The 139,341-nt window shown below is 45.2% G+C and overlaps 54 non-coding genes across 54 annotated transcripts; all 54 read right to left on the bottom strand.

Moving 5' to 3' along the window:
* Positions 1-48,027: 48,027 nt before the first annotated feature.
* LOC148337795 (U6 spliceosomal RNA) lies at positions 48,028-48,135 on the bottom strand. Its single transcript, XR_015843060.1, has one exon. It is a non-coding gene; the product is annotated as a U6 spliceosomal RNA (small nuclear RNA).
* A 725-nt stretch (positions 48,136-48,860) lies between these two features.
* LOC148337794 (U5 spliceosomal RNA) lies at positions 48,861-48,976 on the bottom strand. The gene has a single exon (XR_015843016.1). It is a non-coding gene; the product is annotated as a U5 spliceosomal RNA (small nuclear RNA).
* A 1,365-nt stretch (positions 48,977-50,341) lies between these two features.
* On the bottom strand, positions 50,342-50,449 carry LOC148337793 (U6 spliceosomal RNA). Its single transcript, XR_015843051.1, has one exon. It is a non-coding gene; the product is annotated as a U6 spliceosomal RNA (small nuclear RNA).
* A 706-nt stretch (positions 50,450-51,155) lies between these two features.
* Positions 51,156-51,270, bottom strand: LOC148337792 (U5 spliceosomal RNA). Its single transcript, XR_015843074.1, has one exon. It is a non-coding gene; the product is annotated as a U5 spliceosomal RNA (small nuclear RNA).
* Positions 51,271-57,417: 6,147 nt separating this feature from the next.
* LOC148337791 (U6 spliceosomal RNA) lies at positions 57,418-57,525 on the bottom strand. The gene has a single exon (XR_015843043.1). It is a non-coding gene; the product is annotated as a U6 spliceosomal RNA (small nuclear RNA).
* Positions 57,526-58,231: 706 nt separating this feature from the next.
* Positions 58,232-58,346, bottom strand: LOC148337790 (U5 spliceosomal RNA). Its single transcript, XR_015843072.1, has one exon. It is a non-coding gene; the product is annotated as a U5 spliceosomal RNA (small nuclear RNA).
* Positions 58,347-59,712: 1,366 nt separating this feature from the next.
* On the bottom strand, positions 59,713-59,820 carry LOC148337789 (U6 spliceosomal RNA). Its single transcript, XR_015843042.1, has one exon. It is a non-coding gene; the product is annotated as a U6 spliceosomal RNA (small nuclear RNA).
* Positions 59,821-60,526: 706 nt separating this feature from the next.
* On the bottom strand, positions 60,527-60,641 carry LOC148337788 (U5 spliceosomal RNA). The gene has a single exon (XR_015843071.1). It is a non-coding gene; the product is annotated as a U5 spliceosomal RNA (small nuclear RNA).
* Positions 60,642-66,788: 6,147 nt separating this feature from the next.
* On the bottom strand, positions 66,789-66,896 carry LOC148337787 (U6 spliceosomal RNA). Its single transcript, XR_015843040.1, has one exon. It is a non-coding gene; the product is annotated as a U6 spliceosomal RNA (small nuclear RNA).
* A 706-nt stretch (positions 66,897-67,602) lies between these two features.
* On the bottom strand, positions 67,603-67,717 carry LOC148337786 (U5 spliceosomal RNA). The gene has a single exon (XR_015843009.1). It is a non-coding gene; the product is annotated as a U5 spliceosomal RNA (small nuclear RNA).
* A 1,366-nt stretch (positions 67,718-69,083) lies between these two features.
* LOC148337785 (U6 spliceosomal RNA) lies at positions 69,084-69,191 on the bottom strand. The gene has a single exon (XR_015843039.1). It is a non-coding gene; the product is annotated as a U6 spliceosomal RNA (small nuclear RNA).
* Positions 69,192-69,897: 706 nt separating this feature from the next.
* Positions 69,898-70,012, bottom strand: LOC148337784 (U5 spliceosomal RNA). The gene has a single exon (XR_015843070.1). It is a non-coding gene; the product is annotated as a U5 spliceosomal RNA (small nuclear RNA).
* A 1,366-nt stretch (positions 70,013-71,378) lies between these two features.
* LOC148337783 (U6 spliceosomal RNA) lies at positions 71,379-71,486 on the bottom strand. Its single transcript, XR_015843044.1, has one exon. It is a non-coding gene; the product is annotated as a U6 spliceosomal RNA (small nuclear RNA).
* Positions 71,487-72,192: 706 nt separating this feature from the next.
* Positions 72,193-72,307, bottom strand: LOC148337782 (U5 spliceosomal RNA). The gene has a single exon (XR_015843069.1). It is a non-coding gene; the product is annotated as a U5 spliceosomal RNA (small nuclear RNA).
* A 6,146-nt stretch (positions 72,308-78,453) lies between these two features.
* On the bottom strand, positions 78,454-78,561 carry LOC148337781 (U6 spliceosomal RNA). Its single transcript, XR_015843038.1, has one exon. It is a non-coding gene; the product is annotated as a U6 spliceosomal RNA (small nuclear RNA).
* Positions 78,562-79,267: 706 nt separating this feature from the next.
* Positions 79,268-79,382, bottom strand: LOC148337780 (U5 spliceosomal RNA). The gene has a single exon (XR_015843068.1). It is a non-coding gene; the product is annotated as a U5 spliceosomal RNA (small nuclear RNA).
* Positions 79,383-80,748: 1,366 nt separating this feature from the next.
* Positions 80,749-80,856, bottom strand: LOC148337779 (U6 spliceosomal RNA). Its single transcript, XR_015843048.1, has one exon. It is a non-coding gene; the product is annotated as a U6 spliceosomal RNA (small nuclear RNA).
* Positions 80,857-81,562: 706 nt separating this feature from the next.
* Positions 81,563-81,678, bottom strand: LOC148337778 (U5 spliceosomal RNA). The gene has a single exon (XR_015843019.1). It is a non-coding gene; the product is annotated as a U5 spliceosomal RNA (small nuclear RNA).
* A 1,365-nt stretch (positions 81,679-83,043) lies between these two features.
* On the bottom strand, positions 83,044-83,151 carry LOC148337777 (U6 spliceosomal RNA). Its single transcript, XR_015843037.1, has one exon. It is a non-coding gene; the product is annotated as a U6 spliceosomal RNA (small nuclear RNA).
* Positions 83,152-83,857: 706 nt separating this feature from the next.
* LOC148337776 (U5 spliceosomal RNA) lies at positions 83,858-83,972 on the bottom strand. Its single transcript, XR_015843008.1, has one exon. It is a non-coding gene; the product is annotated as a U5 spliceosomal RNA (small nuclear RNA).
* Positions 83,973-85,338: 1,366 nt separating this feature from the next.
* LOC148337775 (U6 spliceosomal RNA) lies at positions 85,339-85,446 on the bottom strand. The gene has a single exon (XR_015843036.1). It is a non-coding gene; the product is annotated as a U6 spliceosomal RNA (small nuclear RNA).
* Positions 85,447-86,152: 706 nt separating this feature from the next.
* Positions 86,153-86,267, bottom strand: LOC148337774 (U5 spliceosomal RNA). The gene has a single exon (XR_015843078.1). It is a non-coding gene; the product is annotated as a U5 spliceosomal RNA (small nuclear RNA).
* Positions 86,268-87,633: 1,366 nt separating this feature from the next.
* LOC148337773 (U6 spliceosomal RNA) lies at positions 87,634-87,741 on the bottom strand. Its single transcript, XR_015843047.1, has one exon. It is a non-coding gene; the product is annotated as a U6 spliceosomal RNA (small nuclear RNA).
* Positions 87,742-88,446: 705 nt separating this feature from the next.
* Positions 88,447-88,562, bottom strand: LOC148337772 (U5 spliceosomal RNA). Its single transcript, XR_015843015.1, has one exon. It is a non-coding gene; the product is annotated as a U5 spliceosomal RNA (small nuclear RNA).
* Positions 88,563-89,927: 1,365 nt separating this feature from the next.
* LOC148337771 (U6 spliceosomal RNA) lies at positions 89,928-90,035 on the bottom strand. The gene has a single exon (XR_015843035.1). It is a non-coding gene; the product is annotated as a U6 spliceosomal RNA (small nuclear RNA).
* A 706-nt stretch (positions 90,036-90,741) lies between these two features.
* Positions 90,742-90,856, bottom strand: LOC148337770 (U5 spliceosomal RNA). The gene has a single exon (XR_015843077.1). It is a non-coding gene; the product is annotated as a U5 spliceosomal RNA (small nuclear RNA).
* Positions 90,857-92,222: 1,366 nt separating this feature from the next.
* On the bottom strand, positions 92,223-92,330 carry LOC148337769 (U6 spliceosomal RNA). The gene has a single exon (XR_015843046.1). It is a non-coding gene; the product is annotated as a U6 spliceosomal RNA (small nuclear RNA).
* Positions 92,331-93,035: 705 nt separating this feature from the next.
* On the bottom strand, positions 93,036-93,151 carry LOC148337768 (U5 spliceosomal RNA). The gene has a single exon (XR_015843014.1). It is a non-coding gene; the product is annotated as a U5 spliceosomal RNA (small nuclear RNA).
* A 1,365-nt stretch (positions 93,152-94,516) lies between these two features.
* Positions 94,517-94,624, bottom strand: LOC148337767 (U6 spliceosomal RNA). The gene has a single exon (XR_015843049.1). It is a non-coding gene; the product is annotated as a U6 spliceosomal RNA (small nuclear RNA).
* Positions 94,625-95,330: 706 nt separating this feature from the next.
* LOC148337766 (U5 spliceosomal RNA) lies at positions 95,331-95,445 on the bottom strand. The gene has a single exon (XR_015843076.1). It is a non-coding gene; the product is annotated as a U5 spliceosomal RNA (small nuclear RNA).
* A 1,366-nt stretch (positions 95,446-96,811) lies between these two features.
* On the bottom strand, positions 96,812-96,919 carry LOC148337765 (U6 spliceosomal RNA). Its single transcript, XR_015843034.1, has one exon. It is a non-coding gene; the product is annotated as a U6 spliceosomal RNA (small nuclear RNA).
* A 706-nt stretch (positions 96,920-97,625) lies between these two features.
* On the bottom strand, positions 97,626-97,740 carry LOC148337764 (U5 spliceosomal RNA). Its single transcript, XR_015843067.1, has one exon. It is a non-coding gene; the product is annotated as a U5 spliceosomal RNA (small nuclear RNA).
* Positions 97,741-99,106: 1,366 nt separating this feature from the next.
* Positions 99,107-99,214, bottom strand: LOC148337763 (U6 spliceosomal RNA). Its single transcript, XR_015843050.1, has one exon. It is a non-coding gene; the product is annotated as a U6 spliceosomal RNA (small nuclear RNA).
* Positions 99,215-99,919: 705 nt separating this feature from the next.
* LOC148337762 (U5 spliceosomal RNA) lies at positions 99,920-100,035 on the bottom strand. Its single transcript, XR_015843012.1, has one exon. It is a non-coding gene; the product is annotated as a U5 spliceosomal RNA (small nuclear RNA).
* A 1,365-nt stretch (positions 100,036-101,400) lies between these two features.
* On the bottom strand, positions 101,401-101,508 carry LOC148337761 (U6 spliceosomal RNA). The gene has a single exon (XR_015843053.1). It is a non-coding gene; the product is annotated as a U6 spliceosomal RNA (small nuclear RNA).
* Positions 101,509-102,214: 706 nt separating this feature from the next.
* On the bottom strand, positions 102,215-102,330 carry LOC148337760 (U5 spliceosomal RNA). Its single transcript, XR_015843011.1, has one exon. It is a non-coding gene; the product is annotated as a U5 spliceosomal RNA (small nuclear RNA).
* Positions 102,331-103,695: 1,365 nt separating this feature from the next.
* On the bottom strand, positions 103,696-103,803 carry LOC148337759 (U6 spliceosomal RNA). The gene has a single exon (XR_015843045.1). It is a non-coding gene; the product is annotated as a U6 spliceosomal RNA (small nuclear RNA).
* Positions 103,804-104,509: 706 nt separating this feature from the next.
* On the bottom strand, positions 104,510-104,625 carry LOC148337758 (U5 spliceosomal RNA). Its single transcript, XR_015843010.1, has one exon. It is a non-coding gene; the product is annotated as a U5 spliceosomal RNA (small nuclear RNA).
* A 1,365-nt stretch (positions 104,626-105,990) lies between these two features.
* On the bottom strand, positions 105,991-106,098 carry LOC148337757 (U6 spliceosomal RNA). Its single transcript, XR_015843058.1, has one exon. It is a non-coding gene; the product is annotated as a U6 spliceosomal RNA (small nuclear RNA).
* Positions 106,099-106,804: 706 nt separating this feature from the next.
* Positions 106,805-106,919, bottom strand: LOC148337756 (U5 spliceosomal RNA). The gene has a single exon (XR_015843075.1). It is a non-coding gene; the product is annotated as a U5 spliceosomal RNA (small nuclear RNA).
* A 1,366-nt stretch (positions 106,920-108,285) lies between these two features.
* LOC148337755 (U6 spliceosomal RNA) lies at positions 108,286-108,393 on the bottom strand. The gene has a single exon (XR_015843057.1). It is a non-coding gene; the product is annotated as a U6 spliceosomal RNA (small nuclear RNA).
* Positions 108,394-109,099: 706 nt separating this feature from the next.
* LOC148337754 (U5 spliceosomal RNA) lies at positions 109,100-109,214 on the bottom strand. Its single transcript, XR_015843066.1, has one exon. It is a non-coding gene; the product is annotated as a U5 spliceosomal RNA (small nuclear RNA).
* A 1,366-nt stretch (positions 109,215-110,580) lies between these two features.
* On the bottom strand, positions 110,581-110,688 carry LOC148337753 (U6 spliceosomal RNA). The gene has a single exon (XR_015843033.1). It is a non-coding gene; the product is annotated as a U6 spliceosomal RNA (small nuclear RNA).
* A 706-nt stretch (positions 110,689-111,394) lies between these two features.
* LOC148337752 (U5 spliceosomal RNA) lies at positions 111,395-111,509 on the bottom strand. Its single transcript, XR_015843018.1, has one exon. It is a non-coding gene; the product is annotated as a U5 spliceosomal RNA (small nuclear RNA).
* Positions 111,510-112,875: 1,366 nt separating this feature from the next.
* On the bottom strand, positions 112,876-112,983 carry LOC148337751 (U6 spliceosomal RNA). The gene has a single exon (XR_015843056.1). It is a non-coding gene; the product is annotated as a U6 spliceosomal RNA (small nuclear RNA).
* Positions 112,984-113,689: 706 nt separating this feature from the next.
* Positions 113,690-113,804, bottom strand: LOC148337750 (U5 spliceosomal RNA). Its single transcript, XR_015843065.1, has one exon. It is a non-coding gene; the product is annotated as a U5 spliceosomal RNA (small nuclear RNA).
* A 1,366-nt stretch (positions 113,805-115,170) lies between these two features.
* On the bottom strand, positions 115,171-115,278 carry LOC148337749 (U6 spliceosomal RNA). The gene has a single exon (XR_015843059.1). It is a non-coding gene; the product is annotated as a U6 spliceosomal RNA (small nuclear RNA).
* A 706-nt stretch (positions 115,279-115,984) lies between these two features.
* LOC148337748 (U5 spliceosomal RNA) lies at positions 115,985-116,099 on the bottom strand. The gene has a single exon (XR_015843064.1). It is a non-coding gene; the product is annotated as a U5 spliceosomal RNA (small nuclear RNA).
* A 1,366-nt stretch (positions 116,100-117,465) lies between these two features.
* Positions 117,466-117,573, bottom strand: LOC148337747 (U6 spliceosomal RNA). The gene has a single exon (XR_015843055.1). It is a non-coding gene; the product is annotated as a U6 spliceosomal RNA (small nuclear RNA).
* A 706-nt stretch (positions 117,574-118,279) lies between these two features.
* On the bottom strand, positions 118,280-118,394 carry LOC148337746 (U5 spliceosomal RNA). The gene has a single exon (XR_015843063.1). It is a non-coding gene; the product is annotated as a U5 spliceosomal RNA (small nuclear RNA).
* A 1,366-nt stretch (positions 118,395-119,760) lies between these two features.
* On the bottom strand, positions 119,761-119,868 carry LOC148337745 (U6 spliceosomal RNA). The gene has a single exon (XR_015843054.1). It is a non-coding gene; the product is annotated as a U6 spliceosomal RNA (small nuclear RNA).
* Positions 119,869-120,574: 706 nt separating this feature from the next.
* LOC148337744 (U5 spliceosomal RNA) lies at positions 120,575-120,689 on the bottom strand. Its single transcript, XR_015843061.1, has one exon. It is a non-coding gene; the product is annotated as a U5 spliceosomal RNA (small nuclear RNA).
* A 1,366-nt stretch (positions 120,690-122,055) lies between these two features.
* LOC148337743 (U6 spliceosomal RNA) lies at positions 122,056-122,163 on the bottom strand. Its single transcript, XR_015843024.1, has one exon. It is a non-coding gene; the product is annotated as a U6 spliceosomal RNA (small nuclear RNA).
* A 706-nt stretch (positions 122,164-122,869) lies between these two features.
* Positions 122,870-122,984, bottom strand: LOC148337742 (U5 spliceosomal RNA). Its single transcript, XR_015843017.1, has one exon. It is a non-coding gene; the product is annotated as a U5 spliceosomal RNA (small nuclear RNA).
* Positions 122,985-139,341: the final 16,357 nt, after the last annotated feature.

Here is a 139,341-nt window from a genome sequence, read left to right as displayed (position 1 = left end):
TCAATGTGGAAGTACGACAAGAATGTTGTTGGAGAAAGAAGTGAAAACATGCTGAAGAGTAAGAGCTCAAGAGTTGATTACGATAGAGAGGGACGAGGTGATGCCAAAGCCTGAAGGGCAGAAGGGAGATTTGGAATCAAGCCAGCGTAATGAAGTGCAGATGGTGATGATGTAAGCAGTATGGTTTGTGAGTGTTCCTGTGTGATTGTCTGCATTTGTAATGACTAAGGGACTAAGGCAACCATTAAGCACAAGTGACAGTACGCCATGTGGAACCTACAGTAATGAAGGAGTATTCTATTGAGCATCCTAAATCTATGTTTGTAGATGATTGGGCTAAAATGAGCAATATTCCAGAAGTAATATAAGCAGCTCAGAGGATGGACTCGATATGTGTTATGTGGTTTCACACTTGGACAGTTTTAGCACTCCAAATGATAATAGAATGGTTTGACAGTGTTTTTTTTTTCTCGTGACTATGTAAACATGCATAACAAACTCAGACCCATACCTTGGATGTAAGTCTCTGTTCAAGTTCACTGAGCAGTTCTCGATATCCATTGCTGATAAAGATAAAACAGCCCAGGTTGACAGTACTGTCTGTACTGTTGCGTTTGCTACGAGTAGTAGATTTTCAAGAAATCCTGTCATCGCAGTTGAATAATGCTCATTACTTCGAAGAACTTCTAAAATGTAATTCAAAAGCGCCATTGCACTTTAAGGACTGTTTGGTTCATGTATGATGTATTAACATGCATGCCATCAGAGGTTTTCATCGGCGAAAAGTGCATTTGGGATTGAAAAGTAGAACTGTTGCTGTATTAATTGTTGGAGAGATTTTAGGAGAAATGGACAGGGTGTTTGCGTTTAGATGTGGGAAAAGGAGGAATGGAAAGAGAGAATTTATCTGAGCACGAGAGACTCATCGCATTGCTGCAGGACAACGTTACATAATTGAGTAGTCATAAACGGTTGTCTTGATTGGCTAGTTTCACTCACAAAATCGATTGGAAAATCATGGCATCATGGGCAGTAATGAACAAGCACAGAGTGACACTGTGCTGCATTGCACTTTGCATAAATGTGCAAAAAAAAATGTTTTTTAAAAAAAGAGCAGCACAAACTGTGGTCCTGATGTTTGCAACAATTGTCTTTCCTGCGGATTGGAGGAAGAGAGGAATTTGTGATACCAAAAATGGCTAATAGTGGTGTGTGCTCACAATGTCAACACACTTTAAAAATATACAGTACGGTATTTAAAAAATGTACACCATGAACAACATTTTTTGTGAATGCTGATAAAATAGTCATTTAATGTTGATATGCATACATGTTATTGATGATACTTTTTTCCACTATTTTTTATTTTAGTGTGATTTCTCGATTATAAGCCACAACTTTTTTTCCCCACTCCTTGAGCACTGTGGCTTTTAAAGTGGCACAGTTTATGAATTTTTACTGACAAGCTTCAAGCCACCAATAGATGTACCCATAGTTTCGTCACATCTGACCAATTAAATTACAGAATATTTCACAGAGGACTGTGTGATTTGGCCCCCCATCCGGAATATTCATCATCCATTTGCAGTTGGAGTGCACACCAGTGAGCGTGGAGTGGACTGCCTGAAGGGAGAAATGTGGGAGTCTGTATGTGTAGCGGTGCGCGGCTGTTTCAGGAAAAATTCTGAGCCAAAAGAAGAATATTGAGTTGAGTAAATGAATATGGGGAACGAGTGCCATAAATACAGATAGGCCTGGTCGATATGGCCAAAATTTCATATCTTGATATTTTTGCCAGCTATCTCATCAACGAGACGATAAAAATATTACTATGGGTTTAGTGTAAATTAAGCATTTTTTAAAAGACAAAAACTAATTATCAATAAAAAGGATGTGGAAAGTGGAGATTTTCTTTAATAGAACTTACTGACAGCCATCAATATTAACAAAGTCAGCAATATATTTACCGTAAATGGGCTTTAACGATGAGAAACAAATTTATGCTGCAACAGAAGTGTTTATTATGTTTGCGAGCGTGCATTTGTTAACTGCATTGTGTGTGTTGTTCTGTATCAATGTGTCCATACACGACCCTACTAAAGATAAAAGGCTCCGAAAATGGATGGCTTGAAAAATACCAAAAACAAACAGTTAACCCCTAACCCTCTCGCATGACGAGGGTTTTGCATGCATTGTTTCAAGTCGATGTGACGTGGACCAAAAGCGATTTGAACTATGCCAGCCTGGATTGCGTTTTGAAGCTTCCCATTCAATATGTCGTATTGTGTGGCTTGTTTAGTCCGCAAAAATATAGTGGCAGTCAACAAAGACTTGTATTGCTACGGAAATAGGACGTGGGTGATAATCATGAGGTCTGGATAGTGTGGAAAGGCAAGGTGAGCATATCACGATCTAAGTAATTCAAATCTGTCGATATTGATATGAATTGATTTTTATTTCAACTATCCAAAGGAAAAATACCATTAAAATTAGTCAACTAACTGTGACAAGTCAAATAATCAAAAAGAAATTCTATTGCATAGCCCTCAAGCACTGGGGTTATAGCCGCCCTCTCAATGGAACCTCCTGCCATTCCTTCGTCACCCCAGGTAAACCTCTGTAGAACTGCCACTCTTGGAACGTAAAGCGTTACGGGTTTGTGTAGTAAATATTTGGAGGGGGTGAAGCAGAAGACAAGTGTGACGTCCGTCAATCGGCTGAGAGGAGCCTCGGCTTGATTTCTCATGATTATGAAAAAACGGTGCCCTCATGTTGGCCTATACCCCGTGGGGTTCCCTGTTGAATGGGTTATCACTTCCTCAATTTGCCTGCAACAAAACCTGTGTATTTTTGTGTATACAAAAAAAACTGTTAGCATAAAAAGGCATCAAGAACCTCCACTTTGAAGTACAAAGAAGCCGAACAGAATAAAAAGGTTGTATGTCAGCAGCATGTTTTACGGTTCTGGAGGAGGGTCGGCAGCAGCAGCAGGACATTCACTGCTGGAGGCAGGTCAAAAGGTGAACACACGACGTACACTACTAAAAAAGGGTCAGAAGGTGGCCATTAGATGTGTGCTGCTGGAGCAGTGTTAGAAAGCGTCTGCTAGACTTGCGCCACAGGAATTGACGCCGCCAACTTTTCAGAATCCAGAATGGGTGACTTGAGCTGCGGTGGAGCCAAAACAAGAGCCTCAACATTAGTGTGGAGCTGCCCAGAAGCCAGAACGAGGGCCTTGGGGTGCTGTAGAGATGGAACTGGGCATGCATTATCCTGATCAGCCATACAGAGTGAGGGATCATAAATAAGTGGCAGAGTGCGCAAGCACTAGACAAGGAGCTTCGAAATATGGGTGAAGAAACCGGTGTAGACAATGATACCAATACAGAAGACGAGTGTAGAAGGAGGAGAACAGACCAACAATGACCTTTACTGAGGCACATCCGCAGGCCATCACGCAGTGGCTTGGTCAGCAGACTGATTGAGACGACCAGCAGAGTGACGGTGTGCAGGTTAACGACGTGCTTCCCGCTGGGTTTCTGTGTACTCTGTTACTATGGGACCGGGGGATGTATTTCCTGGGGGTGTGCAGGCAAACAAAGGCAGCTGGACCTAAACGCAGGGAAGCAGGCAAGGCCAGAAATCCCATATTATTTATTCCCAAAAAAGGCAAACAAAAGGTAGGGGCAAGCAGGGGGAAAAAAATAAAATGACCGAAGTCCACAAAACATTGTAAAAATGATCAAATAAAGAGTGGGGTGCTCCCCACTACGGACGTGACAAGAGAACATGCGACCCAAAAAGTTTAATAACAATGATTTATAAAATGAATCATCATTATAATAATTTTTGTAGTTGACAATGCGATGAAAATCTAGTTGAAATCAATCAATCACTGCTATCATTCATATTTTTTCTGAAGATTACAGCGGTCTCCAACCTTTTTTGGATGAACCAATACAAATCATAAATAGAAATACTCCTTAACATTATGCTAAATATAATTGCTATTACTGGGAGCCAAGGCGGCACATTGGATGACTGGTTAGCATGATGGGTTCTCAGTGCAGAGGTGCAGGGTTTGGTTCGTACCTGAGAGGAGTTTGCATGCTGTCCACATGCCTGCGTGGGTTTTCTCTGGGCACTCTGCCTTCCTCCAATGTTCCAAAAACATGCACGTTTGGTCGCCTGAACATCTTAAATTTTCTCTAAGAATGAGTGTGAGCGCGGATGGTTGTTAGCCATTGTGTGCCCTGCAATTGGCTGGCAACCAGTTCAGGGTGAAACCCGCCAACTGCCCGTAGACACCTGGGATAGGCTCCAGCAGCGACCCTCGTGAGGCGAAGCAGCTTAAATAATGGATGGGTAGGTGGATTACTGGGAATGCTGCATGTTTTTATTTTCACAGAGCCAGTAAATTTTATCTTTTGTTCCATAGCAGATTATAAGACGGTGCATTGTAGCCAAGCTCCCAAAAAATGAAGGCTCTATTTGATTTGTGCTTGTAGCAGTCAATAGAGTCAAAAGACAGGATGCCAAAAACGTAATTTTCAAATTCAAGCTTGAAACCTTGATGCAGATTAGTAAAGTCTATTTGTTGAAAAATGTAACTAAATAGAAACAGGGTGAGGAGACAATGATGCAGACCTGATCAATACACTGGGGGAGAGGTGATTTGTTCGCAACAGCTGAGACAAAATGAAAAGACTGGGATGACACAGGAAAAAAAAAAATCTCAATTAAGGAAACTGAAATGATCTGCACAAACGTTCCGAAAGATAAACAAAGCACACATCATGACAACTCTTCAAAGCTTCAGAATTTGTGAAAGTTTTGGAGGCACCCTTTTCTGTTCCAGCAGGACTTGAGCCCTACTTCAGAAAGAAAAGTCTGAAAAAGCAACATTGGATAATTTGTTGTGGAAGAACTTCACTGTCTGTCTTAGAGCACTGAACGTAAGGCAATGAAACTGGATCAACTGGAATGGACTTTGTTATCCAAGCCTTCGTGTTCAAGCTCAATGACTTCTGACCTCAAAATGTTCTCGATCAAAGAACGGGGGAAAAAAATGTACAAACACACTCCAGCATGTTCCCTGAATAAGGAATCTGTTATTATACTGTTGCTCTGCATTTCCTTCAATTTTCAGTTGCAGTGATCCTCAAACTTTCATCGCAAATTGAGAACAGCATCATCTTGATTTTATCGACAAGGCAGGTGTTTTGTGGAGGCAGGTGTTCCCCGTATTTTGTACGTTTTTTTATCATTTCAAATCATGTATGCCGTATGCCGACTTTTGTACGGGCAAAAAAAAAACATTTTAATTAAAAAAAAATAAAAAATCGAAGAGTACGTAGGCTTTTGAGTAGACAGGAAGCTGTTGACCCTTCACTTCCTGTGGGTGGAACGTCCACATGTGTGAAAGCTCAGTATTTTTGATAAAGCATGACATGCGCATGCGCCGTTAACTGTCTGCCTTTCCGCTTGTGTTAGTGTTGCAATCGAAGAAACATTCAGTAAAAATCGTCAAAGTAAGCAAGCAAGTATGGGAGAACCGCTAAACAAGAAACTAAAAATTCAAGCATCAGGTCGACACCAAAAGGAATGGGAAGTGCACAACATCCCATTCGCGGCTGCGGGCCACTTTAGTGAATTGGTGAAAGTTATGTTCCCGGATTCACAGACAGCTAAGGTAATTTTTTTTTATTATTAGTATAAACACATGTTTAACATATTTGCCTTTATTGCACCATGGTAACTGTAACTGTAAATATTCTGTTTCCTAATTAATTTTAACATTTCCTGCTTATATAAATATAATGAATAATTCATTATAAAAAATACAAATATATATATATATATATATATATATATAAAATTCTGAATTTTGAGTTCCTGACACAATTTGCGTCGCGTGGTGTTTGTAAGGTTTTTGGTGGATTTATAAGGGGAATCTTGATCATTTATAAGGGCTGCTACTGGCCGAGGTTGACAGGTATGCAGTTTGAACATGTTGTACAAACCTGCAATGTCTGCAAGTGTTTTGATTGGTCAGCAAGATTTCAGAAGCTCAGGAAGGATTGGATTAGTTTGTTCTTTGCCCTCAGAAACTGTTCAGCCTAATTGTAATTGCATCACCTCGGCCTGAGAAAAATACCCCACAATTAGTATTTCTGTGCACTGCGCAGGTCCTGGGATAACACTTTTCATTTCATCAGCTCATTGTGACTCCATCTTCTGCTAAGATTTAAATGCATCCAAAGGGAGAATTTATGCCACAAGCTTGTTTATCACAATAATCCAGCTCCAGATATTTAAATTGACATGGATAACACTATGCATGTTTTATCTTCAACTTTATAGCACAGAAACATGAAATAAAGACATCTGTGACGTATTATTGAGAGTTTTCTAAACATTACAACTCAGGTGTTTAAACTCTCTTTTTATGGCATGTAAAAAAAATCAGTTTAAAGGTACAATATATGAAAGTAGTAAGGATCATTAGACAATCTTAAGTCAGCAGGGTTAGAAGAAGACAAAACTTTAGGTACATGAGTGAAATACATGCTTAGCCTTTGAAAAGTCCTGTCAAAGATCTTCATTCATATCCAAGAATTTTTATCCAAATAAAGGTAAATTGTTATGTGAAGCGGAACAGCTAAGCAAATAAACATTTTTCAAAATGTAAAGTCACAGACACAGCAACACTCTTACTTTAAACTTTGAATGGTATTAAAATACAAGTAGTACAAATGTGATGCTCCCAGATAGCTCACTCGCTCACCGTGTCGCTCAATTTAAATATTTTTTACATTTACAATATGATTATTATTAGACAATTAAATTAGACATTTTTAAAAGTATCAAATGTACTATATGTGTCGCGGTTCCCTGAACCGTGTGGGGAGGAAGGAGGACCCAAAGGCGACAGGTGAGGGAGAAACAGGGTTTATTGCGGAAGGGAGTTGAGGAGCGAGCTGGGGAGAATCCACCACCAGGCGAGTGTCGGCGTGGACAGCGTCGAGTGACGCCGACGTGCAGGTGTCGGAGTGGCAGCCACCGGGGACGGCAGATGGTCGTGCGTCGGAGCGGAGGGCGCCGGGTGGCACGGACGAGAGTGCGGCAGAGCGGGACGCGCTGGGAGGCGAAGTCGGTCTGGCGAGGTAGCGGGAGGCACGGCGGAGCGGAGAGCGCTGGCGGGATGCGTGCCGGGCAGGATCTCGGAGGCGCTGGCGGGCTGAGCGGGACCAGACGGGTTCAGGTCGGCTAGACGGGGAAACAGGGAGAGCATGGGTCAAGCAGGCACGAGAGCACGAAGAGTCAGGCGATCGGGAAGCAGGACGAGACATGAGCCAGTACCACGTGAGGTGACGAGATAATCCGGCGTCGGACTCCTGGCGCGGCTGGTCTTTATGCAGGGCGCTGATTGCCGGCAACGAGCTGCAGGTGCGCCGGAGCCGACGCCCACTTTCTCCGGAGGAGGGCCTGGCTGGATGGATCGCGAGCCTGTAAACAATCAGAACTGCCACGCCCTCCTCCCCGACCCGAACCGTCACAGTACCCCCCCCCTAACGGACGCCTCCTGGCGTCCTACCCGGCTTGTCCGGGTGGAGTGCGTAGAACTCCCTGATGGGGGCGTCGGTCAAGAAGAGTTTACGCGAGATCCAGGAGCGCTCCTCCGGACCGTAGCCCTCCCAGTCCACCAGGTACTGGTAGCCCCGGCCCCGGCGCCGTACGTCCAGGACCTTCGCCACCGTGTAAGCCGGGTGGTCGTCTATTATCAGGGGGGGTGGGGGGGGGTAAAGCCGGAGGGCTCAGAGGGCTGGAGGATACCGGTTTGAGGAGGGAGACATGGAACGTAGGGTGAATTTTCAGGGAGTCGGGAAGCTTGAGTCGAACAGAGCACGGGTTAATAACTTTTTCGACGGGAAAAGGACCGATAAAGCGAGGGGCCAGCTTACGAGACTCGACTTGGAGGGGAAGGTCGAGTGAGGAGAGCCACACCATCTGGCCAGGCACGTAGTCCGGGGCTGGGGACCGGTGGCGATCGGCCAGTCGCTTGGTCCTCTGGGCTGTTCGGGTGAGAGCGGCCCTCGCCTCGACCCACACCCCCCGGATCCGGCGGAGGTGCTCCTCCACGGAGGGGATGGCCACGGTATGCTCCTGGTCTTTGAAGAGGGGTGGTTGGTAACCAAAACACACCATGAAGGGAGACATACCTGTGGCCGAGGTGGAGAGGGAGTTGTGGGCGTACTCGACCCAGGGGAGCGCGTCGCTCCAGGAGTCCGGGTTTCGGGCCACCACGCAACGGAGGGCGGCTTCCAGGTCCTGGTTGGCCCGTTCTGTCTGGCCGTTGGATTGGGGGTGGTAGCCCGACGATAGACTGGCGGTGGCCCCGACTGCCTTGCAGAATTCCTGCCACACCTGAGACGCGAACTGGGGGCCCCGGTCAGACACGATGTCCTCAGGGATGCCGTGGAGTCGGAACACGTGTTGAGTGATGAGTCTGGCTGTCTCAAGCGCGGTGGGAAGCTTGGGCAGGGGGACGTAATGAACGCACTTCGAGAACCGGTCTACCAAGGTGAGGATGACTGTGTGCCCATTGGACGGAGGGAGGCCGGTGACGAAGTCTAGGGCGACGTGCGACCAGGGACGGCTCGGGATAGGCAGGGGTCGGAGGAGGCCGGCCGGGACCGCATGGGAGGCCTTCCCGCGGGCGCAGACGGAGCAGGCTTGCACAAACTCCCGGGTATCCTTCGCCATCCGGGGCCACCAAAAGCGCTGCTGGAGGAAGCGGAGAGTGCGTGCCACACCCGGGTGGCAGGTGAGTGTGGAAGAGTGCCCCCATTGCAGTACCTGTGACCGCGCGGTGTCGGGAACGAACAGGCGGTCGGACGGGACTGGTCGTGGGTCCGGTTGATGCGCTTGGGCGTCGCGGACGACCTGCTCGATGTCCCAGGTCGCCGCTCCCAGCAGGCAGGCCGAGGGAAGAATGGGCTCCGGAGCGTCAGGGCTGGCAGGGGGCGAGAACTGACGTGAGAGGGCGTCCGCCTTACCATTGTTGGAGCCCGGGCGGAAGGAGAGGGTAAAGTTGAATCGACTCAAGAACAGATTCCAGCGTGCCTGACGGGGGTTGAGTCTCTTCGCGGACTGCAGGTATGCCAGGTTCTTATGGTCAGTCCAGACCAGGAAGGGAGTCGAGGTGCCCTCGAGCCAGTGCCGCCACTCCTGGAGAGCCCATACCACCGCGAGAAGTTCCCGGTTGCCCACGTCGTAATTCCGTTCTGCGGGAGACAGACGTCTGGAGAAAAATGCGCATGGATGGACTACCTGGTTACCGGAATCCCGCTGGGAGAGGACGGCCCCCGCCCCGGTGTCGGAGGCGTCCACCTCCACGATGAACTGGAGAGAAGGGTCCGGGTGCCGAAGTACTGGGGCGCTGGTGAAGGCCTTCTTAAGGTGGGTGAAGGCCTGGGCGGCCGCCTGGGTCCACTGGAAGGTGGTGACTGTGGACGTAAGCGCAGTGAGTGGACTGGCGACCTTACTGTAATTCCGGATAAAACGGCGGTAGAAGTTGGCAAAACCGAGAAAGCGTTGGAGCTCCTTCCGGGTGGTGGGCTGGGGCCACTCCGCCACGGCCTGGATCTTGGCCGGGTCGGGACGAAGTTGCCCCCGGGCGATGATATAGCCCAGGAAGGGAACCGAAGGGACGTGGAACTCGCACTTCTCCAGCTTGACATAGAGGCGGTTCTCCAGAAGGCGCTGGAGGACCAGTCGGACATGCCGGCGGTGATCTGCGAGAGAGCGGGAGAAGATGAGGATGTCGTCGAGATATATAAATGCGAACCTGTTGAGCATGTCCCGGAAGATGTCTGTCATGAGAGCCTGGAAGACGGCGGGAGCGTTGGTAAGTCCAAATGGCATAACCAGGTACTCGAAGTGTCCCAAAGGTGTGTTGAATGCCGTCTTCCACTCGTCCCCCTCCCTGATGCGGACCAAGTGGTACGCATTACGTAAGTCCAGTTTGGAGAAGATCTGGGCCTCACACAGAGGTTCGAAGGACGGGTCGATGAGTGGAAGTGAAGACTTGTTTTTTACCGTTATTTGGTTCAAGGGCTTGAAATCGATGCAGGGGCGGAGCGAGGCGTCCTTCTTTTTAACAAAAAAGAAGCCCGCGCCCAGGGGAGAAGACGAGGGGCGAATGAGACCGGCCGCGAGCGACTCGCGGATGTAAGTCTCCATGGATTCCTTCTCAGGTCTGGAGATGTTGTAGAGGCGGGTGTTGGGCAGGGGGGCCCCCGGGAGGAGATCGATGGCGCAGTCGTAAGGACGATGGGGAGGGAGGGTACGGGCAAGGTCCTTACTGAAGACTTGCGCCAAGTCGTGGTATTCCGGGGGAACGGAGGAGACGTCAGGCGGATGGGGAGGAGGCGGGGTAGAGGAGGGAGCCGGATCCGCTGAGCGCAGGCAGTGGGAGTGGCAAAACTCACTCCATCCGGTCAGTACACACCTCCTCCAATCGATGGCGGGGTTGTGGAGCTGGAGCCAGGGGAAACCTAAGACCAGAGGAACCTGGGGAGAATGGATGAGGAACAGCCTGATGGACTCTCGGTGGTTACCCGAGACGATGAGGGTCAGGGGAGCGGTCTGCTGGGAGACCTCGGCGATGAGATGCCCGTCCAGCGCGACCACTCGTCGGGGGGAAGGAATGGGCTCCATGGAGACACCGATCTGGCGGGCTAGGGTCAGGTCCAGGAAGCTGCCGTCTGCCCCCGAGTCGATCAGCGCAGTGACCGAGAGGGGGGGGGTGTTGACCTAGCAGCCGGGCGGAGATCGACATGCGTGCAGAAGAGCCAGAAGCGGAAACCAGCAGGCTCGGCGTTGGGCTCTCCTTCAACGACGATCCTTCTCTTTTAGTTTGTGGGGGCATTGGACCAAGAAGTGGCCGGGAAGGCCGCAGTACAGGCAGAGCTGGTGGGTCTGGCGGCGCTGGCGTTCCTCAGGGTCCAGAGTAGTCCTCCCCACCTGCATAGGTTCCTCCGCGCTGGTGGACGGCGGAGCGGGCGATGGCGAGCGAACCTCGGGTCGGGGAATCGCTGTCCGGACGGCAACTCTGGAGGGGCGTCGGGACCGATCGACCTGCCGGTCCCGCAAGCGGTGGTCCACCTTGATGGCCAGGGCAATTAATTCCTCGAGTGTTTCTGTCTCGTCGCGGACCGCCAGCTCGTCCTTAAGGGCGTCTGTCAGTCCGTTCAGAAAAACCTCGCGGAGAGCCGGCTCGTTCCAACGGCTCTCGTGGGCCAGGATGCGGAAATCCACAGAGAAGTCGGCCGCGGAGCGGGTGCCTTGTCGGAGGGAGAGGAGTCAGCGGGACGCCTCGCGCCCCTGCACCGGGTGGTCGAAAACACGGCGTAACTCCTGGCTGAACTCCGCGTACGTGGTCATCACCGGCGACGCCGCCTCCCACAGAGCGGTTGCCCACTTGGCGGCGCGGCCGCGAAGCAAGTTGATGGTGTAAGCGATCTTAGCGCGCTCTGTCGAGTAACTGTGGGGCTGAAGGTCGAAGACCAGGGAGGTGCTGAGCAGGAACTGGCTGCACGAGCCCAAATCCCCGGAGTAGGGTTCGGGAGTGGGAACGTGGGGCTCTCGGCCGCTCGCGTAAGGCAATGCGGCGGCCGGAGGAGCCGGGGTCGTGTCCCCGAGAAGGTTGGGGGGGGGAACGAGTGAACCCACCTGGTTGGAGAGGTGCGAAAGCTGGCGATGGATGGCCTGGAGGGAGCCCGGAAACTCCTGCAGCATCCGATCGTGTCGCTCGAGCACGCTGCCCTGGTGGGCGAGCGCTTCTCCCAGGGGGTCCGAGGTCGCGGGGTCCATTAACTTGGCCGGATTATTCTGTCGCGGTTCCCTGAACCGTGTGGGGAGGAAGGAGGACCCAAAGGCGACAGGTGAGGGAGAAACAGGGTTTATTGCGGAAGGGAGTTGAGGAGCGAGCTGGGGAGAATCCACCACCAGGCGAGTGTCGGCGTGGACAGCGTCGAGTGACGCCGACGTGCAGGTGTCGGAGTGGCAGCCACCGGGGACGGCAGATGGTCGTGCGTCGGAGCGGAGGGCGCCGGGTGGCACGGACGAGAGTGCGGCAGAGCGGGACGCGCTGGGAGGCGAAGTCGGGCTGGCGAGGTAGCGGGAGGCACGGCGGAGCGGAGAGCGCTGGCGGGATGCGTGCCGGGCAGGATCTCGGAGGCGCTGGCGGGCTGAGCGGGACCAGACGGGTTCAGGTCGGCTAGACGGGGAAACAGGGAGAGCATGGGTCAAGCAGGCACGAGAGCACGAAGAGTCAGGCGATCGGGAAGCAGGACGAGACATGAGCCAGTACCACGTGAGGTGACGAGATAATCCGGCGTCGGACTCCTGGCGCGGCTGGTCTTTATGCAGGGCGCTGATTGCCGGCAACGAGCTGCAGGTGCGCCGGAGCCGACGCCCACTTTCTCCGGAGGAGGGCCTGGCTGGATGGATCGCGAGCCTGTAAACAATCAGAACTGCCACGCCCTCCTCCCCGACCCGAACCGTCACAATATGTATATTATATATTTATACTGCACAATCTATCAGTTATTCAATTTGAAGAATTGATTTAAAATTGTGGTGATTTTGTTCTTTGTTGGTCTTTTCTGTTTCTGTTTAATGTTCTACATTTTCGGGGGGATTGCTGGACAGCGGAGAATCCTCTAGCACACCTGTTGGCGATGACAATCTGCATTGTATTTAGATGTCTTTCATATAAATTCTCAGTGGGAACAATTAAATTACAGAATGAGCATTAAATCAAAATGAGCGAATATTTGCAAAAAATAAAATAGAACAAAACCAGTTTACCAGTTTGAATATTAGATCTTGTCTTTGTCATGTCATGTTATGTCATGTCATGCCATTATCCAGACCGCGGGAGGGTGCTGGAGCCTATCCCAGCTGACTACGGGCGAAAGGCGCACTACACCCTGAACTGGTCGCCAGCCAGTCACAGGGCAGAATCTTGTCTTTGTATTAAGCGCAATTGAGTATAGGTTGAAAATGATTTGCAAAAGATTGTACTGTATTCGGTTTTCATTTAAATTGTATAAAATGTTCAAAAACTACTTACACAGTTGTTAAATGATGGTATTTGGGAGCAGGTTGTATTTGTTTCAATCATTTGCTATTGGAGAAGCTGTTTTGAAATCTTGAGATTGACCAACATATTATAACGGCTTGTATTTAACTATACAGTATGAGCCCCAAATATAAAGTAGGTTCCATTTAAAGAAATGTTAAAGAAAAGAAAAGTGATGGCCCATTTTAATCATACAGTGCACTTTTGTATTTAGTTTCTAAACATTGCTTAAAATGCAAGCTTTGTGTCATCATACTTCTAAAAAAATGTTGTGGTCCCATTATTTATGTTTTTCTATCAACCAACACTATTGTCATATTTGAGTGTACAATTGATGCAACACAATGCAACCACTATGCAACATGTAGTAAACACTTCACCCAGGGATATTCCTTTGAGCATCTTCCGTGAGTCAGGTCGTTACTGACAGCAAAGAATGTTGCGGTCAGATAAATCACTGCAGTAATTGGTACTTTTGTATTTAATCTCTGGTATTCCAAACCTCCCTCACTTGCAAGTAGCTCCGATGAGGATACCTTTGTTGAAATTGTTCTCTACACTCCACTACCTAATTACTATCAAAAGCTGATACAAAGCGGATAACCTAATTATAAAGAAGACATCTTGTTAGCTTGAATTTGTTCTCTACTCTTCACATCAGAATTGACATTATCTCTAACTCAGCAAGGAAACCTGGATGGTATCCACTGTACATACTAGCAGGCGGTTGCCTGAAAATTACAGTACATGGGGCCAGCAGTTTTAAACATAATTCCGTTTCTACAACAGCAACAATATTGTTTGTAGTCGCTCTCACGACCCCATGCTAATAAAGTGGTTAATAAAGTCATAATTGCAGTAAAGAGTTTGGCACTCATAATAACAATAATGAGGGCTGTTTTCAAGCAGGAGTGTCAAACTCATTTTAGTGGATGGGCCACATCGTAATTATGGTTTCCCGCAGAGGCCTGTTATGACTGTGAACCCATAAACATGTATGATCACCTTGTGTTATCACGTACACAACAAATTGATGGAAAGCCAGTTTTGAAATCAGAAGCCACTAAGTAATTGTTTGTTCAACAATTTTTCAATTTGAAGAGTGCAATGGCAGACGTGGGAAAGGAGCAAATGAACAAGGATAAAAACAATGAACAACTTGTGCCTAAAAAAAAAATAGCACGTCTGAAATATGGGACAACTTCAGCTTCAGAAGAGACAACTTATCACAGACACAGCTATTGTGCAAGTTATGTTGCATTGGGCTGAAAGCACACTGACATGCCATTTTTCAAACCTTTATTTAAACCAACAGTGCTATCTACAGGACTCAAAAATACAACTGGTTCATGAAGAAAATTTGAAGCTTAATTTTCCCATCACTACCTTGGACCATGCACAGCCAGCCAACTGACCTGCCTACCTACCAACCTGCCTACAATCTACTAGGAGCTCCAAACCAGCGAACTGCTCACCTCCGAACCCCAATCTACTATCTCCTCACTGGACACCAAAATAAACCTTCAGACTACAATCCCTCATTCTCTGTCTCTGCGTTTGAATCCTACTCTCGCCCCTTGACACTGAGGGATTGTATTACGATTATTGGCATTATTTGAAAACATTTACGGGACAGAATGTCGATTATTAAATTTAGTAGGTTCATATTTACTGAATATGTTAAACATTGATTAAACCAATTTTGGTTGAACCTATTTTTCAATAGGTTTTCAATAGGTTTGATCCGATGCCTGCCCCCGCTCAATCTCCCCATCTGCGCCCCCTGATGAGCTCTTCGATGGACCCACTCCAGTTCGCACACCAGCCTGGCATCAGTGTGGATGATGCCATCATCTACCTGCTTCACACTTCCCTCTCCCACCTGGAGAAGGCGGGTAGCACGGTGAGGATCATGTTCTTCCATCCAGCCCACCCTATTGGGAGACAAGCTGGTGCAGGCGGGAGTGGCCCACCACCTCATCACATGGATCCACGACTACCTCACAAACTGGCCACAACGTGAGAACACAGGACTGTGTGTCTGACTTGCTCCTCTGCAGCACAGGAGCGCCGTAGGGATCTGTTCTGGCTCCCTTCCTGTTCACCCTCTAGACCTTGGACTACAAATACAATTCCTCCACCTGTCACCTGCAGAAGTTCTCTGATGACTCTGCGATTGTTGGCCTCATCACTGACGGAGACGATCGGGAGTACAGAGGGGTTACTCAGGGTTTTGTGGACTGGTGTCAGCAGAACCGCCTCCAAATCAACGCTGGGAAATCCAAGGGCTGGTGGTGGATTTCAGCAAGCATCGGCACTCTCCACCTGCACCAGTGAATATCCAGGGAACAGACGTCGAGAGGGTCTCAACTTACAAGTACCTGGGTGTTCATCTGAACAATAAACTGGAGTGGAGCGACAACACAAACGCTCTCTTCCTACTCAGGAGGCTGAGGTCCTTTGGCATTCAGGGAACACTCCTCAGGAACTTCTATGACTTGGTGGTTTCACCGGTCATTTTCTATGCAGTGGTCTCCTGGGCAGGAGGCATCTCGGGCCGGGACAAAAAGAGACTGGACAAATTAGTGAGGAGGGCCAGCTCTATCCTGGGCTGCTCCCTGGACTCTGTGGACTCAGTGGGGGGCAGGAGGATGACGGCGAAACTGTCATCAATGCTGGACAACCCAGCCCACCAACTCAATGACACCCTTAGAACACTCCACAGCTCCTTCAGTGATAGACTGTTACACCCTTGCTGTACGAAAGAGAGATTTCGCCGCTCCTTCCTGCCGGCTGCAGTCAGACCTTTTAACAAGAACATTAGGTGAGGCCTACAAACGGGAGGGTATTAGTTCAATTGTGCAGTCCTAGGATGCAATACACACTACTCCTGTGCTTTATCCAATGCTGTACTTAAATTGTGACCAATGCTGTATTTTGTTTACCATTACAGTATTCTTATCATTACAGTACTTTTAACATTACAGTGTTTTTTAATCATTGCAGTACTTTTACTATTACAGTACTTTTATCATTGCAGTACTCTTATTATTGCAGTAGTTTTTATCATTGCAGTACTTTTACCATTACAGTACTTTTATCATTGCAGTATTTTCTATTATTGCAGTATTTTTTCTATCATTGCTGTACTATTACCATTACAGTACTTTTATCATTGCAGTATTTTCTATCATTTAGTATTTTTTTATCATTGCAGCGTTTTTATTTATTTCCCCTCTGTACCATGGACAGACATTAGGAGTGTTTCCTTACACTTGTATATGTTGTGGGACGTAAGAGTGTATATTCATGGGGATCTGAGTATATATATATATATATACTGTGTATATTTGCATGCTTTTTATGAATGTCTGCTGCTAATGTTATACATTAACGGCTGCATTACGCCTCCTCTGTGTGATCTATATCTTTGCTGCTGTAACACTGCAAATTTCCCCATTGTGGGACTATTAAAGGACATCTTTATCTTTATCTTTATCTTTATATATCAAATGAAACTAAAAGTACTGTGCATATGAATGACTGGGATTGTAGTCATGGTTTTTACTGATTTATTATATTATTCTTATATGCTAAATTTATATTACTTAGTTTAAATGTGTGAACATAGTATTTTCATGACCTACACTCACATTCACAGCAAACAGATTCAGTCTGCACATTACAAACCAGACAGCACTTCATGGACCAATACGAAAAAGCACATTTTCCACATAGGCGTAGAAAATGCAAACATACCAAATTGGGCAGTCGAGGGGTCACAGGGACACTATTGCAAAAACACATTTCGAAAGACATAACAATTTGATCTGGGAACACATACACATGCATACCGACAAGATTACATGGGAATGTGAGCAGCAGAGACTGCCCGCCGGAGAAGGCCAGCCTTGGCATGCCAGTTCTGGGGACCAGACGGGAATCAACCAGACGATGACTAACCTGGAGAGGACCTTCCCTTGGACGTGGACCCGTGCCGTGGGAGGGAGCGAGGACGACCGATTCAACACATCACCCTTGACATAAAAAAACCTCCTATGAAATGGGAGGCTGGGTGCGCCTCTTTCGATTGTGCTCGTCCGAGTACAGTTTCTCGTGAGATTAAGAAAAAGCCGCCCAGATAACTGTCTTTCCTGAACTCCAGAAATCGAAGAAACTAAATATCGGAACCCCAATCTGTTGTTGAGTCTTTATTTGACCCTTTTCTTCTTGAGAACAAAAAAAAAAAAAAAACGAACACGCATTGGAGTAAGTTTGGATTTTAAGGTTTATTTACTAACTATTTCTCATTTCCTCTGTGACTCAACTCCAATAACACTCTCAAGTGTCTTCATGCAATCTCTCGTGATACATAAACATCCATGTTCCTGCAAAATGGGTGTTTTTTTCTTTTTTGTATATTTTACATACACACTGGATTGATTACTTTTACCACCGTAGGGCAAGGAACCAAATATGGTAACTGTTTACTAGGGTTTTCTGCAAGACATCGTCAATTTTAGAAAATGGTGAAAACAGAAATAAACTCTGGTTATGGCCACCAATAACACTCTGAAGTTAAGTTTTTTTAATTTAATAGTTTTTAAATGAGTCTCCTATAAAGGCCGAGGCAATATTTGTGTTGTGCACCGTATGGCGCTCCACAACATAAAACACTAGACTTTTAATTATTAGCTACTGCTTTACTTAGCCTCTGACCCTTGCGAGGATAAGGGTTTCGGAAAATTAATGAATATTTAATGTTCTTTTCTTTGTGGTAGATGTCAAAAGGCGCACATTTCTGACCTGTCATTTTTAATGTGGCTGTGTGTGAGAGTAAATGTAGATAATTATCCCACATTTTCTCTTTTTGTGTTGTAAAGGTATGTTTCCACAGTGCGACCTGTGTTTGAACAATGTACCACTGCAAATTTCCCCATTGTAGGACTATTAAAGGACATCTTTATCTCTATCTTTTATCTTTATGTGGATCAGAAGTCTCTCAGGAGATGCGGAACTACAAAGGAGTCTCACCTTTGAAGCAATGGACTGAAAATTTTGAGCTGGAGCACCAAAAGTGATGACGCCTTGATCAGTTTACCACTGCCATTGTCTGTTTTGTTTTGCATGTTCCTGCTGCTTCTCTCCTCCCCATGATTCCTTAAAGCAGAATACATTGTTTACATCGGGATTCCCCAATAAATAGAGGGCTGAGCTGAGTGTGCTTCAGAGCGGCTTGAGAGTTGTAAGTGATTGCACTCTGTTCGTTCTCCTCACAAAAATCTTGTCTTCCTATTATCTCTGATCAGAAAATGCTCGATTGATTAAAGAAAATCATTAAGGAAACTCAATTGGCAGGAATTCCAAAACTTTATATTCGACCCTTTTGGAGGAGTATTTCGTTCTGTATAACTCAAATTTGATGTCTGGAAATGCAAAGTAAAGGCTTTTCACATTCAAACCAATAACTATTCTATTTTAATTGGCTGTTACTAGTTTGAATTAATAACTGGATGTAACACTTTTTACTGTACTGCAGATGTACATTTTTAAATAATATCTTTTTTTCCCATCCCGCCACCATTCATTTTCTTGTATGTAAATGAAAAGCATAGCAACAGATTGGCAAATACACACAAAATTGAAGAATTGCAGTTTAAAACTAGTCAGCCCTAATACTGCAGCAATTGCTTTCCCTCTCCGTTACTTGCCATGATGTATTTAATGCAAATATTGGGAACTGTGGCCACAATCTGACACATTCCATACAAACAGTAGACTGAAAGTAATAGGCAGTTGCACTTGATGTGCTTTCAATATAAATGTCAACACTGTAGAATAAAAAAAAATTCTAACTTTTAATTTTTCATGTGTAAGGCATTAATTGGTTTCACTGTGACAGTTACAGTTAACTGTATTACTGTAGCTGACACTAAATGGCATCACTATGGCAACGCCTAATTGGTATCAGTGTGACAACCACTTCAAAGAGAGAAATAAATACTCTCGTTCTACAGAGAATATTTTCACGGTTGCCTAGAAACAACTCTAATGGAGCAAATCAGTGGATTGTCGCGCACATGCAAAGACATAACTACCATCTATCAACAGACTAAATTTAGACCGGTGATTCCTGCCTGAATATGCAAAAGGTCAAAATCTAGGCACCTTGCAAGGAGGTGATCAAATAAAAGCACATATAGTCCATGGTTGTCCACATTGTAATCCATATCAGGTTTCATGTTAATTTATGTTCTAAACCAGTGGTCCTCAAATGGGGGTAAGCATACTCCTGGAGGTACTGAGGGCGCTTCACGGGGCACGTGAGAATTTAAAATATTAGAATATTATCATTAATATAAAAAGATTACCATCAAAATCAGTGCGGTGGAAGCACACATTGTGGATGCAGAAATTCACTTACTGGGGCTGAAGAGATGAGTTTGGTGTGGACAACATTTGTTTATACAGGTAAACTGCAAGATCTCCCTTGTGGATTATTTGATCTGCCGTGCATGTGACATGGGCAGTTGGAGACCGCGTGCAACTATGATAAATATCAATATTGTCAATTGTCAATATTTTGTAATAATAATTGTCAATATTGTCCTTCATAAGGGGTTTGGAAAGCCATACTTTGTCTGGACCTGTTTGCCATGGTTGACTCTACCAGGGGCAAAAAGCCCCAACAACTTAGCTCCTAGGATCATTGGGACACGCAAACCCCTCCACCACGGTAAGGTAATGGCACACAGAGTGGTCTTGAGATACCTGCGTGAAGAAATGGGGGGCCAACTTCATGCAGGTTCTTGAGATCCATCATGGAATATCTTCCATACTTTGCTGAGTGACCTGTTAAAATAGTTTTTTCAAATAGTGAAATTAGTGTAAACTTTTTCGCACCGGTCTCTGGACTTAATATATTTTATCACGCGTACGTAAGAGCAATATTCCAGTAACATAATACCTGGTGAGTCAGCCCTCATGTCACCACAGAGCATAACTTTGGCTTCTTACACAGGCACTGCAAAATCTCATCCTGCTGGACTTTTCAGTGGTGAATAACTGCCGATTCAATAAAAGATCTGGTATAGCGGCAAAGTGATTCATACTTAAACACCTGGAGCTTCATTGTTTAGAAGATCTGCTGATGTGGAGGAGAAGAAATAATATAAATGTAAGTTGATGGAAAAAATAAGCCATTCACATTTTTATGTGTCCACGAAGGAGGTTATGTTACTGGTTGTCTTTGATTATAGAGAATATAACTTGAAAATCTATCAATGATACTGTATGGGGAAATTGTTTAGCTGTGAATAATTAATTAATCCAGAGACGACGGGAGAGGGAGTTGAGGAGGGCCTGACGCGAAGGAAAAAAAGAAAATTCTACACAGGACCACAACAGTGAGCAGGATCCGCCCAGGCTGTCTTGAAGCAGCAGAAGAAAAGGACTCTGAATAATGTGAGGCAGGACTGCAGGCTTCGGACTGATCACACAGAGTTTTTTTCATGATTAAAAAAAACAGAGACAGTTCTCGGGCGCTAATGAGAAGGGCCTGACTCAATCCCAGCATCGCAATTTATATACAGTTTTTTTCAGGACCATGCCCCTTTTTCTGATTGGTTGGTGCAGAATTTTTGGTCAATTCTAACGGTGTTTCCAAAGCGTTATGCTAAATGGCATTAACTTTGATTCACTCTGGTGGTGTCTCCAAAGCGTTATGTTAAATGGCCTAAACTTTGGTCAATTCTGGAAGTTGTGCTAATTACATAATTTATGGCCCTCTTCGGGCCACTTATTTTCTTAATTTGTAATTTCAATATGATCTTAAACTTTTCTTTAACCCAGTAATTGATGCCTTAGCACGTCACATGTTGAGGCATCAACCAAATAGTCATTTGAACAATGCATTGCGACCATATACTCAGGCCTGATTTTTTTTTAAACATCCTATGTATCTTAATAATTCTTGTTGAGGTTTTTAAAGCACTTGCATTCACATAAATGATCCTCATGGTGGCAATGTTGCTTTTAGAGTGTAAGAGATCAGTAGAGATGGCTAAATGAAGCTTTAAATCAGCAGCATGAACCAGTTGTAGTTGTTTTGGATTCCAGTTGATGGTACTCTGTTCAACATTGGGCTGAAAGCACACTGACTTGCCATTTTCTTAAACCCTTTATTTAAACCAACAGTGCCATCTATAGGACTCAAAAATACAACAACTGGTTCATGAAGCAAATTTGAAGCTTCATTTTCCCATCACTAGTGATCAGCACACGTGTTTTGGGATTTTCTGAGTGAAAGGGGCATTTTCACATAAACACCCCTGTGTAAGGTGGTGATTTTAGGGGCAGGAGGACTACGTGTTTGACCAAACTTGTGCATCTTAATTCCTCTCCTGGTTCCTCACTTGGTTCTGAACAAGCCTATTAGGTGCTCTCGAAAGGGGCTAACCTGCCATTGACCTCCGTTTAATTTCCGCACCTGCCTGTTAGTTGCTTTCAAAGGGGCTAACCTGCTGCACAACGTGTGCATCTTTTAGATCCAATTTACGTGTGTGCTGCTTGAAGGAGTTTTAACCAGTCCTTGTACCTGGAATATAGACCCAACTTTCACACAACTAACAGAACTCCAAAACAATTAGGCCGGCCCTTGAACTCTCATGGTTGCAAAGCTGATGTCTCTGTCCTTGGTGCTGATCAGCAGGCTTTTTTTTCTCCCTTTTAGTTCATACTTATCTCTTTTTGTTTTTTTACATGCGTTGTGTACTTTAAAAGCTCCAAACCAGACACTACAGGTGCAGGCATGTCAAAACATACATTATTCATTATTATTATTCAAACACTGAGCCTATTAAAATGTATTGCCGTACCATCGCACTTCAATCTAGTGGCTCCCGCACTTTAGTTATAGGTGACTCCATTACCCGTAACATTAATCTTGAAAACCGAGCCACATTATTGTGTATTGTGTATATTTAAACGGAATGACAGTCCATGTTAGAGCAGGCTGACAGGTGATTAGCAAGCCTGGAAGAAAGGGTAGGGAGTCTGTAAAGCTTGAGCAAACTAGCACTATGCTAGAGTTTTACGGCACGCATAGCTTTTTATGTTAATTAAAACTTTACATTTTACATACTGATTCACCACGACTGCTGCATGACATATTTTCTACTGAGATGGTGCCACACGACAGGCTTAAGCATTCTTCCTTGGTCAATTTTATCAATGATAAGATGCCCACTCACAATAATTGTGCTCAAGAGCTGAAAAATAACTTTTTCGTTTCCTACAGTCGTAACATCCCGCCTCGCTTTTAATTGCTCTAAGTTTTATACAGGACCAAGGAAAACAATCTTATTAATACTGGGAATCCTGATACACAGTGTTTTTCTGGTCAGGAGTGTGTCCACCATATTTGATGTGGCAGCGCTCCCATAATCAAATGCAAACAACTTCTCTCAACTTCAAAAAGTGACAACCTAGTGCACAAAGTTAATGAGTTACATTCACACACTAATTAAAATTGGGTAACAGATAGACAGAAATAAAAACAAATCTGATGCATGGGTACATCTAACACATTCAGCATATTTTAGTATTTATCACCACATTAACAGTGTGGGGGGGGGGGAAATTAACAAGCTACCTAGCTAATATAAGTTGTCTGCACGATTAAATTAACCTGATCATCCCCAATATTTAATATCTAAAAAGAAATTGCTGTGTTGCCGAAGGCGAATAAATTGGAAAAATAAGACCAAAAACAAGAAAAACTCTTGACTTGTCTCTTCATAACCTTTCATCTTAGCTGTGAGCTGTAGTACCTTATTTGAAACACTAGACTGAGCCCAACAAAAGAGTTGGTCCTAAGTCACTGCACAAATTGGCCAATTTCATACAGGTGCGTGGACAGAGTTACTGGTGCATCAGCACACTCATTCAGTGCCGAGGAAAAAGTGCGGAGATGTTGGAGAGTCATGCTCAACATTCAATCCAAATGACCAAGTTCCACAGAGAAGGAAATGTGAAAAATGAGTACATGAGAACAAGACATCACATCCAAATACACCTTACGCCGTCATGGAATCCACTCTATCTGCAAAAGATTACGACTTTAGATCAGTACTATTATAGTACAGTGGAACCTCGGTTTTCAAACGACTCACAGTTCGAACAAATCAGAGTGCGAACAAAAAATTCGAGAAATTCTTGCTTCATAGTTCGAACAAAAATCGGAGTTCGAACGCCGGTGCGATGCGTGAGTGCGTACGCGAGGGTGGGATGCTGAGCGGCGTACGGGTGTAGATCGCTCTCTTCGTGACCAACTGTTGTGGCGTGCGGACGTGCTGCGTTTTGCTCTCGCGTTTTATTTAGGTGTACGAAGTGTTTTCGCCCCTAATCTGTCATGACCCGTGTCGGTCATGTCAGGTCTTTTGTTTGTTTTTGTCACGTCCCGTTTCAGTCATGCCATGTCTTTGTTTTGTTGTCCCAGCTGAGTGGGGGCGTTTCCTCCAGCGCTCGTTCCCTTCCCGTGTCATCATGGCTGGAGAGACGCGCCCACCAGCCACACACCGGTTCCTCATCAGTCACGCAGCTGTGTCACATTGACTGTTAATTACCCGGATTACTTAAGCGCTTAGGACCGACGGCTTGTTGTCGGAACATTGCTTCTTTTGCTTGAATGTCACGGTCGCTCCCTGATCTCATTCTCATTCAAATTCTCGTTCTCGTTCACGCTCATAGAGATTTGTCAACTGTCCCTGTTTCCCCGTCAGTTTTGTTCAGCCTAGTCGCGTTTAGTTCCTCTTTCGTTATTTTGCACTTTGTCACGTTTGTTTGTTTCCCCCAGCACCTGGTTTGCCCTCTTAAGTTTACTCATTAAATTCCTCTTAAGTTACCCTTGCCTGGCTTTCCTGTATTTTGGGTCCTCCTCCTTCACCTCGCTACGAGCGCCCCCTGACATAATCATGCCTCCCAAGAAAGTCAGTGCAAGCAGCAAAGGAATGATTTCGGTGTTCGAACAAATCGCTTTTCGAACAGGGTTCTGGAACGGATTATGGTCGAGAACCGAGGTTCCACTGTATTTATATCAACCTTTAAGTTAAAGGAAAGGGACTGGTGCTTGACTTTTTGTATTTATGCTGTCATGACCCGTTTCTGTCATGCCATGTTGTGTTTGTTTTCTCAGCTGAGTGGGGGCGTTTCCTCCAGCGATCGTCTCGTGCCATGTCATCAGGAGCGGAGAGACGCGCCTACCAGCTCCACACCTGACTCTCATTCACCTACTGATTACACACTACTTAAGCCACCAACACTGACAAGTCAGCGTCGGATTATTATCCCACATTGCTCATGCTCATGTTCCTCGTATCGATAGTGTTCTTGCTTCGTGTGTTGTTTTCAGCGTATTGTTCTTTTCGTCTCCAGCTAATGCTCGGTTCGTTTCTGTTCTCTTTTCACTCATTGGTCCTCTTCTTGCCCTTTTGCGGTAAGCTATTTTCGTTATTTGTTTCCTTGCCTTTTGCCTTTTCGTTCCGTCGTGATTCCTTTTTCCTGGTGTGAGTTATTCCAGCAGCGCTTTGTGTTAATCGTTTTCGTCGAAGGTTGTAATTATAGATATAACCTTATACATAGATACCTCTATACCTAGATTTATATTTGGATAACTGAATATTCAGTGTAATAATAAATATCTTTGTAAACCATCTTTTCCTGTGTCTGCGTTTTAAGAGTCCAGCCACAATTTTCCAGCGATCGCTGGAAAAGCCTAACATATGCTTAGTCTTGCAGTGTGCACGAAAGGAAGAAGCTCTCTTGGTGGGCATTTTCGGTTGTTTCCTTAAGTTTTTGTATTAGTTATGTTTTGAACTGTTTGATATATCATATGATGTTGATGATTTAAAGTTTAATTTAATTAAATAATTCAGAAAAACTTTATTCAGGCTTGATTGTCACGTGTGGAGTGGGGTTTGGACCCAAAAGCAGACAGGAGACGGAGGTGGCGACGTAAAAGTCTTTATATACAAAATTCCAAGTAATAACAAGCAGGCCTGGATTCAGAACACAAGGAAAATGGCTGACATCCTCACACGAAGAAAGCTTGACGTACTGACGATGTGTCTCTGAATAACTTGCTCTTAAATACTCAAGGAATCAAGCCTATATGACATCATAAAAGACCATAGCATAAAAGGACCATAGCAACTGTGTAGCAACGGACACATTAAGGCATATCACAACAGTACCCCCCCTCAACGGGCACCACCTGGTGCCTTTCCTGGCTTGTGAGGGAACTCACGGTAGAAGTCCCGTAGCAGAGAGGGTGTCAGGATGAGGGATCTCGAAATCCAGGAACGCTCCTCAGGGCCGTAACCCTCCCAGTCAACTAAATATTGAAAACCCCGACCACGCCGACGTACATCCAAAATCTTCTTCACAATGTAAGCGGGGTGACCATCAACGTCCAGTGGCGGAGGGGGGAGCTCGGGAGGAGGACAGAGGGGGCTGGAGGAGACTGGCTTCAGGAGGGAGACATGAAAAGTTGGGTGGACCTGGAGGGAGGCCGGGAGCTTCAAACGGACAGCAGAAGGGTTAATGACCTTCTCAATTTCAAATGGTCCAATGAATCTGGGGGCTAGTTTGCGGGAATCAGACTGGAGGGGAAGGTCACGGGAGGATAGCCAAACCATCTGCCCTGGACGATAGTCAGGCGCCGGGGATCGATGTCTATCGGCCAGTTGTTGGTGGCGCTGGGCTTTGCGGGACAGGGCGGCTCTGGCATGTCTCCATACGGCATGGCAACGCCGCAGATGAGCGCGGACAGAGGGAACGGCGACCGCTTGTTCCTGGGAAGGGAATAGTGGAGGTTGATATCCATATGCGACCATGAACGGAGACATGCCCGTGGATGAGGAGGTGAGGGAATTGTGGGAATACTCTATCCATGGTGGGTGTAGGCTCCAGGAGGCAGGATGGCGGGCCGAAACACACCTGAGGGATGACTCCAGATCCTGATTGACTCTCTCTGACTGTCCATTGGTCTGGGGATGATAACCCGCACATAGACTGGACTTCCTCATCCATAGTTAGCTGGAGCACTTTCTGTCATGCACACTGTTTGCGTTCTGCACCTCCAACATCTTATCCTTGTAGCCCTGTCTCTCCCCCTGATCTTGCTTTGGTCCCCCCTGAATATCACGACTTGGGGGAGGGGTTTAGCAAGTCTCAGGCACTTTCCCTTCCCCCTCACGAGGATGTCCAGTCTATGTGCGGGTTATGACGTTGTAACCAGGGTATTCCAAGAACTACAGGGGAAGAAGGAGAAGAAATTATTAAAAACCTAATGAGCTCTTGATGGTTACCCGAAATGGTAAGAGAGAGTGAAACAGTCTGGTGTGTAACAGTACCTAGGGGGCTTCCATCGATGGCGCTGATCGGCCATGGCGAGTCTAAAGGGGACATGGAGAATTTAGCCTTAGTAACAAATTCTTTGTCAATAAAATTTTCATCTGCCCCTGAATCAACCATCACTTTAAGTGAGACAGAGTAGTTGGGGGAGGAGACAGTGGCATGCAAGATAATGCGACGAGGAGGTTCAGTCGAGGTTCTAGTGTCACTCACCCTAAGGCAGCGTTCGGTGGTATCCAGAGGACCCCTGGGTACGAGTGAGCACTGATTGATAAAGTGCCCAGGCTTTCCACAGTAGAGACAAAGACCCTGCGCAACCCGCCGGGCGCGTTCCTCCTGGGAGAGACGTGTTCTGCCGAGTTGCATGGGTTCTTCCCCGGCAGAAGCAGGCATCAAGGTGCTTGTGAAAGGCTGGGCGATCCGTTGCGGAATGGCCGTGTGAGGGGAGTTAGGGTGGGCAGGTCTGGCACTCCGACGGCGTTCTCTGATGCGGTTGTCAATCCGAATCACTAAGGAGATTAATTGCTCGAGGGCCTCAGGCTCATCCCGTGTAGACAGTTCATCTTGAAGCTCTTCGGACAGTCCGCAAACGAAGGCTGTTCTCTGTCCTGCCTCATTCCATCCTGTTTCAGAGGCTAAAATCCTGAACTCTATGGCATATTCTGCAGCTGACTGCGAGCGCTGACGTAATGCCCATAGTCGTTTGCCTGAAGACTCGGTACGGAAGGGCTGATCAAAGACTCAGCGCATCTCCTCAGAAAAAGCAGAAAATGATCTCAATGTTTCTGACTTTGACTCCCACAAGGAATTGGCCCACTTCCCTGCTTTTCCCCGAAGCAAGTTAATGACATAGGCCAGCTTGGCGCGATCATCCAAAAAAGCGCTAGGTTGTTGCTCAAAAACCAAGGAACAGTTTACTAGGAATTGGCCACAGGCTCCTACCTCCCCAGAATAATGTTCAGGTGGCGGAATGTTGGGTTCACGGTGAAAAGGCACAGCAGTAGCGGGTGAGTCGGTCACTCCTTGATTGGACGTGTGGGCCGGAGTGGGTGATGACGATTGTGGAGGAGCGCTGGATGTGATCTGGGTAGTCAATGAGTTGACGGTGTTGGAGAGGTTCTGAATAGATTCCATGACCTCCCTCAGGATTTGGTCGTGTTGGCCGAGCAGTGCTCCTTGTGCCCTCATGGCGCGGTGGATTGGGTCCTCTGGGTCTGCTGGGTCCATGATGGTCAGTACGTGCTGTCACGTGTGGAGTGGGGTTTGGACCCAAAAGCAGACAGGAGACGGAGGTGGCGATGTAAAAGTCTTTATATACAAAATTCCAAGTAATAACAAGCAGGCCTGGATTCAGAACACCAGGAAAATGGCTGACATCCTCACACGAAGAAAGCTTGACGTACTGACGATGTGTCTCTGAATAACTTGCTCTTAAATACTCAAGGAATCAAGCCTATATGACATCATAAAAGACCAGAGCATAAAAGGACCATAGCAACTGTGTAGCAACGGACACATTAAGGCATATCACCAACATTGATCTAAATATATTTCGTGACATCCCTTCTTTACATGAGACCCCTTTGTTTAAGATAAGACATGCATTTTAAGAGGCAAAATTACTTAAAACTTACTATAAAAGTCCCCGGGGCGGTAAAGGCCGTCCGTTTTTTGGGGGGTCAGGAGGTGACAAATTTTTAAAAAGGGTTCAATTGTTCACAGCCAGAGGTGGATTTAATCCGGCCCACGAATCGGACACTGGTTTACTATCAAATTCCAAAAACATGCATGGCAGGTTGATTGTACACTCTAGATTGCCCCTAGGCGTGAGCGCAGATGGTTGTTTGCCTTCGTGTGCCCAGTGACTGGCTGGCAATCAGTTCAGGGTGTACCCCGCCTACTGCCCGAAGACAGCTGGGATAGGCTCCAGTACCCCTGCGACCCTCGTGAGGAGAAGCAGTTCAGATAATGGATGCATAATGTAGACAGAACACGAATCCTGTGTAACATCAAAGTAGCCATATACTGCGTTAATTTGGTTTGTTTTTATGATGTTGATTTTTTGTTTTTTGCTCTGTTCTCTCTTTTCTCTGGCTGTCCCCTCTCAAACCTTGTTCTATCTGACTGCATTTACAATAAATATCAATCACAATACAAACTACCACAGAGGGAGTAAATGTTGCTGTTCTGGCATAAAAAGGCGTACACAGCCATCATTCTGCATGACCAAGAAAATGAACTAGTCAGACTTAGAAAAATACAGTTGAACAGTGGTAATTTTTTTTAAATACATTGTTTGTGTTTAGTGAGCAGTCATTTTACAAAAATATTGAAATATTAGTTTAGGCTACAGTCATTTTGCTTTTTTCCTCCAGCGGTAGTGTTTGTCTTGTTTTGTTTTTCCTGACACTAAACATGTGATGTCTGTGTTTTAACTAATTTGTTTGTAACAGACAATATTGTTTTAGGTTGTTTTGTTACCTGACATGATTCAGCGAGTCTTTCACCTTCAGAGTGTCACATGATGTGACTCGACTTTATCAGCTGATGTTACATGAGGGCGTGACATACCTGTAAAAAATTACAATGAATAAATTAATCAGTTGAAGTCGAGAATAGGAAGAAGACAAAATGAACTTAATACAACTACTATGTGATATCTGTATCTGGTATTCTACTATGTTCTGCTTGCGTTTGGCATGGCTTTAGAAGGAGAGGATAAAATAGCCTCACAAGGCCCTGGTCACAAAGCAAGTATTTTGACTGTCAATAATTCACACTATTTAATCAGTTCAGCTGATGAAAGACTTATGATGAGAATATATTAGTGTCTATGTATCTATTTCAAGATGTACTCAAGCCTAGGTGAAAGGGGATAAGGTATTTGCTCAAAAACTGCTACATCCTTGAGTCTGATTGTTTGCTCTTAAATTGTTGCAGTGACAGGGTCGGTTAGGTTGATAACATCAATTCGAATCTCTCTTAAGGCTGAGATTGGAGCGTGAGACTCAGACAGCAATCACTTGCTCTTGCCCTTGCTGAAATAAGAATGCTCTTTTGACACTGAACCTTTCCCATTAGTGATGAAATACAACATACTCTTGCATGCTATATTTAAAGAGATGGTTTTAAGTGGCTGGTCTGTTGAAATATTGATTATTAATCCAGAATAATTTTAAAAATGGGTGTATGCAGTCATGTGTTAAAAAGGTCATTCCATTTATTTCATTAAGCGGAAGAGCTGTGTTGTTAACGAGAGCCACCTACCAGGTGTGGTGTTTGGTTTTTAAAATTGTCCTCACTCAAAATGAAAAACTTTAACAACACCTTGAGCTCGACGCCACAACCCCCACACACAGGCAACAAGCCTACACACTAATAAGTAGAGTCTACCATGTACAAGGAATAAGTCAATCTGAAAATGATTTGTATTACTTGACAGAGCAGTTCATTGAATAATTTAGGTCATTGTTATTATGTAATCATACACATACTGTTGGAAATGGACCACACCAAAACAGACAAACGATCTGTATATATATATTAGGGGCGCAACGATACACAAAATTCACGGTTCGGTTCGATACATTAGTGTAACGTTCGATATTTTTTCCGTGCAATTCTTTTAAATTGATAGTTTATTGAAGCTACTTACATTTGTTTAAACTCAAAAGCACACATTTTTTCATTTAATTAAATCTATTTTAGCAACACCTGACTCGTTTTCTGCTGCGCATACTTAGCAACATATTAAAAGAAAACAGCACCATGAAAAAAAATTTTGAATATTGTACGAATACAAAATAAATTACCTGAGAAATGACCCATATTCTGTGGTGCATTCTAAGCAACAGATTACCGTATATTTGGCAAATAAACAGCTCCTTAACAAATACAATTTAGACTATACTTATCTTGTGAAGTATATATTCAGCACCATTAACTTATGAAACAAAAACAGGACCTTGAACTTAAACTCTTGGGTTAAAGATATAGGCTATATATGTATGTAAAAAAAAATACTAAAATATGTATTAGAACATTTCTTTATTTTATATATTAAATTAAAAATATTTTTCTGCAATTCATATTTATCAGTCGAGTATACATAAAAAACAATTATCTTAGTATCATATAATTTGAAACATCATTGTTTTAAAAATTTGAATCATTGTAACACAAACTCATCCAACTGCAGAAGTGTATCATCGTGGGTGCTTGACTGTATTTTCAGAATAGGCAGAAAATTAACACTTTATCCCTTAAATTATTTTTTTAAACCACTGTACTTTGTATACAAATAAAGATGTATTGGAGTGCATTGTACAACTACAAAATATTTTAAATTAATTGACTTTCGAGCAGCCGTGTCTTAATAACGTTGCATTTGATGTCCAACTCCGCAGTGACGTGAAGTGCCGTAACGGTCAGCTGGCGCAGCGGGAGCTGCTGACAAAGCCGCGGCTATTTTGACTCTCGTCTTGTTGTACAAATCAGGAATTGCAGTATTGGTATTGCAGTATTGGTGAAATAGGTCCCCGCAGGAACCTTGGAACGTTCCACTCATTTTCACATTGAAGTGATGTCGGCGTAAATGTGACCATGTTTGTTGTACTTCCACCAACGTAGAGTTAGCATTGTGTGACATTTGCGACCTACTGTTGTATATATATGTATATATATATATATATATATATATATATGTATATATATATATATATATGTATATATATATATATATATATGTGTATATATATATATGTGTATATATATATATATATATGTATATATATATATATATATATATATGTATATATATATATATATATATATATGTATATATATATATATATGTGTATATGTATTTGTATATACGTGTGTGTGCGCGTGTGTGTGTGCGCGTGTATTTGTGTGTGGGTGGGGGGGCAAGCGTGCGACTAAAAAAAAGAGACTTCACTGTTCTGCTATTCTTCTAGTATCTATTGTAAATGTGTTTATGTGTTTTAATTTGTGTTCTAATTACCTGCTAATTTATATGACGGCAAATGGAAAGTGCTTTGTTACAGCTCCAGCTGTTGTGAAATGCGCTATATAAATAAAATTGTATTGTATTGTATGTATTATATGTTCACCTTCAACACAGAGAAGAGGTCCGGAGGGAAAGTTGACTTGATTGACAAGTAAGGTAAAATTAGATTGTTGCTTCAGGTACCAACTGATATGGTTTTAATGTTCAAAAATAAAACTGTGACAATGGCTAATGCAACTCGTGGGAATTTCGCCGCAAAATGTTTACATAGCAACCCGAGGGCAGAAGTTTCATTTTTGTGGCATCGGTGTATTACATAAAATATTTGCACTTGTCTGCTTTCTGTCAGTGAAATGTTTTATTCATTGGTTATGGCCTGACTTGACAATCATCTGGTTCCACACAATTTAACTTTGCTACTGTAGCCTTTAGCTGCTAGTCACTGGAGATTAAAGCTGCTGCAAACCCGGTTTGGATAAAAAAAGGGTAAAAATATTATTGTAGAGATGATCACAGAGTTGAAAAGCAGCAGCGAAGCAACAAAACACCTCGTAGGATATAGCCATGTGGTATAATTTGTTGCCCCTTTTAACATTAAAAGGGAGTGATAATAAAAAATGGGGGGACAAACAGGTTATCATCAGAATTGAAGACAATGTACAATTTTCAGTTTTCAATTAACCTAAGGTGCATGTTTCTGGAATGAATGTCTGTAGGAGTAAGCGGAGAACAAACCACACCAGCACAAAATAGAACTGACAGGTAGAAACACTGAGCCAAATAATATTAAGCCGTATTGTTAATAAACAGTGTTGGGGGAGGAGCAATGTTAGAATTATAATTACAATCTTCCAGTTTAAATACTCATATTAATAATAGCCAGACTACTTTTCTCAGTAACTTGATCGTAATAGCTCTTAAGTTGTGAAGCAACTTTTCTGATCACATAACACGGTCGCGGAAGCTAGATTTTCGATGGAAGTTCTAAATCTCAAATATGGATCTCTTCCGCTTGACATCACCTACCTGTTTTATTCTGATCATTGTAAGCCATGTAAAAATCACTTAAATTACATTTTTTTTTCTCCCCTTTTCGGTTATTTTAGCTACATCATCGTGTGAAGATGGCGAGCTTCTATCTATCGTCTAGCTACTACTATCTTAGTATATAAAACATTGTACAATAATCCAAATTAGTTTGCAAATTAGTGAACCAATGATAAGTGGCAAAGAGTGATGCGTAAAGTAGTGTTAAACAGTATAGTATTATAAGCTCAATTTCCAGTCTGGGTCATTATCACGCTTTCTCTTTTAGGCTGAATCTTACACTCTACAACAGGGGTCTTCAAATCTGTTCCTCGAGGGCCGGTGTCCTGCCTGTTTGCCATCCCTCCCTGGTGCAAAACACCTAATTGAAATGGTCAGGATCATTGTCTAACAACAGTTGGAGTAATCTAATGAGGTTTTGCGGACTGTTGGAATTTATCTTTAAATCAATGTTAGAATTTAATTTTAAACCAATGTAAATTCAAATTAATAATCTGACTCCAATTTGTGACTTTACCCAACTCTCACTCATCCAACAATATGCGCGCTCGTTCTGCAATAGAAAGGTATCAGGAAGCCGGCATTTTCACACACGAGTGGATTTATTCCTAACACACAAATCTACAACTTGAGTTTGGGTCCCTCTCAATACAGCTCTTCTTGTCTTCGCTGTTCAGCATTAATTTATAGACACAATATGCAAATGACACAGAGACAAAGGCATCCTGGCATGATTCTATTGGCTATGTGTATGCTGCAGTTAACTTTAGCTTGCTCCTCTTGGTCTTTCTTCAAGTGGTGGCCCCTCCTGCTTGTGGCTGAAGGGTCCAGTTTCTTGTGCATCCCTTCCCCCTCGAGGTATCTGTCTGCGCCAGGCACCGACCTAAAACCTCCCAAACCTCACATTCTTTCACTTTCTTTTTCCAACTTCACCAGCCACCCACACAGCATTCCACAGAATAACAGTGACACAAGATGCAGGACATCGAATAAAACTAGCCAGGTTTAAACTCTTCCACTCCTTTATTCCCTCTCATGACCTCAGACAACTGAGGTCATCACTCGAACCCATTATTTTATTGTTACACACGAGCTAAAAATCAAACAACGAAAAATTAGTAACAACTATAAATCCATAGAAGGTGAGGTAAAGCTCAATAGAAAATTAGTAAAAATTAAAAATCAATAGAAAATTAGTAAAACTTAAAAATCAATAGAAAATGTCATTCTAGTAGAAAATCCGTAGAAAATTTCATTTCCTCCTCATGGCCTCAGGTCGCTGAGGCCATCTACACATACTCACATCCCGGACTCCCGTAGGGCCACAGCTGTCCCCCCCCCTCCTGGGGGTCCTTCTGAGGGATCATCATGTACTGGCCACCAGGAGGGAGCGGCCCCAACGTGCGTTCAATTGTCTTAACAGTTAATGATCTGATACATGGAATACAACAACATCCACATAACACCATAATAGCGGCAAACACAGCGATAGAAATCAGTACTGATGCAATCAAGCTTTTATATTTGCCAAAGATGTTTAACCAGTCAGAGTACCAACTGGTGTCCACACCTGAGTGCTCCTTCATTTTGTCACTTAACGTGCGCAGACCCTCCAATGCCTTGGTAAGGCGACCGTCAGGAGATGTATTGTTGGGAATCAGAGTACAACACTGATCCCCAAAAATACTACACACTCCTCCTCTTTCAGCCAACACCATATCTAAGCCCATTCTATTTTGGAATGCCATCAGAGATGTGGCAGCCAATTGCTCATGCACTGCCTGGAGTGCCGAGGTGGTGAAGTTCGCCAATCGTTGGACATTATAATGAACATAATTAATCCGGTCCACATTTTTGTTTACCGTAACAAACAGGAAAATACTCTCCCATCCTGCCGCAATTTGATCCACCAATTTATACTCGTCAGGGACCCCTCTTGGAACTCCAATTGCATCTATATACGTGGGATCTCCTGCACTCAACCATTCGTGCATGTCCCTTCTCTTCCTGTTAAGGAAGGGGACTCTTCCCCATTTTCTAACGTCTTCCCATTCCGTTTTGGCCATATCTAAGGCTGTCACACTAACTGGCATGATCAGCGTTTCCAGGGCGCACTTACCTGAGGCATTGGTGGGAAGCCTATCGTACAGCACTTTCTCTCCACACCACAGCCAAACATCAGCACGAGCGAGAGGGATTCCTACTGGCAAAGACACATTTTCATTACACCATGACTCCTGGAGATTTCCAATCCCAGGACCAGTCCCATTTAACTTTTAGGCAGGTGAACTTTTGTTTTGCAACTTGGGTGTCAAAAATAGGCTCTTTCTTTTTTATTCCCACATCATTCCCTGGGTGTGTCCAATTAAAAATTGTCACCCAAGTGTTCACCTGTGTCGGTTGTTTACATTTCAGATTTAGCAGTAGTTGTTGTGTCTGTGTCAGCGTCTTACCATCATCTCGCTCTGCTTCATACCATACCGTTCCATTACAGGAATAGTACACCATCACTCGTTCTCCTTTCACTCCATCACTTCTGTCATCCTGCATCCTTTGTTCAAACGCCAACATAGTCCACACAAAGCACAAGCCAGCCAGCAAAATAGTCAATATAGTCAAACATTTGCATCGTCATCGTCTTTGTTCAGACTCGAAAGTGTCTGACTTTGATCCAATTCATGCCATCTACACATTCCCTCTCTTGACCTGCCCGTCCGGGCGGTCAACCTCTAAGCTCAACCTTGGCGGGCACAAATACTGGGGCCGGGCGCAACTGTGAGTTATGGTACCACTTTTGTCCTGTAGTTCCCAATTGGATGGCGTGTGAGGTTCTAGCCAGAACTCTAAACTGTCCTTATCAGCGAGATTGAGTCCACCTCCGGGAAAGCACCCGGAGGTTGATGTACGGAGTGATGTCCGACTCCAGTGATGCTGAGTTCACTGAGTTCAAATATCTAACTGTGTTCCGAGATTACAAATTAAGCCTCGAGCTAACGCTCCAATTTTGACCGTTAATTGACAAATTTTAAAGCAACCCAAATGAAATAGTAACCAATTATGCTTAAAATAAAAAATCCCAAAACTATAATAACGCAGATACCGAATTAAACCTCTATTTTTTCTTTTTTTTTTTTTACGGGAAGAAAAGGTGCTCTACAAGACATAGACAGCTCCAAGACCGCTGCAGTCTTCACCTCCTATTGTCTCATGATTGGCTCAATCCACCTACAGGCTGTGCCCACACTGATTCTGTCAACTGGGGGAGGGGGTAGAGACAGTAAAAACAATCGCGGAGCTGTGGAGCCGAGCCCCAAATCAGTCGGGCCCTGGGTCCACAACACCTCTAGCAGAGACACACACAGAACTACCATTTCCAAGCGACCCTTCCCTGGAAATTTTGAAATTTAGTAATGTTCCCAAAACCAAAGAATTTGTAGTCGGTGCTGAAATATGATCTCCCGATTGTGACGCGGAGTATTCAACAACTATGGGGTCTAGATCTCTAGTGTGATGACGCTCATCAATATTCAATGTGATTTGTGGCTCGGCGAAAGTAAACAATTCATACCATTTCCGCTGCTCAGGGACAAGGCACGCGTGCGAGGCAACGGCGGTAGACATAACAAATATATAATTCTAACGCATGATGCACTCATGACTAAATTGGGATGAGTGCATTTTTGATAAACCAAATCATGTTTGTGATCACATGTACAATGTGATATGTCAATTGGTGAATTGAAAGGGTGGCGGTTGCTAAACCACTCAGACCAGAGCAAGAACAGGGCATACCCACCGCGGGAGGATGGGAACCAGGTTTCAGAGCTGCCCTCAAATGTTTCAGTTCAGTTTAGCCACTGGGAAGGAAGAGAGCACGACATATGCTCCCTCCGACGGATGTGCACAGTCAAGTTCAGTCCCATCCGGGAATGCCACTCGAATTCCAGTGTTCGTTCAGTCAATGGCAGTGACTCAGGCAATCTAGAGAGTCCACATGGCTCAGTGGGGGTTGCGGAAGGAGCTCATAGCTCGCCCCAATATCCAGCACCATCGAAAACTTGTCCATCCACCGTCCCCGGAATGCTAGGACCTGCTAGTCCTCGAACGCTGAAGCTCCGCGGCCCCCTGTCATGGAATGGGGTACGAGCGGGTTTGTGTCAAGTGCGTTGGGAGTGGGTAACGGTGGCGCCCCCTGCGCTGGTGGAGCTCTTTGTGACAGATATGGCACCGGAGGATGGCACATTCCAGAAAGTGGCTCGGCATGGACAGCTCATCACCCAGTGACCCCACACCCCGCAGCAAGTGCACACCCCACTCACAACCCCCGTCTGTAACCACCCATACCTCTGTTACTGCAATCCCAACCTCGTTGACCGGCCTGCTATGGACAGCAGCCAGTCTGCTGTGGCGCTGCGTCACCCGAACCTTGCCCAGAAGCAGCAGAAGTGGAAGGAGCAGCTGCCTCCTTTTTTCTTATCTCTCTTGGCCTTCTAAACCTGCAAGTACAACAATTTTAGTCACGCTCCTTAATCCAATCCCATATTTTCCTTTTCTGATGTCGTGCAAAATTATGTACAAAATGTGTTCTACTTAGCCCGAGTAGCATTTCTCATTGATGGACTATTTCGCCTGATTTCTGCCACTGGGAGGGGCACGCCCTTGTGGACGGCCAACTGGAACAGCTGTGTAATGTCGACATTATTGGATGGGTCACTGCCGGAAGTCTCACTCTATTCACGTCTCGCCCTGGCCACATAGACCAGGCCTGTCTCCCCCTTCCCCACCTGAAAGACACAGCAACATCGACCCCAACGGGCCAGAAATATCTGATACACGGCACGGCCAATCTCACCTGAGGTGTCCCCATTTAGCTGGTGACCATCATGCTGGTCAGCAGATCTGGCCTCGGCCTCAAGTGAGGACAGTTCCTCTTAAATAAATTTTGTCCCGCTTGTAACTCTGTATAAACCTCTTAGTCTGGTGTCTCCTTTGTAGGAGATTTCAACCAACGTGACCTTTTTACAACGTGTCAAATAAACCAATGTTGACCTTTCTGCTATCTTTACAGCTGTGAGAGCTGTCACTAACACTTCCTTCCCCCTTGGGTAATTACAAATGTCTTATCTTCAAACTTCTTACAAGCACCCAGTATCCTGGCTTTACTAGATTACTGCCCCTGCTGGGAGACAGAAAGATCCTGGTCACTCTAAATTTGCGCCTGTCTTTTGTTTTCCTAACACTTTTCACATATGGTCAGCTAAAGTTGCTTTAACAACTATTTCCCATTTGTTCTTAAATTTGAGGTATTCTATAAGTTTTTCCAAACAGTGTTTTACAATGTCTTAGTCCTAAATACAATGAAATACGTTACAATGGAAAATATCAGAATACAATTTCATACATCCAACATAAGACACGTGCTTGTGACCACTTCAGGGTCATTTTTGTCTGAAATATCTCCTCTACAACAACTTACCCTTGCGTTAAGTGAGTAATTTTCCATAAAAACAGTGCCACTAATTCGACATTAACTTCAAATATCACTGCTGTGGTGCTGTATTATATGGAAAGGTCTAAACAATCCAAGAAAATTTTGCCCTATCCTGGACTGGGTGTGTGTTATCTAGTCGCGCATCCAATGTGAATATATCTTATATCTCCCTCCTTGTTGAGGAGAACCTCCGGGATGGGCGTGGTGAGGCGCTATTTGAAGCGTTCTCCGGCCTTCTGGTCACACTGGTCACATGTCACCTCAAACCTGTGGACAGAACTGGACGAGTGGCACTTGCCAGTGAGAATGAGAAGGGGTAAATTATCTTCCTTCCAAAACTTTCAGTTTTGCATAGATTTTGTGTAATAACGTCAATCAACCATTCACTTGATGTTTGAATTTAATTACTCCAATCTTTCTCCAATAACACTTTGAAAATCAATACTTGGGAGTGCAATAGGGATTCAGGGTGATCAGGCCTGTCCACCCATCGCATCCTAAGTACTGTAAGGGCTTGCCGGTGACCTCAAACAATTTTCTGTCCTGAGGCCCGTCCCTTAAACATTCACTCAAACCACATATGCATCCAAACACTTTTTCTTTCACACTTTCATTCACCAAACGATACTTTCCAATTCCACACAGAGACCCCTCCCTTGGCGCGTCCGCCTTGATTCCACTGAGATTTGTGCTGGCAGTTCCTTAATTTTGCCTCAATTTAGCCAGCGTATGCCAAAATTTACAACTGTGGGTCTCTGGATTTTTCCATTCACTCCCCGTGAAGTTGTTTCTCCTCTCCTGGACGTAGCCGACGAAACTGCACCCGTGACACCAAACAGCCCATAGATGCGTATGCTAGCAGTCTGGTATTTATGGAATGATGTCATGTCCTCCAAAATTGTCATGTCAGCGTTCGCGTCGTACAGTCAAAAAAACATCTGTCTTCCACCTTTGTCACATTTAATACACATCAGTTAATAAATCATCTACAAAACTATTTAGTCCAACTTTATATTTGGTAAACCAATCTCCAATGGCTAGATATTCCCCTTTCCAAAGATTTTCTTTCAACATGTTCATAGAATACTTCACTTAAAACTTATCCCAAAACCATAATCCCTTTGCTTAAAAATTTTAATTTTAATAAGATTGTCGACGCCCTGCTGTTCCTCAGGTGTCCCCTGCATGTTTCCGTGTTCAACTTGCGTTCATACTCCCTGCCAATTTATATTTATTGTTCGGTTGAATATATACTTTATCCCGTACCTTACTACACTAGCACTGCAAAAAAAATTGCTCCACAGTGCGACCCATGCTCGACCACATGAGAACACCTCAAGGAGAGGCAGATGCCTGAAGATTAGATCAACGTCTGCAACATCGAGGGGGGGTGCCGAGACACACCTCTGAAACAAAAGGACTGTGACCTTCTTTCGAGAGCACCAAAAGGCATATCTTCCTTTTCAATCAGTTAACGACTGCCATTGATGCCTGTTTTTCCTCTTGTGTCTGAAATGTTTACATGTTCCTGCTGGTGCTTCCCCCCCCGGGGCCAGCACGGGCGTCTCCACACTCCCCTGCTGTTCTCCGCGCACCCTCTCTCTCATTATTCAACGCCTGTTTGATCAATTGTATGGTCGCTGGTGCCATCCGTGACTCGTTATCTTTTGCATCTCAAACCATTCTGCCCCCCCCATTAATGGCGCCGTCGGATCGGGCGGCGGCTCAAACACATACTGTTGCGAGTCTGGCAACTGTGGATAAATGCCTCTCAGACATTCCGTCTTTTCTTCCACTTTTTCAATCACTTCATCCTCTTTCTCTGACTTCCTCCCCCTACTTTGGAACGAGCATCTAACTTCAAAGAGCTGTTAACTCTTTGTTAGAGCACACTCATGATTTTACGATTACACCTATACTCATTGCCTTCTGTAAAATCTTTCTCACTCTTATTTTTTCCTTTAACTTTCCAAATTCACTGTAGCCTTACCAAAGCCACTCAACCAATCAAGGTATCAAATCACAAACTACAAAGTCAGGAACCACCTATGCTCTTGCAAAGATTTCTCATGCTCTCAAAAGCTTCATTCAATTATGATTTCATAACACCAATCTTTTTTTCTTTGTGTCATTTCCATCTGTGCATTTCATTCCAGTTACTAATTACAGTTACCTTAATAGAAAGACCATCAACTAAAGTATGAAACATAAAATATTTATTTCTTCAATTCCTCCTTGCAGCAGACCCTAATTCTTATCCTTTTCATTGTTTCTTTCTTTCTCTTTTCTTATTTCATCCCTACTTCATGTCTTTCTTCTCTTTTTTATGTTTCATTTTTATTAATTTATTCTTAATCTCCGTGCCACACCCGGGAGCCGAGACCACTATCACACTTACAACTCTCCTTAGCCATCTTGAAATCAAAATCCACTCGTGCGTGTCCCAAACACACTTCTTACGCAGAACTATTTTAGCCTTCACATTCACACAGCTTCCACACAGACACGTAAATCCCAGATTTTAAACCGTGTCCCGATACGTAAATCCCAGATTTTATACCGTATCTTAACCACGAATAGTTCCAAACTATTCTAGTAGGTAAATCCCAGATTTTAAACCCTACTAACGTCCACACTGTTACACTTTTTATTTTTGCGCCAATAACTATCGCCATTAATTATGCTAGAAGGTAAATCCCAGATTTTACACCCTAATAGCGTCCAACACTTTTACGCTTACTACGTTCCGCTCCTCCTTCCTCTTATAATTTAGCGTTGCCAATGTGCAGAATTAGAAAGGGTTCTGCTTACCTTGTTTCACTGTGGGCCCAAGAGGAAAGATGGTCGGATGTGTGGCTCTTTTATACTTTATCCTTTCTCAGGTCGTCACCTGGTGTGGACGTGCGAGACCCAGTCTCATGTGGTTTTTCTCGAAGTTCCAAACTTCTTTTACCTCTCATGCATCGCGTCGGCGTCACCATAAATTGTTGGAATTTATCTTTAAATCAATGTTAGAATTTAATTTTAAACCAATGTAAACTCAAATTAATAATCTGACTCCAATTTGTGACTTTACCCAACTCTCACTCATCCAACAATATGCGCGCTCGTTCTGCAATAGAAAGGTATCAGGAAGCCGGCATTTTCACACACGAGTGGATTTATTCCTAACACACAAATCTACAACTTGAGTTTGGGTCCCTCTCAATACAGCTCTTCTTGTCTTCGCTGTTCAGCATTAATTTATAGACACAATATGCAAATGACACAGAGACAAAGGCATCCTGGCATGATTCTATTGGCTATGTGTATGCTGCAGTTAACTTTAGCTTGCTCCTCTTGGTCTTTCTTCAAGTGGTGGCCCCTCCTGCTTGTGGCTGAAGGGTCCAGTTTCTTGTGCATCCCTTCCCCCTCGAGGTATCTGTCTGCGCCAGGCACCGACCTAAAACCTCCCAAACCTCACATTCTTTCACTTTCTTTTTCCAACTTCACCAGCCACCCACACAGCATTCCACAGAATAACAGTGACACAAGATGCAGGACATCGAATAAAACTAGCCAGGTTTAAACTCTTCCACTCCTTTAGGACTCACAGGTAAACAAATGATGACAGTGGAGTGCTGACTGGGCCAACTCTGAAGTAAACACTTCCAAATAACTTTCAAAATTTTTAACTATTTCTTGTAAAATTTAATCTGTTGACAAATACGATTATTATGTGCATGTTTCAATACCATAGTGAGGTATCAATTTGAATAATTAATTATTGTGCTTTATTCTGGTACTGCTTTCTTTGACTCATTTTTTGTTGTTAATAGTGTTTCTTATTTGTTTCAGTATATCAGATTGATGTTTATGCATTTTGTCCTAAAAAATTGTGTGTTTTAAATATTTATGAATGAAAGTGTTAAAGAGTTGGACAAAAAAAACAAGAAAGTATACAGATGTAATGTAAGCTGCTGATAACGCATGGAGATACAGCGCACATCGTCAAGGTGCATCTTTCCTTGATGCAAAACAAGCCGTGAGCTGCAGTGAGAAAAAGGAAATGGGTTCATCCACTGCAAATGGCTTAGGGGCAACTTGAAGAGTTAATTTCGTTCGTGAGCTGCAATTCTTTGATGACTGATTCGAGGTGTATTTCAGACTGAGTAGAGGGCAGTTTGAAAGCATAATGCAGATAGTTGGAAGCAAATCACAAACTTTAGGCAGCCTAATTTGCTTGTCGCTGTATCTCAGCAGGATTGCTTAGTTGTGTCCCAAAGCTCGGGAAATTGAGCCACAGCATTTAGCAATGTTTCTTCCATTGTCTTGGCTCAATTACCCGTGTGAGTCTGCGAACATAGGGCTAGATTATTCTTCCAGCCCTTCGCCTATAGTAGGCTCTTGTCTGACGTCACGGCGACGCTGCTTTCAGGTAGTAATGTTTTCTAATCAGACACTTTGCCTTTCCCTTACATACACAATGAATGGGCCTAACGACGCCGCGTTGCACCCTACCCAATGCAATGAGTTTGAACACGACAAATTCCAACCGAGCCACTCGCCAAAGATTGCCCTCATTCCCTTTTCGACGTCTCCCTCTTCTTGTTACGAGCATAGATACGGCTTTCTTTTGGAAGAGTGAAGATGCATCTTGTGGAGATGTGGTTTACTTCTGCACCAGTGACAAGTCTCTGCATTCGGGTATTTACTTCCTTACAGGCTGCAACTTCAGCACTTCGATATATGGGCATGCTGGCCACTAGGGTGCTGTCGCCTGTTCATTCGGCAGCACGACCCTTTCACACTGGGCCAGTGCAGCGTGAAAAGAGCTATGCACAGACACATTTCTTCGAAATAAAATCCTGATTGGAATAAATATTACACACCCCATTCATAATTTTCAAATCAAAATCCAAAATCCAAACAAGATTTTATTCCAAATGAGAGGGGTGGTTTATGTCGATTGATAACTCAATCGTAACGCATGAAAACGCATGTTCCATAATTTCAGAACAAACTGTCTTTACTGAACATATATATGACGTTAGTAAATGCCTTTCTGTTATATGCAGAAGCTAGTAGAAACAGAGCAAGTGAAAGACATGGAGGGCGCAAGACTGATCTAAAAAGTGTGGTCTGGAGGATTCAATGGAGCTCCATTTGGAAGCATTAACACGACGTATCAGGAATAAAACAAGAAATAAGGCTAATATTTAGAGTAGGAATGGACAGAGTGATGTTTTTACAAGGAAGTCACTACAGCTTCTTCTTCTGCTACTATTTCTGGTATATTTGGTAATCTGCGTATGTCAGAATAATTTGTTCCAATCGAACGTTTGATTGATTGAAAAAGTAAGTCCTAATTGGATCAGTTGTTTTAGTGTCCATGAAAACAGTTTATCCGATAATTTTAATCCGAACTCTGACAGGATTAAAGAAATTTCTTCCATGTAAACCGATTGTATGTCCCTATTAAGCCATCATTGGGTCTGCCCACATTGTAGCTTGCCTGTCTGGAGGTCTGGGTGTTTCCTCAGGCTCTCGAGGTTGCAGGTCAACGGCCCCTGCAGCTGAGGCCTTCAAAATGCTGCGGTCCTCCTGATGCTGCTCCGTGCCGCTCGCCTCAGAGGTTAATCATTTACATGCTGAGTTGAAGGAGGTGAGGTTGCTCGTGCGAGACCGTCTCTTTCTTGCCTCTACTGGAGTGTTGTGTGAGTCTGACTACCCATGGCGTGGGATGATGACGCCGTTTGTCTGACTGGCTCTGAGTCTTTTTTCAGTCATCTGCGCAGAGCTTGTTGTGTTGTGTTTGGGTTGTCCTTCACAGTTCATGTGCACCGCCAGGTTTGGTTGGTGCAGTCACCCTTGTCGGAACTATCTAGGGCTCTCTGTACTGTCCCTGTGGAGGTTGAGGAACTTTTCGGCATGACCGTGGTGTGGCCGCAGGAAAGATTGATTCGGTTTCATGAGACTGAACTGCAGTTTCTCAGCCTTATTTGGACCTGCGCCACCTCTTGTGCTTAGGTTCTCCTCAACTCCTCCACATTTTTAGGTTCCACAGAAGTTTCTGCCTATAGGAAGCTATGGTCAGAAATTGAAGGCCATAAATTGAGGCAGTGACGGTTACTTTCTGGTTGGCAGCTGACTTACAGGGCTGCTCTTGCTTCGACCCCTGGGTGATCTCCACCTTGACCTATGGATGCATGCTTCTGTTCCAACTCTGGCCCCCTGTCGACAGCCGGGTCAGCAAAGGCCTTGGTGTTAGACCAAGAGCTTTCTGCCCTCCTGGCTAAGGACACATGCGAAGCAGTGGATCCTTTGGCACACCTCGGAGTCTTATACTCCCCTTACTTTCTTGTAGCATAAAAGAACGGTGGATTTTGCCAAACCCTGAAATTAATCAGTCGTCATGGCAAGGTGTTGCCCACCCACAAGCTGACCATCGCAAAATAACGGGAGGTGTCGGGTTCTCGTGCAGTTCACGGCAAATTAACGCTTGGTGGCAAGTTTTTGCACGGTTCATGGCAAAATTATACTAGGTCAGTAGGTGGGGATAATAATCACTGCAAAAAAATGAAGCATTAATGGTCATGCATGGAGCCCGGGAGAAAGAGAAAACGTGATATATGGTCACATTTTCACAAGATTTAAGTGGAGAAAAAAACCCTTATGGGAAGGAATGTGGGCACAAGGTAGCTGGGAAAAACAAGAGAAACAATGCGGTTCACCTCAAAGATAAATTGGTAAGTTAACAAAAAGATTGGTAGTGGTTGTTTATAATGTAACATTGAACCATTTCCTGCTGTGGGACAATGCTGCAAGAATAATGTTAAACTGACTGCAAATTAATGCTGGCTAACTAAAAAGCTTGTAGCATGTATCATAGCCAGGTGTTGATACAATTGTGTGTGAAATCATATTTGTGCTGAGATATGTTGTACTGGTCGAGCCACTATGGTTTCAGTTAGATTGCAAGTTTAGTTAAAGCAGACAGGAGAGCTCATCCAGGAGCTGCCAATGACATGTAGTAAAAACAAATTACATAGGCAGCTACACATGGAAGCAAAATAAAAAACTAAAACAAACGAAAATAATTCATTTTGATAAAATACACAAAAATGACATGCCACACACAATTCAAAACAACTTTAATGTCATGTGTGGAGCAGGATTCGGACCCAGAAGCAGAGAGGAGACAAAAGTGGCGACATGGAAGTCTTTATATACAAAAATTCCAAGGAAAAACAAGCGGGGCTGGATTCATAACACATGGAAGAAAGCTGACATCCTCAGTCGAAGAAAGCTTGACTCAATCTTAAATACGCTAAAGCATCAATTCTATATGACATAATAAAAGAACAGAGCATAAAAGGACCATAGCGACTGATACATTAGGATATATCACAACACCCTTTCAAGGGGTGTTGCCTGCTCCACACCAGCTGCAGCCCCCAGTGCCGGATCCGCGACAGCTGCAGCCCCCAGTACCGGCTCCACAACGGCCGCAGCCGTCTCAAGTCCCTGATCCGGCTGCTCACGCCCTGCGGCCGCTTTAAGTCCCTGAATTGTCGGCTCACGTTCTGCGACCGCTTCAAAGGCCCTATTCCGGCGGAGCACATTCTGCGGCCACTTCAACTCACTGATCCAGAGGCGCACGCCAGCGCACGTCCTGCGGCCGCTTCAACTCCCATTTTCTGTGGCGCACGTCCTGCGGTCGCTTCAACTCTCTGATCAGGTGGCGCACGTCCTGCCGCCGCCACCTGTCTCTGGCTCGGCAGGGCATGATTTGCCGCCGTCACCCGTCTCTGCCTCGGCGGCGCCCGACCTGCTGCCGCCACCCGTCTCTGCCTCGGCGGGGCATGTCCTGCCGCCGCCACCTGTCTCTCTCTGCGGGGCATGACCTGCCGGCGCCACCCGTCTCTGCCTCAGCAGCGCACGACCTGCAGCTATCATGGCCTCCATGACGCCCACCTGACTTGCTGGTGTGGCCTCTGGGACGCCCACCTGACCGGCCTCCCCTGGATTCGCTGGTCTGGCCTCAGGAAAACCCGCCTGACTGGCCTCCCCTGGATTCGCTGGTCTGGCCTCCCGGATGCTCGCCTGACTGGCCCTGATTACGGGACGTGGTCCCTCCTCCTGGCCCCCTTCCACTCCCCCTGCTTTTGGACTTTTTTATTGCCTGCTTCACGTATCAGTTTACGACTGCCATTAATCTCCATTTTTCTATTCCATGTCTGAAATGTTTACATTTACTGCTGCTCCCACCCTTAATTCCTTAGCGCAGAACACATTATGTACCTCCCAATAAAATAGAGGGCTCGGCAGAGTGTGCTTCAAAGCAAATGGAGAGTTGTCACTGAGCACACTGTTTGTTCTCCTCGCGAGAGAAAAAGCTAAACTCGTGTCTTCCTTTTCATTCATGGTCTGTGTTCAGAAAATGCTTAGGTGATTAAAGCTGACAAATTTATAGACCAGTAGCAGAATGTTTAAATATATTCTACAGCTAATTGGGAGCCAGTGTAAAGTCTTTAAGACTGGCGTAATATGTTCTAATATTTTTGCTCTGGTCAGAACCCGAGCTGCAGTGTTCTGAATGAGCTGCAGCTGCTTGGTGTTCTTTTGTGGGAGTCTAGTAAGAGGACAAGTTAATATTATCAAGTCTCCTCGCGATAAAAGCATGGAGAAATTTCTCCTGGTCTACTTGATGCATGCAACCCTTCAGTCTGGATATGTTTTTCAGCTGGTAAAAGGCTGTTTTAGTGATTGATTTGATATGATTGCTGAAAGTGAAGTCTCAGTCTATCAGTACCCGAAGATTTTGGTCTTTGGTTTCTAAAGCCAGTAACACCAGGTGTTTCCTAACAACAATCCTGTTTTCTTTATTGCCAAAAACAATTACCTCTGTTTTGTTTTGGATTAGCTGAAGGATATTTTGGTTCATCCAATTATTGATTTTCACTAAACAGTGACACAATACGTTGATTGAAATGCTGTCATTGGGGGCAGATAAAGCTTTGTGTCATCTGCTTAAATGTAATAACCAACATTGGTGTTCTGAAGCATTTGACCCAAAGGTACCATATACAGCAGAGGTGCCCATTGCGTTGATCGCGATCGACCAGTCACTCGCAAAGGGGCTGTCGACCGATCGAATTATATACAGACTTGATGCATGCTTCACTGTGCATGCACAAGGATGCTAACAAACAAAATTAGCAGTTTCAATTTTGTTCCCTCTACTCTAAACCTAATAATAGTCGAAAAACGATGGGAACCTGTAAGCTAATTATTTCCACATAGCGTAAGAGGAGGATTTTTTAATTGCTTTGCACCACCACAACCGGCAGCTGGGAGGTGTGCGTAAAGCTCACTATCAGAAGCTCCTGTCCGGACTTTATGGTTGATTCATTCAGCACAAGTCAAGTAACGACAGACAATGTGCACAAATTGTATTGTGAAATATGGTTTCATGCAGTTAGGCAAGGTATATCAATATATACTTTACCTATAAAGAATCCTCATTCTATTTTCAAATAAATATATAAAGAAGGTTGGTAGCTCACTTGGACTTGGTTATTTTATAAGGAGCTCCCATGCTGAAAAAGTGTGGGCACCCCTAATATATAGAATGAACAGAAGCATTCCGAGGACTGACTCTTGAGGAACTCCAGATGTCATGGCCATCCGATCTGATTCAAAACTTCCAATGGTCACAAAGTTACTCATTTCTTCCGGCAACGAGCAGTAGAGCGCAAAGCATCTGCATTCCGACATGTTCAATGCAGCATGCGCAATTTTCAGCAACTCGGGGGCTCATCAATTCGATCTCGTGAAGTAAGAACATATGTTAGCACATTGAGAAAGGAAAAACTGCTGCCATAACTGGCACATAAAGCGCAACGTGAGGGCTTCAAAAGTTGGATCCGCTTCAAGAAATTGCGTGTCATCCTTGCGGAGGGGGCATGCTAATCTTCTCTGTATCGTAATCCAATTTTTCATATGCGCTGCCGAAGCTAGCACACAGAGCTGTGGATGTGGCCTTGAATTTAAAGCGTCTTTGGCAGAAAGAAGCGTCTTTGGCAGAAAGAAGCCTCAGTGGCGGTGGAGACCTTTGGCATGTAACCCTGGGTTGCTTGGGCCCAGATGCATTTCAACCCCCCCATCAAATGAGATATGTTTTCTGTCACTTGCAATGTCTATCAGATGGGTGCTATTAGCTACCGTTCAACATATGGAATCAACAGAGTTCTTGGACTTGCTCTCACGCCATCGGGACGTTACACCCGAGTTGAGGTTCATGTCGTAGAATGGACTGGACATGCCACATAAATGGCTGCAAACAAAATCCTGTGCAAATCTGTCATTGGCCATGTCAAAGTTGTTGTTGTTTCCACTTCCCAGGTCTAAGCTTGGGAGCTCGAAATAAATCCACAAACCATGTTAGTCTACAAAGAAATCTTTGGGTAAACAAAAACTGTACGTATGGTCAAACAATGGGTTGAACTGTCCAGAAGACTCTCCAGGGAAGCGTCGTGTTTGGCGTTATTTCTTGTATGCGATGAATAGTTGCACAGAGTTCACTCAAGTAGCCTGGCAACAAAGCCAAAATGGGGTCTCCGTTTCAAACTCTGACCACAGATAGAGGGTCATCAAGCCCGTTCCCAGGTATGGCTTGGCCACTTGGTTTCCCATCCTTGAAAAGGACTCCTGTAATTTCTGTTATAATTATTTTCAACACCCACAAGAGCTCAGAAGAAACTGAGCCAGCAAAAATTAATCATAATCTCATGCAGTTTTTTCCTCACGGAAATCTTTAGTAAAAGGCGAAAGATTTATGCGATCTGAAGAAAAATCATGAGCTATGCTTGTCTGAACTACGGAAGACAAAAGCCTTTCGCTAATACCCCTGACGGTCAAGGTCTCACTTTTAGCCTGCCGCATTTTGTGGACGGCACCATCAGTATTCCACATCAACGCTTCGAGGAGACTAATACATTGACAATATCCCTCCCTGTAAAGTCTAGCGGAACAAACGGGGGATTTCTCAGTCCCCTCAGTAGAATTGTGAGGTGACATTGAGATGTAGCACAATGCTCGCTTCACAAGCGACAGGAGCCTAAATTCCGTGACTTCGGCTACTCGGACATGAACCCATCTTCAGCTTCCAAGATGAATTGCTCTTTGCTCACGTTTAAACAGGAAAATATGCCCAATCTCGATTGACTTCGTGCATTTGACTGGGCGTGACGCAGAAATGGCTCCAATCTTAATATCACGCGCAAGTCCGTCTTTGACAATGTAGAGGTTGTGTTTTTCTCCACCCCTCCCAGGTATTAGCTTGGGTGCTCAAAATAAACCCACGAACCCTGTTAGTCTTCACAGAAATCTTTGGTTAAACAAAAACTGTATGTATGATGAAGGGATGGAATTTTCCACAAGCCTTTCCAGAGATGGACAGCGTTGGGTGTTAATTACAATAGACAGTGAATGTGCACATGGCACACTAATAGAGTCTGGTGACCAAGCCAACATGGGGTCTCTGTGACAAACGCTGACCACAGACAGGGTGTCATGATTGAGTGTCCCAGCAACGGTGGAGCCACTTAGGATTACCTGACTGGAAAAGGTGCACTTCAAACTCTTGTTTTCATCCTTCTTAAAGGATTGGAGTTAGCAGAATAAACAAAAACTGCGCAAATTCTCATTCAGTTAGTCACCACGGAAATATTTAGGAAAAGGCAAAAGTTTAACACAATCTAAACAGAAGCAGGAGCAATCCTGAAATCATCTGTGGAAAATAAAAGGCTTAAGCTGATACCCCTGACTGTCAAGGTGTCCCTTTTAGTCTGACACATGATGGAACGGACGGACAGTCTTCCACATCAACGCTGTGAGGAGACTATTAACTTAAAAGCCCTCCCTAAACCAGGGGTCAAAAACTCCGGTCCTCGAGGGCACCTATTCTGAATGTTTTCCATGTCTCCCTGCTTCACCACAACTATTTCAAAAAATCATTTTCACCTGTGGCAGTCAATTTTAAGTCACGCGGAAACTGGCTGTTGAACACAAAGCATCTGCATTCCGACATGTCCGATGCAGGATGCGCAATTTTCAGCAACTCGGGTGCTCATCAATTCGATCTCGTGAAGTAAGAACTTATGTTAACACATTGAGCAAGGAAAAACTGCTACCATAACTGGCACATAAAGCGCAGCGTGAGGGCTTCAAAAGTTGCATACGCTTCACGAAATTGCGTGTCATCCTTGCGCAGGGGCCATGCTAATCTTCTCTGTATCGTAATCCCATTTTTCATATGTGCTGCCGAAGCTAGCACACAGAGCGGCGCATGTGGCCTTGAATTTAAAGCGTCTTTGGCAGAAAGAAGCCTCAGTGGCGGTGGAGACCTTTGGTATGTAACCCTGGGTTGCTTGGGCCCAGATGCATTTCAACCCTCCCATCAAATGAGATATGTTTTCTGTCACTTGCAATGTCTATCAGATGGGTGCTATTAGCTACCGTTCAACAAATGGAATCAACAGAGTTCTTGGACTTGCTCTCACGCCATCGGGACGTTACACCCGAGTTGAGGTTCATGTCGTAGAATGGACTGGACATGCCACATAAATGGCTGCAAACAAAATCCTGTGCAAATCTGTCATTGGCCATGTCAAAGTTGTTGTTGTTTCCACTTCCCAGGTCTAAGCTTGGGAGCTCGAAATAAATCCACAAACCATGTTAGTCTACAAAGAAATCTTTGGGTAAACAAAAACTGTACGTATGGTCAAACAATGGGTTGAACTGTCCAGAAGACTCTCCAGGGAATCGTCGTGTTTGGCGTTATTTCTTGTATGCGATGAATAGTTGCACAGAGTTCACTCAAGTAGGCTGGCAACAAAGCCAAAATGGGGTCTCCGTTTCAAAAACTGACCACAGATAGAGGGTCATCAAGCCCGTTCCCAGGTATGGCTTGGCCACTTGGTTTCCCATCCTTGAAAAGGACTCCTGTAATTTCTGTTATAATTATTTTCAACACCCACAAGAGCTCAGAAGAAACTGAGCAAGCAAAAATTAATCATAATCTCATGCAGTTTTTTCCTCACGGAAATCTTTAGTAAAAGGCGAAAGATTTATGCGATCTGAAGAAAAATCGTGAGCTATGCTTGTCTGAACTACGGAAGACAAAAGCCTTTCGCTGATACCCCTGACGGTCAAGGTCGCACTTTTAGCCTGCCGCATTTTGTGGACGGCACCATCAGTATTCCACATCAACGCTTCGAGGAGACTAATACATTGACAATATCCCTCCCTGTAAAGTCTCGCGGAACAAACGGGGGATTTCTCAGTCCCCTCAGTAGAATTGTGAGGTGACATTGAGATGTAGCACAATGCTCGCTTCACAAGCGACAGGAGCCTAAATTCCGTGACTTCGGCTACTCGGACATGAACCCATCTTCAGCTTCCAAGATGAATTGCTCTTTGCTCACGTTTAAACAGGAAAATATGCCCAATCTCGATTGACTTCGTGCATTTGACTGGGCGTGACGCAGAAATGGCTCCAATCTTAATATCACGCGCAAGTCCGTCTATGACAATGCAGAGGTTGTGTTTTTCTCCACCCCTCCCAGGTATTAGCTTGGGTGCTCAAAATAAACCCACGAACCCTGTTAGACTTCACAGGAATCTTTGGTTAAACAAAAACTGTATGTATGACGAAGGGATGGAATTTTCCACAAGCCTTTCCAGAGATGGACAGCATTGGGTGTTAATTACAATAGACAGTGAATGTGCACATGGCACACTAATAGAGTCTGGTGACCAAGCCAACATGGGGTCTCTGTGACAAACGCTGACCACAGACAGGGGCCGTGTCCAAATTAACAGGCTGCGACCTCCGAAGGCCAGTTCCCAGGCTGGGTCCTCGAAGCCTAAGAAGGCTCCTCCTCATGTAGCCTTATATGGACCGCATAACCCGTGGTGAATTTGGACAGGCTCGATAGCTACGTACAAATAACTAGGCTGCGTCCTTCGATGTCTAATATGGCGGACAGAAGACGTCATTTCCGGTGCGACAAGGACGCTTACGCCGGTGTCCAAATTCACGCGGCCTCCGAGTACTGGCTTTATAATCTGTCCTCGTTTCCGTGGAAACTCCATGGAAACGGGCCCTGAGTGAAGGCTACGAGCATGCAACCTTCGCAGCCTTAAAAGCCTCGCTCTTCTTCTACACCGTTCTACACTCGCAAGATGCAAACTACCGAAGCCACGTCTTCCGCCTCACCCGAGTGCACTTTCAGATGTAAGTATAAGTTCTTTATATGCAATATTAAAACATCACTCATGAGAAATATTGGGCAGCAATGTTTGGATATTTAGCTCCAGCTTAAGATAATTTTGTTAGTTGCGAAATCGGCCAAATATAACTAAGGTAGCTCTAAGAACTATTGCATAGAAGGTACGGCTGAAACATTTGAATTGTCTTATTTCTGTATGTTAGCATTATTTTATTTAATCTTTTCCTTATGTTTTAGGGAGCAAGGAGATGACCGCGCGGCTGATCAAGCTGCGCGGGGAGTACGACAGCCTCTTTACGGGGGCCAAGTTCTCCGCAGCCACAGCATGGAGGTAAAAATACAATTACTATCGGGAAAAATATTTGACGGGTTATTGTCTTATTAACATCCATTTAAACTCAAAATATCAAAAGGAAAACGCATAAGAATGGCGAGACCCACTATAGCAATTTTAGTTTCCATTCATCAGCCATTTGTGTTTGAATTAGATTTGCGCTAACACGCAGCTGTTTATTTATCCTAGCACAGAATGTGCCCTGTATAAATTCCATGTACCTCCTGCAATGTGCTCCCCAATTACTGATATTAATGAATAATATGCGAATCACCCTCCACATTAACATGATAAAACGCACTGAAACGGTCATGAACTAATGTACTGAAGTGGATAAATCTGCATGTTACCCATAACACCAGGATTTCTGACTAATGTTTGCATCTTTTTACCCTTTTTTTCATCCTTTATTTTTGCATGCATTTTTATTTATTTAATACAGGATCATCGTGGAAAAGCTCGAGCTGCAGGGCAAAGTGACGCCCCTGCAGGCAAAAAAAAATGGGATAATTTAAAAATGAAGTATAAAGTATGGAAGTCCACATTTCTTTTTCTTGTGTGTGAAAATGAAGATATAATTGTTTTATCTTTTTGCTTCTTTTCATATAAAGGATTGCAAAAACCCAGGCACTGGCGAAGGGGTGGCAGGGAGAGCTACTGCCGATACTTGGCCCTGGTTCAACCTTATGGATGGAGTGCTCGGACAGAGACCGTCCATCACCCCCCCTGTCCTAATTGCCTCCATCCCTGAGGAAAGACCAGGGCCAAGTCAGGCCAGCCCGGAAGAACTCCCAGGGCCAAGTCGGGCCAGGGTGACGCAAGAGGAGGAGGAGGAGGAGGAAGAAGTCGTGGTCGGAGGAGGAAGAAGTCGTGGTCGTAGAAGAGGAAGAAGAGCGAGGCCAACAGCCGGAGCAACGACTGAGAGGGAGAAAGCGAAGGAGAGAGGATGAATTGATTGAACTATACAGACGTGATTTAGCAATGCGGAGACAGGAATTGGAGAGACAGAGGTTGGCAGAGGAGGGAAGGGCAATTGAGAGGAGTGAGACTTTTGAAAGGTTTTTTACTTTGATGGAAAAGATGATAGATCAAAATAAAAAATGAGTGAAATATGCTTGGTGTTCAAGACTGAAATTTAGATAACATTCATTAAAAAGTAAACAAAAACCGGGGTACTTTCAAAACAGATGAACTAGTTCGTATCCCAGTGACATCTTGAGATCAGCTTCTTCAGACAAAAGTGAAAAAGCCCAGGTTTGTGAAAGACCAAAACTTTTACAATAATATGAAGACTCCACCATGTCTGTTTTGCTTACAAACTTAATTTATTGAAAAACTGGTGGACAAACAAGGCATAAATTAAGTACATTATAATTCACAGTAACTATTCACAGAAAATAAAAAAGCATTTCCCAGTTCATAACTGTTGCAGGATAAACCTGAGTGTGTCAGTGCTGTTTTGCCAATTTTCGCCTGAGCAGGGACTCATTTGGAGCATGGATGGAACCTTTGTTCCAGGACCCATGACATGGATGGGGCACGAGCAAGAGTCCTGATCTTCCTCTCGTGACTTGAAGTGGGGCATCATACCGGTTGCAGTGTCCACTACATCATCCATTACGTGGGGGTTTGCAGGGATGGTCGGGCAATAGATGGCTGCCATGTCACTACAAAAGATGGGATAGATTTATTAACCATTCATTACATTGTATATGAATCTATTTTTCCATCTACTGATATTTTGCCATGTTTGTGTGGCTGTGCTGTTTGATGATTCAGTTAAAGATTATTTTGTGGCATATTTGATGGGATGATTGCTCAAATACCATTGTGCAGTTAAAAGTATTTAAATACCTAAATATACTCGTGGTCCTCTGGTACCTCCTCCAGGGCAGACACCTGAGCAGACAGGTGGTCCCTCCACTGCACTCCAGCGACTGTGTCAGCCACCTCTTCCACAGCAGCCTCCTCTTCCCCTTCGTCCTCCGAGGCCATGAGGTCTCCCACCCCAAGGCAGATGTTGTGGAGGACGGCACAGGCAGCGATGACCTAAAAGAAATAAAAAGGAAATGCTGTATATTAGCTATATTTGATAGTTATTGCACTGAACAGGACATGATTTGATCCTGAATAAAGAGCAACATATTGAAAGTATAAGTATCAATTATACATTTTTTTTTTATTTACTTACATGTGGTGCAAAGGTGTGGTGCACCTCCAGGGCGTGGAAAAAGATGGCCCGGAATCTCACCTTCATCATTCCAAAGTGAATGTCACTACAAAAGATGGGATAGATTTATTAACCATTCATTACATTGTATTTGAATCTATTTTTCCATCTTCTGATATTTTGCCATGTTTGTGTGGCTGTGCTCAATAATTGTGCTGTCAATTATTGAGCGTGCCTTGGAATGATGAACGTTGAAGCGCCGGGCCCCCACGCCCTGCACCGGCCGCTTGTAAGGAGTGATGAGGGGGAGTGGTCGCTGGAGGCACGGATACCCTCCATCTGCCAAGATGAAGTGCCCTGGAGGAGGATACAGCCCTCTTTGGTAAAGAGGGCTGTGCCGGAGGACCCTAGAGTCGTGGACTGATCCAGGCCAACCCAAGAATATGTCCAGAAAGTGACCCTGATGGTCACACACAGCTTGCATGATTATGCTGCTGAAAAGCTTGCGGTTCTTGTAGTCATGACCATCAGGGCCACTTGGAGGCTTGATTCGGACATGACAACCATCTATTGCTCCAGCAGCTCTTGCAAATGCATGGTGCTTCGCCAGCCCTGCAAATCCCTGGGTCACTGCCTGAAGGTCTCCTGCAGTGTTGGGGAAGTGGATGACTCTGTGGCGAAGAGCCACCACTTCCCCAGTGACCCGGTGGATGATGTAGTGGGCAGTGGACCGCGGCATCCCAAATGCTCGTGCCACCACCCGATATGATGCCCCACTCGCCAGCCAGAAGAGAAAGACAAGGACCTCTATCTCGACACCCCATCCATGTCGTCGGTCTTTGTCCAGGAGGTTCAGCAACACTCTGAATGAGTCCCTGCTCAGGCGAAAGTCAGTTTGGAGATCCTCTCCATTGAAAAAACGATCCAACACTGGCACACCCAGGTTTATCCTGCAGTATGGACTTCTTGGCTGTTAATGTTTTGAATAAAAAAACAAAAAAACATGAACGCATTAATTATTGTACTTGTTTCGTTTGCTTGCATCATTCCTACAGTATCACCAACATAATTTTAATAACTCTGGCCCTAAACTCTCTAGTGGAATTCTGGTGTTTTGCCATATGTAAAAGTATGTGTTTGGTTACAAACTAATCACGGGGACAATTAAGCCGTCACAAGTATCTAAATTCATAAAAACTCTTTCAGAATGTATATAATTATATCATTTCCATTCGATATTTGTTCTATTATGAAGTTAACACATGTACTACTGAAGTTGCACTACTGATGTTTTTAGTTCATCTGTAACAATCACGTTATAACCCTATTGACCTGTCAATGTTGGTGATAGTGTGAAAATGCTGATAGACGGATTTAGAACTTACTTCATTCCTTCGATAAAGGACAACTCTGCGATGGGAAAGCGTGATCCTCCTCTCCTCAAGAACAAAATGGAAATAAACTAAAAAGTGAAATAAAATGAAGAAAAGTTCGGGTTCCATCGTTTAAAATGAAATAATACAAATGTTTTGCTAAGCCGATGCCTTCGGTCTGGCGCTCGTCGCTGATTATCCATTGATTATCCAAGCCGTTTATAAATCCACCGCAAATACTTATCGCCTGCGTCGAACAGAGGAGCAAAGTACATGGGGGCGTAACGTAAATGTTGCGCCAAGCGGCCTTGGCTCCATGGAAACGAAGACCAATTCCAAGGCTGGATTCGAAGGTCGCACGTGACAGCCGTGAATTTGGACACCACGCGCGGTCGTGTCGCGCCGAAAGTGACGTCATGCGGCCGAAAAAGCAGCCTTCGGAGGTCGCAGCCTGTTAATTTGGACACGGCCAGGGTGTCATGATTGAGTGTCCCAGCAACGGTGGAGCCACTTAGGATTACCTGACTGGAAAATGTGCACTTCAAACTCTTGTTTTCATCCTTCTTAAAGGATTGGAGTTAGCAGAACAAACAAAAACTGTGCAAATTCTCATTCAGTTAGTCACCACGGAAATATTTAGGAAAAGGAAAAAGTTTAACACAATATAAACAGAAGCGGGAGCAATCCTGAAGTCATCAGTGGAAAATAAAAGGCTTAAGCTGATACCCCTGACTGTCAAGGTGTCCCTTTTAGTCTGACACATGATGGAACGGACGGACAGTCTTCCACATCAACGCTGTGAGGAGACTATTAACTTAAAAGCCCTCCCTAAACCAGGGGTCAAAAACTCCGGTCCTCGAGGGCACCTATTCTGAATGTTTTCCATGTCTCCCTGCTTCACCACAACTATTTCAAATAATCATTTTCACCTGTGGCAGTCAATTTTAAGTCACGCGGAAACTGGCTGTTGAACACAAAGCATCTGCATTCCGACATGTCCGATGCAGGATGCGCAATTTTCAGCAACTCGGGTGCTCATCAATTCGATCTCGTGAAGTAAGAACTTATGTTAACACATTGAGCAAGGAAAAACTGCTACCATAACTGGCACATAAAGCGCAGCGTGAGGGCTTCAAAAGTTGGATACGCTTCACGAAATTGCGTGTCATCCTTGCGCAGGGGCCATGCTAATCTTCTCTGTATCGTAATCCAATTTTTCATATGTGCTGCCGAAGCTAGCACACAGAGCGGCGCATGTGGCCTTGAATTTAAAGCGTCTTTGGCAGAAAGAAGCCTCAGTGGCGGTGGAGACCTTTGGTATCTAACCCTGGGTTGCTTGGGCCCAGATGCATTTCAACCCTCCCATCAAATGAGATATGTTTTCTGTCACTTGCAATGTCAATCAGATGGGTGCTATTAGCTACCGTTCAACAAATGGAATCAACAGAGTTCTTGGACTTGCTCTCACGCCAACGGGACGTTACACCCGAGTTGAGGTTCATGTCGTAGAATGGACTGGACATGCCACATAAATGGCTGCAAACAAAATCCTGTGCAAATCTGTCATTGGCCATGTCAAAGTTGTTGTTGTTTCCACTTCCCAGGTCTAAGCTTGGGAGCTCGAAATAAATCCACAAACCATGTTAGTCTACAAAGAAATCTTTGGGTAAACAAAAACTGTACGTATGGTCAAACAATGGGTTGAACTGTCCAGAAGACTCTCCAGGGAATCGTCGTGTTTGGCGTTATTTCTTGTATGCGATGAATAGTTGCACAGAGTTCACTCAAGCAGCCTGGCAACAAAGCCAAAATGGGGTCTCCGTTTCAAAAACTGACCACAGATAGAGGGTCATCAAGCCCGTTCCCAGGTATGGCTTGGCCACTTGGTTTCCCATCCTTGAAAAGGACTCCTGTAATTTCTGTTATAATTATTTTCAACACCCACAAGAGCTCAGAAGAAACTGAGCAAGCAAAAATTAATCATAATCTCATGCAGTTTTTTCCTCACGGAAATCTTTAGTAAAAGGCGAAAGATTTATGCGATCTGAAGAAAAATCGTGAGCTATGCTTGTCTGAACTACGGAAGACAAAAGACTTTCGCTGATACCCCTGACGGTCAAGGTCTCACTTTTAGCCTGCCGCATTTTGTGGACGGCACCATCAGTATTCCACATCAACGCTTCGAGGAGACTAATACATTGACAATATCCCTCCCTGTAAAGTCTCGCGGAACAAACGGGGGATTTCTCAGTCCCCTCAGTAGAATTGTGAGGTGACATTGAGATGTAGCACAATGCTCGCTTCACAAGCGACAGGAGCCTAAATTCCGTGACTTCGGCTACTCGGTCATGAACCCATCTTCAGCTTCCAAGATGAATTGCTCTTTGCTCACGTTTAAACAGGAAAATATGCCCAATCTCGATTGACTTCGTGCATTTGACTGGGCGTGACGCAGAAATGGCTCCAATCTTAATATCACGCGCAAGTCCGTCTATGACAATGCAGAGGTTGTGTTTTTCTCCACCCCTCCCAGGTATTAGCTTGGGTGCTCAAAATAAACCCACGAACCCTGTTAGACTTCACAGGAATCTTTGGTTAAACAAAAACTGTATGTATGACGAAGGGATGGAATTTTCCACAAGCCTTTCCAGAGATGGACAGCATTGGGTGTGAATTACAATAGACAGTGAATGTGCACATGGCACACTAATAGAGTCTGGTGACCAAGCCAACATGGGGTCTCTGTGACAAACGCTGACCACAGACAGGGTGTCATGATTGAGTGTCCCAGCAACGGTGGAGCCACTTAGGATTACCTGACTGGAAAAGGTGCACTTCAAACTCTTGTTTTCATCCTTCTTAAAGGACTGGAGTTAGCAGAACAAACAAAAACTGCGCAAATTCTCATTCAGTTAGTCACCACGGAAATATTTAGGAAAAGGCAAAAGTTTAACACAATCTAAACAGAAGCAGGAGCAATCCTGAAATCATCTGTGGAAAATAAAAGGCTTAAGATGATACCCCTGACTGTCAAGGTGTCCCTTTTAGTCTGACACATGATGGAACGGACGGACAGTCTTCCACATCAACGCTGTGAGGAGACTATTAACTTAAAAGCCCTCCCTAAACCAGGGGTCAAAAACTCCGGTCCTCGAGGGCACCTATTCTGAATGTTTTCCATGTCTCCCTGCTTCACCACAACTATTTCAAATAATCATTTTCACCTGTGGCAGTCAATTTTAAGTCACGCGGAAACTGGCTGTTGAACACAAAGCATCTGCATTCCGACATGTCCGATGCAGGATGCGCAATTTTCAGCAACTCGGGTGCTCATCAATTCGATCTCGTGAAGTAAGAACTTATGTTAACACATTGAGCAAGGAAAAACTGCTACCATAACTGGCACATAAAGCGCAGCGTGAGGGCTTCAAAAGTTGGATACGCTTCACGAAATTGCGTGTCATCCTTGCGCAGGGGCCATGCTAATCTTCTCTGTATCGTAATCCAATTTTTCATATGTGCTGCCGAAGCTAGCACACAGAGCGGCGCATGTGGCCTTGAATTTAAAGCGTCTTTGGCAGAAAGAAGCCTCAGTGGCGGTGGAGACCTTTGGTATGTAACCCTGGGTTGCTTGGGCCCAGATGCATTTCAACCCTCCCATCAAATGAGATATGTTTTCTGTCACTTGCAATGTCAATCAGATGGGTGCTATTAGCTACCGTTCAACAAATGGAATCAACAGAGTTCTTGGACTTGCTCTCACGCCAACGGGACGTTACACCCGAGTTGAGGTTCATGTCGTAGAATGGACTGGACATGCCACATAAATGGCTGCAAACAAAATCCTGTGCAAATCTGTCATTGGCCATGTCAAAGTTGTTGTTGTTTCCACTTCCCAGGTCTAAGCTTGGGAGCTCGAAATAAATCCACAAACCATGTTAGTCTACAAAGAAATCTTTGGGTAAACAAAAACTGTACGTATGGTCAAACAATGGGTTGAACTGTCCAGAAGACTCTCCAGGGAATCGTCGTGTTTGGCGTTATTTCTTGTATGCGATGAATAGTTGCACAGAGTTCACTCAAGTAGCCTGGCAACAAAGCCAAAATGGGGTCTCCGTTTCAAAAACTGACCACAGATAGAGGGTCATCAAGCCCGTTCCCAGGTATGGCTTGGCCACTTGGTTTCCCATCCTTGAAAAGGACTCCTGTAATTTCTGTTATAATTATTTTCAACACCCACAAGAGCTCAGAAGAAACTGAGCAAGCAAAAATTAATCATAATCTCATGCAGTTTTTTCCTCACGGAAATCTTTAGTAAAAGGCGAAAGATTTATGCGATCTGAAGAAAAATCGTGAGCTATGCTTGTCTGAACTACGGAAGACAAAAGCCTTTCGCTGATACCCCTGACGGTCAAGGTCTCACTTTTAGCCTGCCGCATTTTGTGGACGGCACCATCAGTATTCCACATCAACGCTTCGAGGAGACTAATACATTGACAATATCCCTCCCTGTAAAGTCTCGCGGAACAAACGGGGGATTTCTCAGTCCCCTCAGTAGAATTGTGAGGTGACATTGAGATGTAGCACAATGCTCGCTTCACAAGCGACAGGAGCCTAAATTCCGTGACTTCGGCTACTCGGACATGAACCCATCTTCAGCTTCCAAGATGAATTGCTCTTTGCTCACGTTTAAACAGGAAAATATGCCCAATCTCGATTGACTTCGTGCATTTGACTGGGCGTGACGCAGAAATGGCTCCAATCTTAATATCACGCGCAAGTCCGTCTATGACAATGCAGAGGTTGTGTTTTTCTCCACCCCTCCCAGGTATTAGCTTGGGTGCTCAAAATAAACCCACGAACCCTGTTAGACTTCACAGGAATCTTTGGTTAAACAAAAACTGTATGTATGACGAAGGGATGGAATTTTCCACAAGCCTTTCCAGAGATGGACAGCATTGGGTGTTAATTACAATAGACAGTGAATGTGCACATGGCACACTAATAGAGTCTGGTGACCAAGCCAACATGGGGTCTCTGTGACAAACGCTGACCACAGACAGGGGCCGTGTCCAAATTAACAGGCTGCGACCTCCGAAGGCCAGTTCCCAGGCTGGGTCCTCGAAGCCTAAGAAGGCTCCTCCTCATGTAGCCTTATATGGACCGCATAACCCGTGGTGAATTTGGACAGGCTCGATAGCTACGTACAAATAACTAGGCTGCGTCCTTCGATGTCTAATATGGCGGACAGAAGACGTCATTTCCGGTGCGACAAGGACGCTTACGCCGGTGTCCAAATTCACGCGGCCTCCGAGTACTGGCTTTATAATCTGTCCTCGTTTCCGTGGAAACTCCATGGAAACGGGCCCTGAGTGAAGGCTACGAGCATGCAACCTTCGCAGCCTTAAAAGCCTCGCTCTTCTTCTACACCGTTCTACACTCGCAAGATGCAAACTACCGAAGCCACGTCTTCCGCCTCACCCGAGTGCACTTTCAGATGTAAGTATAAGTTCTTTATATGCAATATTAAAACATCACTCATGAGAAATATTGGGCAGCAATGTTTGGATATTTAGCTCCAGCTTAAGATAATTTTGTTAGTTGCGAAATCGGCCAAATATAACTAAGGTAGCTCTAAGAACTATTGCATAGGAGGTACGGCTGAAACATTTGAATTGTCTTATTTCTGTATGTTAGCATTATTTTATTTAATCTTTTCCTTATGTTTTAGGGAGCAAGGAGATGACCGCGCGGCTGATCAAGCTGCGCGGGGAGTACGACAGCCTCTTTACGGGGGCCAAGTTCTCCGCAGCCACAGCATGGAGGTAAAAATACAATTACTATCGGGAAAAATATTTGACGGGTTATTGTCTTATTAACATCCATTTAAACTCAAAATATCAAAAGGAAAACGCATAAGAATGGCGAGACCCACTATAGCAATTTTAGTTTCCATTCATCAGCCATTTGTGTTTGAATTAGATTTGCGCTAACACGCAGCTGTTTATTTATCCTAGCACAGAATGTGCCCTGTATAAATTCCATGTACCTCCTGCAATGTGCTCCCCAATTACTGATATTAATGAATAATATGCGAATCACCCTCCACATTAACATGATAAAACGCACTGAAACGGTCATGAACTAATGTACTGAAGTGCATAAATCTGCATGTTACCCATAACACCAGGATTTCTGACTAATGTTTGCATCTTTTTACCCTTTTTTTCATCCTTTATTTTTGCATGCATTTTTATTTATTTAATACAGGATCATCGTGGAAAAGCTCGAGCTGCAGGGCAAAGTGACGCCCCTGCAGGCAAAAAAAAATGGGATAATTTAAAAATGAAGTATAAAGTATGGAAGTCCACATTTCTTTTTCTTGTGTGTGAAAATGAAGATATAATTGTTTTATCTTTTTGCTTCTTTTCATATAAAGGATTGCAAAAACCCAGGCACTGGCGAAGGGGTGGCAGGGAGAGCTACTGCCGATACTTGGCCCTGGTTCAACCTTATGGATGGAGTGCTCGGACAGAGACCGTCCATCACCCCCCCTGTCCTAATTGCCTCCATCCCTGAGGAAAGACCAGGGCCAAGTCAGGCCAGCCCGGAAGAACTCCCAGGGCCAAGTCGGGCCAGGGTGACGCAAGAGGAGGAGGAGGAGGAGGAAGAAGTCGTGGTCGGAGGAGGAAGAAGTCGTGGTCGTAGAAGAGGAAGAAGAGCGAGGCCAACAGCCGGAGCAACGACTGAGAGGGAGAAAGCGAAGGAGAGAGGATGAATTGATTGAACTATACAGACGTGATTTAGCAATGCGGAGACAGGAATTGGAGAGACAGAGGTTGGCAGAGGAGGGAAGGGCAATTGAGAGGAGTGAGACTTTTGAAAGGTTTTTTACTTTGATGGAAAAGATGATAGATCAAAATAAAAAATGAGTGAAATATGCTTGGTGTTCAAGACTGAAATTTAGATAACATTCATTAAAAAGTAAACAAAAACCGGGGTACTTTCAAAACAGATGAACTAGTTCGTATCCCAGTGACATCTTGAGATCAGCTTCTTCAGACAAAAGTGAAAAAGCCCAGGTTTGTGAAAGACCAAAACTTTTACAATAATATGAAGACTCCACCATGTCTGTTTTGCTTACAAACTTAATTTATTGAAAAACTGGTGGACAAACAAGGCATAAATTAAGTACATTATAATTCACAGTAACTATTCACAGAAAATAAAAAAGCATTTCCCAGTTCATAACTGTTGCAGGATAAACCTGAGTGTGTCAGTGCTGTTTTGCCAATTTTCGCCTGAGCAGGGACTCATTTGGAGCATGGATGGAACCTTTGTTCCAGGACCCATGACATGGATGGGGCACGAGCAAGAGTCCTGATCTTCCTCTCGTGACTTGAAGTGGGGCATCATACCGGTTGCAGTGTCCACTACATCATCCATTACGTGGGGGTTTGCAGGGATGGTCGGGCAATAGATGGCTGCCATGTCACTACAAAAGATGGGATAGATTTATTAACCATTCATTACATTGTATATGAATCTATTTTTCCATCTACTGATATTTTGCCATGTTTGTGTGGCTGTGCTGTTTGATGATTCAGTTAAAGATTATTTTGTGGCATATTTGATGGGATGATTGCTCAAATACCATTGTGCAGTTAAAAGTATTTAAATACCTAAATATACTCGTGGTCCTCTGGTACCTCCTCCAGGGCAGACACCTGAGCAGACAGGTGGTCCCTCCACTGCACTCCAGCGACTGTGTCAGCCACCTCTTCCACAGCAGCCTCCTCTTCCCCTTCGTCCTCCGAGGCCATGAGGTCTCCCACCCCAAGGCAGATGTTGTGGAGGACGGCACAGGCAGCGATGACCTAAAAGAAATAAAAAGGAAATGCTGTATATTAGCTATATTTGATAGTTATTGCACTGAACAGGACATGATTTGATCCTGAATAAAGAGCAACATATTGAAAGTATAAGTATCAATTATACATTTTTTTTTTATTTACTTACATGTGGTGCAAAGGTGTGGTGCACCTCCAGGGCGTGGAAAAAGATGGCCCGGAATCTCACCTTCATCATTCCAAAGTGAATGTCACTACAAAAGATGGGATAGATTTATTAACCATTCATTACATTGTATTTGAATCTATTTTTCCATCTTCTGATATTTTGCCATGTTTGTGTGGCTGTGCTCAATAATTGTGCTGTCAATTATTGAGCGTGCCTTGGAATGATGAACGTTGAAGCGCCGGGCCCCCACGCCCTGCACCGGCCGCTTGTAAGGAGTGATGAGGGGGAGTGGTCGCTGGAGGCACGGATACCCTCCATCTGCCAAGATGAAGTGCCCTGGAGGAGGATACAGCCCTCTTTGGTAAAGAGGGCTGTGCCGGAGGACCCTAGAGTCGTGGACTGATCCAGGCCAACCCAAGAATATGTCCAGAAAGTGACCCTGATGGTCACACACAGCTTGCATGATTATGCTGCTGAAAAGCTTGCGGTTCTTGTAGTCATGACCATCAGGGCCACTTGGAGGCTTGATTCGGACATGACAACCATCTATTGCTCCAGCAGCTCTTGCAAATGCATGGTGCTTCGCCAGCCCTGCAAATCCCTGGGTCACTGCCTGAAGGTCTCCTGCAGTGTTGGGGAAGTGGATGACTCTGTGGCGAAGAGCCACCACTTCCCCAGTGACCCGGTGGATGATGTAGTGGGCAGTGGACCGCGGCATCCCAAATGCTCGTGCCACCACCCGATATGATGCCCCACTCGCCAGCCAGAAGAGAAAGACAAGGACCTCTATCTCGACACCCCATCCATGTCGTCGGTCTTGGTCCAGGAGGTTCAGCAACACTCTGAATGAGTCCCTGCTCAGGCGAAAGTCAGTTTGGAGATCCTCTCCATTGAAAAAACGATCCAACACTGGCACACCCAGGTTTATCCTGCAGTATGGACTTCTTGGCTGTTAATGTTTTGAATTAAAAAAAAAAAAAACATGAACGCATTAATTATTGTACTTGTTTCGTTTGCTTGCATCATTCCTACAGTATCACCAACATAATTTTAATAACTCTGGCCCTAAACTCTCTAGTGGTATTCTGGTGTTTTGCCATATGTAAAAGTATGTGTTTGGTTACAAACTAATCACGGGGACAATTAAGCCGTCACAAGTATCTAAATTCATAAAAACTCTTTCAGAATGTATATAATTATATCATTTCCATTCGATATTTGTTCTATTATGAAGTTAACACATGTACTACTGAAGTTGCACTACTGATGTTTTTAGTTCATCTGTAACAATCACGTTATAACCCTATTGACCTGTCAATGTTGGTAATAGTGTGAAAATGCTGATAGACGGATTTAGAACTTACTTCATTCCTTCGATAAAGGACAACTCTGCGATGGGAAAGCGTGATCCTCCTCTCCTCAAGAACAAAATGGAAATAAACTAAAAAGTGAAATAAAATGAAGAAAAGTTCGGGTTCCATCGTTTAAAATGAAATAATACAAATGTTTTGCTAAGCCGATGCCTTCGGTCTGGCGCTCGTCGCTGATTATCCATTGATTATCCAAGCCGTTTATAAATCCACCGCAAATACTTATCGCCTGCGTCGAACAGAGGAGCAAAGTACATGGGGGCGTAACGTAAATGTTGCGCCAAGCGGCCTTGGCTCCATGGAAACGAAGACCAATTCCAAGGCTGGATTCGAAGGTCGCACGTGACAGCCGTGAATTTGGACACCACGCGCGGTCGTGTCGCGCCGAAAGTGACGTCATGCGGCCGAAAAAGCAGCCTTCGGAGGTCGCAGCCTGTTAATTTGGACACGGCCAGGGTGTCATGATTGAGTGTCCCAGCAACGGTGGAGCCACTTAGGATTACCTGACTGGAAAAGGTGCACTTCAAACTCTTGTTTTCATCCTTCTTAAAGGATTGGAGTTAGCAGAACAAACAAAAACTGCGCAAATTCTCATTCAGTTAGTCACCACGGAAATATTTAGGAAAAGGAAAAAGTTTAACACAATATAAACAGAAGCGGGAGCAATCCTGAAGTCATCAGTGGAAAATAAAAGGCTTAAGCTGATACCCCTGACTGTCAAGGTGTCCCTTTTAGTCTGACACATGATGGAACGGACGGACAGTCTTCCACATCAACGCTGTGAGGAGACTATTAACTTAAAAGCCCTCCCTAAACCAGGGGTCAAAAACTCCGGTCCTCGAGGGCACCTATTCTGAATGTTTTCCATGTCTCCCTGCTTCACCACAACTATTTCAAATAATCATTTTCACCTGTGGCAGTCAATTTTAAGTCACGCGGAAACTGGCTGTTGAACACAAAGCATCTGCATTCCGACATGTCCGATGCAGGATGCGCAATTTTCAGCAACTCGGGTGCTCATCAATTCGATCTCGTGAAGTAAGAACTTATGTTAACACATTGAGCAAGGAAAAACTGCTACCATAACTGGCACATAAAGCGCAGCGTGAGGGCTTCAAAAGTTGGATACGCTTCACGAAATTGCGTGTCATCCTTGCGCAGGGGCCATGCTAATCTTCTCTGTATCGTAATCCAATTTTTCATATGTGCTGCCGAAGCTAGCACACAGAGCGGCGCATGTGGCCTTGAATTTAAAGCGTCTTTGGCAGAAAGAAGCCTCAGTGGCGGTGGAGACCTTTGGTATGTAACCCTGGGTTGCTTGGGCCCAGATGCATTTCAACCCTCCCATCAAATGAGATATGTTTTCTGTCACTTGCAATGTCAATCAGATGGGTGCTATTAGCTACCGTTCAACAAATGGAATCAACAGAGTTCTTGGACTTGCTCTCACGCCAACGGGACGTTACACCCGAGTTGAGGTTCATGTCGTAGAATGGACTGGACATGCCACATAAATGGCTGCAAACAAAATCCTGTGCAAATCTGTCATTGGCCATGTCAAAGTTGTTGTTGTTTCCACTTCCCAGGTCTAAGCTTGGGAGCTCGAAATAAATCCACAAACCATGTTAGTCTACAAAGAAATCTTTGGGTAAACAAAAACTGTACGTATGGTCAAACAATGGGTTGAACTGTCCAGAAGACTCTCCAGGGAATCGTCGTGTTTGGCGTTATTTCTTGTATGCGATGAATAGTTGCACAGAGTTCACTCAAGCAGCCTGGCAACAAAGCCAAAATGGGGTCTCCGTTTCAAAAACTGACCACAGATAGAGGGTCATCAAGCCCGTTCCCAGGTATGGCTTGGCCACTTGGTTTCCCATCCTTGAAAAGGACTCCTGTAATTTCTGTTATAATTATTTTCAACACCCACAAGAGCTCAGAAGAAACTGAGCAAGCAAAAATTAATCATAATCTCATGCAGTTTTTTCCTCACGGAAATCTTTAGTAAAAGGCAAAAGATTTATGCGATCTGAAGAAAAATCGTGAGCTATGCTTGTCTGAACTACGGAAGACAAAAGCCTTTCGCTGATACCCCTGACGGTCAAGGTCTCACTTTTAGCCTGCCGCATTTTGTGGACGGCACCATCAGTATTCCACATCAACGCTTCGAGGAGACTAATACATTGACAATATCCCTCCCTGTAAAGTCTCGCGGAACAAACGGGGGATTTCTCAGTCCCCTCAGTAGAATTGTGAGGTGACATTGAGATGTAGCACAATGCTCGCTTCACAAGCGACAGGAGCCTAAATTCCGTGACTTCGGCTACTCGGACATGAACCCATCTTCAGCTTCCAAGATGAATTGCTCTTTGCTCACGTTTAAACAGGAAAATATGCCCAATCTCGATTGACTTCGTGCATTTGACTGGGCGTGACGCAGAAATGGCTCCAATCTTAATATCACGCGCAAGTCCGTCTATGACAATGCAGAGGTTGTGTTTTTCTCCACCCCTCCCAGGTATTAGCTTGGGTGCTCAAAATAAACCCACGAACCCTGTTAGACTTCACAGGAATCTTTGGTTAAACAAAAACTGTATGTATGACGAAGGGATGGAATTTTCCACAAGCCTTTCCAGAGATGGACAGCATTGGGTGTTAATTACAATAGACAGTGAATGTGCACATGGCACACTAATAGAGTCTGGTGACCAAGCCAACATGGGGTCTCTGTGACAAACGCTGACCACAGACAGGGTGTCATGATTGAGTGTCCCAGCAACGGTGGAGCCACTTAGGATTACCTGACTGGAAAAGGTGCACTTCAAACTCTTGTTTTCATCCTTCTTAAAGGATTGGAGTTAGCAGAACAAACAAAAACTGCGCAAATTCTCATTCAGTTAGTCACCACGGAAATATTTAGGAAAAGGAAAAAGTTTAACACAATATAAACAGAAGCGGGAGCAATCCTGAAGTCATCAGTGGAAAATAAAAGGCTTAAGCTGATACCCCTGACTGTCAAGGTGTCCCTTTTAGTCTGACACATGATGGAACGGACGGACAGTCTTCCACATCAACGCTGTGAGGAGACTATTAACTTAAAAGCCCTCCCTAAACCAGGGGTCAAAAACTCCGGTCCTCGAGGGCACCTATTCTGAATGTTTTCCATGTCTCCCTGCTTCACCACAACTATTTCAAATAATCATTTTCACCTGTGGCAGTCAATTTTAAGTCACGCGGAAACTGGCTGTTGAACACAAAGCATCTGCATTCCGACATGTCCGATGCAGGATGCGCAATTTTCAGCAACTCGGGTGCTCATCAATTCGATCTCGTGAAGTAAGAACTTATGTTAACACATTGAGCAAGGAAAAACTGCTACCATAACTGGCACATAAAGCGCAGCGTGAGGGCTTCAAAAGTTGGATACGCTTCACGAAATTGCGTGTCATCCTTGCGCAGGGGCCATGCTAATCTTCTCTGTATCGTAATCCAATTTTTCATATGTGCTGCCGAAGCTAGCACACAGAGCGGCGCATGTGGCCTTGAATTTAAAGCGTCTTTGGCAGAAAGAAGCCTCAGTGGCGGTGGAGACCTTTGGTATGTAACCCTGGGTTGCTTGGGCCCAGATGCATTTCAACCCTCCCATCAAATGAGATATGTTTTCTGTCACTTGCAATGTCAATCAGATGGGTGCTATTAGCTACCGTTCAACAAATGGAATCAACAGAGTTCTTGGACTTGCTCTCACGCCAACGGGACGTTACACCCGAGTTGAGGTTCATGTCGTAGAATGGACTGGACATGCCACATAAATGGCTGCAAACAAAATCCTGTGCAAATCTGTCATTGGCCATGTCAAAGTTGTTGTTGTTTCCACTTCCCAGGTCTAAGCTTGGGAGCTCGAAATAAATCCACAAACCATGTTAGTCTACAAAGAAATCTTTGGGTAAACAAAAACTGTACGTATGGTCAAACAATGGGTTGAACTGTCCAGAAGACTCTCCAGGGAAGCGTCGTGTTTGGCGTTATTTCTTGTATGCGATGAATAGTTGCACAGAGTTCACTCAAGCAGCCTGGCAACAAAGCCAAAATGGGGTCTCCGTTTCAAAAACTGACCACAGATAGAGGGTCATCAAGCCCGTTCCCAGGTATCGCTTGGCCACTTGGTTTCCCATCCTTGAAAAGGACTCCTGTAATTTCTGTTATAATTATTTTCAACACCCACAAGAGCTCAGAAGAAACTGAGCAAGCAAAAATTAATCATAATCTCATGCAGTTTTTTCCTCACGGAAATCTTTAGTAAAAGGCGAAAGATTTATGCGATCTGAAGAAAAATCGTGAGCTATGCTTGTCTGAACTACGGAAGACAAAAGCCTTTCGCTGATACCCCTGACGGTCAAGGTCTCACTTTTAGCCTGCCGCATTTTGTGGACGGCACCATCAGTATTCCACATCAACGCTTCGAGGAGACTAATACATTGACAATATCCCTCCCTGTAAAGTCTCGCGGAACAAACGGGGGATTTCTCAGTCCCCTCAGTAGAATTGTGAGGTGACATTGAGATGTAGCACAATGCTCGCTTCACAAGCGACAGGAGCCTAAATTCCGTGACTTCGGCTACTCGGTCATGAACCCATCTTCAGCTTCCAAGATGAATTGCTCTTTGCTCACGTTTAAACAGGAAAATATGCCCAATCTCGATTGACTTCGTGCATTTGACTGGGCGTGACGCAGAAATGGCTCCAATCTTAATATCACGCGCAAGTCCGTCTATGACAATGCAGAGGTTGTGTTTTTCTCCACCCCTCCCAGGTATTAGCTTGGGTGCTCAAAATAAACCCACGAACCCTGTTAGACTTCACAGGAATCTTTGGTTAAACAAAAACTGTATGTATGACGAAGGGATGGAATTTTCCACAAGCCTTTCCAGAGATGGACAGCATTGGGTGTGAATTACAATAGACAGTGAATGTGCACATGGCACACTAATAGAGTCTGGTGACCAAGCCAACATGGGGTCTCTGTGACAAACGCTGACCACAGACAGGGTGTCATGATTGAGTGTCCCAGCAACGGTGGAGCCACTTAGGATTACCTGACTGGAAAAGGTGCACTTCAAACTCTTGTTTACATCCTTCTTAAAGGACTGGAGTTAGCAGAACAAACAAAAACTGCGCAAATTCTCATTCAGTTAGTCACCACGGAAATATTTAGGAAAAGGCAAAAGTTTAACACAATCTAAACAGAAGCAGGAGCAATCCTGAAATCATCTGTGGAAAATAAAAGGCTTAAGATGATACCCCTGACTGTCAAGGTGTCCCTTTTAGTCTGACACATGATGGAACGGACGGACAGTCTTCCACATCAACGCTGTGAGGAGACTATTAACTTAAAAGCCCTCCCTAAACCAGGGGTCAAAAACTCCGGTCCTCGAGGGCACCTATTCTGAATGTTTTCCATGTCTCCCTGCTTCACCACAACTATTTCAAATAATCATTTTCACCTGTGGCAGTCAATTTTAAGTCACGCGGAAACTGGCTGTTGAACACAAAGCATCTGCATTCCGACATGTCCGATGCAGGATGCGCAATTTTCAGCAACTCGGGTGCTCATCAATTCGATCTCGTGAAGTAAGAACTTATGTTAACACATTGAGCAAGGAAAAACTGCTACCATAACTGGCACATAAAGCGCAGCGTGAGGGCTTCAAAAGTTGGATACGCTTCACGAAATTGCGTGTCATCCTTGCGCAGGGGCCATGCTAATCTTCTCTGTATCGTAATCGAATTTTTCATATGTGCTGCCGAAGCTAGCACACAGAGCGGCGCATGTGGCCTTGAATTTAAAGCGTCTTTGGCAGAAAGAAGCCTCAGTGGCGGTGGAGACCTTTGGTATGTAACCCTGGGTTGCTTGGGCCCAGATGCATTTCAACCCTCCCATCAAATGAGATATGTTTTCTGTCACTTGCAATGTCAATCAGATGGGTGCTATTAGCTACCGTTCAACAAATGGAATCAACAGAGTTCTTGGACTTGCTCTCACGCCAACGGGACGTTACACCCGAGTTGAGGTTCATGTCGTAGAATGGACTGGACATGCCACATAAATGGCTGCAAACAAAATCCTGTGCAAATCTGTCATTGGCCATGTCAAAGTTGTTGTTGTTTCCACTTCCCAGGTCTAAGCTTGGGAGCTCGAAATAAATCCACAAACCATGTTAGTCTACAAAGAAATCTTTGGGTAAACAAAAACTGTACGTATGGTCAAACAATGGGTTGAACTGTCCAGAAGACTCTCCAGGGAATCGTCGTGTTTGGCGTTATTTCTTGTATGCGATGAATAGTTGCACAGAGTTCACTCAAGTAGCCTGGCAACAAAGCCAAAATGGGGTCTCCGTTTCAAAAACTGACCACAGATAGAGGGTCATCAAGCCCGTTCCCAGGTATGGCTTGGCCACTTGGTTTCCCATCCTTGAAAAGGACTGCTGTAATTTCTGTTATAATTATTTTCAACACCCACAAGAGCTCAGAAGAAACTGAGCAAGCAAAAATTAATCATAATCTCATGCAGTTTTTTCCTCACGGAAATCTTTAGTAAAAGGCGAAAGATTTATGCGATCTGAAGAAAAATCGTGAGCTATGCTTGTCTGAACTACGGAAGACAAAAGCCTTTCGCTGATACCCCTGACGGTCAAGGTCTCACTTTTAGCCTGCCGCATTTTGTGGACGGCACCATCAGTATTCCACATCAACGCTTCGAGGAGACTAATACATTGACAATATCCCTCCCTGTAAAGTCTCGCGGAACAAACGGGGGATTTCTCAGTCCCCTCAGTAGAATTGTGAGGTGACATTGAGATGTAGCACAATGCTCGCTTCACAAGCGACAGGAGCCTAAATTCCGTGACTTCGGCTACTCGGACATGAACCCATCTTCAGCTTCCAAGATGAATTGCTCTTTGCTCACGTTTAAACAGGAAAATATGCCCAATCTCGATTGACTTCGTGCATTTGACTGGGCGTGACGCAGAAATGGCTCCAATCTTAATATCACGCGCAAGTCCGTCTATGACAATGCAGAGGTTGTGTTTTTCTCCACCCCTCCCAGGTATTAGCTTGGGTGCTCAAAATAAACCCACGAACCCTGTTAGACTTCACAGGAATCTTTGGTTAAACAAAAACTGTATGTATGACGAAGGGATGGAATTTTCCACAAGCCTTTCCAGAGATGGACAGCATTGGGTGTTAATTACAATAGACAGTGAATGTGCACATGGCACACTAATAGAGTCTGGTGACCAAGCCAACATGGGGTCTCTGTGACAAACGCTGACCACAGACAGGGGCCGTGTCCAAATTAACAGGCTGCGACCTCCGAAGGCCAGTTCCCAGGCTGGGTCCTCGAAGCCTAAGAAGGCTCCTCCTCATGTAGCCTTATATGGGCCGCATAACCCGTGGTGAATTTGGACAGGCTCGATAGCTACGTACAAATAACTAGGCTGCGTCCTTCGATGTCTAATATGGCGGACAGAAGACGTCATTTCCGGTGCGACAAGGACGCTTACGCCGGTGTCCAAATTCACGCGGCCTCCGAGTACTGGCTTTATAATCTGTCCTCGTTTCCGTGGAAACTCCATGGAAACGGGCCCTGAGTGAAGGCTACGAGCATGCAACCTTCGCAGCCTTAAAAGCCTCGCTCTTCTTCTACACCGTTCTACACTCGCAAGATGCAAACTACCGAAGCCACGTCTTCCGCCTCACCCGAGTGCACTTTCAGATGTAAGTATAAGTTCTTTATATGCAATATTAAAACATCACTCATGAGAAATATTGGGCAGCAATGTTTGGATATTTAGCTCCAGCTTAAGATAATTTTGTTAGTTGCGAAATCGGCCAAATATAACTAAGGTAGCTCTAAGAACTATTGCATAGGAGGTACGGCTGAAACATTTGAATTGTCTTATTTCTGTATGTTAGCATTATTTTATTTAATCTTTTCCTTATGTTTTAGGGAGCAAGGAGATGACCGCGCGGCTGATCAAGCTGCGCGGGGAGTACGACAGCCTCTTTACGGGGGCCAAGTTCTCCGCAGCCACAGCATGGAGGTAAAAATACAATTACTATCGGGAAAAATATTTGACGGGTTATTGTCTTATTAACATCCATTTAAACTCAAAATATCAAAAGGAAAACGCATAAGAATGGCGAGACCCACTATAGCAATTTTAGTTTCCATTCATCAGCCATTTGTGTTTGAATTAGATTTGCGCTAACACGCAGCTGTTTATTTATCCTAGCACAGAATGTGCCCTGTATAAATTCCATGTACCTCCTGCAATGTGCTCCCCAATTACTGATATTAATGAATAATATGCGAATCACCCTCCACATTAACATGATAAAACGCACTGAAACGGTCATGAACTAATGTACTGAAGTGCATAAATCTGCATGTTACCCATAACACCAGGATTTCTGACTAATGTTTGCATCTTTTTACCCTTTTTTTCATCCTTTATTTTTGCATGCATTTTTATTTATTTAATACAGGATCATCGTGGAAAAGCTCGAGCTGCAGGGCAAAGTGACGCCCCTGCAGGCAAAAAAAAATGGGATAATTTAAAAATGAAGTATAAAGTATGGAAGTCCACATTTCTTTTTCTTGTGTGTGAAAATGAAGATATAATTGTTTTATCTTTTTGCTTCTTTTCATATAAAGGATTGCAAAAACCCAGGCACTGGCGAAGGGGTGGCAGGGAGAGCTACTGCCGATACTTGGCCCTGGTTCAACCTTATGGATGGAGTGCTCGGACAGAGACCGTCCATCACCCCCCCTGTCCTAATTGCCTCCATCCCTGAGGAAAGACCAGGGCCAAGTCAGGCCAGCCCGGAAGAACTCCCAGGGCCAAGTCGGGCCAGGGTGACGCAAGAGGAGGAGGAGGAGGAGGAAGAAGTCGTGGTCGGAGGAGGAAGAAGTCGTGGTCGTAGAAGAGGAAGAAGAGCGAGGCCAACAGCCGGAGCAACGACTGAGAGGGAGAAAGCGAAGGAGAGAGGATGAATTGATTGAACTATACAGACGTGATTTAGCAATGCGGAGACAGGAATTGGAGAGACAGAGGTTGGCAGAGGAGGGAAGGGCAATTGAGAGGAGTGAGACTTTTGAAAGGTTTTTTACTTTGATGGAAAAGATGATAGATCAAAATAAAAAATGAGTGAAATATGCTTGGTGTTCAAGACTGAAATTTAGATAACATTCATTAAAAAGTAAACAAAAACCGGGGTACTTTCAAAACAGATGAACTAGTTCGTATCCCAGTGACATCTTGAGATCAGCTTCTTCAGACAAAAGTGAAAAAGCCCAGGTTTGTGAAAGACCAAAACTTTTACAATAATATGAAGACTCCACCATGTCTGTTTTGCTTACAAACTTAATTTATTGAAAAACTGGTGGACAAACAAGGCATAAATTAAGTACATTATAATTCACAGTAACTATTCACAGAAAATAAAAAAGCATTTCCCAGTTCATAACTGTTGCAGGATAAACCTGAGTGTGTCAGTGCTGTTTTGCCAATTTTCGCCTGAGCAGGGACTCATTTGGAGCATGGATGGAACCTTTGTTCCAGGACCCATGACATGGATGGGGCACGAGCAAGAGTCCTGATCTTCCTCTCGTGACTTGAAGTGGGGCATCATACCGGTTGCAGTGTCCACTACATCATCCATTACGTGGGGGTTTGCAGGGATGGTCGGGCAATAGATGGCTGCCATGTCACTACAAAAGATGGGATAGATTTATTAACCATTCATTACATTGTATATGAATCTATTTTTCCATCTACTGATATTTTGCCATGTTTGTGTGGCTGTGCTGTTTGATGATTCAGTTAAAGATTATTTTGTGGCATATTTGATGGGATGATTGCTCAAATACCATTGTGCAGTTAAAAGTATTTAAATACCTAAATATACTCGTGGTCCTCTGGTACCTCCTCCAGGGCAGACACCTGAGCAGACAGGTGGTCCCTCCACTGCACTCCAGCGACTGTGTCAGCCACCTCTTCCACAGCAGCCTCCTCTTCCCCTTCGTCCTCCGAGGCCATGAGGTCTCCCACCCCAAGGCAGATGTTGTGGAGGACGGCACAGGCAGCGATGACCTAAAAGAAATAAAAAGGAAATGCTGTATATTAGCTATATTTGATAGTTATTGCACTGAACAGGACATGATTTGATCCTGAATAAAGAGCAACATATTGAAAGTATAAGTATCAATTATACATTTTTTTTTTATTTACTTACATGTGGTGCAAAGGTGTGGTGCACCTCCAGGGCGTGGAAAAAGATGGCCCGGAATCTCACCTTCATCATTCCAAAGTGAATGTCACTACAAAAGATGGGATAGATTTATTAACCATTCATTACATTGTATTTGAATCTATTTTTCCATCTTCTGATATTTTGCCATGTTTGTGTGGCTGTGCTCAATAATTGTGCTGTCAATTATTGAGCGTGCCTTGGAATGATGAACGTTGAAGCGCCGGGCCCCCACGCCCTGCACCGGCCGCTTGTAAGGAGTGATGAGGGGGAGTGGTCGCTGGAGGCACGGATACCCTCCATCTGCCAAGATGAAGTGCCCTGGAGGAGGATACAGCCCTCTTTGGTAAAGAGGGCTGTGCCGGAGGACCCTAGAGTCGTGGACTGATCCAGGCCAACCCAAGAATATGTCCAGAAAGTGACCCTGATGGTCACACACAGCTTGCATGATTATGCTGCTGAAAAGCTTGCGGTTCTTGTAGTCATGACCATCAGGGCCACTTGGAGGCTTGATTCGGACATGACAACCATCTATTGCTCCAGCAGCTCTTGCAAATGCATGGTGCTTCGCCAGCCCTGCAAATCCCTGGGTCACTGCCTGAAGGTCTCCTGCAGTGTTGGGGAAGTGGATGACTCTGTGGCGAAGAGCCACCACTTCCCCAGTGACCCGGTGGATGATGTAGTGGGCAGTGGACCGCGGCATCCCAAATGCTCGTGCCACCACCCGATATGATGCCCCACTCGCCAGCCAGAAGAGAAAGACAAGGACCTCTATCTCGACACCCCATCCATGTCGTCGGTCTTGGTCCAGGAGGTTCAGCAACACTCTGAATGAGTCCCTGCTCAGGCGAAAGTCAGTTTGGAGATCCTCTCCATTGAAAAAACGATCCAACACTGGCACACCCAGGTTTATCCTGCAGTATGGACTTCTTGGCTGTTAATGTTTTGAATAAAAAAAAAAAAAACATGAACGCATTAATTATTGTACTTGTTTCGTTTGCTTGCATCATTCCTACAGTATCACCAACATAATTTTAATAACTCTGGCCCTAAACTCTCTAGTGGTATTCTGGTGTTTTGCCATATGTAAACGTATGTGTTTGGTTACAAACTAATCACGGGGACAATTAAGCCGTCACAAGTATCTAAATTCATAAAAACTCTTTCAGAATGTATATAATTATATCATTTCCATTCGATATTTGTTCTATTATGAAGTTAACACATGTACTACTGAAGTTGCACTACTGATGTTTTTAGTTCATCTGTAACAATCACGTTATAACCCTATTGACCTGTCAATGTTGGTAATAGTGTGAAAATGCTGATAGACGGATTTAGAACTTACTTCATTCCTTCGATAAAGGACAACTCTGCGATGGGAAAGCGTGATCCTCCTCTCCTCAAGAACAAAATGGAAATAAACTAAAAAGTGAAATAAAATGAAGAAAAGTTCGGGTTCCATCGTTTAAAATGAAATAATACAAATGTTTTGCTAAGCCGATGCCTTCGGTCTGGCGCTCGTCGCTGATTATCCATTGATTATCCAAGCCGTTTATAAATCCACCGCAAATACTTATCGCCTGCGTCGAACAGAGGAGCAAAGTACATGGGGGCGTAACGTAAATGTTGCGCCAAGCGGCCTTGGCTCCATGGAAACGAAGACCAATTCCAAGGCTGGATTCGAAGGTCGCACGTGACAGCCGTGAATTTGGACACCACGCGCGGTCGTGTCGCGCCGAAAGTGACGTCATGCGGCCGAAAAAGCAGCCTTCGGAGGTCGCAGCCTGTTAATTTGGACACGGCCAGGGTGTCATGATTGAGTGTCCCAGCAACGGTGGAGCCACTTAGGATTACCTGACTGGAAAAGGTGCACTTCAAACTCTTGTTTTCATCCTTCTTAAAGGATTGGAGTTAGCAGAACAAACAAAAACTGCGCAAATTCTCATTCAGTTAGTCACCACGGAAATATTTAGGAAAAGGAAAAAGTTTAACACAATATAAACAGAAGCGGGAGCAATCCTGAAGTCATCAGTGGAAAATAAAAGGCTTAAGCTGATACCCCTGACTGTCAAGGTGTCCCTTTTAGTCTGACACATGATGGAACGGACGGACAGTCTTCCACATCAACGCTGTGAGGAGACTATTAACTTAAAAGCCCTCCCTAAACCAGGGGTCAAAAACTCCGGTCCTCGAGGGCACCTATTCTGAATGTTTTCCATGTCTCCCTGCTTCACCACAACTATTTCAAATAATCATTTTCACCTGTGGCAGTCAATTTTAAGTCACGCGGAAACTGGCTGTTGAACACAAAGCATCTGCATTCCGACATGTCCGATGCAGGATGCGCAATTTTCAGCAACTCGGGTGCTCATCAATTCGATCTCGTGAAGTAAGAACTTATGTTAACACATTGAGCAAGGAAAAACTGCTACCATAACTGGCACATAAAGCGCAGCGTGAGGGCTTCAAAAGTTGGATACGCTTCACGAAATTGCGTGTCATCCTTGCGCAGGGGCCATGCTAATCTTCTCTGTATCGTAATCCAATTTTTCATATGTGCTGCCGAAGCTAGCACACAGAGCAGCGCATGTGGCCTTGAATTTAAAGCGTCTTTGGCAGAAAGAAGCCTCAGTGGCGGTGGAGACCTTTGGTATGTAACCCTGGGTTGCTTGGGCCCAGATGCATTTCAACCCTCCCATCAAATGAGATATGTTTTCTGTCACTTGCAATGTCAATCAGATGGGTGCTATTAGCTACCGTTCAACAAATGGAATCAACAGAGTTCTTGGACTTGCTCTCACGCCAACGGGACGTTACACCCGAGTTGAGGTTCATGTCGTAGAATGGACTGGACATGCCACATAAATGGCTGCAAACAAAATCCTGTGCAAATCTGTCATTGGCCATGTCAAAGTTGTTGTTGTTTCCACTTCCCAGGTCTAAGCTTGGGAGCTCGAAATAAATCCACAAACCATGTTAGTCTACAAAGAAATCTTTGGGTAAACAAAAACTGTACGTATGGTCAAACAATGGGTTGAACTGTCCAGAAGACTCTCCAGGGAATCGTCGTGTTTGGCGTTATTTCTTGTATGCGATGAATAGTTGCACAGAGTTCACTCAAGTAGCCTGGCAACAAAGCCAAAATGGGGTCTCCGTTTCAAAAACTGACCACAGATAGAGGGTCATCAAGCCCGTTCCCAGGTATGGCTTGGCCACTTGGTTTCCCATCCTTGAAAAGGACTCCTGTAATTTCTGTTATAATTATTTTCAACACCCACAAGAGCTCAGAAGAAACTGAGCAAGCAAAAATTAATCATAATCTCATGCAGTTTTTTCCTCACGGAAATCTTTAGTAAAAGGCGAAAGATTTATGCGATCTGAAGAAAAATCGTGAGCTATGCTTGTCTGAACTACGGAAGACAAAAGCCTTTCGCTGATACCCCTGACGGTCAAGGTCTCACTTTTAGCCTGCCGCATTTTGTGGACGGCACCATCAGTATTCCACATCAACGCTTCGAGGAGACTAATACATTGACAATATCCCTCCCTGTAAAGTCTCGCGGAACAAACGGGGGATTTCTCAGTCCCCTCAGTAGAATTGTGAGGTGACATTGAGATGTAGCACAATGCTCGCTTCACAAGCGACAGGAGCCTAAATTCCGTGACTTCGGCTACTCGGACATGAACCCATCTTCAGCTTCCAAGATGAATTGCTCTTTGCTCACGTTTAAACAGGAAAATATGCCCAATCTCGATTGACTTCGTGCATTTGACTGGGCGTGACGCAGAAATGGCTCCAATCTTAATATCACGCGCAAGTCCGTCTATGACAATGCAGAGGTTGTGTTTTTCTCCACCCCTCCCAGGTATTAGCTTGGGTGCTCAAAATAAACCCACGAACCCTGTTAGACTTCACAGGAATCTTTGGTTAAACAAAAACTGTATGTATGACGAAGGGATGGAATTTTCCACAAGCCTTTCCAGAGATGGACAGCATTGGGTGTTAATTACAATAGACAGTGAATGTGCACATGGCACACTAATAGAGTCTGGTGACCAAGCCAACATGGGGTCTCTGTGACAAACGCTGACCACAGACAGGGTGTCATGATTGAGTGTCCCAGCAACGGTGGAGCCACTTAGGATTACCTGACTGGAAAAGGTGCACTTCAAACTCTTGTTTTCATCCTTCTTAAAGGATTGGAGTTAGCAGAACAAACAAAAACTGCGCAAATTCTCATTCAGTTAGTCACCACGGAAATATTTAGGAAAAGGAAAAAGTTTAACACAATATAAACAGAAGCGGGAGCAATCCTGAAGTCATCAGTGGAAAATAAAAGGCTTAAGCTGATACCCCTGACTGTCAAGGTGTCCCTTTTAGTCTGACACATGATGGAACGGACGGACAGTCTTCCACATCAACGCTGTGAGGAGACTATTAACTTAAAAGCCCTCCCTAAACCAGGGGTCAAAAACTCCGGTCCTCGAGGGCGCCTATTCTGAATGTTTTCCATGTCTCCCTGCTTCACCACAACTATTTCAAATAATCATTTTCACCTGTGGCAGTCAATTTTAAGTCACGCGGAAACTGGCTGTTGAACACAAAGCATCTGCATTCCGACATGTCCGATGCAGGATGCGCAATTTTCAGCAACTCGGGTGCTCATCAATTCGATCTCGTGAAGTAAGAACTTATGTTAACACATTGAGCAAGGAAAAACTGCTACCATAACTGGCACATAAAGCGCAGCGTGAGGGCTTCAAAAGTTGGATACGCTTCACGAAATTGCGTGTCATCCTTGCGCAGGGGCCATGCTAATCTTCTCTGTATCGTAATCCCATTTTTCATATGTGCTGCCGAAGCTAGCACACAGAGCGGCGCATGTGGCCTTGAATTTAAAGCGTCTTTGGCAGAAAGAAGCCTCAGTGGCGGTGGAGACCTTTGGTATGTAACCCTGGGTTGCTTGGGCCCAGATGCATTTCAACCCTCCCATCAAATGAGATATGTTTTCTGTCACTTGCAATGTCAATCAGATGGGTGCTATTAGCTACCGTTCAACAAATGGAATCAACAGAGTTCTTGGACTTGCTCTCACGCCAACGGGACGTTACACCCGAGTTGAGGTTCATGTCGTAGAATGGACTGGACATGCCACATAAATGGCTGCAAACAAAATCCTGTGCAAATCTGTCATTGGCCATGTCAAAGTTGTTGTTGTTTCCACTTCCCAGGTCTAAGCTTGGGAGCTCGAAATAAATCCACAAACCATGTTAGTCTACAAAGAAATCTTTGGGTAAACAAAAACTGTACGTATGGTCAAACAATGGGTTGAACTGTCCAGAAGACTCTCCAGGGAAGCGTCGTGTTTGGCGTTATTTCTTGTATGCGATGAATAGTTGCACAGAGTTCACTCAAGTAGCCTGGCAACAAAGCCAAAATGGGGTCTCCGTTTCAAACTCTGACCACAGATAGAGGGTCATCAAGCCCGTTCCCAGGTATGGCTTGGCCACTTGGTTTCCCATCCTTGAAAAGGACTCCTATAATTTCTGTTATAATTATTTTCAACACCCACAAGAGCTCAGAAGAAACTGAGCCAGCAAAAATTAATCATAATCTCATGCAGTTTTTTCCTCACGGAATTCTTTAGTAAAAGGCGAAAGATTTATGCGATCTGAAGAAAAATCATGAGCTATGCTTGTCTGAACTACGGAAGACAAAAGCCTTTCGCTGATACCCCTGACGGTCAAGGTCTCACTTTTAGCCTGCCGCATTTTGTGGACGGCACCATCAGTATTCCACATCAACGCTTCGAGGAGACTAATACATTGACAATATCCCTCCCTGTAAAGTCTAGCGGAACAAACGGGGGATTTCTCAGTCCCCTCAGTAGAATTGTGAGGTGACATTGAGATGTAGCACAATGCTCGCTTCACAAGCGACAGGAGCCTAAATTCCGTGACTTCGGCTACTCGGACATGAACCCATCTTCAGCTTCCAAGATGAATTGCTCTTTGCTCACGTTTAAACAGGAAAATATGCCCAATCTCGATTGACTTCGTGCATTTGACTGGGCGTGACGCAGAAATGGCTCCAATCTTAATATCACGCGCAAGTCCGTCTTTGACAATGTAGAGGTTGTGTTTTTCTCCACCCCTCCCAGGTATTAGCTTGGGTGCTCAAAATAAACCCACGAACCCTGTTAGTCTTCACAGAAATCTTTGGTTAAACAAAAACTGTATGTATGATGAAGGGATGGAATTTTCCACAAGCCTTTCCAGAGATGGACAGCGTTGGGTGTTAATTACAATAGACAGTGAATGTGCACATGGCACACTAATAGAGTCTGGTGACCAAGCCAACATGGGGTCTCTGTGACAAACGCTGACCACAGACAGGGTGTCATGATTGAGTGTCCCAGCAACGGTGGAGCCACTTAGGATTACCTGACTGGAAAAGGTGCACTTCAAACTCTTGTTTTCATCCTTCTTAAAGGATTGGAGTTAGCAGAATAAACAAAAACTGCGCAAATTCTCATTCAGTTAGTCACCACGGAAATATTTAGGAAAAGGCAAAAGTTTAACACAATCTAAACAGAAGCAGGAGCAATCCTGAAATCATCTGTGGAAAATAAAAGGCTTAAGCTGATACCCCTGACTGTCAAGGTGTCCCTTTTAGTCTGACACATGATGGAACGGACGGACAGTCTTCCACATCAACGCTGTGAGGAGACTATTAACTTAAAAGCCCTCCCTAAACCAGGGGTCAAAAACTCCGGTCCTCGAGGGCACCTATTCTGAATGTTTTCCATGTCTCCCTGCTTCACCACAACTATTTCAAATAATCATTTTCACCTGTGGCAGTCAATTTTAAGTCACGCGGAAACTGGCTGTTGAACACAAAGCATCTGCATTCCGACATGTCCGATGCAGGATGCGCAATTTTCAGCAACTCGGGTGCTCATCAATTCGATCTCGTGAAGTAAGAACTTATGTTAACACATTGAGCAAGGAAAAACTGCTACCATAACTGGCACATAAAGCGCAGCGTGAGGGCTTCAAAAGTTGGATACGCTTCACGAAATTGCGTGTCATCCTTGCGCAGGGGCCATGCTAATCTTCTCTGTATCGTAATCCAATTTTTCATATGTGCTGCCGAAGCTAGCACACAGAGCGGCGCATGTGGCCTTGAATTTAAAGCGTCTTTGGCAGAAAGAAGCCTCAGTGGCGGTGGAGACCTTTGGTATGTAACCCTGGGTTGCTTGGGCCCAGATGCATTTCAACCCTCCCATCAAATGAGATATGTTTTCTGTCACTTGCAATGTCAATCAGATGGGTGCTATTAGCTACCGTTCAACAAATGGAATCAACAGAGTTCTTGGACTTGCTCTCACGCCAACGGGACGTTACACCCGAGTTGAGGTTCATGTCGTAGAATGGACTGGACATGCCACATAAATGGCTGCAAACAAAATCCTGTGCAAATCTGTCATTGGCCATGTCAAAGTTGTTGTTGTTTCCACTTCCCAGGTCTAAGCTTGGGAGCTCGAAATAAATCCACAAACCATGTTAGTCTACAAAGAAATCTTTGGGTAAACAAAAACTGTACGTATGGTCAAACAATGGGTTGAACTGTCCAGAAGACTCTCCAGGGAATCGTCGTGTTTGGCGTTATTTCTTGTATGCGATGAATAGTTGCACAGAGTTCACTCAAGCAGCCTGGCAACAAAGCCAAAATGGGGTCTCCGTTTCAAAAACTGACCACAGATAGAGGGTCATCAAGCCCGTTCCCAGGTATGGCTTGGCCACTTGGTTTCCCATCCTTGAAAAGGACTCCTGTAATTTCTGTTATAATTATTTTCAACACCCACAAGAGCTCAGAAGAAACTGAGCAAGCAAAAATTAATCATAATCTCATGCAGTTTTTTCCTCACGGAAATCTTTAGTAAAAGGCAAAAGATTTATGCGATCTGAAGAAAAATCGTGAGCTATGCTTGTCTGAACTACGGAAGACAAAAGCCTTTCGCTGATACCCCTGACGGTCAAGGTCTCACTTTTAGCCTGCCGCATTTTGTGGACGGCACCATCAGTATTCCACATCAACGCTTCGAGGAGACTAATACATTGACAATATCCCTCCCTGTAAAGTCTCGCGGAACAAACGGGGGATTTCTCAGTCCCCTCAGTAGAATTGTGAGGTGACATTGAGATGTAGCACAATGCTCGCTTCACAAGCGACAGGAGCCTAAATTCCGTGACTTCGGCTACTCGGACATGAACCCATCTTCAGCTTCCAAGATGAATTGCTCTTTGCTCACGTTTAAACAGGAAAATATGCCCAATCTCGATTGACTTCGTGCATTTGACTGGGCGTGACGCAGAAATGGCTCCAATCTTAATATCACGCGCAAGTCCGTCTATGACAATGCAGAGGTTGTGTTTTTCTCCACCCCTCCCAGGTATTAGCTTGGGTGCTCAAAATAAACCCACGAACCCTGTTAGACTTCACAGGAATCTTTGGTTAAACAAAAACTGTATGTATGACGAAGGGATGGAATTTTCCACAAGCCTTTCCAGAGATGGACAGCATTGGGTGTGAATTACAATAGACAGTGAATGTGCACATGGCACACTAATAGAGTCTGGTGACCAAGCCAACATGGGGTCTCTGTGACAAACGCTGACCACAGACAGGGTGTCATGATTGAGTGTCCCAGCAACGGTGGAGCCACTTACGATTACCTGACTGGAAAAGGTGCACTTCAAACTCTTGTTTTCATCCTTCTTAAAGGATTGGAGTTAGCAGAACAAACAAAAACTGCGCAAATTCTCATTCAGTTAGTCACCACGGAAATATTTAGGAAAAGGAAAAAGTTTAACACAATATAAACAGAAGCGGGAGCAATCCTGAAGTCATCAGTGGAAAATAAAAGGCTTAAGCTGATACCCCTGACTGTCAAGGTGTCCCTTTTAGTCTGACACATGATGGAACGGACGGACAGTCTTCCACATCAACGCTGTGAGGAGACTATTAACTTAAAAGCCCTCCCTAAACCAGGGGTCAAAAACTCCGGTCCTCGAGGGCACCTATTCTGAATGTTTTCCATGTCTCCCTGCTTCACCACAACTATTTCAAATAATCATTTTCACCTGTGGCAGTCAATTTTAAGTCACGCGGAAACTGGCTGTTGAACACAAAGCATCTGCATTCCGACATGTCCGATGCAGGATGCGCAATTTTCAGCAACTCGGGTGCTCATCAATTCGATCTCGTGAAGTAAGAACTTATGTTAACACATTGAGCAAGGAAAAACTGCTACCATAACTGGCACATAAAGCGCAGCGTGAGGGCTTCAAAAGTTGGATACGCTTCACGAAATTGCGTGTCATCCTTGCGCAGGGGCCATGCTAATCTTCTCTGTATCGTAATCCAATTTTTCATATGTGCTGCCGAAGCTAGCACACAGAGCAGCGCATGTGGCCTTGAATTTAAAGCGTCTTTGGCAGAAAGAAGCCTCAGTGGCGGTGGAGACCTTTGGTATGTAACCCTGGGTTGCTTGGGCCCAGATGCATTTCAACCCTCCCATCAAATGAGATATGTTTTCTGTCACTTGCAATGTCAATCAGATGGGTGCTATTAGCTACCGTTCAACAAATGGAATCAACAGAGTTCTTGGACTTGCTCTCACGCCAACGGGACGTTACACCCGAGTTGAGGTTCATGTCGTAGAATGGACTGGACATGCCACATAAATGGCTGCAAACAAAATCCTGTGCAAATCTGTCATTGGCCATGTCAAAGTTGTTGTTGTTTCCACTTCCCAGGTCTAAGCTTGGGAGCTCGAAATAAATCCACAAACCATGTTAGTCTACAAAGAAATCTTTGGGTAAACAAAAACTGTACGTATGGTCAAACAATGGGTTGAACTGTCCAGAAGACTCTCCAGGGAATCGTCGTGTTTGGCGTTATTTCTTGTATGCGATGAATAGTTGCACAGAGTTCACTCAAGCAGCCTGGCAACAAAGCCAAAATGGGGTCTCCGTTTCAAAAACTGACCACAGATAGAGGGTCATCAAGCCCGTTCCCAGGTATGGCTTGGCCACTTGGTTTCCCATCCTTGAAAAGGACTCCTGTAATTTCTGTTATAATTATTTTCAACACCCACAAGAGCTCAGAAGAAACTGAGCAAGCAAAAATTAATCATAATCTCATGCAGTTTTTTCCTCACGGAAATCTTTAGTAAAAGGCAAAAGATTTATGCGATCTGAAGAAAAATCGTGAGCTATGCTTGTCTGAACTACGGAAGACAAAAGCCTTTCGCTGATACCCCTGACGGTCAAGGTCTCACTTTTAGCCTGCCGCATTTTGTGGACGGCACCATCAGTATTCCACATCAACGCTTCGAGGAGACTAATACATTGACAATATCCCTCCCTGTAAAGTCTCGCGGAACAAACGGGGGATTTCTCAGTCCCCTCAGTAGAATTGTGAGGTGACATTGAGATGTAGCACAATGCTCGCTTCACAAGCGACAGGAGCCTAAATTCCGTGACTTCGGCTACTCGGACATGAACCCATCTTCAGCTTCCAAGATGAATTGCTCTTTGCTCACGTTTAAACAGGAAAATATGCCCAATCTCGATTGACTTCGTGCATTTGACTGGGCGTGACGCAGAAATGGCTCCAATCTTAATATCACGCGCAAGTCCGTCTATGACAATGCAGAGGTTGTGTTTTTCTCCACCCCTCCCAGGTATTAGCTTGGGTGCTCAAAATAAACCCACGAACCCTGTTAGACTTCACAGGAATCTTTGGTTAAACAAAAACTGTATGTATGACGAAGGGATGGAATTTTCCACAAGCCTTTCCAGAGATGGACAGCATTGGGTGTGAATTACAATAGACAGTGAATGTGCACATGGCACACTAATAGAGTCTGGTGACCAAGCCAACATGGGGTCTCTGTGACAAACGCTGACCACAGACAGGGTGTCATGATTGAGTGTCCCAGCAACGGTGGAGCCACTTAGGATTACCTGACTGGAAAAGGTGCACTTCAAACTCTTGTTTTCATCCTTCTTAAAGGATTGGAGTTAGCAGAACAAACAAAAACTGCGCAAATTCTCATTCAGTTAGTCACCACGGAAATATTTAGGAAAAGGAAAAAGTTTAACACAATATAAACAGAAGCGGGAGCAATCCTGAAGTCATCAGTGGAAAATAAAAGGCTTAAGCTGATACCCCTGACTGTCAAGGTGTCCCTTTTAGTCTGACACATGATGGAACGGACGGACAGTCTTCCACATCAACGCTGTGAGGAGACTATTAACTTAAAAGCCCTCCCTAAACCAGGGGTCAAAAACTCCGGTCCTCGAGGGCACCTATTCTGAATGTTTTCCATGTCTCCCTGCTTCACCACAACTATTTCAAATAATCATTTTCACCTGTGGCAGTCAATTTTAAGTCACGCGGAAACTGGCTGTTGAACACAAAGCATCTGCATTCCGACATGTCCGATGCAGGATGCGCAATTTTCAGCAACTCGGGTGCTCATCAATTCGATCTCGTGAAGTAAGAACTTATGTTAACACATTGAGCAAGGAAAAACTGCTACCATAACTGGCACATAAAGCGCAGCGTGAGGGCTTCAAAAGTTGGATACGCTTCACGAAATTGCGTGTCATCCTTGCGCAGGGGCCATGCTAATCTTCTCTGTATCGTAATCCCATTTTTCATATGTGCTGCCGAAGCTAGCACACAGAGCGGCGCATGTGGCCTTGAATTTAAAGCGTCTTTGGCAGAAAGAAGCCTCAGTGGCGGTGGAGACCTTTGGTATGTAACCCTGGGTTGCTTGGGCCCAGATGCATTTCAACCCTCCCATCAAATGAGATATGTTTTCTGTCACTTGCAATGTCAATCAGATGGGTGCTATTAGCTACCGTTCAACAAATGGAATCAACAGAGTTCTTGGACTTGCTCTCACGCCAACGGGACGTTACACCCGAGTTGAGGTTCATGTCGTAGAATGGACTGGACATGCCACATAAATGGCTGCAAACAAAATCCTGTGCAAATCTGTCATTGGCCATGTCAAAGTTGTTTTGTTTCCACTTCCCAGGTCTAAGCTTGGGAGCTCGAAATAAATCCACAAACCATGTTAGTCTACAAAGAAATCTTTGGGTAAACAAAAACTGTACGTATGGTCAAACAATGGGTTGAACTGTCCAGAAGACTCTCCAGGGAAGCGTCGTGTTTGGCGTTATTTCTTGTATGCGATGAATAGTTGCACAGAGTTCACTCAAGTAGCCTGGCAACAAAGCCAAAATGGGGTCTCCGTTTCAAACTCTGACCACAGATAGAGGGTCATCAAGCCCGTTCCCAGGTATGGCTTGGCCACTTGGTTTCCCATCCTTGAAAAGGACTCCTGTAATTTCTGTTATAATTATTTTCAACACCCACAAGAGCTCAGAAGAAACTGAGCCAGCAAAAATTAATCATAATCTCATGCAGTTTTTTCCTCACGGAAATCTTTAGTAAAAGGCGAAAGATTTATGCGATCTGAAGAAAAATCATGAGCTATGCTTGTCTGAACTACGGAAGACAAAAGCCTTTCGCTAATACCCCTGACGGTCAAGGTCTCACTTTTAGCCTGCCGCATTTTGTGGACGGAACCATCAGTATTCCACATCAACGCTTCGAGGAGACTAATACATTGACAATATCCCTCCCTGTAAAGTCTAGCGGAACAAACGGGGGATTTCTCAGTCCCCTCAGTAGAATTGTGAGTTGACATTGAGATGTAGCACAATGCTCGCTTCACAAGCGACAGGAGCCTAAATTCCGTGACTTCGGCTACTCGGACATGAACCCATCTTCAGCTTCCAAGATGAATTGCTCTTTGCTCACGTTTAAACAGGAAAATATGCCCAATCTCGATTGACTTCGTGCATTTGACTGGGCGTGACGCAGAAATGGCTCCAATCTTAATATCACGCGCAAGTCCGTCTTTGACAATGTAGAGGTTGTGTTTTTCTCCACCCCTCCCAGGTATTAGCTTGGGTGCTCAAAATAAACCCACGAACCCTGTTAGTCTTCACAGAAATCTTTGGTTAAACAAAAACTGTATGTATGATGAAGGGATGGAATTTTCCACAAGCCTTTCCAGAGATGGACAGTGTTGGGTGTTAATTACAATAGACAGTGAATGTGCACATGGCACACTAATAGAGTCTGGTGACCAAGCCAACATGGGGTCTCTGTGACAAACGCTGACCACAGACAGGGTGTCATGATTGAGTGTCCCAGCAACGGTGGAGCCACTTAGGATTACCTGACTGGAAAAGGTGCACTTCAAACTCTTGTTTTCATCCTTCTTAAAGGATTGGAGTTAGCAGAACAAACAAAAACTGCGCAAATTCTCATTCAGTTAGTCACCACGGAAATATTTAGGAAAAGGAAAAAGTTTAACACAATATAAACAGAAGCGGGAGCAATCCTGAAGTCATCAGTGGAAAATAAAAGGCTTAAGCTGATACCCCTGACTGTCAAGGTGTCCCTTTTAGTCTGACACATGATGGAACGGACGGACAGTCTTCCACATCAACGCTGTGAGGAGACTATTAACTTAAAAGCCCTCCCTAAACCAGGGGTCAAAAACTCCGGTCCTCGAGGGCACCTATTCTGAATGTTTTCCATGTCTCCCTGCTTCACCACAACTATTTCAAATAATCATTTTCACCTGTGGCAGTCAATTTTAAGTCACGCGGAAACTGGCTGTTGAACACAAAGCATCTGCATTCCGACATGTCCGATGCAGGATGCGCAATTTTCAGCAACTCGGGTGCTCATCAATTCGATCTCGTGAAGTAAGAACTTATGTTAACACATTGAGCAAGGAAAAACTGCTACCATAACTGGCACATAAAGCGCAGCGTGAGGGCTTCAAAAGTTGGATACGCTTCACGAAATTGCGTGTCATCCTTGCGCAGGGGCCATGCTAATCTTCTCTGTATCGTAATCCAATTTTTCATATGTGCTGCCGAAGCTAGCACACAGAGCGGCGCATGTGGCCTTGAATTTAAAGCGTCTTTGGCAGAAAGAAGCCTCAGTGGCGGTGGAGACCTTTGGTATGTAACCCTGGGTTGCTTGGGCCCAGATGCATTTCAACCCTCCCATCAAATGAGATATGTTTTCTGTCACTTGCAATGTCAATCAGATGGGTGCTATTAGCTACCGTTCAACAAATGGAATCAACAGAGTTCTTGGACTTGCTCTCACGCCAACGGGACGTTACACCCGAGTTGAGGTTCATGTCGTAGAATGGACTGGACATGCCACATAAATGGCTGCAAACAAAATCCTGTGCAAATCTGTCATTGGCCATGTCAAAGTTGTTGTTGTTTCCACTTCCCAGGTCTAAGCTTGGGAGCTCGAAATAAATCCACAAACCATGTTAGTCTACAAAGAAATCTTTGGGTAAACAAAAACTGTACGTATGGTCAAACAATGGGTTGAACTGTCCAGAAGACTCTCCAGGGAATCGTCGTGTTTGGCGTTATTTCTTGTATGCGATGAATAGTTGCACAGAGTTCACTCAAGCAGCCTGGCAACAAAGCCAAAATGGGGTCTCCGTTTCAAAAACTGACCACAGATAGAGGGTCATCAAGCCCGTTCCCAGGTATGGCTTGGCCACTTGGTTTCCCATCCTTGAAAAGGACTCCTGTAATTTCTGTTATAATTATTTTCAACACCCACAAGAGCTCAGAAGAAACTGAGCAAGCAAAAATTAATCATAATCTCATGCAGTTTTTTCCTCACGGAAATCTTTAGTAAAAGGCAAAAGATTTATGCGATCTGAAGAAAAATCGTGAGCTATGCTTGTCTGAACTACGGAAGACAAAAGCCTTTCGCTGATACCCCTGACGGTCAAGGTCTCACTTTTAGCCTGCCGCATTTTGTGGACGGCACCATCAGTATTCCACATCAACGCTTCGAGGAGACTAATACATTGACAATATCCCTCCCTGTAAAGTCTCGCGGAACAAACGGGGGATTTCTCAGTCCCCTCAGTAGAATTGTGAGGTGACATTGAGATGTAGCACAATGCTCGCTTCACAAGCGACAGGAGCCTAAATTCCGTGACTTCGGCTACTCGGACATGAACCCATCTTCAGCTTCCAAGATGAATTGCTCTTTGCTCACGTTTAAACAGGAAAATATGCCCAATCTCGATTGACTTCGTGCATTTGACTGGGCGTGACGCAGAAATGGCTCCAATCTTAATATCACGCGCAAGTCCGTCTATGACAATGCAGAGGTTGTGTTTTTCTCCACCCCTCCCAGGTATTAGCTTGGGTGCTCAAAATAAACCCACGAACCCTGTTAGACTTCACAGGAATCTTTGGTTAAACAAAAACTGTATGTATGACGAAGGGATGGAATTTTCCACAAGCCTTTCCAGAGATGGACAGCATTGGGTGTGAATTACAATAGACAGTGAATGTGCACATGGCACACTAATAGAGTCTGGTGACCAAGCCAACATGGGGTCTCTGTGACAAACGCTGACCACAGACAGGGTGTCATGATTGAGTGTCCCAGCAACGGTGGAGCCACTTAGGATTACCTGACTGGAAAAGGTGCACTTCAAACTCTTGTTTTCATCCTTCTTAAAGGATTGGAGTTAGCAGAACAAACAAAAACTGCGCAAATTCTCATTCAGTTAGTCACCACGGAAATATTTAGGAAAAGGAAAAAGTTTAACACAATATAAACAGAAGCGGGAGCAATCCTGAAGTCATCAGTGGAAAATAAAAGGCTTAAGCTGATACCCCTGACTGTCAAGGTGTCCCTTTTAGTCTGACACATGATGGAACGGACGGACAGTCTTCCACATCAACGCTGTGAGGAGACTATTAACTTAAAAGCCCTCCCTAAACCAGGGGTCAAAAACTCCGGTCCTCGAGGGCACCTATTCTGAATGTTTTCCATGTCTCCCTGCTTCACCACAACTATTTCAAATAATCATTTTCACCTGTGGCAGTCAATTTTAAGTCACGCGGAAACTGGCTGTTGAACACAAAGCATCTGCATTCCGACATGTCCGATGCAGGATGCGCAATTTTCAGCAACTCGGGTGCTCATCAATTCGATCTCGTGAAGTAAGAACTTATGTTAACACATTGAGCAAGGAAAAACTGCTACCATAACTGGCACATAAAGCGCAGCGTGAGGGCTTCAAAAGTTGGATACGCTTCACGAAATTGCGTGTCATCCTTGCGCAGGGGCCATGCTAATCTTCTCTGTATCGTAATCCCATTTTTCATATGTGCTGCCGAAGCTAGCACACAGAGCGGCGCATGTGGCCTTGAATTTAAAGCGTCTTTGGCAGAAAGAAGCCTCAGTGGCGGTGGAGACCTTTGGTATGTAACCCTGGGTTGCTTGGGCCCAGATGCATTTCAACCCTCCCATCAAATGAGATATGTTTTCTGTCACTTGCAATGTCAATCAGATGGGTGCTATTAGCTACCGTTCAACAAATGGAATCAACAGAGTTCTTGGACTTGCTCTCACGCCAACGGGACGTTACACCCGAGTTGAGGTTCATGTCGTAGAATGGACTGGACATGCCACATAAATGGCTGCAAACAAAATCCTGTGCAAATCTGTCATTGGCCATGTCAAAGTTGTTTTGTTTCCACTTCCCAGGTCTAAGCTTGGGAGCTCGAAATAAATCCACAAACCATGTTAGTCTACAAAGAAATCTTTGGGTAAACAAAAACTGTACGTATGGTCAAACAATGGGTTGAACTGTCCAGAAGACTCTCCAGGGAAGCGTCGTGTTTGGCGTTATTTCTTGTATGCGATGAATAGTTGCACAGAGTTCACTCAAGTAGCCTGGCAACAAAGCCAAAATGGGGTCTCCGTTTCAAACTCTGACCACAGATAGAGGGTCATCAAGCCCGTTCCCAGGTATGGCTTGGCCACTTGGTTTCCCATCCTTGAAAAGGACTCCTGTAATTTCTGTTATAATTATTTTCAACACCCACAAGAGCTCAGAAGAAACTGAGCCAGCAAAAATTAATCATAATCTCATGCAGTTTTTTCCTCACGGAAATCTTTAGTAAAAGGCGAAAGATTTATGCGATCTGAAGAAAAATCATGAGCTATGCTTGTCTGAACTACGGAAGACAAAAGCCTTTCGCTAATACCCCTGACGGTCAAGGTCTCACTTTTAGCCTGCCGCATTTTGTGGACGGAACCATCAGTATTCCACATCAACGCTTCGAGGAGACTAATACATTGACAATATCCCTCCCTGTAAAGTCTAGCGGAACAAACGGGGGATTTCTCAGTCCCCTCAGTAGAATTGTGAGGTGACATTGAGATGTAGCACAATGCTCGCTTCACAAGCGACAGGAGCCTAAATTCCGTGACTTCGGCTACTCGGACATGAACCCATCTTCAGCTTCCAAGATGAATTGCTCTTTGCTCACGTTTAAACAGGAAAATATGCCCAATCTCGATTGACTTCGTGCATTTGACTGGGCGTGACGCAGAAATGGCTCCAATCTTAATATCACGCGCAAGTCCGTCTTTGACAATGTAGAGGTTGTGTTTTTCTCCACCCCTCCCAGGTATTAGCTTGGGTGCTCAAAATAAACCCACGAACCCTGTTAGTCTTCACAGAAATCTTTGGTTAAACAAAAACTGTATGTATGATGAAGGGATGGAATTTTCCACAAGCCTTTCCAGAGATGGACAGTGTTGGGTGTTAATTACAATAGACAGTGAATGTGCACATGGCACACTAATAGAGTCTGGTGACCAAGCCAACATGGGGTCTCTGTGACAAACGCTGACCACAGACAGGGTGTCATGATTGAGTGTCCCAGCAACGGTGGAGCCACTTAGGATTACCTGACTGGAAAAGGTGCACTTCAAACTCTTGTTTTCATCCTTCTTAAAGGATTGGAGTTAGCAGAACAAACAAAAACTGCGCAAATTCTCATTCAGTTAGTCACCACGGAAATATTTAGGAAAAGGAAAAAGTTTAACACAATATAAACAGAAGCGGGAGCAATCCTGAAGTCATCAGTGGAAAATAAAAGGCTTAAGCTGATACCCCTGACTGTCAAGGTGTCCCTTTTAGTCTGACACATGATGGAACGGACGGACAGTCTTCCACATCAACGCTGTGAGGAGACTATTAACTTAAAAGCCCTCCCTAAACCAGGGGTCAAAAACTCCGGTCCTCGAGGGCACCTATTCTGAATGTTTTCCATGTCTCCCTGCTTCACCACAACTATTTCAAATAATCATTTTCACCTGTGGCAGTCAATTTTAAGTCACGCGGAAACTGGCTGTTGAACACAAAGCATCTGCATTCCGACATGTCCGATGCAGGATGCGCAATTTTCAGCAACTCGGGTGCTCATCAATTCGATCTCGTGAAGTAAGAACTTATGTTAACACATTGAGCAAGGAAAAACTGCTACCATAACTGGCACATAAAGCGCAGCGTGAGGGCTTCAAAAGTTGGATACGCTTCACGAAATTGCGTGTCATTCTTGCGCAGGGGCCATGCTAATCTTCTCTGTATCGTAATCCAATTTTTCATATGTGCTGCCGAAGCTAGCACACAGAGCGGCGCATGTGGCCTTGAATTTAAAGCGTCTTTGGCAGAAAGAAGCCTCAGTGGCGGTGGAGACCTTTGGTATGTAACCCTGGGTTGCTTGGGCCCAGATGCATTTCAACCCTCCCATCAAATGAGATATGTTTTCTGTCACTTGCAATGTCAATCAGATGGGTGCTATTAGCTACCGTTCAACAAATGGAATCAACAGAGTTCTTGGACTTGCTCTCACGCCAACGGGACGTTACACCCGAGTTGAGGTTCATGTCGTAGAATGGACTGGACATGCCACATAAATGGCTGCAAACAAAATCCTGTGCAAATCTGTCATTGGCCATGTCAAAGTTGTTGTTGTTTCCACTTCCCAGGTCTAAGCTTGGGAGCTCGAAATAAATCCACAAACCATGTTAGTCTACAAAGAAATCTTTGGGTAAACAAAAACTGTACGTATGGTCAAACAATGGGTTGAACTGTCCAGAAGACTCTCCAGGGAATCGTCGTGTTTGGCGTTATTTCTTGTATGCGATGAATAGTTGCACAGAGTTCACTCAAGCAGCCTGGCAACAAAGCCAAAATGGGGTCTCCGTTTCAAAAACTGACCACAGATAGAGGGTCATCAAGCCCGTTCCCAGGTATGGCTTGGCCACTTGGTTTCCCATCCTTGAAAAGGACTCCTGTAATTTCTGTTATAATTATTTTCAACACCCACAAGAGCTCAGAAGAAACTGAGCAAGCAAAAATTAATCATAATCTCATGCAGTTTTTTCCTCACGGAAATCTTTAGTAAAAGGCAAAAGATTTATGCGATCTGAAGAAAAATCGTGAGCTATGCTTGTCTGAACTACGGAAGACAAAAGCCTTTCGCTGATACCCCTGACGGTCAAGGTCTCACTTTTAGCCTGCCGCATTTTGTGGACGGCACCATCAGTATTCCACATCAACGCTTCGAGGAGACTAATACATTGACAATATCCCTCCCTGTAAAGTCTCGCGGAACAAACGGGGGATTTCTCAGTCCCCTCAGTAGAATTGTGAGGTGACATTGAGATGTAGCACAATGCTCGCTTCACAAGCGACAGGAGCCTAAATTCCGTGACTTCGGCTACTCGGACATGAACCCATCTTCAGCTTCCAAGATGAATTGCTCTTTGCTCACGTTTAAACAGGAAAATATGCCCAATCTCGATTGACTTCGTGCATTTGACTGGGCGTGACGCAGAAATGGCTCCAATCTTAATATCACGCGCAAGTCCGTCTATGACAATGCAGAGGTTGTGTTTTTCTCCACCCCTCCCAGGTATTAGCTTGGGTGCTCAAAATAAACCCACGAACCCTGTTAGACTTCACAGGAATCTTTGGTTAAACAAAAACTGTATGTATGACGAAGGGATGGAATTTTCCACAAGCCTTTCCAGAGATGGACAGCATTGGGTGTGAATTACAATAGACAGTGAATGTGCACATGGCACACTAATAGAGTCTGGTGACCAAGCCAACATGGGGTCTCTGTGACAAACGCTGACCACAGACAGGGTGTCATGATTGAGTGTCCCAGCAACGGTGGAGCCACTTAGGATTACCTGACTGGAAAAGGTACACTTCAAACTCTTGTTTTCATCCTTCTTAAAGGATTGGAGTTAGCAGAACAAACAAAAACTGCGCAAATTCTCATTCAGTTAGTCACCACGGAAATATTTAGGAAAAGGAAAAAGTTTAACACAATATAAACAGAAGCGGGAGCAATCCTGAAGTCATCAGTGGAAAATAAAAGGCTTAAGCTGATACCCCTGACTGTCAAGGTGTCCCTTTTAGTCTGACACATGATGGAACGGACGGACAGTCTTCCACATCAACGCTGTGAGGAGACTATTAACTTAAAAGCCCTCCCTAAACCAGGGGTCAAAAACTCCGGTCCTCGAGGGCACCTATTCTGAATGTTTTCCATGTCTCCCTGCTTCACCACAACTATTTCAAATAATCATTTTCACCTGTGGCAGTCAATTTTAAGTCACGCGGAAACTGGCTGTTGAACACAAAGCATCTGCATTCCGACATGTCCGATGCAGGATGCGCAATTTTCAGCAACTCGGGTGCTCATCAATTCGATCTCGTGAAGTAAGAACTTATGTTAACACATTGAGCAAGGAAAAACTGCTACCATAACTGGCACATAAAGCGCAGCGTGAGGGCTTCAAAAGTTGGATACGCTTCACGAAATTGCGTGTCATCCTTGCGCAGGGGCCATGCTAATCTTCTCTGTATCGTAATCCAATTTTTCATATGTGCTGCCGAAGCTAGCACACAGAGCAGCGCATGTGGCCTTGAATTTAAAGCGTCTTTGGCAGAAAGAAGCCTCAGTGGCGGTGGAGACCTTTGGTATGTAACCCTGGGTTGCTTGGGCCCAGATGCATTTCAACCCTCCCATCAAATGAGATATGTTTTCTGTCACTTGCAATGTCAATCAGATGGGTGCTATTAGCTACCGTTCAACAAATGGAATCAACAGAGTTCTTGGACTTGCTCTCACGCCAACGGGACGTTACACCCGAGTTGAGGTTCATGTCGTAGAATGGACTGGACATGCCACATAAATGGCTGCAAACAAAATCCTGTGCAAATCTGTCATTGGCCATGTCAAAGTTGTTGTTGTTTCCACTTCCCAGGTCTAAGCTTGGGAGCTCGAAATAAATCCACAAACCATGTTAGTCTACAAAGAAATCTTTGGGTAAACAAAAACTGTACGTATGGTCAAACAATGGGTTGAACTGTCCAGAAGACTCTCCAGGGAATCGTCGTGTTTGGCGTTATTTCTTGTATGCGATGAATAGTTGCACAGAGTTCACTCAAGTAGCCTGGCAACAAAGCCAAAATGGGGTCTCCGTTTCAAAAACTGACCACAGATAGAGGGTCATCAAGCCCGTTCCCAGGTATGGCTTGGCCACTTGGTTTCCCATCCTTGAAAAGGACTCCTGTAATTTCTGTTATAATTATTTTCAACACCCACAAGAGCTCAGAAGAAACTGAGCAAGCAAAAATTAATCATAATCTCATGCAGTTTTTTCCTCACGGAAATCTTTAGTAAAAGGCGAAAGATTTATGCGATCTGAAGAAAAATCGTGAGCTATGCTTGTCTGAACTACGGAAGACAAAAGCCTTTCGCTGATACCCCTGACGGTCAAGGTCTCACTTTTAGCCTGCCGCATTTTGTGGACGGAACCATCAGTATTTCACATCAACGCTTCGAGGAGACTAATACATTGACAATATCCCTCCCTGTAAAGTCTAGCGGAACAAACGGGGGATTTCTCAGTCCCCTCAGTAGAATTGTGAGGTGACATTGAGATGTAGCACAATGCTCGCTTCACAAGCGACAGGAGCCTAAATTCCGTGACTTCGGCTACTCGGACATGAACCCATCTTCAGCTTCCAAGATGAATTGCTCTTTGCTCACGTTTAAACAGGAAAATATGCCCAATCTCGATTGACTTCGTGCATTTGACTGGGCGTGACGCAGAAATGGCTCCAATCTTAATATCACGCGCAAGTCCGTCTTTGACAATGTAGAGGTTGTGTTTTTCTCCACCCCTCCCAGGTATTAGCTTGGGTGCTCAAAATAAACCCACGAACCCTGTTAGTCTTCACAGAAATCTTTGGTTAAACAAAAACTGTACGTATGATGAAGGGATGGAATTTTCCACAAGCCTTTCCAGAGATGGACAGTGTTGGGTGTTAATTACAATAGACAGTGAATGTGCACATGGCACACTAATAGAGTCTGGTGACCAAGCCAACATGGGGTCTCTGTGACAAACGCTGACCACAGACAGGGTGTCATGATTGAGTGTCCCAGCAACGGTGGAGCCACTTAGGATTACCTGACTGGAAAAGGTGCACTTCAAACTCTTGTTTTCATCCTTCTTAAAGGATTGGAGTTAGCAGAACAAACAAAAACTGCGCAAATTCTCATTCAGTTAGTCACCACGGAAATATTTAGGAAAAGGAAAAAGTTTAACACAATATAAACAGAAGCGGGAGCAATCCTGAAGTCATCAGTGGAAAATAAAAGGCTTAAGCTGATACCCCTGACTGTCAAGGTGTCCCTTTTAGTCTGACACATGATGGAACGGACGGACAGTCTTCCACATCAACGCTGTGAGGAGACTATTAACTTAAAAGCCCTCCCTAAACCAGGGGTCAAAAACTCCGGTCCTCGAGGGCACCTATTCTGAATGTTTTCCATGTCTCCCTGCTTCACCACAACTATTTCAAATAATCATTTTCACCTGTGGCAGTCAATTTTAAGTCACGCGGAAACTGGCTGTTGAACACAAAGCATCTGCATTCCGACATGTCCGATGCAGGATGCGCAATTTTCAGCAACTCGGGTGCTCATCAATTCGATCTCGTGAAGTAAGAACTTATGTTAACACATTGAGCAAGGAAAAACTGCTACCATAACTGGCACATAAAGCGCAGCGTGAGGGCTTCAAAAGTTGCATACGCTTCACGAAATTGCGTGTCATCCTTGCGCAGGGGCCATGCTAATCTTCTCTGTATCGTAATCCCATTTTTCATATGTGCTGCCGAAGCTAGCACACAGAGCGGCGCATGTGGCCTTGAATTTAAAGCGTCTTTGGCAGAAAGAAGCCTCAGTGGCGGTGGAGACCTTTGGTATGTAACCCTGGGTTGCTTGGGCCCAGATGCATTTCAACCCTCCCATCAAATGAGATATGTTTTCTGTCACTTGCAATGTCAATCAGATGGGTGCTATTAGCTACCGTTCAACAAATGGAATCAACAGAGTTCTTGGACTTGCTCTCACGCCAACGGGACGTTACACCCGAGTTGAGGTTCATGTCGTAGAATGGACTGGACATGCCACATAAATGGCTGCAAACAAAATCCTGTGAAAATCTGTCATTGGCCATGTCAAAGTTGTTTTGTTTCCACTTCCCAGGTCTAAGCTTGGGAGCTCGAAATAAATCCACAAACCATGTTAGTCTACAAAGAAATCTTTGGGTAAACAAAAACTGTACGTATGGTCAAACAATGGGTTGAACTGTCCAGAAGACTCTCCAGGGAAGCGTCGTGTTTGGCGTTATTTCTTGTATGCGATGAATAGTTGCACAGAGTTCACTCAAGTAGCCTGGCAACAAAGCCAAAATGGGGTCTCCGTTTCAAACTCTGACCACAGATAGAGGGTCATCAAGCCCGTTCCCAGGTATGGCTTGGCCACTTGGTTTCCCATCCTTGAAAAGGACTCCTGTAATTTCTGTTATAATTATTTTCAACACCCACAAGAGCTCAGAAGAAACTGAGCCAGCAAAAATTAATCATAATCTCATGCAGTTTTTTCCTCACGGAAATCTTTAGTAAAAGGCGAAAGATTTATGCGATCTGAAGAAAAATCATGAGCTATGCTTGTCTGAACTACGGAAGACAAAAGCCTTTCGCTAATACCCCTGACGGTCAAGGTCTCACTTTTAGCCTGCCGCATTTTGTGGACGGAACCATCAGTATTTCACATCAACGCTTCGAGGAGACTAATACATTGACAATATCCCTCCCTGTAAAGTCTAGCGGAACAAACGGGGGATTTCTCAGTCCCCTCAGTAGAATTGTGAGGTGACATTGAGATGTAGCACAATGCTCGCTTCACAAGCGACAGGAGCCTAAATTCCGTGACTTCGGCTACTCGGACATGAACCCATCTTCAGCTTCCAAGATGAATTGCTCTTTGCTCACGTTTAAACAGGAAAATATGCCCAATCTCGATTGACTTCGTGCATTTGACTGGGCGTGACGCAGAAATGGCTCCAATCTTAATATCACGCGCAAGTCCGTCTTTGACAATGTAGAGGTTGTGTTTTTCTCCACCCCTCCCAGGTATTAGCTTGGGTGCTCAAAATAAACCCACGAACCCTGTTAGTCTTCACAGAAATCTTTGGTTAAACAAAAACTGTACGTATGATGAAGGGATGGAATTTTCCACAAGCCTTTCCAGAGATGGACAGTGTTGGGTGTTAATTACAATAGACAGTGAATGTGCACATGGCACACTAATAGAGTCTGGTGACCAAGCCAACATGGGGTCTCTGTGACAAACGCTGACCACAGACAGGGTGTCATGATTGAGTGTCCCAGCAACGGTGGAGCCACTTAGGATTACCTGACTGGAAAAGGTGCACTTCAAACTCTTGTTTTCATCCTTCTTAAAGGATTGGAGTTAGCAGAACAAACAAAAACTGCGCAAATTCTCATTCAGTTAGTCACCACGGAAATATTTAGGAAAAGGAAAAAGTTTAACACAATATAAACAGAAGCGGGAGCAATCCTGAAGTCATCAGTGGAAAATAAAAGGCTTAAGCTGATACCCCTGACTGTCAAGGTGTCCCTTTTAGTCTGACACATGATGGAACGGACGGACAGTCTTCCACATCAACGCTGTGAGGAGACTATTAACTTAAAAGCCCTCCCTAAACCAGGGGTCAAAAACTCCGGTCCTCGAGGGCACCTATTCTGAATGTTTTCCATGTCTCCCTGCTTCACCACAACTATTTCAAATAATCATTTTCACCTGTGGCAGTCAATTTTAAGTCACGCGGAAACTGGCTGTTGAACACAAAGCATCTGCATTCCGACATGTCCGATGCAGGATGCGCAATTTTCAGCAACTCGGGTGCTCATCAATTCGATCTCGTGAAGTAAGAACTTATGTTAACACATTGAGCAAGGAAAAACTGCTACCATAACTGGCACATAAAGCGCAGCGTGAGGGCTTCAAAAGTTGCATACGCTTCACGAAATTGCGTGTCATCCTTGCGCAGGGGACATGCTAATCTTCTCTGTATCGTAATCCCATTTTTCATATGTGCTGCCGAAGCTAGCACACAGAGCGGCGCATGTGGCCTTGAATTTAAAGCGTCTTTGGCAGAAAGAAGCCTCAGTGGCGGTGGAGACCTTTGGTATGTAACCCTGGGTTGCTTGGGCCCAGATGCATTTCAACCCTCCCATCAAATGAGATATGTTTTCTGTCACTTGCAATGTCAATCAGATGGGTGCTATTAGCTACCGTTCAACAAATGGAATCAACAGAGTTCTTGGACTTGCTCTCACGCCAACGGGACGTTACACCCGAGTTGAGGTTCATGTCGTAGAATGGACTGGACATGCCACATAAATGGCTGCAAACAAAATCCTGTGCAAATCTGTCATTGGCCATGTCAAAGTTGTTGTTGTTTCCACTTCCCAGGTCTAAGCTTGGGAGCTCGAAATAAATCCACAAACCATGTTAGTCTACAAAGAAATCTTTGGGTAAACAAAAACTGTACGTATGGTCAAACAATGGGTTGAACTGTCCAGAAGACTCTCCAGGGAAGCGTCGTGTTTGGCGTTATTTCTTGTATGCGATGAATAGTTGCACAGAGTTCACTCAAGTAGCCTGGCAACAAAGCCAAAATGGGGTCTCCGTTTCAAACTCTGACCACAGATAGAGGGTCATCAAGCCCATTCCCAGGTATGGCTTGGCCACTTGGTTTCCCATCCTTGAAAAGGACTCCTGTAATTTCTGTTATAATTATTTTCAACACCCACAAGAGCTCAGAAGAAACTGAGCCAGCAAAAATTAATCATAATCTCATGCAGTTTTTTCCTCACGGAAATCTTTAGTAAAAGGCGAAAGATTTATGCGATCTGAAGAAAAATCATGAGCTATGCTTGTCTGAACTACGGAAGACAAAAGCCTTTCGCTAATACCCCTGACGGTCAAGGTCTCACTTTTAGCCTGCCGCATTTTGTGGACGGCACCATCAGTATTCCACATCAACGCTTCGAGGAGACTAATACATTGACAATATCCCTCCCTGTAAAGTCTAGCGGAACAAACGGGGGATTTCTCAGTCCCCTCAGTAGAATTGTGAGGTGACATTGAGATGTAGCACAATGCTCGCTTCACAAGCGACAGGAGCCTAAATTCCGTGACTTCGGCTACTCGGACATGAACCCATCTTCAGCTTCCAAGATGAATTGCTCTTTGCTCACGTTTAAACAGGAAAATATGCCCAATCTCGATTGACTTCGTGCATTTGACTGGGCGTGACGCAGAAATGGCTCCAATCTTAATATCACGCGCAAGTCCGTCTTTGACAATGTAGAGGTTGTGTTTTTCTCCACCCCTCCCAGGTATTAGCTTGGGTGCTCAAAATAAACCCACGAACCCTGTTAGTCTTCACAGAAATCTTTGGTTAAACAAAAACTGTATGTATGATGAAGGGATGGAATTTTCCACAAGCCTTTCCAGAGATGGACAGTGTTGGGTGTTAATTACAATAGACAGTGAATGTGCACATGGCACACTAATAGAGTCTGGTGACCAAGCCAACATGGGGTCTCTGTGACAAACGCTGACCACAGACAGGGTGTCATGATTGAGTGTCCCAGCAACGGTGGAGCCACTTAGGATTACCTGACTGGAAAAGGTGCACTTCAAACTCTTGTTTTCATCCTTCTTAAAGGATTGGAGTTAGCAGAACAAACAAAAACTGCGCAAATTCTCATTCAGTTAGTCACCACGGAAATATTTAGGAAAAGGAAAAAGTTTAACACAATATAAACAGAAGCGGGAGCAATCCTGAAGTCATCAGTGGAAAATAAAAGGCTTAAGCTGATACCCCTGACTGTCAAGGTGTCCCTTTTAGTCTGACACATGATGGAACGGACGGACAGTCTTCCACATCAACGCTGTGAGGAGACTATTAACTTAAAAGCCCTCCCTAAACCAGGGGTCAAAAACTCCGGTCCTCGAGGGCACCTATTCTGAATGTTTTCCATGTCTCCCTGCTTCACCACAACTATTTCAAATAATCATTTTCACCTGTGGCAGTCAATTTTAAGTCACGCGGAAACTGGCTGTTGAACACAAAGCATCTGCATTCCGACATGTCCGATGCAGGATGCGCAATTTTCAGCAACTCGGGTGCTCATCAATTCGATCTCGTGAAGTAAGAACTTATGTTAACACATTGAGCAAGGAAAAACTGCTACCATAACTGGCACATAAAGCGCAGCGTGAGGGCTTCAAAAGTTGGATACGCTTCACGAAATTGCGTGTCATCCTTGCGCAGGGGCCATGCTAATCTTCTCTGTATCGTAATCCCATTTTTCATATGTGCTGCCGAAGCTAGCACACAGAGCGGCGCATGTGGCCTTGAATTTAAAGCGTCTTTGGCAGAAAGAAGCCTCAGTGGCGGTGGAGACCTTTGGTATGTAACCCTGGGTTGCTTGGGCCCAGATGCATTTCAACCCTCCCATCAAATGAGATATGTTTTCTGTCACTTGCAATGTCAATCAGATGGGTGCTATTAGCTACCGTTCAACAAATGGAATCAACAGAGTTCTTGGACTTGCTCTCACGCCAACGGGACGTTACACCCGAGTTGAGGTTCATGTCGTAGAATGGACTGGACATGCCACATAAATGGCTGCAAACAAAATCCTGTGCAAATCTGTCATTGGCCATGTCAAAGTTGTTGTTGTTTCCACTTCCCAGGTCTAAGCTTGGGAGCTCGAAATAAATCCACAAACCATGTTAGTCTACAAAGAAATCTTTGGGTAAACAAAAACTGTACGTATGGTCAAACAATGGGTTGAACTGTCCAGAAGACTCTCCAGGGAAGCGTCGTGTTTGGCGTTATTTCTTGTATGCGATGAATAGTTGCACAGAGTTCACTCAAGTAACCTGGCAACAAAGCCAAAATGGGGTCTCCGTTTCAAACTCTGACCACAGATAGAGGGTCATCAAGCCCGTTCCCAGGTATGGCTTGGCCACTTGGTTTCCCATCCTTGAAAAGGACTCCTGTAATTTCTGTTATAATTATTTTCAACACCCACAAGAGCTCAGAAGAAACTGAGCCAGCAAAAATTAATCATAATCTCATGCAGTTTTTTCCTCACGGAAATCTTTAGTAAAAGGCGAAAGATTTATGCGATCTGAAGAAAAATCATGAGCTATGCTTGTCTGAACTACGGAAGACAAAAGCCTTTCGCTAATACCCCTGACGGTCAAGGTCTCACTTTTAGCCTGCCGCATTTTGTGGACGGCACCATCAGTATTCCACATCAACGCTTCGAGGAGACTAATACATTGACAATATCCCTCCCTGTAAAGTCTAGCGGAACAAACGGGGGATTTCTCAGTCCCCTCAGTAGAATTGTGAGGTGACATTGAGATGTAGCACAATGCTCGCTTCACAAGCGACAGGAGCCTAAATTCCGTGACTTCGGCTACTCGGACATGAACCCATCTTCAGCTTCCAAGATGAATTGCTCTTTGCTCACGTTTAAACAGGAAAATATGCCCAATCTCGATTGACTTCGTGCATTTGACTGGGCGTGACGCAGAAATGGCTCCAATCTTAATATCACGCGCAAGTCCGTCTTTGACAATGTAGAGGTTGTGTTTTTCTCCACCCCTCCCAGGTATTAGCTTGGGTGCTCAAAATAAACCCACGAACCCTGTTAGTCTTCACAGAAATCTTTGGTTTAACAAAAACTGTATGTATGATGAAGGGATGGAATTTTCCACAAGCCTTTCCAGAGATGGACAGCGTTGGGTGTTAATTACAATAGACAGTGAATGTGCACATGGCACACTAATAGAGTCTGGTGACCAAGCCAACATGGGGTCTCTGTGACAAACGCTGACCACAGACAGGGTGTCATGATTGAGTGTCCCAGCAACGGTGGAGCCACTTAGGATTACCTGACTGGAAAAGGTGCACTTCAAACTCTTGTTTTCATCCTTCTTAAAGGATTGGAGTTAGCAGAACAAACAAAAACTGCGCAAATTCTCATTCAGTTAGTCACCACGGAAATATTTAGGAAAAGGAAAAAGTTTAACACAATATAAACAGAAGCGGGAGCAATCCTGAAGTCATCAGTGGAAAATAAAAGGCTTAAGCTGATACCCCTGACTGTCAAGGTGTCCCTTTTAGTCTGACACATGATGGAACGGACGGACAGTCTTCCACATCAACGCTGTGAGGAGACTATTAACTTAAAAGCCCTCCCTAAACCAGGGGTCAAAAACTCCGGTCCTCGAGGGCACCTATTCTGAATGTTTTCCATGTCTCCCTGCTTCACCACAACTATTTCAAATAATCATTTTCACCTGTGGCAGTCAATTTTAAGTCACGCGGAAACTGGCTGTTGAACACAAAGCATCTGCATTCCGACATGTCCGATGCAGGATGCGCAATTTTCAGCAACTCGGGTGCTCATCAATTCGATCTCGTGAAGTAAGAACTTATGTTAACACATTGAGCAAGGAAAAACTGCTACCATAACTGGCACATAAAGCGCAGCGTGAGGGCTTCCAAAGTTGGATACGCTTCACGAAATTGCGTGTCATCCTTGCGCAGGGGCCATGCTACTCTTCTCTGTATCGTAATCCCATTTTTCATATGTGCTGCCGAAGCTAGCACACAGAGCGGCGCATGTGGCCTTGAATTTAAAGCGTCTTTGGCAGAAAGAAGCCTCAGTGGCGGTGGAGACCTTTGGTATGTAACCCTGGGTTGCTTGGGCCCCGATGCATTTCAACCCCCCCATCAAATGAGATATGTTTTCTGTCACTTGCAATGTCTATCAGATGGGTGCTATTAGCTACCGTTCAACAAATGGAATCAACAGAGTTCTTGGACTTGCTCACACGCCATCGGGACGTTACACCCGAGTTGAGGTTCATGTCGTAGAATGGACTGGACATGCCACATAAATGGCTGCAAACAAAATCCTGTGCAAATCTGTCATTGGCCATGTCAAAGTTGTTGTTGTTTCCACTTCCCAGGTCTTAGCTTGGGAGCTCGAAATAAATCCACAAACCATGTTAGTCTACAAAGAAATCTTTGGGTAAACAAAAACTGTACGTATGGTCAAACAATGGGTTGAACTGTCCAGAAGACTTTCCAGGGAAGCATCGTGTTTGGCGTTATTTCTTGTATGCGATGAATAGTTGCACAGAGTTCACTCAAGTAGCCTGGCAACAAAGCCAAAATAGGGTCTCCGTTTCAAACACTGACCACAGATAGAGGGTCATCAAGCCCGTTCCCAGGTATGGCTTGGCCACTTGGTTTCCCATCCTTGAAAAGGACTCCTGTATTTTCTGTTATAATTATTTTCAACACCCACAAGAGCTCAGAAGAAACTGAGCAAGCAAAAATTAATCATAATCTCATGCAGTTTTTTCCTCACGGAAATCTTTAGTAAAAGGCAAAAGATTTATGCGATCTGAAGAAAAATCGTGAGCTATGCTTGTCTGAACTACGGAAGACAAAAGCCTTTCGCTGATACCCCTGACGGTCAAGGTCTCACTTTTAGCCTGCCGCATTTTGTGGACGGCACCATCAGTATTCCACATCAACGCTTCGAGGAGACTAATACATTGACAATATCCCTCCCTGTAAAGTCTCGCGGAACAAACGGGGGATTTCTCAGTCCCCTCAGTAGAATTGTGAGGTGACATTGAGATGTAGCACAATGCTCGCTTCACAAGCGACAGGAGCCTAAATTCCGTGACTTCGGCTACTCGGACATGAACCCATCTTCAGCTTCCAAGATGAATTGCTCTTTGCTCACGTTTAAACAGGAAAATATGCCCAATCTCGATTGACTTCGTGCATTTGACTGGGCGTGACGCAGAAATGGCTCCAATCTTAATATCACGCGCAAGTCCGTCTATGACAATGCAGAGGTTGTGTTTTTCTCCACCCCTCCCAGGTATTAGCTTGGGTGCTCAAAATAAACCCACGAACCCTGTTAGACTTCACAGGAATCTTTGGTTAAACAAAAACTGTATGTATGACGAAGGGATGGAATTTTCCACAAGCCTTTCCAGAGATGGACAGCATTGGGTGTTAATTACAATAGACAGTGAATGTGCACATGGCACACTAATAGAGTCTGGTGACCAAGCCAACATGGGGTCTCTGTGACAAACGCTGACCACAGACAGGGTGTCATGATTGAGTGTCCCAGCAACGGTGGAGCCACTTAGGATTACCTGACTGGAAAAGGTGCACTTCAAACTCTTGTTTTCATCCTTCTTAAAGGATTGGAGTTAGCAGAACAAACAAAAACTGCGCAAATTCTCATTCAGTTAGTCACCACGGAAATATTTAGGAAAAGGAAAAAGTTTAACACAATATAAACAGAAGCGGGAGCAATCCTGAAGTCATCAGTGGAAAATAAAAGGCTTAAGCTGATACCCCTGACTGTCAAGGTGTCCCTTTTAGTCTGACACATGATGGAACGGACGGACAGTCTTCCACATCAACGCTGTGAGGAGACTATTAACTTAAAAGCCCTCCCTAAACCAGGGGTCAAAAACTCCGGTCCTCGAGGGCACCTATTCTGAATGTTTTCCATGTCTCCCTGCTTCACCACAACTATTTCAAATAATCATTTTCACCTGTGGCAGTCAATTTTAAGTCACGCGGAAACTGGCTGTTGAACACAAAGCATCTGCATTCCGACATGTCCGATGCAGGATGCGCAATTTTCAGCAACTCGGGTGCTCATCAATTCGATCTCGTGAAGTAAGAACTTATGTTAACACATTGAGCAAGGAAAAACTGCTACCATAACTGGCACATAAAGCGCAGCGTGAGGGCTTCCAAAGTTGGATACGCTTCACGAAATTGCGTGTCATCCTTGCGCAGGGGCCATGCTACTCTTCTCTGTATCGTAATCCCATTTTTCATATGTGCTGCCGAAGCTAGCACACAGAGCGGCGCATGTGGCCTTGAATTTAAAGCGTCTTTGGCAGAAAGAAGCCTCAGTGGCGGTGGAGACCTTTGGTATGTAACCCTGGGTTGCTTGAGCCCCGATGCATTTCAACCCCCCCATCAAATGAGATATGTTTTCTGTCACTTGCAATGTCTATCAGATGGGTGCTATTAGCTACCGTTCAACAAATGGAATCAACAGAGTTCTTGGACTTGCTCACACGCCATCGGGACGTTACACCCGAGTTGAGGTTCATGTCGTAGAATGGACTGGACATGCCACATAAATGGCTGCAAACAAAATCCTGTGCAAATCTGTCATTGGCCATGTCAAAGTTGTTGTTGTTTCCACTTCCCAGGTCTTAGCTTGGGAGCTCGAAATAAATCCACAAACCATGTTAGTCTACAAAGAAATCTTTGGGTAAACAAAAACTGTACGTATGGTCAAACAATGGGTTGAACTGTCCAGAAGACTTTCCAGGGAAGCATCGTGTTTGGCGTTATTTCTTGTATGCGATGAATAGTTGCACAGAGTTCACTCAAGTAGCCTGGCAACAAAGCCAAAATAGGGTCTCCGTTTCAAACACTGACCACAGATAGAGGGTCATCAAGCCCGTTCCCAGGTATGGCTTGGCCACTTGGTTTCCCATCCTTGAAAAGGACTCCTGTATTTTCTGTTATAATTATTTTCAACACCCACAAGAGCTCAGAAGAAACTGAGCAAGCAAAAATTAATCATAATCTCATGCAGTTTTTTCCTCACGGAAATCTTTAGTAAAAGGCGAAAGATTTATGCGATCTGAAGAAAAATCGTGAGCTATGCTTGTCAGAACTACGGAAGACAAAAGCCTTTCGCTGATACCCCTGACGGTCAAGGTCTCACTTTTAGCCTGCCGCATTTTGTGGACGGCACCATCAGTATTCCACATCAACGCTTCGAGGAGACTAATACATTGACAATATCCCTCACTGTAAAGTCTCGCGGAACAAACGGGGGATTTCTCAGTCCCCTCAGTAGAATTGTGAGGTGACATTGAGATGTAGCACAATGCTCGCTTCACAAGCGACAGGAGCCTAAATTCCGTGACTTCGGCTACTCGGACATGAACCCATCTTCAGCTTCCAAGATGAATTGCTCTTTGCTCACGTTTAAACAGGAAAATATGCCCAATCTCGATTGACTTCGTGCATTTGACTGGGCGTGACGCAGAAATGGCTCCAATCTTAATATCACGCGCAAGTCCGTCTTTGACAATGCAGAGGTTGTGTTTTTCTCCACCCCTCCCAGGTATTAGCTTGGGTGCTCAAAATAAACCCACGAAACCTTTTAGACTTCACAGGAATCTTTGGTTAAACAAAAACGGTATGTATGACGAAGGGATGGAATTTTCCACAAGCCTTTCCAGAGATGGACAGCATTGGGTGTTAATTACAATAGACAGTGAATGTGCACATGGCACACTAATAGAGTCTGGTGACCAAGCCAACATGGGGTCTCTGTGACAAACGCTGACCACAGACAGGGTGTCATGATTGAGTGTCCCAGCAACGGTTGAGCCACTTAGGATTACCTGACTGGAAAAGGTGCACTTCAAACTCTTGTTTTCATCCTTCTTAAAGGATTGGAGTTAGCAGAACAAACAAAAACTGCGCAAATTCTCATTCAGTTAGTCACCACGGAAATATTTAGGAAAAGGCAAAAGTTTAACACAATCTAAACAAAAGCAGGAGCAATCCTGAAGTCATCTGTGGAAAATAAAAGGCTTAAGCTGATACCCCTGACTGTCAAGGTGTCCCTTTTAGTCTGACACATGATGGAACGGACGGACAGTCTTCCACATCAACGCTGTGAGGAGACTATTAACTTAAAAGCCCTCCCTAAACCAGGGGTCAAAAACTCCGGTCCTCGAGGGCACCTATTCTGAATGTTTTCCATGTCTCCCTGCTTCACCACAACTATTTCAAATAATCATTTTCACCTGTGGCAGTCAATTTTAAGTCACGCGGAAACTGGCTGTTGAACACAAAGCATCTGCATTCCGACATGTCCGATGCAGGATGCACAATTTTCAGCAACTCGGGTGCTCATCAATTCGATCTCGTGAAGTAAGAACTTATGTTAACACATTGAGCAAGGAAAAACTGCTACCATAACTGGCACATAAAGCGCAGCGTGAGGGCTTCAAAAGTTGGATACGCTTCACGAAATTGCGTGTCATCCTTGCGCAGGGGCCATGCTAATCTTCTCTGTATCGTAATCCAATTTTTCATATGTGCTGCCGAAGCTAGCACACAGAGCGGCGCATGTGGCCTTGAATTTAAAGCGTCTTTGGCAGAAAGAAGCCTCAGTGGCGGTGGAGACCTTTGGTATGTAACCCTGGGTTGCTTGGGCCCAGATGCATTTCAACCCTCCCATCAAATGAGATATGTTTTCTGTCACTTGCAATGTCAATCAGATGGGTGCTATTAGCTACCGTTCAACAAATGGAATCAACAGAGTTCTTGGACTTGCTCTCACGCCAACGGGACGTTACACCCGAGTTGAGGTTCATGTCGTAGAATGGACTGGACATGCCACATAAATGGCTGCAAACAAAATCCTGTGCAAATCTGTCATTGGCCATGTCAAAGTTGTTGTTGTTTCCACTTCCCAGGTCTAAGCTTGGGAGCTCGAAATAAATCCACAAACCATGTTAGTCTACAAAGAAATCTTTGGGTAAACAAAAACTGTACGTATGGTCAAACAATGGGTTGAACTGTCCAGAAGACTCTCCAGGGAAGCGTCGTGTTTGGCGTTATTTCTTGTATGCGATGAATAGTTGCACAGAGTTCACTCAAGTAGCCTGGCAACAAAGCCAAAATGGGGTCTCCGTTTCAAACTCTGACCACAGATAGAGGGTCATCAAGCCCGTTCCCAGGTATGGCTTGGCCACTTGGTTTCCCATCCTTGAAAAGGACTCCTGTAATTTCTGTTATAATTATTTTCAACACCCACAAAAGCTCAGAAGAAACTGAGCCAGCAAAAATTAATCATAATCTCATGCAGTTTTTTCCTCTCGGAAATCTTTAGTAAAAGGCGAAAGATTTATGCGATCTGAAGAAAAATCGTGAGCTATGCTTGTCTGAACTACGGAAGACAAAAGCCTTTCGCTGATACCCCTGACGGTCAAGGTCTCACTTTTAGCCTGCCGCATTTTGTGGACGGCACCATCAGTATTCCACATCAACGCTTCGAGGAGACTAATACATTGACAAAATCCCTCCCTGTAAAGTCTAGCGGAACAAACGGGGGATTTCTCAGTCCCCTCAGTAGAATTGTGAGGTGACATTGAGATGTAGCACAATGCTCGCTTCACAAGCGACAGGAGCCTAAATTCCGTGACTTCGGCTACTCGGACATGAACCCATCTTCAGCTTCCAAGATGAATTGCTCTTTGCTCACGTTTAAACAGGAAAATATGCCCAATCTCGATTGACTTCGTGCATTTGACTGGGCGTGACGCAGAAATGGCTCCAATCTTAATATCACGCGCAAGTCCGTCTTTGACAATGTAGAGGTTGTGTTTTTCTCCACCCCTCCCAGGTATTAGCTTGGGTGCTCAAAATAAACCCACGAACCCTGTTAGTCTTCACAGAAATCTTTGGTTTAACAAAAACTGTATGTATGATGAAGGGATGGAATTTTCCACAAGCCTTTCCAGAGATGGACAGCGTTGGGTGTTAATTACAATAGACAGTGAATGTGCACATGGCACACTAATAGAGTCTGGTGACCAAGCCAACATGGGGTCTCTGTGACAAACGCTGACCACAGACAGGGTGTCATGATTGAGTGTCCCAGCAACGGTGGAGCCACTTAGGATTACCTGACTGGAAAAGGTGCACTTCAAACTCTTGTTTTCATCCTTCTTAAAGGATTGGAGTTAGCAGAACAAACAAAAACTGCGCAAATTCTCATTCAGTTAGTCACCACGGAAATATTTAGGAAAAGGAAAAAGTTTAACACAATATAAACAGAAGCGGGAGCAATCCTGAAGTCATCAGTGGAAAATAAAAGGCTTAAGCTGATACCCCTGACTGTCAAGGTGTCCCTTTTAGTCTGACACATGATGGAACGGACGGACAGTCTTCCACATCAACGCTGTGAGGAGACTATTAACTTAAAAGCCCTCCCTAAACCAGGGGTCAAAAACTCCGGTCCTCGAGGGCACCTATTCTGAATGTTTTCCATGTCTCCCTGCTTCACCACAACTATTTCAAATAATCATTTTCACCTGTGGCAGTCAATTTTAAGTCACGCGGAAACTGGCTGTTGAACACAAAGCATCTGCATTCCGACATGTCCGATGCAGGATGCGCAATTTTCAGCAACTCGGGTGCTCATCAATTCGATCTCGTGAAGTAAGAACTTATGTTAACACATTGAGCAAGGAAAAACTGCTACCATAACTGGCACATAAAGCGCAGCGTGAGGGCTTCCAAAGTTGGATACGCTTCACGAAATTGCGTGTCATCCTTGCGCAGGGGCCATGCTACTCTTCTCTGTATCGTAATCCCATTTTTCATATGTGCTGCCGAAGCTAGCACACAGAGCGGCGCATGTGGCCTTGAATTTAAAGCGTCTTTGGCAGAAAGAAGCCTCAGTGGCGGTGGAGACCTTTGGTATGTAACCCTGGGTTGCTTGGGCCCCGATGCATTTCAACCCCCCCATCAAATGAGATATGTTTTCTGTCACTTGCAATGTCTATCAGATGGGTGCTATTAGCTACCGTTCAACAAATGGAATCAACAGAGTTCTTGGACTTGCTCACACGCCATCGGGACGTTACACCCGAGTTGAGGTTCATGTCGTAGAATGGACTGGACATGCCACATAAATGGCTGCAAACAAAATCCTGTGCAAATCTGTCATTGGCCATGTCAAAGTTGTTGTTGTTTCCACTTCCCAGGTCTTAGCTTGGGAGCTCGAAATAAATCCACAAACCATGTTAGTCTACAAAGAAATCTTTGGGTAAACAAAAACTGTACGTATGGTCAAACAATGGGTTGAACTGTCCAGAAGACTTTCCAGGGAAGCATCGTGTTTGGCGTTATTTCTTGTATGCGATGAATAGTTGCACAGAGTTCACTCAAGTAGCCTGGCAACAAAGCCAAAATAGGGTCTCCGTTTCAAACACTGACCACAGATAGAGGGTCATCAAGCCCGTTCCCAGGTATGGCTTGGCCACTTGGTTTCCCATCCTTGAAAAGGACTCCTGTATTTTCTGTTATAATTATTTTCAACACCCACAAGAGCTCAGAAGAAACTGAGCAAGCAAAAATTAATCATAATCTCATGCAGTTTTTTCCTCACGGAAATCTTTAGTAAAAGGCGAAAGATTTATGCGATCTGAAGAAAAATCGTGAGCTATGCTTGTCTGAACTACGGAAGACAAAAGCCTTTCGCTGATACCCCTGACGGTCAAGGTCTCACTTTTAGCCTGCCGCATTTTGTGGACGGCACCATCAGTATTCCACATCAACGCTTCGAGGAGACTAATACATTGACAATATCCCTCCCTGTAAAGTCTCGCGGAACAAACGGGGGATTTCTCAGTCCCCTCAGTAGAATTGTGAGGTGACATTGAGATGTAGCACAATGCTCGCTTCACAAGCGACAGGAGCCTAAATTCCGTGACTTCGGCTACTCGGACATGAACCCATCTTCAGCTTCCAAGATGAATTGCTCTTTGCTCACGTTTAAACAGGAAAATATGCCCAATCTCGATTGACTTCGTGCATTTGACTGGGCGTGACGCAGAAATGGCTCCAATCTTAATATCACGCGCAAGTCCGTCTATGACAATGCAGAGGTTGTGTTTTTCTCCACCCCTCCCAGGTATTAGCTTGGGTGCTCAAAATAAACCCACGAACCCTGTTAGACTTCACAGGAATCTTTGGTTAAACAAAAACTGTATGTATGACGAAGGGATGGAATTTTCCACAAGCCTTTCCAGAGATGGACAGCATTGGGTGTTAATTACAATAGACAGTGAATGTGCACATGGCACACTAATAGAGTCTGGTGACCAAGCCAACATGGGGTCTCTGTGACAAACGCTGACCACAGACAGGGTGTCATGATTGAGTGTCCCAGCAACGGTGGAGCCACTTAGGATTACCTGACTGGAAAAGGTGCACTTCAAACTCTTGTTTTCATCCTTCTTAAAGGATTGGAGTTAGCAGAACAAACAAAAACTGCGCAAATTCTCATTCAGTTAGTCACCACGGAAATATTTAGGAAAAGGAAAAAGTTTAACACAATATAAACAGAAGCGGGAGCAATCCTGAAGTCATCAGTGGAAAATAAAAGGCTTAAGCTGATACCCCTGACTGTCAAGGTGTCCCTTTTAGTCTGACACATGATGGAACGGACGGACAGTCTTCCACATCAACGCTGTGAGGAGACTATTAACTTAAAAGCCCTCCCTAAACCAGGGGTCAAAAACTCCGGTCCTCGAGGGCACCTATTCTGAATGTTTTCCATGTCTCCCTGCTTCACCACAACTATTTCAAATAATCATTTTCACCTGTGGCAGTCAATTTTAAGTCACGCGGAAACTGGCTGTTGAACACAAAGCATCTGCATTCCGACATGTCCGATGCAGGATGCGCAATTTTCAGCAACTCGGGTGCTCATCAATTCGATCTCGTGAAGTAAGAACTTATGTTAACACATTGAGCAAGGAAAAACTGCTACCATAACTGGCACATAAAGCGCAGCGTGAGGGCTTCCAAAGTTGGATACGCTTCACAAAATTGCGTGTCATCCTTGCGCAGGGGCCATGCTACTCTTCTCTGTATCGTAATCCCATTTTTCATATGTGCTGCCGAAGCTAGCACACAGAGCGGCGCATGTGGCCTTGAATTTAAAGCGTCTTTGGCAGAAAGAAGCCTCAGTGGCGGTGGAGACCTTTGGTATGTAACCCTGGGTTGCTTGGGCCCCGATGCATTTCAACCCCCCCATCAAATGAGATATGTTTTCTGTCACTTGCAATGTCTATCAGATGGGTGCTATTAGCTACCGTTCAACAAATGGAATCAACAGAGTTCTTGGACTTGCTCACACGCCATCGGGACGTTACACCCGAGTTGAGGTTCATGTCGTAGAATGGACTGGACATGCCACATAAATGGCTGCAAACAAAATCCTGTGCAAATCTGTCATTGGCCATGTCAAAGTTGTTGTTGTTTCCACTTCCCAGGTCTTAGCTTGGGAGCTCGAAATAAATCCACAAACCATGTTAGTCTACAAAGAAATCTTTGGGTAAACAAAAACTGTACGTATGGTCAAACAATGGGTTGAACTGTCCAGAAGACTTTCCAGGGAAGCATCGTGTTTGGCGTTATTTCTTGTATGCGATGAATAGTTGCACAGAGTTCACTCAAGTAGCCTGGCAACAAAGCCAAAATAGGGTCTCCGTTTCAAACACTGACCACAGATAGAGGGTCATCAAGCCCGTTCCCAGGTATGGCTTGGCCACTTGGTTTCCCATCCTTGAAAAGGACTCCTGTATTTTCTGTTATAATTATTTTCAACACCCACAAGAGCTCAGAAGAAACTGAGCAAGCAAAAATTAATCATAATCTCATGCAGTTTTTTCCTCACGGAAATCTTTAGTAAAAGGCGAAAGATTTATGCGATCTGAAGAAAAATCGTGAGCTATGCTTGTCTGAACTACGGAAGACAAAAGCCTTTCGCTGATACCCCTGACGGTCAAGGTCTCACTTTTAGCCTGCCGCATTTTGTGGACGGCACCATCAGTATTCCACATCAACGCTTCGAGGAGACTAATACATTGACAATATCCCTCCCTGTAAAGTCTCGCGGAACAAACGGGGGATTTCTCAGTCCCCTCAGTAGAATTGTGAGGTGACATTGAGATGTAGCACAATGCTCGCTTCACAAGCGACAGGAGCCTAAATTCCGTGACTTCGGCTACTCGGACATGAACCCATCTTCAGCTTCCAAGATGAATTGCTCTTTGCTCACGTTTAAACAGGAAAATATGCCCAATCTCGATTGACTTCGTGCATTTGACTGGGCGTGACGCAGAAATGGCTCCAATCTTAATATCACGCGCAAGTCCGTCTATGACAATGCAGAGGTTGTGTTTTTCTCCACCCCTCCCAGGTATTAGCTTGGGTGCTCAAAATAAACCCACGAACCCTGTTAGACTTCACAGGAATCTTTGGTTAAACAAAAACTGTATGTATGACGAAGGGATGGAATTTTCCACAAGCCTTTCCAGAGATGGACAGCATTGGGTGTTAATTACAATAGACAGTGAATGTGCACATGGCACACTAATAGAGTCTGGTGACCAAGCCAACATGGGGTCTCTGTGACAAACGCTGACCACAGACAGGGTGTCATGATTGAGTGTCCCAGCAACGGTGGAGCCACTTAGGATTACCTGACTGGAAAAGGTGCACTTCAAACTCTTGTTTTCATCCTTCTTAAAGGATTGGAGTTAGCAGAACAAACAAAAACTGCGCAAATTCTCATTCAGTTAGTCACCACGGAAATATTTAGGAAAAGGAAAAAGTTTAACACAATATAAACAGAAGCGGGAGCAATCCTGAAGTCATCAGTGGAAAATAAAAGGCTTAAGCTGATACCCCTGACTGTCAAGGTGTCCCTTTTAGTCTGACACATGATGGAACGGACGGACAGTCTTCCACATCAACGCTGTGAGGAGACTATTAACTTAAAAGCCCTCCCTAAACCAGGGGTCAAAAACTCCGGTCCTCGAGGGCACCTATTCTGAATGTTTTCCATGTCTCCCTGCTTCACCACAACTATTTCAAATAATCATTTTCACCTGTGGCAGTCAATTTTAAGTCACGCGGAAACTGGCTGTTGAACACAAAGCATCTGCATTCCGACATGTCCGATGCAGGATGCGCAATTTTCAGCAACTCGGGTGCTCATCAATTCGATCTCGTGAAGTAAGAACTTATGTTAACACATTGAGCAAGGAAAAACTGCTACCATAACTGGCACATAAAGCGCAGCGTGAGGGCTTCCAAAGTTGGATACGCTTCACGAAATTGCGTGTCATCCTTGCGCAGGGGCCATGCTACTCTTCTCTGTATCGTAATCCCATTTTTCATATGTGCTGCCGAAGCTAGCACACAGAGCGGCGCATGTGGCCTTGAATTTAAAGCGTCTTTGGCAGAAAGAAGCCTCAGTGGCGGTGGAGACCTTTGGTATGTAACCCTGGGTTGCTTGGGCCCCGATGCATTTCAACCCCCCCATCAAATGAGATATGTTTTCTGTCACTTGCAATGTCTATCAGATGGGTGCTATTAGCTACCGTTCAACAAATGGAATCAACAGAGTTCTTGGACTTGCTCACACGCCATCGGGACGTTACACCCGAGTTGAGGTTCATGTCGTAGAATGGACTGGACATGCCACATAAATGGCTGCAAACAAAATCCTGTGCAAATCTGTCATTGGCCATGTCAAAGTTGTTGTTGTTTCCACTTCCCAGGTCTTAGCTTGGGAGCTCGAAATAAATCCACAAACCATGTTAGTCTACAAAGAAATCTTTGGGTAAACAAAAACTGTACGTATGGTCAAACAATGGGTTGAACTGTCCAGAAGACTTTCCAGGGAAGCATCGTGTTTGGCGTTATTTCTTGTATGCGATGAATAGTTGCACAGAGTTCACTCAAGTAGCCTGGCAACAAAGCCAAAATAGGGTCTCCGTTTCAAACACTGACCACAGATAGAGGGTCATCAAGCCCGTTCCCAGGTATGGCTTGGCCACTTGGTTTCCCATCCTTGAAAAGGACTCCTGTAGTTTCTGTTATAATTATTTTCAACACCCACAAGAGCTCAGAAGAAACTGAGCAAGCAAAAATTAATCATAATCTCATGCAGTTTTTTCCTCACGGAAATCTTTAGTAAAAGGCGAAAGATTTATGCGATCTGAAGAAAAATCGTGAGCTATGCTTGTCAGAACTACGGAAGACAAAAGCCTTTCGCTGATACCCCTGACGGTCAAGGTCTCACTTTTAGCCTGCCGCATTTTGTGGACGGCACCATCAGTATTCCACATCAACGCTTCGAGGAGACTAATACATTGACAATATCCCTCCCTGTAAAGTCTCGCGGAACAAACGGGGGATTTCTCAGTCCCCTCAGTAGAATTGTGAGGTGACATTGAGATGTAGCACAATGCTCGCTTCACAAGCGACAGGAGCCTAAATTCCGTGACTTCGGCTACTCGGACATGAACCCATCTTCAGCTTCCAAGATGAATTGCTCTTTGCTCACGTTTAAACAGGAAAATATGCCCAATCTCGATTGACTTCGTGCATTTGACTGGGCGTGACGCAGAAATGGCTCCAATCTTAATATCACGCGCAAGTCCGTCTATGACAATGCAGAGGTTGTGTTTTTCTCCACCCCTCCCAGGTATTAGCTTGGGTGCTCAAAATAAACCCACGAACCCTGTTAGACTTCACAGGAATCTTTGGTTAAACAAAAACTGTATGTATGACGAAGGGATGGAATTTTCCACAAGCCTTTCCAGAGATGGACAGCATTGGGTGTTAATTACAATAGACAGTGAATGTGCACATGGCACACTAATAGAGTCTGGTGACCAAGCCAACATGGGGTCTCTGTGACAAACGCTGACCACAGACAGGGTGTCATGATTGAGTGTCCCAGCAACGGTGGAGCCACTTAGGATTACCTGACTGGAAAAGGTGCACTTCAAACTCTTGTTTTCATCCTTCTTAAAGGATTGGAGTTAGCAGAACAAACAAAAACTGCGCAAATTCTCATTCAGTTAGTCACCACGGAAATATTTAGGAAAAGGAAAAAGTTTAACACAATATAAACAGAAGCGGGAGCAATCCTGAAGTCATCAGTGGAAAATAAAAGGCTTAAGCTGATACCCCTGACTGTCAAGGTGTCCCTTTTAGTCTGACACATGATGGAACGGACGGACAGTCTTCCACATCAACGCTGTGAGGAGACTATTAACTTAAAAGCCCTCCCTAAACCAGGGGTCAAAAACTCCGGTCCTCGAGGGCACCTATTCTGAATGTTTTCCATGTCTCCCTGCTTCACCACAACTATTTCAAATAATCATTTTCACCTGTGGCAGTCAATTTTAAGTCACGCGGAAACTGGCTGTTGAACACAAAGCATCTGCATTCCGACATGTCCGATGCAGGATGCGCAATTTTCAGCAACTCGGGTGCTCATCAATTCGATCTCGTGAAGTAAGAACTTATGTTAACACATTGAGCAAGGAAAAACTGCTACCATAACTGGCACATAAAGCGCAGCGTGAGGGCTTCCAAAGTTGGATACGCTTCACGAAATTGCGTGTCATCCTTGCGCAGGGGCCATGCTACTCTTCTCTGTATCGTAATCCCATTTTTCATATGTGCTGCCGAAGCTAGCACACAGAGCGGCGCATGTGGCCTTGAATTTAAAGCGTCTTTGGCAGAAAGAAGCCTCAGTGGCGGTGGAGACCTTTGGTATGTAACCCTGGGTTGCTTGGGCCCCGATGCATTTCAACCCCCCCATCAAATGAGATATGTTTTCTGTCACTTGCAATGTCTATCAGATGGGTGCTATTAGCTACCGTTCAACAAATGGAATCAACAGAGTTCTTGGACTTGCTCACACGCCATCGGGACGTTACACCCGAGTTGAGGTTCATGTCGTAGAATGGACTGGACATGCCACATAAATGGCTGCAAACAAAATCCTGTGCAAATCTGTCATTGGCCATGTCAAAGTTGTTGTTGTTTCCACTTCCCAGGTCTTAGCTTGGGAGCTCGAAATAAATCCACAAACCATGTTAGTCTACAAAGAAATCTTTGGGTAAACAAAAACTGTACGTATGGTCAAACAATGGGTTGAACTGTCCAGAAGACTTTCCAGGGAAGCATCGTGTTTGGCGTTATTTCTTGTATGCGATGAATAGTTGCACAGAGTTCACTCAAGTAGCCTGGCAACAAAGCCAAAATAGGGTCTCCGTTTCAAACACTGACCACAGATAGAGGGTCATCAAGCCCGTTCCCAGGTATGGCTTGGCCACTTGGTTTCCCATCCTTGAAAAGGACTCCTGTAGTTTCTGTTATAATTATTTTCAACACCCACAAGAGCTCAGAAGAAACTGAGCAAGCAAAAATTAATCATAATCTCATGCAGTTTTTTCCTCACGGAAATCTTTAGTAAAAGGCGAAAGATTTATGCGATCTGAAGAAAAATCGTGAGCTATGCTTGTCAGAACTACGGAAGACAAAAGCCTTTCGCTGATACCCCTGACGGTCAAGGTCTCACTTTTAGCCTGCCGCATTTTGTGGACGGCACCATCAGTATTCCACATCAACGCTTCGAGGAGACTAATACATTGACAATATCCCTCACTGTAAAGTCTCGCGGAACAAACGGGGGATTTCTCAGTCCCCTCAGTAGAATTGTGAGGTGACATTGAGATGTAGCACAATGCTCGCTTCACAAGCGACAGGAGCCTAAATTCCGTGACTTCGGCTACTCGGACATGAACCCATCTTCAGCTTCCAAGATGAATTGCTCTTTGCTCACGTTTAAACAGGAAAATATGCCCAATCTCGATTGACTTCGTGCATTTGACTGGGCGTGACGCAGAAATGGCTCCAATCTTAATATCACGCGCAAGTCCGTCTTTGACAATGCAGAGGTTGTGTTTTTCTCCACCCCTCCCAGGTATTAGCTTGGGTGCTCAAAATAAACCCACGAAACCTTTTAGACTTCACAGGAATCTTTGGTTAAACAAAAACGGTATGTATGACGAAGGGATGGAATTTTCCACAAGCCTTTCCAGAGATGGACAGCATTGGGTGTTAATTACAATAGACAGTGAATGTGCACATGGCACACTAATAGAGTCTGGTGACCAAGCCAACATGGGGTCTCTGTGACAAACGCTGACCACAGACAGGGTGTCATGATTGAGTGTCCCAGCAACGGTTGAGCCACTTAGGATTACCTGACTGGAAAAGGTGCGCTTCAAACTCTTGTTTTCATCCTTCTTAAAGGATTGGAGTTAGCAGAACAAACAAAAACTGCGCAAATTCTCATTCAGTTAGTCACCACGGAAATATTTAGGAAAAGGCAAAAGTTTAACACAATCTAAACAAAAGCAGGAGCAATCCTGAAGTCATCTGTGGAAAATAAAAGGCTTAAGCTGATACCCCTGACTGTCAAGGTGTCCCTTTTAGTCTGACACATGATGGAACGGACGGACAGTCTTCCACATCAACGCTGTGAGGAGACTATTAACTTAAAAGCCCTCCCTAAACCAGGGGTCAAAAACTCCGGTCCTCGAGGGCACCTATTCTGAATGTTTTCCATGTCTCCCTGCTTCACCACAACTATTTCAAATAATCATTTTCACCTGTGGCAGTCAATTTTAAGTCACGCGGAAACTGGCTGTTGAACACAAAGCATCTGCATTCCGACATGTCCGATGCAGGATGCACAATTTTCAGCAACTCGGGTGCTCATCAATTCGATCTCGTGAAGTAAGAACTTATGTTAACACATTGAGCAAGGAAAAACTGCTACCATAACTGGCACATAAAGCGCAGCGTGAGGGCTTCAAAAGTTGGATACGCTTCACGAAATTGCGTGTCATCCTTGCGCAGGGGCCATGCTAATCTTCTCTGTATCGTAATCCAATTTTTCATATGTGCTGCCGAAGCTAGCACACAGAGCGGCGCATGTGGCCTTGAATTTAAAGCGTCTTTGGCAGAAAGAAGCCTCAGTGGCGGTGGAGACCTTTGGTATGTAACCCTGGGTTGCTTGGGCCCAGATGCATTTCAACCCTCCCATCAAATGAGATATGTTTTCTGTCACTTGCAATGTCAATCAGATGGGTGCTATTAGCTACCGTTCAACAAATGGAATCAACAGAGTTCTTGGACTTGCTCTCACGCCAACGGGACGTTACACCCGAGTTGAGGTTCATGTCGTAGAATGGACTGGACATGCCACATAAATGGCTGCAAACAAAATCCTGTGCAAATCTGTCATTGGCCATGTCAAAGTTGTTGTTGTTTCCACTTCCCAGGTCTAAGCTTGGGAGCTCGAAATAAATCCACAAACCATGTTAGTCTACAAAGAAATCTTTGGGTAAACAAAAACTGTACGTATGGTCAAACAATGGGTTGAACTGTCCAGAAGACTCTCCAGGGAAGCGTCGTGTTTGGCGTTATTTCTTGTATGCGATGAATAGTTGCACAGAGTTCACTCAAGTAGCCTGGCAACAAAGCCAAAATGGGGTCTCCGTTTCAAACTCTGACCACAGATAGAGGGTCATCAAGCCCGTTCCCAGGTATGGCTTGGCCACTTGGTTTCCCATCCTTGAAAAGGACTCCTGTAATTTCTGTTATAATTATTTTCAACACCCACAAGAGCTCAGAAGAAACTGAGCCAGCAAAAATTAATCATAATCTCATGCAGTTTTTTCCTCTCGGAAATCTTTAGTAAAAGGCGAAAGATTTATGCGATCTGAAGAAAAATCGTGAGCTATGCTTGTCTGAACTACGGAAGACAAAAGCCTTTCGCTGATACCCCTGACGGTCAAGGTCTCACTTTTAGCCTGCCGCATTTTGTGGACGGCACCATCAGTATTCCACATCAACGCTTCGAGGAGACTAATACATTGACAAAATCCCTCCCTGTAAAGTCTAGCGGAACAAACGGGGGATTTCTCAGTCCCCTCAGTAGAATTGTGAGGTGACATTGAGATGTAGCACAATGCTCGCTTCACAAGCGACAGGAGCCTAAATTCCGTGACTTCGGCTACTCGGACATGAACCCATCTTCAGCTTTCAAGATGAATTGCTCTTTGCTCACGTTTAAACAGGAAAATATGCCCAATCTCGATTGACTTTGTGCATTTGACTGGGCGTGGCGCAGAAATGGCTCCAATCTTAATATCACGCGCAAGTCTGTCTTTGACAATGCAGAGGTTGTGTTTTTCTCCACCCCTCCCAGGTATTAGCTTGGGTGCTCAAAATAAACCCACGAACCCTGTTAGTCTTCACAGAAATCTTTGGTTAAACAAAAACTGTTTGTATGACCAAGGGATGGAATTTTCCACAAGCCTTTCCAGAGATGGACAGCGTTGGGTGTTAATTACAATAGACAGTGAATGTGCACATGGCACACTAATAGAGTCTGGTGACCAAGCCAGCATGGGGTCTCTGTTACAAACGCTAACCACAGACAGGGCGTCATGAATAACTTTCCCAGCAATGGTTGAGCCACTTAGCATTACCTGACTGGAAAAGGTGCACTTGATGGAACGTACGTACCGTCTTCCTCATAGATGCTGTGAAGAGAGTATTAACTTAAAAGCTCTCCCTAAACCAGGGGTCAACTATTTCAAATAATCAATTTCACTTGTGGCAGTCAATTTTCAGTCACGCGGCAACTAGCAGTAGAGCGCAAAGCATCTGCATTCCGACATGTCCGATGCAGGATGCGCAATTTTCAGCAACTCAGGTGCTCATCAATTCGATCTCGTGAAGTAAGAACATATGTTAACACATTGAGCAAGAAAAAACTGCTGCCATAACTGGCACATAAAGCGCAGCGTGAGGGTTTCAAAAGTTGGATCTGCTTCACGAAATTGCTTGTCATCCTTGCGCCGAGTGAATCGCCATCACTGGGTACTTGAACCTAAGTGATTGTCTTGGCCCTAGTCTACAGCTTAAACCAATCGCCAACGTCAGCAAGCATTGTTCCTGCTTTTATTCGTTGAGGCTCTCTCTTAGGCTAGGCCAATTAAAGTCGACGAGTGTGATATACACCTCACCGCCATGAATTACAACTTTACTTCTGCGTATTTGTGCCACCTCCCAAGGCCCTGTATGTTGACCGTGACTGTTGCGCTGCCAGCGGGAAGAGCAAAGTAAATGATTATTTTATTGTATGCAGTAATACGGGCCTTATGAACCCAAGTAATGATGATGGCAAGCGGGTGTGCGCTGGAGACTCCACCCATCTGCCCCATAAAAAAAGGAGAAAAAAAACATACAACCTGGATCACAACATGTACACTTTCACCAGTTGCAGTGTCTGATGCGAAGGTCCGCTTGTGTTATCAGATAGCGAGCACCTTTGGTGCGTGGGACTGGCTCATTATTCGTCTGGAAGTGTCGCTTTGCCAGGGGGGTGAATACAGATGCTTACCTTCTTTACGGACCCTTGATGGCCCGGCTGGCGCAGGTGGGGGGCGCTGCCCACGTCACACTCTAGGCCAGGGAGCTGCAGCAACACTGTCGCCGTCGCTCCAGGGGGGCTGCGGCTCCAGGAGGTGATGGACCACTTTTGGGAGGCCAAGGACCCCATGGGCAATCTCCTGATCAACCAGGAGCACATGCAGGAGATTTGGAGGACCCAGCGTCGCCACCTGCACTGCATTCAGGACCCACCAGGTGTGACGCTTTACACCAAACCGGCGAGCTCACAAAAGGCGGGGTCACGCTCCCAATTTTCCGCTGCGCGAGAGGGTCCACCTCACTGGAATCCTTCCACCGCCATTCATTCCGGGTGAGTTAAGGAATTCCTCCGCCTGGGTGGAGCGCTGGTGGAGCTGCGCCGCTACATGTTTGTGACACCTATGCAAGTGTTGACAATAAAAGTCCTGTGGCAGAAGTTGGCTGACCATGACAAGGCTCCTCCTGCAGCCCTTCCACCACGCCAAAAGCCGCTTGTTCAGGGCTGCTTCAACGCCGAAACCTCCAGGCGTCCCCACGTTCCGGGCAAGGAGCCCGCCAAACGGTATGTGAAAAATTTCTACGCCGGCCGACGGCACTTCTTTCAGGTGTCTGTTCTTCTAACGTTACATGAGCTCTGCATAGCCTCTTCATTGGGAAAGGCACGGAAGGAGCACGCTCCCCATCTGCCAGCAGACTGGTGGAGGCCATCTTAATGGACCTGTGCAACATCCACAGCCAGGGGATTACCCTCGCCGGTGTACGCATCAGTCGCTGGGGCCTGGTCATGCGCGACTTCAGCCGCATCAGGGACCTCCGCAGTACCAGAGAGCTCCTGACTGCGGCTCCCATCCACCTTGTCGCAGTTAACCACCCCTCACTCAGTGGTGCGTAAGACTCGCTTGCTGCCAGCATCGCCAGGCCAAGTACAAGCCTTTAAACGACCGTGTATTTAAAGATAAAGATAAAGATGTCCTTTATTAGTCCCACAATGGGGAAATTTGAGGTGTTACAGCAGCAAAAATATAGATCACACTGAGTCGGCGGCGTAATGTAGCCGTTAATGTATAACATTAGCAGCAGACATTCATAAAGAGCATGCAAATATACACAGTATAAACGTATCTAAGTGTAAGTGTTTGCTTCTGCCCAGGCATAACCAGAGGAACAAGGAGGCGAATGCGCTAAGAGTGTCCATGGTGATGGTGATGGTGAGCAGCCAGCGGTGACCTAGTGGCAGCAGCCGCTGCCGGCGCGCACGCCCTTGATGGACGCACCAGTGCTGCCTCAGGTGTCACGATCCATGTATTATCGTTGCAGCTGGGTGGGCGTGCCCGACGGTGCGCTACTTTTGGACTCGGCCGCGAGCGAGACGCGCTCACGAGCCACACAGCTGCGACCCATGAAGATAATGAGTCACGGACTATTTAAGCCATCGACGCGGACACACTCGCGTCGGATTATTGACCGAACTTGCTCTTGTCCATGTGCCTTCGCTACAGTCTTCGTGTATGGTGTTTGTAAGTTTTTGTTGTTCCTATGTTTCAGCTACGTTTCAGCTCGCTTTCTGTTCTCGCTTCGTGCATTGGATCTAACCTTACCCTTTTGTGGAAGGACATTCTCGTTTTCGGTTTTCTTGCGTTGCAAGCATTTTCTGTTCCTCGTTTTGATTTTCCTGGTGTGAGTTTTCTCCACCAGCGCTTTTCGTTCTCGTCTCCCGACGACAGTAAATATAGATACCCAAGTATTATTGATAGCAAGTTACCTTGCCTATTGAGTATTGATTGTCATTTGCCGGTCAAAATAAATCCTTGTTACCCAACCTTTTCCCTTGTCAGCGCCTTAAGAATCCCCCTTCACCGCTTTCCAGCCCTGGCTGGAGAGCGGTCCTCACATCAGGAGCAAGTCTTTCAGCACCCGGAAGACACTTCCGGCATGGCGATAATGCTGAGGGTCCTGTTGTGCCGAATATTTTCCGGGTGGTGCCCAAACCTGTGGGTTCCTTCTCTGCGCCCGCCGTCGCCTCCACCAGCGCCGCAGCCTCGACCTCTGCGCCCGCCGTCGCCTCCACCAGCGCCGCAGCCTCGGCCTGTGCGCCCGCCGTCGCCTCCACCAGCGCCGCAGCCTCGACCTCTGCGCCCGCCGTCGCCTCCACCAGTGCCGCAGCCTCGACATCTGCGCCCGCCGTCGCCTCCACCTGTGCTGCATACAACCAGCCGTTGAAAAAAGGCTTCAATGTGACCCACCGGGCAAGGGAGCAGAAGCTTCCTGGTCTATGCTGTAAGCTCTGTGACAACCCCAAAACCAAGGAGTACGGCCACAGCCGCTACAGGGATGAGCATTTTTGCTCCCACTCGGGGCAGCGTTCGGTGGAGGAGTGGCTGACAGAGAAGCGGAGCCAGGGCACATCCTAAAACGCAATACAATACAAGACAACTTTATGTTGTTGTGTGTTTCTGTCCCTTTAGTACTGTATTTCCACAACCATAAGGTGCACTTTAAAGTCCCAATTTTTCCCCATAACGAACGATATGCCTTGCAATGCAACGCACCTTTTGTGTAAATCGAGTACCTCCCTCAACCATTGGGCCATTTCAGAGTGCATGTTAGTGCATACTGATGGCTAAAGTCGGAGACGTCTATGTTTTTGGGTGATGGTGCAGAAGAAAGTTGGACAAAAGGGCAGCTGTCCATGTTATTGCAAGCAAGAAACATCACAGGTTTAGACAACAGACTGACTGCAAAAAAATATCTATATTTAAAAAGAAAAAAAAACACTGCCCAAAGCACAGCACTCACATGTGATTGGCTGAGGCTGACTGACTGACTCCCAAGAAGCCATTGCTATTATGTTTTTGTGTTATTTTTATTTCTTTTGGGAATATGAATGGCATGAGAGATGGAGTTTCTGTGTTCATTTTAATTTGTTTTTTTTCATTGTTTGCTCAGAGATGTTTTTGGTTTTGATTTTAAACCAAAAACAGGAATGACTAAATCTGACGAAAACTAATCAGCATTTTCGTGCAGATGACTAAGACTAAATCTAAAATGCCTGCCTAAAACAACACTGCCGCCAAGTTGACTCCTGCATTTGACTGCTCTTGTTTTGTTTTCACACCGAACCTGACTTGACTTTCTCATGTGACCTCTTTCGCACAGAGTGAACCCGGCCACCTGCTAAGCCAACAACTCCAAGTTCACGGCTGCGGCGTCTGCTCCCTGCACCTTTTTCCAACTCCTGGTGCTCCTCATGGAAGGGTCCCCTCCTCCCCAAGCCCCACCACAATTAACAAGACAATAGAGGGGGGGGGCGTCAGGTGGAGTTTGGAGTTGTCTGTTCTTGACCACCACATAATATATAAACAGCTTTATTAAATCCCCTCATTTCACTCAGTAGCCAGCCAGCGCATCGTCAGTGATGGAGCAGCAAGGTACATGCCAAAGAATGCTCATTTGTATTTGAGTGTAATGATCGGGAAGACTCAAATTCAACTTTGTTTCATGTTTTAGGAGAGCCGAGCACGACAGCAGCCTCGCAGCCAGCAGAGCCAGGGCAGTCCTCCACCCCCACCACCATGTCAACCATGGAGGAGCACCAGCAAGGTACTTGCCAAAGTATACTCATTTGTATTTGAGTGTAACTCTTGTATTTGAGTGTAATGATCGGGAAGACTCTAATTCAACTTTGTTTCATGTTTTTGGAGAGCTGAGCACGACAGCAGCCTCGCAGCCAGCGGAGCCAGGGCAGTCCTCCACCCCCACCACCATGTCAACCATGGAGGAGCAGCGGCAAGGTACATGCCATAGTATACTCATTTGTATTTGAGTGTAATGATCTGGAAGACTCAACTTTGCTTCATGAATTTTCCAACCAGTATACATGAGGACACCTTGCCACATGTGCGTGGCCAATTGTATGAATTGTGGGAGGCTGCTGCTCGTCCAAGCACTGTCACAGCCAGCACCGCCACAGCCAGCACCACCACAGCCAGCACAGCCACGGCCAAGCGTGGCTAGCGGGAGCGGTACACCCAGGTGTACCGCCTATCAAAGAAGGGTTTGAGCACTTCGGGACCAGCAAGTCCTCGCTGGATGCGATACCTATGAGTAGGGCAACAAACCAGGGCAGGCTTGCCTGCGGTGCGGCCTGCCTCGGATCCTGCATTTTTCCGGGGCAGCTACTATTGCGAGATTTTTTAGAAGGGAGTGTCTCTGAGTGGCTACAAAAACAGCTGTCCTCACAGCCTGTATCAATGCCCAACTGCATGGCAGCAGCCGCAGAGTAAAATAGCCTGTCCTGAGGCGGCGGTGGAGGAGCAGGAGCAGCCACAGCCACAGCCATCCAAGCGCCTCAGCTCCACATAAAGGAGATCCTGCCGCGCCAAGAAGGCCAGAGACCAGGCCGATGTTGAAGGGCTGGAGGAGTCGTCCGAGGGGGAGCAGGAGGACGTCACGTGGACACTCCCAAAGGAGACAGAAGATCAACCGTCTGTAGAGTCAGAGGTGGAGAAGGCAGACTCAAAACATAAAAAAAAAGGTTCTGTCCACCCTAAGAGGGAAAGTCAATGGCCCTATGGCTGGCCGAGCAGGGGACAAACCAGAGGGCCCGTGCCGAGGCAGAGATTGCTGTCCAAGCTGCTGGGAAGAACACTTGAAGAGGAGGAGTTAGCTGTTGGCTGTTAGCTGTTTTGTTTTAATTTCCTTGTAAACTTTGTGTGCTTGCTTTGTTTCAGGCCCCATAAATAAATGTGTGCAAAGTTAACTTTGTGTGCTGTGTCATTCATTCGTTCATTGATATTTACATTGAGTTATGTATGCCAAAAAATTGTCAATCAATAAAGTGGTTATTTGTGTTAATGGTACTTTTAAATAACCCATTAGATGGGTTTGTTTTGCATTCTCAAAATTATTATTAGTCCGTCCTTTGACATCGGGCGCCGGCCGCGCTGCACATGGCTACTTTGCATACGGGGAGGAGGGGGGTGAACGAATGGCTACGTTCCATTCCGCCCGAGAGGGGCAACGGAGTTGGAGGTCCCATCGGCCGGGGGTTAACCCGATCGGCTCAGCACCTGGGACGCCGGCCCGGTCGTGCAGACGCGCGCCCGGGGGAACCGGTAGTAGTGGGGGGGCTCACTCGCAGGCCCGGCGGCCCCGCAGAATGAATGAATCTCAACATCCACGTTTGCAGTCATTCGTCTCTGCTCGCACACAATGACACGCGTTCCTTTGACGGACCATGGCACCAGTGACACTCGCAAGGCTACTTCGCTCTGATAACCGCAAGCTGGTACAAGTGAACAAGAAATGTTTGATAAGGTTTGTACTTGTGCTACTGGAGTATAGAACAAGTTTACTCCAAGTCTATGTTGTTAAAACGTTTTGATTTTAAGATGCTTTAAGTGAAATAAAGCCACAACAGTTGCGAAATATATATAACGTTTTGGTTCTCGGCTTATTTTGGAGCACTGAGCATTGATTCCACTGTTATCTGTTTTTAATGCACAATCCTTCATAGTCCATCAGAAAGTCTTTGCTCTTGGGTGGAAATCTTGTATGCCTATTTTTAACAAAAATGGACTAAAACTGTTTTGTGTGTGCGTGTGGGGGTGTGTGTGTGCGTGTGTGGGTGCGCATGTGGTACAGTGACCACCCTCCCCTGTCTTTTAATGAAGATGTCAGTCATGGTCCTGCTATCTGGAGACCCTCTTACATTTTGTCAAAACTCCTCTGATGAAACAAAAAAAGTTTCGACATCGCAATCAAATGGCCACTGTGCTTATGTGAACAACAATGCTCATGGTTCTTCGAGCCTGGTCTGCCCCCATTTTTTTTATACATTTTTATTTTGTGGCGGTCATAATGGTTTTTTGTTCACATGAGCTCACGTTAGAGCTGAATTATTGTGCAGAACGCTTTAATATTTTCAAAGGTTTAAAGTGGACAAGAGTAATGATATGTATTAAAATTTTGGTGGCGATTGATCGGTGATTCAAACAACAGAACTGACACACCAAGCAATAGTGCAATTTTAGAATTAGAATTAGAATTAGAAATCCCTTTATTGTCATTGTACTCAAGTGTGCAACGAGATTAGAGGGCTCCCCTCTCCAATGCAATACAACAATAATACAGACAAATATATAAATTAGATAAATAAATAAGAGAGTGCAATGGCATTTAGTACTGAATAGGGTATACAAAACACATCACGTTGCTGTTCTGCAAGGTAAGGGTGCTTGATGTAGACAACTGAAACGGAAGAAATAACAAACCAAGCTCCAACAGGGGTCGTGCCAATCTCATCATCGTAAATCTCACCCCAAGCCTTTAAATCACTACAGTATTTTTTATTCAGTGGGCTATTTTAGTACTGATGTCATTTTTACATGCTATTATATAAGTTCCAATCAGTTCGTCCAAGAGTCTAAGACCAACTATTCCAGTGGTATCTAGTGTACTGAATTTTGGCTTTGTCCGCCACCAGCAGTTGGTTTAACTTAAACCTTAGTAGTTGACGTTTGACCGTGATGACTAAAATGGACTCTGTACACACTTTGTCACCACACACTTGTCAAACTATATTTGGGAAAATGGCAAACTTTGACTTGATTCACTTGTCAGAGCCAGCAGCATATTAGCCATACTCCAAAAAGTAAATGTAATTCCTGCCTGCTCAGCCATGTGTTACAGTCAGTAGATGCTTTTGGTGTGTGTATGTGTGTAAAAATGCAGGCTGAAGAGAGGATAAGCACTGATGCATGCAGAATTCAAATCAAACACTTATGTTTCATGAGAGTCAAAGGGAATAATTTATTTTTTCTTATTTGCGCAACTTAGATCTTACAAACAACCAAAAAAGTCACATCAACTTCAGTACAAATAGTGTAAAAATAATCCATATATAAGTATATATACAAAGATCGTTTTTGGGCTTCTCTTTTATCCACTGCCTATATATTGACTGCTGTTGGCAAATGTATTTCATATTGGGTTGTACACCATCAATCCTTGGTAAGGTCACTAAACTTGGGTGCAATGCACTTCGACTTGCGTGTGTGTGGGCGTGTGTGTAAGATTTCCAATCACAAACTGATCAATCATAAACTTAAGCCCCTTCAACAAGCACATTCAATGTGCCATGTGCTATCGGCAGCAGATGTGCCCCGAAATATTTTCAGCGACAAAGGGCGTTGGGGGTTGTGCAGGACGCCCCTTTCTTTTTTTTCGCCCTTGCAATCACACACTAATGCCCCTTCAAAATGGATATTCAGCTACGATCCACACTGACCGACATATCCCATAAGATGGACAACATGCCAAAACTAATAGTATTTCTGGCCTCAGCTTTATTTACAATAGACACCAATTCAAATTTAGTTCAATTAATCTTTTTCCATTTGTGAATACCGCAGAGTGATCATTCTCACCAGCAAGTGTTGTTTATGAAAATTTTTATATTTTTATGGAGTCATGGAGAGGGAGGAGTCTGGTACTCCGACTATTCCGCATTGATTGAGATCTATGAAATAAATAATGTGCTTATTTTCACAATACCACTGCATAAAGCAATGATATGTTAACAAGTAATGACAAGCTGAAATTATGTGTTGTGTGAGGGTGCTTGGGGGACATACACCTCAAAGACAAAAGAAATCAAACATGGAGGAGCCGGGTGTATGTTTGACAATTTCGCTGGTTGAAATTCTATTAAAAATACAGCCTTGATTGAAATTACACATATAGCGATGATAAAACTCTAATTATTCGATATGCTTGTTTTCGACACAGCCACAGGAATTTCACAAGATGTCGCCATTTTCCCGCCATTCTGTTAAAATCTGCAATGAATTGTGGGTACAGAACTGGACAGTCCGTCCCAGGGGCGCAATGGTCTGGACCTGCTTGACGCCCATATTTGGGGGTGTGGTTGTTGACAAATTGACTCCGCAAGGCCGGAGGTGTATTTTAGTCCTTCCCAGGAATCGGCCCTCGTGCATGTTATGTGGACGTGAGACGGCCAAAAGTTCATTTCAACCTAATCGGCGAATTGGGCTGTAGCAACTCCGAAGCTGCCACTTTCATCGCACCCTGGAAGCGGAGCGCAACCAGCGTGCCTATCGGCAACCCGGAAGTAACACCAATGGGAACGCTCCGGGAGGCGGGCGTCACCAAACGTCCGCTAAGAATGACAGCTGTTAAAAAAAAGTCAGCTACAATACGACACATCGGGTCACCAGTTGTAAGGAGATGAAGAACTTAATGGGCCGGAGCATCACGACAATTGTATAATAATTAGTAATAAGATTATACAAAATTCTACCCGGTGACTGGCTGGGATAGGCTCCAGCACCCTTAATATTAATATTAACCCATGGATCACAAATGGAAAGATGGCAGAGGTGTGCATGAAGGATAACCTCAAGCTGTAAGGGAAGGCGTAGCTATAATCTCCACCGATAATACTATGCACAATTTTACAATTTCGAAGTTTATTGTTTAGAATATATAAGATCAGTGTCAATGTGTTTTGAAAGTTAATGTATGTTTTGTTTCCATGGTTCAGTTCAATTTACTGTGGTGCAATAAGAATTGATAAACAGCACAGTATGTGTGCTGATGATATTCGTAGTTAAGACACAAATTACTTATTTTTCTCTCTCTATTGGGCGTAATCTTATACTTCAATGGTGCCTTGTCTTCTTCCGAATTCACTATGCATTCATTTGTTACACATTTGTCACATTTTCCGATCGATTTATTGAGAACAGATTTTTTGGCACCTATTTTGATAAAAATGTTGACAAACTTGAAAAATTTGGATGCAAGCAGTTTGATTTTAGAAGTAGAGCCGTATCCATCCTTTCACTATCAATCAATCTAGCCGTGTTTTTTCTCTATTATTTTGGGCTGAGGGCCTGCAGCTCACTCAGACTTCTGTCTCCCCAGCCACTTCGTCCAGTTGATATAAAAGTACAACGGGGCACCCATTATGAGGTCATAGACATCGAAACCCAAACATTACTTTAAAGACAAAACCTACTTTGAAACCCTAACCTTATTTAGAGGCCCTATTTAAACCCCCAACCTGATAGTCTGATTTTTTTCTCAATTATTTGTGGTTTAATAAGAACCAGCTCCGCCTGGTATCATGCCCATTCATTTACATTGGAAATACCTGCCCCTAGTATCTAGCCCTGGTGTCCTGCCTATTCACTTGATTTCACTTGAATGGGAACAAACAGCCGCAGAGAGATGCCCACTCATTTCAATGGGTACCAGCTACCCCTGGTAGAATGCCTGGTGATGATGTAAATATCTTTGAGCATGACTCAAATGCCAAAGCCTTCTGTGGATGAGTCTAACGAGTCCAAAGTCAAATTTATGTTGATCGTATTGTGTAATGGGAGGAAATTGTCCACTGTGAGCTCTTGCCACAGAGCTACATAATCAGCCGGTCTGTCTACGAGGACCTCTTAGTAGACCCCTTTGCTGTGTTTGCTTGCAAAGTGGTGAGAGTTTAGGCCGGACAATTCAAGGCTGCTTTACCTTGACAATACAACTGCTCAAAATACCAAGTGGAACACAAACGAGCTGCAGAAGGCCTCTGCGCTGTCATGGTCCGTTTCCGTCATGTCTTGTTTTTGTTTACGTTTGCTCAACTGGCGTGGGGGCGTTTCCTTCCAGCGCGTGTCCTGTCGTGTCGTTTTGGCTGGAGAGACGCGCCCACCAGCCACGCACCTGTTACTCGTTGACTCCTTGATTACGTCGTGACTTAAACACCCCACGCTGACTACTCAGCGTCGGTGCATTGCCCTTTATTGGATGTCACTGTTGCCCTTGATCATTGTCCATGCTCATTGTTCTATTTTTTGTCACGGTCGCTTATCCTTGGTTCCTGTCCCTGTGTCCTAGTCCAGTTTAGTTCTGCCCAGCCGCGTTTTGTTAGTCGTCGTTGTTTTGCACTTTACGTTGTTTGTTCCTAGTACATTGTTTGCCTATTATTTTGTTAATTAAATTCCCTTTAAGTTCCCCTTGCCAGGCTTCCCTGCATTTTGGGTCCTCCTCTACCCCCACCCGTCGACCATAACAGAATGCACCGACCAAACGTGGACCCAGCCAGGGTTCGAAGTTAATTTTAAAAACTGCTTGCCCATAGGGCTAGTGTCACTAAAATTTGCCTTGCCCGAGTGGCCAAATTACTTGCCCAACTTGGGCAAGTGACAATTTTTTTTCTCTTGCCCGAAGATTAAATTACCTTGCCCTTTCTTGAAATGTCCAAACTCTTGATTGTTCATCATATTGTTTATTGATTTCAGAAGATGTTTTCTTTTTTTTCGAGATCACATTCACAGCTTTGCTTTTTTGAGTAGTCTTTACTAGTCCTAATTTTCTCTTTTTTCGTACTGGAGAGTCCACATGCAGCTTTTTCTTGGGAGATGTAGGCCTATCGGAATCACTGGAGATTACTGCAGCATCCAGTCGAATGACAGAAGATGCAGCACTGTTGAGTTTGGAAGACGTTGAGGTGGCCTCTGTATCGTCACCGGAAGATGTACTCGTAACTGTACTAGTAGCGTCACAACGTTGTTTAAATAGTGCTGGGATTTTGGATTTTCCCTTCGTCCTTCGTTTAACTCCCGATGTTGATGGCTGAGGCTCTTTATCCGTTTGTTCTGGAGGGCTTGGCCTTGGAATTCTCAAAAAAAACTTTGTAATAGTCGCATGTTTCTCCATGTTCGGTAATAAACGGAAACGGAAATAACAATTCCAAACATGCGCACTTCCAACGTATTCGGTAAAAAGTCGTAAAAAAACGGAAATAGGTAGTTGTATTTTGTCTTCTTAAATGCAATTTGCAGAATGTCCAGATGCAATATTATTAATTTTTTATTCCTTACTCACAACTGAATTGTCTACTTAAAAATATTCGAGCTAGTTTAGTCATGTCAGAGGAATCCGAAATGTTCGGATTTGAACGAACACGTCGCCACTTGTAAACATGCGCAGAAAGATGCGCAGAAGGTAAGAAAACTTCCGGCTGTCAATTTTCGGCCGAAATATCGTAGGTTTTGAAATTAAAGATATTTGGCTGCTTTAAAAAATGCTTGCCCGGTCGGGTAATTTGCCCATAATTTTACCTTGACCGTGGCCAAATTTCACTTGCCCCGGGCAATCGGGAAACGGTTAACCGCGAACGATGCCCAGTGGGAAGCTCACGGTGGCGTCATCGATGTCGCCGCTCAGACTACTACCCTCCTCAGCCTGCCGACCAACGACGAACCCTTCACGTAGGTTCGGTTTTTCGTTCCACGTCTGTTTCTCCCCCTTCTTTTCGTGTTAACATCAATGTGTCAGGGATCGCCGGCCGGCGAGGAGGGGGAGGACCCAAAATGCGAGGAAGCAGGGAAAAGGGTAACTTAAAGGGAATTTATTAAATGAATCAAACAAGGACAAACAACGTGGCAGGGTGCAAAGTAACAAGGGCAAACAAAACGTGACTAACAGAACTAAACTTGACGGGGAACAAAGACAGCGACAAACTAACATGAACGTGAACAAGAACGAGCAATCGGGACAAGCGCATATGGGGGGTGTATAGGGAGCAAGAGCGAGAACGAGAACAAGATCAGGGAGTGGCCGTGACAGTCCTGGATTGGAGCAATGTTCCGACGCTGAGTTGTCGGCACGGGGTGTTTAAATAGCCCAGTGATTATGGGAGCAGATGGGAGTCAGGTGTGCGTGGCTAACGGGGAACAGGTGCGTGGCTGGTGGGGACGGAGTGCTGAGGGGACACACCCCTACTCAGCTGACAGAAACCAAAATAATAACAAAGGCATGGGAGACGCGAAAACAACAACATGCCATGACCGACACGGCTCATGACACAATGATTACCCCACCGTCTTACCTTCCCATGTTATTGTTGATTCTGATTTCGATGACGACACGGATTTTGAGTTTGCATGTGGTTCTTCCTCCCGTAGTGATTCCTGGGCACCTTTTTGTTTTGATGATTTCTCCACTCCTGACAGTGCAAACCCTTACTGGGGCACCTGGTTGGCCAACTACCGGGGAACCCCGCGTGGCGGCCAACGACAGCGCCCCAGTAGAGGTTCTGCAACTCCCCACATTACAACGCACGCTTCACTCCCTGAGTCACGTGAATCACAGCCACTTCATTCACCTCGTCCACCGTCGATTTCTGCACCTTGTCACGTTCCAATTGCGTTTCATAGTTCACGCTCACCAGCACCCGTAGTCTCGGTTCCTGTTGTCTCCCGTTCCCCTGAATCCCGATGCCGGCAGGCTGATAGGGATCAGGTCCCTGAGCCACAGCTCCAGAGTTCCGTTCCGGCTCCTCGCCAGCTCCAGAGTTCCGCTCCGGCTCCTCGCCAGCTCCAGAGTCCCGTTCCGGCTCCTCGCCAGCCCCAGAGTCCCGTTCCGGCTCCTCGCCAGCTCCAGAGTCCCGTTCCGGCTCCTCGCCAGCTCCTGAGTTCAGTTCCGGCTCCTCGCCAGCTCCAGAGCTCCGGTCCGGCTCCTCGCCAGCCCCCGAGTCCTGTTCCGGCGGAGCACGTCCCGCGTTCCGCGTCCACCCCAAGTCCCTGTTCCGGCGGAGCACGTCCTGCGTCCGCTCCAAGTCCTTGTTCCAGCAAAAGACGTCCGGCGTCCACCTCAAGTCCCTGTTCCGGCGGGGCATGTCCTGCGTCCGTCCCAAGTCCCTGATCCGACGGAGCACGTCCTGCGTCCGTCCCAAGTCCCTGTTCCGACAGAGCACGTCCTGCGTCCGTCCCAAGTCTTTCTTCCGGCGGATCACGTCTTGCATCCGCCCCAAGTCCCTGTTCCGGCGGAGCATGACCTGCGTCCGTCCCAAGTCCCTGTTCCGACGGAGCACGTCCTGCGTCCGTCCCAAGTCCTTGTTCCAGCGGAGCACGTCCTGCGTCCGCCCCAAGTCCCTGTTCCGGCGGAGCACGTCCTGCGTCCGCCCCAAGTCGCTGTTCCGACGGAGCACGTCCTGCGTCCGGCCCAAGTCCTTGTTCCGGCGGAGCACGTCCTGCGTCCGCCCCAAGTCCCTGTTCCGACGGAGCACGTCCTGCGTCCGGCCCAAGTCCTTGTTCCAGCGGAGCACGTCCTGCGTCCGCCCCAAGTCCCTGTTCCGGCGGAGCACGTCCTGCATCCGCCCCAAGTCCCTGTTCCGGCGGAGCACGTCCTGCGTCCGTCCCAAGTCTTTGTTCCGGCAGAGCACGTCCTGCGTCCGCCCCAAGTCCTGTTCCGGAGGAGCACGTCCTGCATCCGTCCCAAGTCTCTGTTCCGGCGGAGCACGTCCTGCGTCCGCCCCAAGTCCCTGTTCCGGAGGAGCACGTCCTGCGTCCGTCCCAAGTCTCTGTTCCGGCGGAGCACGTCCTGCGTCCGCCCCAAGTCCCTGTTCCGGAGGAGCACATCCTGCGTCCGTCCCAAGTCCCTGTTAAGACGGAGCATGTCCTACGTCCGTCCCAAGTCCTTGTTCCGGCGGAACACGTCCTGCGTCCGCCCCAAGTCCCTGTTCCGACGGAGCACGTCCTCGTCCGGCCCAAGTCCTTGTTCCGGCGGAGCACGTCCTGCGTCCGCCCCAAGTCCTTGTTCCAGCGGAGCACGTCCTGCGTCCGCCCCAAGTCTCTGTTCCGGCGGAGCACGTCCTGCGTCCGCCCCAAGTCCCTGTTCCGGCGGAGCACGTCCTGCCTCCGTCCCAAGTCCCGGTTCCGGCCGAGCACGTCCTGCGTCCGCCCCAAGTTCCTGTTCCGGCGGAGCACGTCCGGAGTCCGCCCCAAGTGCCGGTGCCGGCTGCGCCCGGTCCGCCGCCGCTCCAGGTCCCGGCCTCGGCTGCGCCCGGCCCGCCGCCGCTCCAAGTCCCTGTCCCAGCTGCGCCCGGTCCGCCGCCGCTCCAAGCCCCTGCCTCGGCTGCGCCCGGTCCGCCGCCGCTCCAAGTCCCTGTCTCGGCTGCGCCCGGCCCGCCGCCACCCCAAGTCCCTGTCTCGGCTGCGACCCGGTCCGCCGCCGCTCCAAATCACTGCCTCGGCGGCGGGTCGTTGGGCGCCGCCGAGGCAGTGATTTGGAGCGGCGGCCGCGTCTCGTCTCTGCCTCGGCGGCGCCCAACGACCCGCCGCCGCGTCTCGTCTCTGGACGCCCGCCTGAATGGCCACGGCTGGACTCGCTGGTCTGGCCTCCCGGACGCCCGCCTGAATGGCCACGGCTGGACTTGCTGGTCCCGCCTTCCGGCCCCCTTCCACCCACCCTCATTTTGGACATTTTTCCTTTTGTTTACGTTTTGGGACTTCTGGGCTCCGTCCTTTAAGGGGAGGGTACTGTCATGGTCCGTTTCCGTCATGTCTTGTTTTTGTTTACGTTTGCTCAACTGGCGTGGGGGCGTTTCCTTCCAGCGCGTGTCCTGTCGTGTCGTTTTGGCTGGAGAGATGCGCCCACTAGCCACGCACCTGTTACTCGTTGACTCCTTGATTACGTCGCAACTTAAAGACCCCGCGCTGACTTCTCGGCGTCGGTGCATTGCCCTTTAATGGATGTCACTGTTGCCCTTGATCATCGTCCATGCTCATTGTTCTTTTTTCATTGTCATGGTCGCTTATCCCTGGTTCCTGTCCCTGTGTCCTTGTCCAGTTTAGTTCT

The sequence above is a fragment of the Idiotropiscis lumnitzeri genome, chromosome 4 (assembly GCF_059441095.1).
Source record: "Idiotropiscis lumnitzeri isolate Australia: NSW breed Sydney's pygmy pipehorse chromosome 4, RoL_Ilum_1.0, whole genome shotgun sequence".
Classification (NCBI taxonomy): domain Eukaryota; kingdom Metazoa; phylum Chordata; class Actinopteri; order Syngnathiformes; family Syngnathidae; genus Idiotropiscis; species Idiotropiscis lumnitzeri.
The sequence above is the reverse complement of the archived record's forward strand: the minus strand, read 5'-3'. Positions and strand labels throughout refer to the sequence as shown.